Raw genomic sequence first — 125,019 nt, 5'->3', positions numbered from 1 at the left:
CAGGCAGAAGGAGAGCCTTAGGTCTGGCTAATCTCTAAGCAAGGGGGTGGAGGGAAATAAAGCCTTATTTTTTTCTCAGAAGAGTAGGACCCATTGGGCCCTCCCTGCCCTGTCTCTCCACCACCCTCCTCGTCTCCAAGACTAAAGAATAAAAAATAGTTCCTCTTCAGATCAAGATTAGGGATCTCATTGCTGGTCGAAAACATTCAAGATGAGTAATTTTTTCCGTTCTTAAAACTTCCCAAGGTATCATTCTTTTATTCCTTCATTCATTTACACATTCATTCATTCACAAAATATGTAATGAATGTCTGTTAGGTACCAGGTAGTAGTCAAATACATGGACATAAATATGTACACAGATGGTCCTTGACATGGCAGTGGTTTGGCTTAAGATTTTTTTTTTACTTCACGATGGTGCGAACGTGATGAGTTCAGGATAAACCATACTTCAAATTTGAATTTGTATTTTTTTTTCCCCCTGGGCTAGCAATGCACAGTACAACACTCTTTTGTGATGCCAGGCAGCCCCCTCATAAGTTGAGTAAGATCTGTGGATCTTCTACTTGGGGCAAATGTAAGCATATTGAGCAAGGACACAAATAGGTTATAAAGAGTAGCAGGACAGAGAAGAAGCATCTAATTTCGACAATCTGGTCAAGATGGGGCATGAAGGATGACAGAGCTGGGGTGTGTGTTGATGGGATTTGTTCACAGGGGCACACACATGTGTGTGTCAGTGTCTATGTAAGGACAGGATACTCTAGGCAAAGGGTATAGCATTTAAGGAGATTCTGATTTGGAAAATATTGGCTGAAGTTGTCCTTTGAGAAGAAGAAGCCAAAGAACTTTCAAACTGCCCTCAAACGCAGAAGGATATTACTCCGTATTTCTTTGTGAAGTCAGTTATATCTTGCCAGTTAGTTAACCAAAGCAGACCTGGTCAGACTTCTGAAGTCCTGAAAATGCGCATCTCTGGTTTGCTGGCACGAATTCTCAATACCTTGTTCTGCTTCCTGCCACTGGAGCAGGCAGGCACCCAACAAGTGTCCTTGTTGAAGTGTTTCTGAGGACAGGGCCATTTCCATACTGCCTCAAAGGGGTTTCTGTGTAACTGTGGTGCCTGCACCTGTCAAGGTTGCCCCCTCGCTCTGAGAAACAAATTACCTCCTCAGGCTAGGGAGGCAGTGTTTTCCAAATCTTGCAGCTTTGAAAAAAAAAAAAAAAATCTTGCAACTCTGTTGGCACTCCCCCGGCAAAATGTACGCTCTGCACTGTGGTTCACAGAGCTCATGTACAAATTCTGAGTATTCCTATTTTTCTGTTTTTCTGACCCAGCACAGGCAGGTCTTATCTATTTACTAAACTGGTAGGATGCTGTGTGACATTTTAAAGTCTGCTTTGCCTCTCAGTGCGTACGTTGTGTGCTTCTGAACCTGGAGAGTGACAACACCTGTGTTAAACATTTGGGGAAGGCTGGAAATTTGGGAACATATAAATTTGTTTCTATTATCCATATAGAGTAGACCCCCGATTGATTTTAAAGACTCAAGGGTGATAGTCATATGTCATATGTCATAATCATGACAATATTTTCATCATAACATCTATAATTCATTGTTTGGTTGAAGGAATTTAGAGCAGGAAGTTTATGTTGCAAACTTTTTTTTACATGGTAATGATTAAAATACAAAACCCTTTCATGGGACTGATTTGTCTTTTTGATTTCTGAAGTGAAGCTTTTTTGCTTGTATGGCCAGGGGGAAATGGTAATTAAAATGGATAGATCAATCGGTAGCCACAAGGAGCAAGGCAAAATGCTGGGGCAATAGACATGCATAATTAGATCTTACTTACCAGCCATTTTCTTAGAGCCATAAACCCAGGGCTGTGATGGACCCAAGGTGGGTGGAACACTAAAACTTCTGAATCTGGAGGTCTTTTCTTTCTTGAGCCAAGGGTTCTGGGGATGGTAAGTAGGTGTTAGGTGATTTTAGAAGGTTGCAGATGGCTGAAGGCCATTGCTTGGAAACCAGGACCAAACCACATTGGACATCATTGACAAAAGACATGAACAATGAAGAAATATTGGGTATAAGCTGAAGTGTCCTATAGGCCATGGGGGTAGAAACTGGATGATGAGGAGTTTCTTGTTGATGTTTCTAAATGTTGGTGAATGAATGGACTCTCCACGATCTAGACAATCATAATCATTCTTGAAAGACAAGCTCAAATCTACATGCTGTGACGATGTCTCAGATCTCGCTACCTCTGGGGACTTTGAACTCTTTGAACTTCTACTGTCTGCATTATGTTTATAGCATCTAGTATGTGCTGCAATGTATCTGCTTTGTCTCCTGAAATTGAGAACTTGTAGGTCTCTGTATTGCCTATAACACCAAAAAATGTCGTACTAATTGTTTGCTGAGGGATTGGTTATATGGCCATTCTGTACAATAATAGAATAGAGGGGTGCCTGGGTGGCTCAGTGGGTTAAAGCCTCTGCCTTCGGCTTAGGTCACGATCTCAGGGTCCTGGGATTGAGCCCTGCATCGGGCTCTCTGCTCAGTGGAGAGCCTGCTTCCTCCTCTCTCTCTCTGCCTGCCTCTCTGCCTACTTGTATCTCCATCTGTCAAATAAATAAATAAAATCTAAAAAAAAAAAAAAAGAATAGAATAGAAGTTCCTCTCTCACTCATGTGATGTTTCAAACAGGTTCACCTGTTTGGTGATAGTCTTCCTGTGGTTATCCAGGGAAATGAGCTTGGCTCTGTTCCCCTCCACATCCTGAGGGGTCTCTGTATCGAGCAAGGAGACAGAGAGGAGTATGGAGGGTCGCTGATGCGCAACCGGAAAAGACTAGGCCTGAAAGTGATACACAACATTCCTACTCACAGTTCATTGGCTAAAACTCAGTCATGTGGCAACATTTAGCTTCAGCCGTGCACCCAGAGAGACGAAAAAATGGGTTTTGGTGAACAGATAGCAGTCAGATACGGGTAGCTACCTTTAGGGAGATTGGGTGCCTATCTATCATCTATCAAGGGTGGGTTTTATTATTCCCATTTTACAGATAAGAACACTGAAATGGGAACATCAGATCACTTGCTGGGGTGAGGGCTGATGCTTGAATGTAACCCATGATTGTCTCTTTCTAAAGCCACCACATTGTATTTGCATCTTAACCTGATTTCTTACGCTATTCCGACATTTTCTCTTTCCCCTGTCACTGTTCTTATTCCGGCCTCATAACACCCAAACTCAACTGCTATGATAGCCTCAAGCTGTGTTTCCACATGTCAGTCAACCAGGCAAATGATTGATAGATCCGTCTTCTTAAAGGACAGTTCCAAACTTACCAAGTCACAGCCTGAAAATCTTTCATAAATGCTCAGTAAATATATGTTAATTCCCTAGTGAATGGAAGGCAAAGGCCATGACCTGGGCTCACGGCCTCAGATTAGGGAATTCTATGGAAACAATCTGAGAGCAGACCCTGGGTCCTTGAAAGTCCTAACATTCTATGGGTAAGCCTGTGCTCAGAAACACTGATTCTGGGTTGTTAAACAATGACTTCTATGGGAGCCAGGGTGGCTCAGTTGGTTGAACTTCTACCTTTGGCTTGGGTCATGATCCAGGGGTCCTGGGATCGTTGGCATTGTGGGGTTCCCTGCTCAGCGGTGAGTCTGCTTCTCCCTCTCCCGTTGCTCCTCACCCCGCTTGTATGCTCTCTTGCTCTTGCTTGCTCTCTCAAATAAATTAATAATGTATAAATATATAATAATATTATATATAATAATACATAATTTATATAAATATATTTATTATATTATTAATATATATATATATGGAAGAATGATTTCTTTCCTGACCTTGTTCTAGGAAGGATTAGGTATCTTATTCCCTGAAAATCTTTAGGTTTAACTACACAGGCCCCTGTCCTCAGCAGAAGAGAGAGAAGAAACTGCCATTGGCTCTGCCACACAGCTCCTGTGTCCACTCCTAGGCACACATTCAGTAACCATCCACCTCTCCTCTGATTGGGCAAGGAAAGGGTCACAGAAAGCTCCTGAGCCCGTGTGGGGCTCTGTTGAATTAATCCAGTGATTTATCTGGAAAAACTAGTTTATGCACAATGGCAGTAGGAGATTTTCTCTAAAGAAGGGATTTAAGGTAGCGTTCTCGTTGAAAAGATGGGATGTTTCAGTGATTAAGGGTACCTTACACAAGACTGAAACTCTCAACTGTTCATATTAAAGACTGATATGGTTGTGTGGATTATAGGGAGACGGAGGTCCCCCAACCCCCTCTACCACCAGGACCATGCCGCCGCCAGGGGAAGCTTCGTGCGTCTGCTGAGTCTCTGTCTTTCTTCACCGCCCAGTTCTCCCACTTCACGGTCCTCCAGCAACATTTTGAGGCTGGGCCTGTCGATCCCAGCTCCATCAGGAGCGCCCACCAATGGCCATCTCCTGGGCCCTGGCCCACTAGAAGAATTCACAGACCATGTGATGCTCACTTCGATGGCAACTGTGTGGGAAAAAACATCAAATAAACACAAACAGAAAGGGGCTGGTTCTTCCTTTAGCACCCTCCACTGCTGAGACTGGAAGAGCAGAAGTAATGGGGACAGGGTTCAGTGTAGAGACTTGACCCACGTTGGAGGGGCCAGGGCCCAAGCCCAGGTGGCAGACTCCTGCCTTGGTGCGGCCTAGGTGGGCAGAAGAACTTGGGGTCCTGGACCAGACATGTCAATGGCTCAGAGCTAGCAGGGACACTAGTGACTGGCCAGAAGAGTAAATCTTGGCACATTGCTACTGTATCCTCTTCTCATGCCCAGGGCCCACCGTCCATCTCTTGCTGAGTTCCTGTATAGATCACTGGTCAATCCCAAGAGAGGATCTTCTTGGTTCAGTTAGTACCTTATAGGCAGAGCTCTTTGACCAGATCAGCTATCTCCGTGACTGCTGCCCAGCCTACAGAGGGACCAACCCTGGTCCAATCAGCTGAGATTCAAGTTCAAGTTGGATGAAGTACAGTGATGGGGTATAAGAAAAATTTGTCCTCTCTCTGCTTAGAGTGGAGTTGTAAGCGGGTGGCCCTTAGACTGTAATGTCCACCTACATCAACAGTGAGACAGACAAGCTGTGTGTCTCGGAGTAAGTTACTTAACCTCTCTCTCCCCCCACTTTCCTCATTTGGAAGAAGGTGGTAATGCCAACACCAGCCTCCAAGGATTGTTGTGAGACTAAATGCGTTAAGGCAGATAGAGTACTTGGCACCCAGTAAGGGCTCAATAACTAGTAGCTGTTGCCATCACCTTAATACCATTTCTCAAAGTCCCAGTAGGGCAGTTTTATCTGGCTCCTTCTTCGACGGGGTTCAGTTCCCTTCATGTAAAGGATGTTTTTCATCTGAGCCCTTTGGGCTTCTGCTGGATAGACTGAGGGACTCATGTGTGTGTGGGGCCGGGGACCCACCTTTTCAACTGCTAGCCTTGCCTTCAAGAGTCTGGGGGCTTCAAGGTTCCAGGTGCTTCTTACCCCCAACAAAGTTTTTCTGAAACCAACTTCGCTTTTCAATCACATCCTATGGAACCATTCATCCACCGACTGTCTTATCAGCCCATGTCTGCTCATGTGCTGGGAAGTGAGGTCAAAGCCGAGGACCATGCAGGGTCAGAGCTTATTGGAGAAATTTAGGTCAACCCCCTTCCGTCTTCCACCTGCCGGATTGGGACACGGGTGAGGTGTCTTTCTGGTTTCGTTCCCATTTGCTTTTATCCTCATCGTCCGTCTTTACAGAGGCCATTGGTTTAGTGATTCTGTGCTCACTGGACATTTGCTCTGTTTGACAACGCACCATCAAAGTGACCCAGTGAGCCAACAGGTGGGTCCAAACAAGGATGCAGGGACCCTCCACTTTCCAAAGTTTGCATTCTGCCACTTCACTTTTGCAAGAGATCGACATGAGTACTTATCTTCAATGGCCACATGAAATCCAAGGAGAATTTTGGCTTTTACCAAAAAAAAAAAAAAAAAAAAAAAAAAGTCCAGAAAAGCAGGAATAGCCTGCAGCCTTTATTTGCAGCGAGCAGTTATAGAGGCAGGGCGTGTCCCCAGCAGCGAGGGCAGCCCTGCCAGCCTCCTTCCCCCAGAACGCCACTCAGCATCTCAGCATGAAGCCTCCCGAGCTCTGAACTATGTCCGGGAGCACCGGGGCCTCATCTCCATTTATTTCATGCATCCATTAGCAAGATGAGTCCTAAGGTATCAAAAAAGCCTAAGACAGATTATTTTGTGGGTCTGGGAGGGCTCGAAAATTTTCCCACATAAATTAATAATAATGGCTTCTTTGCCTTATGCTCTTTCAGTTTATTACAGCTTTCAAAGGAATGCTCTGTTTTCAGATAGTGGGGGATACTGTGCTGATATTCCAGGACCATCTAGAATGCGCACACAGCTTGAGATCTTTATGGGAGAATCTAGTGCAGTGATTCTCCATTCCGCGCCCCCCCCCTTTTTTTTTTGGAAAAAAAAAACAAAAAAGAGTAGCTCACTATGTTGAATTTGAGCAATTTGGAAACAACATAGTCAGGTCTGCAATTTTGTTCAAGTATTGCAATTCCTGGGTAATTCTGTGGCTTTGTGCCCCGACCTTTGTGCCCTATGACCTTTACTGGTTATCTCAGGCCATTTACACTGCTTTAGTTTCTGGTTTGAAACCAGCTCTGCTCTCTTACAGATGGATTAAAAAGCTGTGGAAATCAATCCTTCCCAGTGGACTTAAAAGATGGTTAGATTTGATAGGAAATACATTTACAGCTCCGGGCACCCTCCAAGATTGCCACGGCACAATGCAACCTTCCTTAGGGAGCAGAAGCTTGGGCTTGGGAAGCACTTAGATCCCCTCACCCAAACCCTTGCCCCCATTCTGCTTCTGCCCTTAACTCCCTGTGCAACCTTGGGCAAATGTCTCCACTTCTTTGGCCATTCATTTCCACCAAGCTCCTTAAAAGGTTCTGATGAAGATCAGAGGAGAGACAGTCAAAAATGTTTTGAAAATTAGAAGTTGTATATTGAAATCAATACTCAAAGGTCACATGCAAAGTCCTACTAGAAACAGCCATTTCTAACAGCGAGGCTGGTCTGGTGACTGGTGGTGCTTTTAGCTGGAGGAAGGGCTGTCAGTCAGACCGCTGAGCGGATTACAGTTTATTGGCTGTGCAGGACCAGGTGTGGTAGTCCTGAGCCTGGGGCTTGCAGGACCCAGGGGAGGCTGAGACATTTCTGCAGCCTTTACCAACCTCTTCCTTTCATTTTCCCCACCTCATCTTCCTTTTTCAATTTTTTTTTTTTAACTAGAGAACTAATTCTTGCTCATTGCAGATTACCTAGAAACTTTAAAAAATATGAAAGAAACAGAGAAAAATGCATAAATCTATCCCCCGGAGGCAAGCCCTGTTAAGATGGCGACTTATTTCCTTTCTTTCATTGTTGTTGTTACTGTTTTTTGAACTATGCATTTTAAAAACATCATTGAGAGCCTAGGGTTTAGGACATTTTGGTATTTTGCCCACCTCTGTTTCTGATTGCAGCACAGGAGAACCTCGATGATCTCTAGGGGTGGATCTCGGGAACTTCATGAATCCCCATATTTGCTAACACTCGTGTACAATATCCTTGCCCCAATAAGAGTTCTCTTCCCATTTCCCCTATAGCTGACTCTCTGTTCAGGGTTACTTCCACGACCTTGCAGAACTAGTACATCTATGACACCAACTGCATTGCACTATGGCCTGTGACTGGCCTCCATCCCTGGAACTGGATCCCATAACCCAATTCTCCACTACTTGAAACTCTTTCTGCTCATGTGAGTAGAACAAGGGACTCCGTGTCTTGGACTTTCAGGATCACTTGTGAATAGTTTAAACCTCAAATATTCAGCTGTGGCTTCCAAGGGTGTCCTCATCCCTGCACCACTGAGGAAGAAGGGCCGTTCAGGATTCTCTTTCTCATCCATCTTTCCTGACCTCCTCCCAGCTGGAGTTTGGAGACTTGGAGACTTGGAGCATTGGAGAATCACCTCACTTAGCCTCATCGCCATCCAGGGAGGGGTGACCTACACCAAAAATCTTTTATTTTCCAGCTGGTGAAAGGGATTGAGGTGGGGATAAAGCAACATGACCGCAAGCTGCCCCCCAGAATCTCTCATCTGGGCCCAGGAGAGGTTTCCTATCAAATGGCCACTGGAAAAATGCAAATGTCGACCTCTCCCCTCCACACTTGAGCTTATCCTGCATGGAATCAGAATTCTCTCCTCCACATAACTCAAGCCCGTGACTTCATGCCAGGGCCTCCTTTTGTGAACAAACTGAAACCATTATCCGACCCCGCAATCCCTGTTTTTCTACACTTGTGATTTCAAGGGAGCTGATAATGCCATCCCCCATGGAGCCAGCCTCATTGTCCCAGGCCTTTTGGAACCCATATTGAGTAACTTTGAGGTGGCCCGTTAGAGGCGGCTTACACATCACAAGTGAGAGAATGACAAGAAAGTGGCTTTAGGAGAAAAGAATAAAACCAAGCCAGTGAGTTGTGAAGCTGATTTGGGCACAGGTTTCAGCTGTCCCAGTACCACAAAAGGGCTGCAGCCCTCCACCGCTCTTCCTTTGATGGCGGCCCACTGCTTTCATCAAAGGGAGGGAGATGGCGCCACACTTCAGAAGAGATTCTAGGGAGGCCCGGATTTTGTAAAATCTTTCTGCAGACAAGTGTCAGTCACTTTTTTGCTCATGTGTGTTTAGCGGCTCCTTATGATTTCCAGGATAAAATCAAATCCCCAGGTATCAATACTTGGATTGGTCCCTCGATGATCTCCTTTAATTTGTGCTTCCACGTTTTATACCTTTTTCTCCACCCTATTTCATAGATTCTCGGTGGTCTCTCCATCGTGTTCCATTGATTAACAAGTCCCAACTTTGGCTCAATCATTTTTACTCTGCTGGTAATGGCTCCCTACCTCTGTCTCACTTTCTTTTTCTGTCATTTCTCACTACTTACCTAACAATTAACTTTTTTTTTTTTTTAGGATTTTTATTTATTTATTTGACAGAGACAGATCACAAGTAGACAAAGAGGCAGGCAGAGAAAGAGGAGGAAGCAGGCTCCCTGCTGAGCAGAGAGCCCGATGCGGGGCTCGATCCCAGGACCCTGGGATCATGACCTGAGCCGAAGGCAGAGGCTTTAACCCACTGAGCCACCCAGGCGCCCCACAATTAACTATTTTTTTTAAAGATTTTATTTATTTATTTGACAGATAGAGATCACAAGTAGGCAGAGAAGCAGGCAGAGAGAGAGGAGGAAGCAGGCTCCCCGCTGAGCAGAGAGCCCGATGCGGGGCTCGATCCCAGGACCCTGGGATCATGACCTGAGCCAAAGGCAGAGGCTTTAACCCACTGAGCCACCCAGGCGCCCCCAATTAACTATTTTTTAAAAAAGATTTATTATTTATTGATTTGAGAGAGAGAGGGAAAGAAAGAGTGAGTGGGCAGAGGGGCAGAGGAAGAGAATCTTCAAGCAGACTCCTTGCCCATCGTGGGGCTCAATCCCACAACCCATGAGATCATGACCTGAGTTGAGACCCAGAGTCGGACACTTAACCTACTGAGCCCTGCTCCCCCGCCACTCCCGCCCCTGACACAAAACTATTTACAGAGGAGGATTTCCTTAGACTAGAGGTCTAACCAGGGAACAATGTGACTTGTTTGGCCTGCAAAGTGTTTTATAAATTTGAGGCAACGCTTAAAAATTGGGAGATTTCACATAACCTTGGATGTTCATCTTTAATTTAATCTGAAGAATAACACACTCTGTCAATACCGTGCCACATTTCTCCATGGTGGTAGTGCTGGTCGCAGACCAGGTCCTGCGTGCGGCTGACAGGTCACAAGCTCTCTAGTTGTCATGGTCCCTACATTCACGGACAGTTTCTATGTGTGTTTCCACCTGCTTCTGCTTCTCCTAGTCATATACCAACTGGACTTTGTGGGCCTTTGTGTTTGCAACTCCAACCTTAAGTAAAGCAACAATAATTTTAAACTAATGAGTATTGAAAGCACACACAGGGAGTCTTCTAAAGCGTGGTTTAGACAAATTAAAGTGTTGCCTAGAACAGGACATTGTAGAGTGGGAGGGGACATCTGGGTTGTGACCTTCTGGGGAAAGCCAAAATCTCCCCATCCTCGTTGGTCTCATCAGCACTTATGTGAGCAGGCAGGGAGGGACAGGGCAGGGTCTGCAGAAGGCAGAGAAGACTCAAGGGTGGTACCCAGCTTTTCACTCTGAAATTAGGAAGATGGAGTTTCCATTGACCGATGAGGGGGAAGACCGTGAGAAAAATAGACTGCAAGGAAAATTCAGAGCTTGATTTTGAGCCTGTTAGATTTGAGGTCCCCATGAGACATCTTTCATGGGTTGAATTGTGTCCCCCCAAAAGATCTATTGATGTGCTAACCCATCTGAAGTACCCAAGTACTTCAGAATGTAACCTTATTTGGAAATAAGATGTAATTAGTTAAGATAAGGTCATACAGGGATGGTGTGAAATCTTAAGCCAGTATGACTGGGATCCTTACTCTAGAAAAAGACAGAACACACAGGGAGACGATGGCCATGTGAAGACAGAGGCAGAGATGGGAGTGCTGCCTCGATAAACCAAGGAGCTGGAAGGATCACCAGCAAAGACTCAAAGAGGCAAGAAAGGATGCTTCCTTATAGGTTTCAGAGGGGACATGACCTTATTGACCCCTTGATTTTGGATTTCGAGCCTTCAGAATTGTAAGCAAATAAAATTCTGTTGTGTTTAGCATCCAACTGGTGATACTTTGTTATGGCAGCTCTAGGAAGCAAATAACACCACCAATTGCAACTGTTGACCAGATGGTAGGCTATGCCAATCTGGAACTCAGTTACATTATTTTAATCTTCACTATAGCCCTGAATCTTTTATGACCATTTGTGTCAGTCAGGAGCTCTGAAGGAACATGAATAGTTTAGAGAGAGATTATTCCCTTTAGGAGTATTTTCTCAGGTGTGGTTGGGATGTAGGAAAACTTTAGGGAATACTGTGGGGACTGAATAAAGAGAAAGTGCGAGGAAGGGAACTTGGAGACAAAGAGGACTGAGGACGGGTTAACCTGATAGAGGAGAGAAACACCCAGCTAAGAGGGGCGCTGGGGTGGGATGGAAGGGACAGGCCAAAGGGAGGATTACATATACCAACCGTATTCTCCTCTCACCAGGTTGTCTCTCCATCGGAAAATCCCAGGGGAAACCAGAGGTTGAAGGAGCTCATTGAAATAGTTCACAGAGGTCACACACTTGGGGCAGAGAACAGGGTGGAAATGAGACTGGAAGGACAAAGAGATTTCCAGCTCATCCATTTAACACATATAGAAACTGAGCTCATGAGAGGTGAAGTGATTTGCCCAATGTCACATGGCTAAAGGGTCAGCCTGAGTGGCTTCCAAGATTGGACTCAACCACTTCATAGTGGGGCATTCCCTGAAGGCTCACAGGTCTCTGAGACACAGGGAATGTCTTTCTAACCATGGAAGCCAGACACTGAAGGAAACTGAGGGAGGAGCGAGATCTTTGTCTGAGTCCATCTTAAAACTGATGTACTAATAAAGATGACAAAGGTTCTAGCCAGACTCACTCTGTGGGACCACTACTGCAGGTAAGCCAAAACAGTCAAGATCTGCCCAGCCTGGGGTAAGAACTCATGGAGGGTCCGAGGTCCCACACTCTGTTGTAACATAGTTACTTCACTAAGAGAGGCATTGGAAATTAGTGGAAAGTGACTGTTAGACCATTTCCTGGAGAGCAAGAAATCAAGATGATGATCAAGGGCCTCTAGAAGGGAAGAAACTGGGCAAGGGGCTCCCTTGTCTTTCCATTGCTCTTGGCAAGTGCAGGCATGGCATACGGGCTTCATCTCTCGTGTCAGCTCTGACTGATTGCGAGTGGCTGTCTCGAAAGCTGTGTTGAGAAAGATTTTCAGATCCGTGCGTCACCATTTGGATAAAACGCTGTGCTTGATTAGTGATGCCTGCTATGAGCATTGAATTGGGAATAAGAAAATGCACGAGAGACATTTGCATCTTCAGTCAGATGTATGTGGTTGTCAACAAAGCATTTCATGATCTCTATGGACACCATGACATTTTGGTATATGATGTGATGATAGTTACTCTATATTTTTTGGAATTCTTTCTTTTTTGTTTTTCCTTAGGTTTTTGTTGTTTTCTTTTAAGTGAAAATGCTACTTGTTTTAGCCATGCTGAAAGGACAAAAGAGGGTCCTTTTTTGGCCCTGGGGGCCTTGTGTTAGAAGGGGAAAATGGATTCCGGAGCTGGGGTGGGGCCGACACAGGAACTGGAAACCCAGGTGAGGATCAGGATTCCCTGTGTTATGAAGCCCTCCTTTCTCACTTTTGCTCAAGCCAGGAGGCATCTGGTTTTCACTTCAGGGAGGGCGTTTTCTTCTTTTATGTCCCATCCAACGCGGGGGATCTCCTGCCTACACTTCCCTCTGCTTCCTCTCCCCATCCCACCTTCATGGGAGTTCAAACCCAAAGGCTCCAGGGCTTCATGTCTCGGAGTCAGCCCTGGCTGAGAGGCCTGGAGGATGCATCTCGTTTGTTCCTTTGTTCGCAGGATGGAGGTATCTTAGGCTGTGACTTGGCTGAATGTAACCAGCTAAGGGGTGTGACAACCTTCAAAAGGCCTCAGGACACATCTTCTCAGTCATTCTCCCGGGCCACCTCACCAATGGTTTTGTCCACAGGAAATCTTCAGAGAGCACCAGGGGAGGAGGCGTGGAGAGCAGAAGTAAGGGACTGGCGGGGCAGGGCGTGCTGACTCTCACTTAACAGCATCTTTGGAGGAGGAAGTTTTATGTACCAACACCATGTCGGGGAACTTTCTCTCCCAACACAGGTAGGTTCAGAAGGAATGGGGTAGGGGATATGGGAAAGCCTGCTTACTTCAGAAGAGCCCCTCTAGCCTCTACCCAACATGTTCACAGTATGACTGGCGGGGCCCCACTAGCCTTGCTTCTTTTTTTTTTTTTTTTTTAAGATTTTATTTATTTATTTGACAGAGAGAAATCACAAGTAAGCAGAGAGGCAGGCAGAGAGAGAGGAGGAAGCAGGCTCCCTGCCGAGCAGAAAGCCCGATGTGGGGCTCGAACCCAGGACCTGGGATCATGACCTGAGCCGAAGGCAGGGGCTTAACCCACTGAGCCACCCAGGCGCCCCAGCCTTGCTTCTTAATTTCCCTCTCTCTCTTTGTTTATGTTGGGAGCCTGAAATTTTTACCTGAGAGCCGTTGCTTAGCCATAATTCAAGCTATTTATTTTAAAGGGTTACTTACCCTTCGAAAGCTCTCAGAGTCCATGGAGCAGGTGTTCTATTCACATGCTGTGGGGACAACACTGATGCAGGACGGCCTCCAGCTGATTCAAGTCCTTCCCTTGGGTGTCACTTACCTCATCTGTGCAATGGGAGAACAGGATTCAGTGATCCTGACCTCGTTTTCCTTTCTCTCTGTGTAGAATTAATTCTGAAGCCCTCCCACTCAGGGCAACTAGGGGAAATCCATGTACCTTCCGCAGCTGAAGGTCAATGAGAGAATCATGTGCAGTCTCTTGAAAGGGAGAAATGTCACCGAAAGTCACCCTGCGGCCCAAGTGGGTGGTGAATGTGAATGTTTGGGGACAGTGGGCGGATGTCTGAGATTTGAGCTGGGGGTCGGGGGAGGCGATTCCAAGCAAGGCTGTGGTCGGCGATGTACAGACCCTAAGCCCGAAATACTCATGTCTCCCACCCTCTCCTCCTTGTCCTTCAAAATACAAATACCACATGGCAATAAATAAATAAATAAATAAATAAATAAATAAACCAAGAATATAATGACGCAGTTTTGAATTTTTAGTGCTCTTTTGGAAATACAAAATAACAAATTCTTTAAAAACACTCTCTCTCTCTCTGCGGGTGGTGGAGGGTGTGGGGGGGCTTGTGCTTTGCTGAGGTCCTTGTCACAGCCCTGGCCTCGTCCACAGTCAGTGAGGAGCCACCTCCCTTCTCTGGTGTCCGTTTCACCTGGTGCAAGTCATGTTCCCTGGAGCAGGACTCAGGAGTCTCAGACTTCACAGATACTTCACAGAGTTGATGTTTGATTACTTTACAAATAGGGCAGGTGCTTTTGTTTGTTTTTAAACGTTTGTCTGTCCATAAATTAGTGCTATAACAAACAGCAAGCGGAAACTATCAAACGAGAAATACAAAACACACCAAACAACTGTAGCGTTTTACAAGGTAAAACAGGTTCTCTGCAAGCCTCAACTACCCATTCTGTTCGGGTTTGGTAGACTGAGGACAGCAAGTGCGTTGTTGTTTTTCATTGTCTTTTTGTTTTGTTTTGTTTGTGTTTTTTTCTCCTGCAAATGGGAAGGAGGGGGTGTGTGAGAACATATGGAACATTCCATCCTGGTATCATCTGGCTCCTGTCCTAATGTCATTAGAGGGATCTTGTAACAGTTAAAGCATTGTTCCAAGAGACATTTTGTTGCTTTCTTCTGCCTTCCGAAAAGTCCTCTTTTACTCTCCAAAGGTGGTAGTAGAGAGGAAGGGTTCTGAGGGACATGTTGACAGGTGCGGCTTGTTCCCTTGTCTCCCTTCAGCCAACCCCTCTCCCCTCTTTCTTGAGGCCAAAATGGAGAAAGGTCTGCATTAGCTTCGGGCAGAAAAGCTCTTTTCAGAGGTGGGTGGGAGGTCAGGCGAGGTTCTTGGTAGAACTGGCCGTTTTCCAACTTCTGAAACAGACTCCTCTGTTGGAAGAAAACATGAGAAACTGGAAGCAAGAAAAATGGGATGGTTATCAGATTTGTAAAAAGCAATAGGGAGGTGGGCGTGGTGGAGAAGCTGAGGCCACCATCCAGAGTCTCCTCTGGCGTTAGAACCTCCTGTAATACCGGCTGCTTCTGCATTTCCAGGTAGGTTCGGAGTGATTGCCAGAAGCGGGGCATTGGTGAGTTGATTCAGCAACAGGTGTGTGGTCCTGTGGGAGCCTCCACTGGATGCTGAGAGTGATGTCTTATCATTTCTTATGGATGATACTGTCCTGAGGCACCTGGACAAAACCCTGCCTGCCTAGGGTTTCCCCGGGATTGTGAATTTCTTTATTTCTCTTATGAGTTAGAAATAAAACCAAATTAAAGCTTCTTTTTTGAAATGCAGACTACCGATGGGTAGTTCCAGAGACCTTCAAGAAGGCATAGGTCATGCTTAGTGCCTGCTGGTCCCCTAGCCTCACGTCCCTGGCCAGGGGCTCCTTGCCCCACTGGGACTCTCTGCAAGGACTTCATCCTGGGGATCATACTGGTTAAGAGATTGCCTGGGTCTACATTCTGGCTGTATCTCTTACTAGCTCTGTGACTTTGAGTAAATTATCTATTTCTCTCTGCCTCTATTTCCTATCTGTAAAATGGGGATGATAGCAATACTCACCACATGGCATTATTGTGAAACTTAATGAAATAATCATTAGAAAGCATTTAACATGGTAAAAATTACCTATTTTTGCTATTATTTTAATATTTTAATAACAGTATTTTAGCAATACTGTTCAGTAAATCATATATGGCTAGGTACATATATTTAAACATTTATATAACTGTGCAGCTGAAAAATAGATATATTTCATCTGACTTACACAGATGGTCCCCAACTACGCTGGTTTGACTTACGATTTTTTGACTAAGATGCATGGAGTAGAGACTGTACCTTGAATTTTGAATTTTGATCTTTTCCCGGGTTAGTGATAGGCAGGATGCTACTCTCTTGTAACCCTGGGCAGTGACAGCAGCCACAGATCCCAATCAGCCATGTGCCCATGACCGTAAGCAACCCACAGGCTTCCAGCCTTTGTGTTCTTTACTTCTAGTGCCATCTGCAGTCAATTACATGAGACATTTAACACTTCTTTATAAAACAGAGTTTGAGGTCAATGATTTTGCCCAACTTGGAGGTTAACGTAAGTGTTCTGAGCACAGTCAGGATAGGCTAGGCTAAGTTATGAGCCTTGGGAGGTTAGACGTATTAAATGCATTTCAACTTACAACATTTTCAATTTGCAATGGGTTTCTCAAGATGTGACCCCAATGTAATGGAGGAAGATCTCTATGTGTATTAAATATATATAACATATATATATATATATATATATATATATATAAATACAATGCAATGCAATGAAACTAATGGAAACCATAATTTTACATAATAATTACGAGGGAATATGCTTATAATTCAATGTTTAGTGAAAAAATAGGTTGCAAAACATAGTTCATGGTACAATTCCACATTTAAATAACACAAACACACTTCTATGAAAAGCTATACAAAAATGCTAACAGTTATTCAATTATTATCTCTAGGAGGGCAGATTTCATGAGATGAATGTTTTCGTGTTCTGGCAAAATTATGTTGAAATTCTAACCCCCACTGTGATGGTATTTGGAGGTGAGGTGTTTGGGAGGAGATTAGGTCACGAGGGTGGAGCCCTCGTGAATGGGACTTGTGCCCAGAGAGCTCCCTTGCCCTTCCATTGTTAGTGATACAGTAAGAAGACAGCCATCTGTGCACCGGGAAGTGGCTCATCACTTGTCATTGAATCTTCTGCCATCTTGCTCACGGACTTCCCAGGCTCTAGAACCGTTAGAAAAAAATTCTGTCATTGCAGCCCAAACTGAAGAAGACAGGGATTATGGGTAATTCTTACTTCTGGCTTATACTTTTCTGCAATGCCTAAATTTTATATAATAAAATGAATTGCTTTCAAAATGTAAGCAGTGCCCAGAAATGATAAGAATTTTGTTCTTCTTGAGGTTTAGTTGATTTGTGAGTTGTTGTTGTTTTTTTTTTACATGGGAAGCATTTATGGCTTTGGGGTTTCCTTTTGCACCCAGTACAAATGGCCGGCTCATTCCCCTTTAACATCGTAGGGGGAACTGCCTCAGCCCCTGGCATGTCCACGAGTGCTTTTCCACCTGCGCACAAAATGGAAATGTTCCCCCACGATCACGCAGCCCTGTAGCCTGACACCAGGGAGCACTTAGTCCATTGGCTGTCCCTGGTTTGCTTGGTTTTGAAGCTAATTCTGTTCCAGGTAAACTCAAATTTTCTCCCCCAATTTTATATTTTAATTAATTTATTTGTTTTTGCTAGGCTGTGACCATCTGAGGCAGGTCTGGAGCTGACAGAAATACACAACATGTGAGATTTGAGGGAGATCATCCTGTTTCAAGATTTTCAAACCCTTCTCCCTCACCATAGAAGATGGGACTAGGTTGTGCCCCTCCCCCATCTTCAAAATTCATAAAAGCCTTGTGACACTCTCGTATTTCTGTGTTTGTTTTAATAAAAGGGAAAATAAGTTTTCACATCACACTTGAAAAACTTAGCATGAAAAATAAAAATTAAATTAAAAAATAAATTGGGGGAAAGTGGTCTCTCGGGAAGATGAGCCGGGCCCCCTCTGTCTGTGAGCGTCTCCAGCTTCTGCCGCATTCCTGCAAGGATACCAGTCCTTGAATTTGAGAAGCACCGAAATTCCAGCTAATTCTGCAGCATGTAGAAAGCCTGGACAGGTCCTCCCTTTAGTTTTCCCTTGGTAGTTGCTAGAGAGAGGAAGGCAGACCTTTCCTGTCCTTCAGAGAGAGGCAGTTGCAAACAAGTTTTTCTTGATGATATTAGCCAATTCTTATGTTGCAAATCTTTGATGCATTACTTAACTAACAGGGTTTCTGTCTTTCTTTCTTCATCTTAATAAAGATTTCTTTCCAAGGTAGCTGGGAGTTGTGCTGAAGGCAGGAAGTGAGGAGAGCCAAATAGGGCCTTCTAATGCAGATCTAATCTGATCTTCTCTTCCTGATGACTATGAACTTGAGGTCCAGAAGGGGAATTAGAAGGAGACAGACATTAACATTACCATGGGCTGAGCACAGGGCTACATAGCCCTTTCCACCTTGTTAACTCCCACAACCTTCTGAAGAAGGGGTAGCATCTCTATTTTTCGGTTGAAGAAATAGAGTCTCAGAGAAGTGACTAACCCTCCTAGAGTCACACAGCATAAGCAGAGTTAAGATTTGCTTTCCAATTGACTTGATCTCTCCACCTACGCTGTGGTCCTTGACCTCAATATGCTTACGATTTGCCTGGAGATATGTCATAGGAGTTTGTAATACATTCGTCAGAGTGCTCATGTCTGGAAACAATTAACTTCTAAATTTAATTAGGAGAAATTACTGTTGCTCACTTGCTTATGTACTTTCTTGGGTGGAAATGAAAGGGGGCCATAAATGGAGGAGTGTAGGGGCAAGGAGGGATGGGGTTGTGTGGTGTTATAAAGAGTATTCTGGAATATGCTTTTAATATAAGCACAGTGTTTATGCGTTATTGCCATATTTTACTTTTCCACACATTAAAAAACCCTTTGTTTTCTTATAGAAAAGTCAGCTGTCATTTGGTTGTGACAGAACACAGTTTAAGAACTGCTACAAAGCACCTTGCTTTCAGGGACTTGCGCAAGGCCACCCCAGCCAATCAGAACAGCTTGAATCAGAATTCAGGTCTCCAAGTTTCCAATCCAAAACTTATGTAACACTGCTGCTTGTTAAGATTTGGCCTGTGAGTGTTGATTTAAGGGAAACTCTAACCGAGAGGAAGGTTGACCAACCAGGAGGACTCCAAAGGCTTTACCTAAGACCAGTGAAATAAATAGACCCAACCTTAAAAGTTTGCACCCAGAGTACTCCTTCTCCTTAATTCATTAATCCATATAGCAAGTGGTTGTTGAGCAAGTGCTTGGTCAACACTCGTTAGATGTATGAGTCAGAATTTCCTGTGTACTTAGGGAATGGGTCTTCACCAACTGGAAAAAGCACTGGGTCCTCGGGGCAGAGAAATGAAATCCTCAAAAATATTTACATACCTTTTAGGGGGTTACTGGACCTACTGAAGTCTGTCCATTGAGGTCATGGATCCCAGGTGAAGAGCCTTTGATCTAACTGTTTAACCTGGAGTCAGACAGTTTCTGTTCCCAAGTCATTCAACTTAGTTGCTTACAATTTAACCTTGAATTTCACAGCCCATTCCATTTAAGGATTGATAAGCATGTTCTGGTAATGAAGTAAAATGTGCTTCTCATTACCATTTTCATGGTATCAAGAGGAAATTAATTTATTCTCAAGCTCTTATAAGGAAGGCTTTATGCCAGGTGCCATGGGGGACACAAAGACCTATCCCACACAGATTCTACCCTCAAGGTGTCTTTGTGCACTAGGAAGTACAGTCAGTGATACCAAAATATAGCAAAATATAGCAATTTCAAGGTCCAATGGGTGGGACAGCTGATGAAGATCATGGGCATTTAGAACAGGCAGGGCCCCTGGTGGGATCAGGAGGGGCTCAGGTGAGAGAGGGGAAGCTGAGGCCAAATTCTTGCTGTTGGTTCCTGTGACAGAGACTCGGATCAGGAGCCCATGCAGGGTAAGTGCTCAGATAATGCTGCCTATTCAATCTCACCGTGGGGGCCCAATATCCCATATTACTGGAAATAATTTTGTAGAGAGGGGGGACCTGGTTGGGAACCCTGGCTCCACACTCATGGCTTGGGTATCCTCCTAGGCCAGTTCCTTCATTACTCAGAGCTCCATAGGGTTGGAAAAATTAGTGTAGGAAAGTGAGAGTCAGCAGGTTGGATGGAATTTCCTCAACCGGGAGCTATTGAGAAGAATCTATCTGAGCCTGTTTGGGCACTGGCCTGTCTTCACTTGGTTCCCTGGAAGTTAGAGCATTCCTGGGATTTAGGGTAGGACCTGAGCAGTAACAGCTGAGTTGGGAGTGGTGGTCTCATACTTGGTGTGTTTTGAAGTCTTTGCTCATCTGGCACTCGGGATGGGTTAGGCAGTGGCCTGACTTAATTTGTTCCGGGCCCAAGCATCGAGGGGTCTAACACATAGGGACTGTTTGGCTCTAAATCTCTACTCACCTCCAACTTGCCATGCAGCCTTGAATAACATTCCCAGCCTCTCTGAGCCTTTGGATTACCCACTGCAAAGACGGGACACCAACAAACGAGAAGATCAAGTCGTTTTCAAAGGTTGGGCTAAGGCTCCCTGCCATTACAAGTGAGAGGCTCTGGATGGAAAAGCCTTTATGTGCAACTTGTCTGAGCCCTGAGGCAGAAGTGAGGGACAGCTCCACGTCGGAGATGTCAAGTTCTCTGGCATCTTTTGGCAAAGTGTCAGGTATTGGTGGCTTCCTGTGGATATTCTGGATCTAAATGCACAGCTCAGCTGAGCTTGTCAGTTTCCAGCTCTCCCTTGTAGGGACATCTCCTCAGTAGGGGCATCTGGGAACTCAAGTGAGGAAGGGGACTCTCTCTTTGGCTCCCTTTTCTACCCCCTCATCAGATCACCAGTTTTGAGCAATTGCATGTCCTAACTGCCTCCACTCCACCCACCGTCTCCGTTCCCCTGGATAGCACCCTGGGGCAGTCCCTCGGGTTCCTGCAACAGCCTCCTAGCCTTCCCCTAATCCTAAATCCTCCCGATGGCTCCCAGCACCCTCCATGATAATCTTGCCTGCCCTTTATTTATTTATTTAATTAATTTATTTATTTGACAAACAGAGATCACAAGTAGGCAGAGAGGCAGGCAAAGAGACAGGGAGAAGCAGGCTCCCTGCTGAGCAGAGAGCCCAATGTGGGGCTCGATCTCCGGACCCTGAGATCATGACCTGAGCTGAAGGCAGAGACTTAACCCACTGAGCCACCCAGGCGCCCCTTGCCTGCCCTTTATGACTCTGTCCACCTAGAGTCACTTGCCCCATGCTCTCTGCCACCGGCCATTGGCTCCTGCTCTTCTTGTGGCCGGAAACACTCCTTTGGCAGATTCTCTTGGGTGACTCCCAGCTGATCTTTAGGTCTCTCTATTTGGGAGGCATTTTTTTCTTGCTGATTTCCTTGCCCCATGTTTCTGGCTCAGGTTAAGATTTGTCCTCCTGTGCTACCTCTGATTATCTGAAGGCATCTTCCTGGGATGCTAGTTTGGGGTTTTTGAGACCAAGGTTTGTGGGACAGAGAGTGGTTTGAGATGTTTGCAGTAGGAGTGAGTGAGTGTGTGCGGGGTGAGAAAGCTCAGCCATCCCGGTACAACCCTTCCCCTCTCCTGGGTCAGGCCTATTCCTCCCCCATGGAAGCCTCTGACCACTTCAGCCCCAGTGATCTTGGCTTCCCCAGACACCTTTGTATATAATCAGTGCCACACTACTTAGCTCTGATTTCTTCCCTAATTGTGTTAGTTATTGTTTCTGGTTCTGGTCCTGGACTGGAAGGTCCCAGAAAATAAGAAGATTTTCATCAAAACCTTTGTGTTCCCGTCCAGCAGGACGGAATATAATGGCTGATGGCTGGGTAGCTGCTCACAACCCTTTGTTCTGGCTCGCTGGTAGCCTGAGGGTGGCCATCTGTCCCCCGCCCTACAGCTTCTGAGAGGCTCTGCTTCAACTGCTCCCATCCTCGGCTGCTGCCTCCCTACATCACACTTGAGCTTCTCATGGCTCCCTCCTTCCTGTCATTCTGGTCTCCTCCCAGATGTCACCTCCTGCAAGACCCTTTCCTCACTACCCACCCTGTTCCTTGGTGACTCTCTAGAACCGCACTCTGCTTCATGTTCTCTAGAGCACCTGTCCACTTCCTCGAAGTATCCATTGATGTGTTTCCTTTTTTCTTATTTTCTGTCTACCCTCCCCCATGTCCCCCATATATAAGCTCCCTGAAGGCAGTGTTTAATCTGTCTTGTTCTCACTATACCCTCGGGCCAGACACTCTTGCCAAATGGATGGATGAGCCAGTAAATGCCTAAGGAATTGGCTGTCTCTGAGGTTGATCCAGTAGGAGAAGCCTTTTACCAGATGATTAATTTTTGGTCTCTGGGATTATGGCCTCTTGCTCTGCAAATTCAGGAGACTTCTAGATGACCTCTTGTTTTCTGGGAGAAAGTGGACTGTTTACTAAAAAGAAAAACAGCAACACAAAGGAGAGAGAATGACTACTGGGTTGTATGCGGACCCGGCCATCTGAAAGGCCGAGGACGGTCAGCCATCTTTCTGCTCCTAGCTTCTCCAGCCTCCTGGGAAGAACAGAGGCCATGAAAAGGCCCTTCCTGTGGCCATATTTGCTGGAAAACAATGAGGCACGTTTCCCAGCTGACTCACCAGGAAGGAACAAATACCCCTCTGTGGGTCTCTGAGCCTCAGACTTGAGAATCCCCTGAAGAATGTTAAGGGGGTTTAATGTTTCTCAGCAGAAAGTGCTTTAGGAGAAGGGAAATAGGGACAGAGGGAGGCATTTTCCTGTATCCTTTTTGGACTTAACAAACAAGGCCTGTTCCTCAGGAGAATGTCTTGTTCTTTTTTTCTTTTTCTTTCTTCTTCTTCTTTTTTTTTTGGCTGCAATTTTCATGCTCAAAGCCTATTATTCAGTGTGTCAGTGTATGCCCAAGGGTGCCTCTCCTCCAGGCCAGGTGGAGAAACTCTTGCCCATGGTTGCTGTGTGTTCCGAAGAGTCCTTAATGGGATCCACTTGGAAAAGACCCCAAAATGGAAGGGAAAAAATGAAAACATTTTGTATTTCTGACATTCAGAGGCAACTCTCCAGGTTTTTGCTTCTCTCGTGTGTATATATATTATGTTTTTCTTGTATGTATTTATGAAAATTGGGACCAGATCTATACTATTTTTTCACTTGATAGCATATCATAAGCAATGATCAAGTTTCTTTAAGAAAACTTTTTTGTTTCCTGACTGCAATATAATATACTTTGGTTACAGAAAACTCAAAAATAAAATGAAATTAAAAGAAAAAAAAAAAAACCCAGCACACTGGGTTGCCTGAGTGGCTCAGTCATTAAGCGTCTGCCTTTGGCTCAGGTCATGATCCCAGGGTCCTGGGATGGAGCCCCACATCAGGCTTCCTGCTCTGTGGGAAGCCTGCTTCTCCCTCTCCCATTCCCCCTGCTTGTGTTCCCTCTCTCACTGTGTCTCTCTCTGTCAAATAAATAAATAAAATCTTAAAAAAAAAAACAGCACAGGAAATAAATTTTTTAAAATCTATAATTTCATTATTTGGGGATAATCACTATAAAGTGTTTACCTAACTATTCTTTAAAAATATATTCTTTTTTTTTAATATTTTATTTATTTATTTGACAGACAGAAATCACAAGTAGGCAGAGAGGCAGGCAGAGAGAGAGAGGAGGAAGCAGGCTCCCCGCCGAGCAGAGAGCCCGATGCGGGGCTCGATCCCAGGACTCTGGGATCATGACCTGAGCCGAAGGCAGAGGCTTTAACCCACTGAGCCACCCAGGCGCCCCTAAAAATATATTCTTAAAAACATAATTACTTTTAAAAGCCTACTCTTAAAAAGATAAAAATGGGGATTTATTGTACATTCAGTGAGTTCAGGGACATCGTCTATTATAATATGACTATTTAAAATCAAGGATAGTTCATACATTATAGGTTCCGTGAAACCTATTTAAATCACCTTCTCCCTGTGTTTCTCTACTATGAAGCCTGGAAAGTGAAAAATACCCAGATTCCCTTGCAGCTAGGAGTGGCCATATGAGTTATTCTGGTCAATGATATGAAGGCAGATACTCAAGGAAGGCTTCTCTTCCTGAATGAAAAATGATTAACTTAAAAAGAGAGGATTTGAAAAACAAGACTTTGCCATTTATACTTCCTTCTTTTTTTCTTCTTGGAAAGTGGATATGATGTTTGGGGTAGGGCGGCCATTTTGAAAACATGAGGACAAAATCCACAAAAGACAGTACAGCAAGGAAATAATAGAAACTGTTGATGATTTTCATGACAACTTCTCCAGCTCTGAGCTGTCTACCTTTGGAATTCTTACTTAGTGAGGAAATATATGCCCCACACTAGTCTAAACCACTATTTGTGAGTTTTCTGTTACGTGTAGCTTTTTTAACTATTTTAACTATGCCTTTTTAACTATTTGAGATGCATCTGAAATCCAGGATTATTAATGTCTGTCCTTTATCTTTGCTCCATGTAAAATTACCAACTCTCACATCAGAGTTGGTGGGTCTGTTTTAACAATAATATGCCTAATCCAACCACAGACCTGTTTCAGATGTTCATTTCAGTGTGAGCTCATAACATCTGGCTATATTCACGTTATCATTTTTTAAAAAGATTATATGGGTGTCTGGGTGGCTCGATGGGTTAAGCCGCTGCCTTCGGCTCAGGTCATGATCTCGGGGTCCTGGGATTGAGTCCCGCATCGGGCTCTCTGCTCAGCAGGGAGCCTGCTTCCCTCTCTCTTTCTGCCTGCCTCTCTGTCTACGTGTGATCTCTCTCTGTCAAATAAATAAATAAATAAAATCTTTAAAAAAAGATTATATTTATTATTTTAGAGAGAAAGAGAAAGAGGATGAGGCAGGGAGAGGCAGAAGGAGGAGAGAATCTCAAGCAGATTCCACACTGAGCGTGGAGCCTGGTAGGGGGCTTGATCTCACAACCCAGAGATCAGGACCTGAGCCAAAATCAAGAGCCAGACATTTAACTGACTGAGCCACCCAGGTGCCCCCTCGCTCCATCATTTTTATGTAGATTTGTAACTTTGCTGTTCCCAAAACCTCTTCAGTGACCAACTCACATCCACAAGTCAAGGTCTGAACTCTATATTTCAGCATACCTCTATATATCAACATAACACAGTGTTGTGTGAGTGGTAGATACTCAATAAATACAGAGGTTTTATTGTTTAATTTTAACTCTGATTTCTTGATTATAGAACATGTAAACAATTCTGAGACTATTGATTTAGACATCTTTATGGGACCCACAAATACAAAATGATGCTTGTTTCTTAAGTGCTAGGCACAATAGTCAACAGGATACTGTCATACTGTTTTGTTTATGGAGTATTTTCAGCTGCTCATCACTCTTCATTTGCTTATTGTCACCAACACCTTATCTCTGCCCAGTGGTAAAATCCCTTTTGAAAGAGAGGATGTATTTCAAAAGACTTGAAAATGATTAGTGAGGAGGCTTTGATACTGTTCCTATCATCTCATGATTGCAAAGGGAATGTGGTTAATTAGTTGCCCTATGCTCAGGGTACCCAGACCCTTGAGGGGCTGGTGTTCTTGCCTGTTGGAGCAGGTGGAGCATCAGCAGGAAGCCTCATGGCCGGGCAGACAAAGAGGGAAGAGAACAGTATGGTTGCCCAATGAGCCTTTGAAATCGATCCAGACTGTGGTTCCAAATGCCACTGGGTACTTGGCATGCAGTTCACCTTGGTATGTAATTGGTCAGTGGTTAGGGTGGGGGGCAGGAACCTTGACCTCTGCTTGTCCACTGCAACAGCAGATTGGGAACCAATTGCTTAATGAGTGTCTTCAGCTTGTCTTCATTTACCTGCTTCAGCCATGGGGACCCGCACAATGAAGAAAAAGTCACTTGAGACCATAGCTTTGTTGGCTTCTCCCCAGTGGGAGGCCAGAGGGCCAGAAGCCAAGGCCTCGGTGAGTGCAGGAGCCTACTAGGCCTTGGCCTCACAGCCAATCAGATGAGTCACTTGAGCAAGAGAAGAACCAGAACATCCAGTGGCTAGGCTCCAGGATGGAGAGGTGCCAGAGGAGTAGGTAGGGCAGGAGAGCGAGCTCTGGGTTAGTTGGAAAGAGTAAAGGAGAGAAATCACTGATCTCTTTTATTCTCCTTCATTCTCTAAACTCATTTTCCTTGAGAAAAAAAGTTCAGGTTTAATGGACCCTCCCTTATGCAAAGATCACATTTATGAAAACACCATTAGGTCATTTTTCTATAAGGAGACATTAGAAAAGGGTCCGCAGGAAGTGAAGGAGGAAGATACTGTGTGGGTGAGAAAGGATAATAGATGTTTGCACATAAAGAGGTTTGGAGATTGTTTGGGCCACCACTTGCCTTTACTGATGTGAAAATGCCAAGGGAAGAGTGGCATACCCAAGGTCACATGGTTTAGGGTGTAAGCTGGCTTCTTTTCACCAGCCCTGGTGATCTTGTCCTACATCCCTTCTGAGCCTCCTTTTTCATTTCCAATGGGAAATGGCTGCCCACTCCCCTTCAGCCTCTGGGTCCTGACTCCTGTGCTCTGCAAGGCCCTTCTCGGTTCCTCTCCCGTCACCTGCCCAATGATGACTCTCTGCCCAGGGCCAGGCCCCATGGTTGCAGAAGAGCACGTAACATGAGACTGGGAGTGTGCTGGTGTACAGCAAGTTCAGCCTTCTCCCTTCTTCAGCATCCTCTTGCTTGTTGGGGAGAAAAAAAATATCAGGAAGCAATTGGAAACCCAATCTGGATGCTTTGTATGTATTAAACGACGTTGCAAACTGTTTGATGGCAAGGACATTCTTTAGTCTCTCCTGTAAATCCAGGACCCTGGCACGCCATGGGTGCTCATTACAAACTTGTTGAAAAAAAAGAATGAATGTCTATAAGAAAAATGGTATGATTCTCAGAGTAGTCAGAGGAGGGTTCCAGAGAAGGTAGAGCCTAAGGCAGGCTCCAAAAACATGGCTACCAGTGATGCCTTTATTTATTTCCCAAATGTATTTACTGAATTATTTATTGGGCCAGGAATTCTTCTAGGTGGGGAGGGAGTTGCCACTGTTTACACAGAGGTCAGCGAAGGCTTCACTAATGAAGCGAGAATTCATGTCTGTTCTATGAGCGATCACAGTGCCAGGGGAGTCCTACTGAGGACCCTTCTGCCCCCAACCCATCGCTTTCTAGAACATTCTTTTTCCTTCACTTCTGCACATAGACATCCCAGTGCGAATCGGGCTGGCTGGCTGACAGCGCTGGGAGAGTGAAACAGTGGAGTGCAAAGATGTGTCAGTGACACCTGGGCCGGGTGACTCAGTGTCCTGAAGCTTTGAACCTCAGGCCCTGACTTTCCCTGGAGTCTCTTCCCCAAGAGCCAGTGGCCTCCAGATGGCTTATCCAATACCGGGCTCTCTTCCAGGATGAAGAAGTTGTGGACACATCTGTGCTTGCGTGCGGTGGGAATCTGGAGAGTGCCAGCACATTCTGCATTCTAGATGAGAAGCTGAAATCTGTTCGAGGACAGCATCTGCCTGGTCTGGGAGGGATTGCCGGGCACTACTCTGTCAGGCAACTGTGAGGCTGGCAGCCACACAAGATCCCCAGGGAGGTCTGAAACAGGCAAAGTCATCCTGAGGCATGTGCTCCAACCTGAGCTGGGGAATGTTCTGCTTAATGATGCAGAGGACTATTTGTGTTCTGTGGAAATGATTATATTATTAATGAGTTTGGGGCTATAATTTGGATATACGTAAAGAGGTGATCCTGGAGACTGGGGAAGTTGAGGTGACTACCGTACATGTGTCTTTCCTATGGAGAAGGTCCATGGCTATCATCAGATTCCAAAAAGGGTAGCTGATCCCAAATGCGGAGTCCATCATTCACTGTGTGTAAGGAAACTTGGCTTCACAGGGGTAGGTGTCCAGGTGGGCCCTGCTTTGAACAGACCCTTGCTGGGAGGGAATCTAAGAGAGCTTGCAACCCTGTTCCAGCATCTGTGTGGTTCAGCAGGGGAAAGATCAAGACCTGTCTCCTGGCTCCAGCCCAGGGCCCGGGGAGCCCAACCTGTTTCCTGTCAGTGGAAAAAACAGCAGACTTTTATCTTTACAAACTAAGATGGTGAATCCCTACTTTCCATGAGATAGGAATAGGTCAATAGAAAATTCCAACCCAATTATTCCTGCTTTGGAAAATCATGATCATTTTGTATGTAATGATTTAACTTATTGTTACTTAAATATTATTTTAAATGGCTGTTTTTTAGCCCCATATAGGTACATTTTGCATTAGAGAGGATGGTACATATTTTAAAACACTTCTATATGTATTGTCATTGAATCACTGGCCTCAGTTTTCTCCTTTAGGAGTTATGGGGACTGAACAAGTTCAGAAGGAAATGATAGACGTCACTTTATATACCAGCCCCACTTGATCTATAACCCTGTGTTAAGAAGGATTCTGAGGCCTCTGGTGAGCACTGTAGGAAGAGGCTTCCTGATTGGGACACTCTGCCAGGAATGTAGGAAGAAGGTTGTTGGTACCCTCAACCTCACAATGTTTGTTATCTTTTCCAACCATAAGATTCCATGACTGTAGGGCAAGGGTCAGCAAATTACAGCCCTTGGACCCAAGGCAGTCCCCTACAAGTTTTTCTTTAAATAAAGTTTTATTAAAACACAACCCCATTGCTTTTACGTATTATCGTGTCAGCTTTCGCCTACATGGCTGTTGAGTAGCTGTGACCGACACCATAAGACCCATAAAGCCTAAAATATTTTCTATTTAGCTCTTTATAGAAAAAGGGTGTCAATTTTGTTTTAGGGCACTCAAGACATGTTTTTTAAATGTATACATCCAGGGAGGTAAGTGTTAACAATGATTGAGTGAGACAGTTCCATGGATACAAACACATTGGTTTAACGTTTCATGGAGCAGGCAGTCTCTGTTCCCATAGGGCCAGAGAATGGCACGATGGGGTAAATGGATAGAATAAGGTATAAGGTATAAGACAGAGACAAATAGAAAATGAATAAGGGACAAGAAAGTAAGTGTGAGCCCAGAGTTAACTTCACACTTGGTTCAGTGGATATATTATGTTCATTTACAGGGAAATGAATATCATCTAAGATTGTGTTTGCTGAGGTGGCACCTTGGACAGGAATATCTCCATCCGGGGCCTAGAAATGTCTTTCAACCTCAGGAAGACTTTTTAGCCTTATTAAGCAAACAAGGCAGCCCGAAGGAGAGGTCCTTGCTCAAGATCACAATGCCATGTACAGCCACCTAGTTCTCCCATGGGCCCCAGTTCGTTCCACTGCCACTCCTGGCTTCACAGAAGAGAACATCTTAGTCGAGGGCAGAATTCCCTTCATTGGTTCTAAGGTAAGAATTTCACACCACGTTTTTGAATGTAAACTGGGAGGCCAATGGATTTTTTTTTTTTTTTTAAATGTTCAAGAAAGGGAGCGTGGAAGTCCCCAGCTGCTGGTGGAGTTCAGGCACTTTGACTGTTCAACAGTTGGAGCTTTTCTCCAAAAAGCAGGTGCTGAAACAGGAGTAGACATGCAGGGGATTTGTTAGGGGGAAATGCTTTTGGAGGATACAGAAGGAGGGAGCAGAAGTAGGTAGGCCTTGGATGGCGATGCTGGTCTGTGCCCTGTGAGGGGAGAGAGGGGAGGAAAGAAGAGCTTCAGACCACAGTGCAGTTCTGAGAACCTCACGGCTGGGCTGATAGAGCCATATCACAGGGGCAGAAAAAGACTGGCTCTAGTCTGCTGTCGTGCCCAGCCACTGACCGGCAGCAGCCTACTGAAATGCAGCCTCTGCTGACACGTGTCATGGATCCAAAATGGTAGCATCCAGAGGATGTTCATCAACTACATCCCTGTGGCAGGTTCTCTTGAAAGGGAAACTGAGTGACACATCTCTGTGCTGGCATGACACACATTGTATGACACACATTGCTGGCATGACACACATTGCTGCACACCCTTGCCAAGTGCTGTTCCAGGCCTGGAAACTATTGGGATCTGAGGAACATTGTTCCCATGACCAGGGAGCTCATGGTCTAGCCAGGAAGAGTAATCTGCGCACCTGGACAAGGGAAAGTGCATTAAATCATGGAAAGATAATAAAGGAGAGCGATGGAGCAGTCTGAGGTTGCCAGGAACAGTGTGTGGTAGTGGTTCAAAGAGGCATCCTTGGAGGAGAGCTTGGAATGTTCTCATTAGGCATGATGAGGATAGGCGTGTGTACTGGGTGTTCTGCCTCAGTTCAGCCCTGCCTGTGCCCACGTGTCTCCGCCACCTACTCAACATTTATTGAGTATCCACCAAGTACCAGGCTCCGTGCCAGGGGCTGGGATTGTGTGGGTCCCTGGCCACAAACAAGCTGAGGACATTGAGGGGCCTTAGAGACACGGATGAGTCATTTAGAAACAACATCTACAGAAATACGTGTGGGTTTGTGTGGGACTCCTCATGACTGGAATCCTGCTGCTGTTTACAGTGGGGCACCAACAATGGGTAAATCCCGGTTTCTCTCCCTAGGACCTCTAGAGTGGTGTCTGGAGATCTGTTTGCTTAGTAAGTACCTGGAGACTTCTGATAAAGGGGTCCTCCGACCACACTTTAATTACTCTAGGGAAGAAAGAGTGAGAAACCCACAAGCCACTTGGAGGGTTGGCTCTTACAGTCTATTTAGAAACTTTGGTCACTGTGAAAGTGGTAGTAAGTAAATGTATGTGAATGTGTATTTTGTCTACATGATGGGGAAAACACTGACAGCCCCATGGCTGAATTTATCTTGAAAATCTATGGGGACTTCTTGGCATGAACTGTCATCCAATTTTTAAAAGTTTTGGGGATTTCACATTAAAGTTCATATTTCCATCCTCTCTTGAAGATAAAGAGATCTGACAACATAGCCTCCATTTTCCCATGCAATATTTGGCTAGAGATGGTGGATGTCCTTAGATGGGATTATGTACCCTCCATTTGACCTCGGTCCCCACCACTCCCTAGTAATTATGCTTAACTCATTTTTCTCATTTATATTACCTGTCTGGTGCTAAGATGCTTTTTGGATATATGATATATTAGACCATCTCCCCAACTCACTTGACAAGTGTGTGTATCTCTTTGTGTGTTCCGTCCTTAAGTAGTACAGATAGAGCCCAAATTAAAGAGGGTTTTTATTTGGCCGTGACACAATCATCAATGGTATGTGTCCTTAATTGGGCACTTGATTAATGGAAGTTTTGCGGATCTCTGGGATGAAAGACCCTTCCCAGGACCAGGTACTCAGAAGATGGCTGCAGTTGGAAAACTTCCCTGGTCAAAGGAGCCATTTTCTCTACTGAAGAGCTGACATAAATAGGAAGACTGTCCATCAGCCAACTATTTAAGGTCAAACTTTGACATAGCCTTGAGGAAATGAAAACTAAAGCCATCTGCACCCTTCTCTGAAGGCAACAGAACAGAGACAGCTAAAAGCAAGGAAGCACACACATGACTATGTGCCCAGATATGTCTTCCCACAGATATGTATGAATATGGATCTAGAGGCATGTATGTTATATGTCAACATATACATGGCTTTGGGAATGCTAGAAAAATCCCTGAAGGGAGAATGGGAGTAAGTGGCAGCTTGTAAGAGACAGAAAGGAAATGAATCTAAGAACTCTCTCTCTCTTTTAAGATTTATTTATTTGGGAGAGAGAGAGGGAGAATGTACATGCTCACGCTGGTGGGGGGAGGGACAGAGGGAGAGGATCTCAAGCAGACTCCCCATGGAGCACCCCATTTCAACATGGAGCTGGATCTGAGGACCCTCAAGATCACAACCAGATCTGAAGCCAAGAGTCGGATGTTCGACAGACTGAGCTACCCAGGCGCCTCCTAGGAACTCTCTTATGAGTGCTAATGTGAAATCACAAAAAGATCATATGTGCGTTTTGGAGTCAGATGGCCTTAGGCTTAAGTTCCAGCTTCACCACATATTAACTGTATGACTTCAAGCATTTTAGTAAACCTCTCTGAGCTCTACTATTTCATTCTCTGAAATGGGTGTACATATTCCTACCTTATAGGGTTTTCTAGGACCTGACCCATGGTAGATGCCAATAGATACTGTTTCTTCTCACCAAGTTGAACCTACTGATGGGTCTTGCCTTGTTTTGCCTCCTGGTGCCCAGTACTCTCTGGTACTCTGAAGTGGGAGCAGATCTAAAGTTACCCTTTCATTTTCCACAAGTGGGTCTTGTAGACAGCTTAGAGAAAGAAGGGACCTGGTACTAACTTGGGACGGTTTCATACTCAGAGAGTTTTCTTTTTAATTTTTTTTTCTTAGAGAGTTTTCTAACCAACTCTTTTGGGCAGTGGTTTTCCTGGTGTGTACTATATTCTGCAAGTGATGGGCCCAAGGAAACCAAATGCAGTATGCATGATTTTGGTGCAATGGGTCAAGACCCAGGAGCCTTGAGACAGCTGGCTGGTTCCAGACTTCCAGTACTTTCACGCCCCTTCTGTCCATCCCATGTTCTCTACTTCCAGGTGAGAAGCCCTTTGCATGGAATCTCCACTTCGGAGTTGAGCTGTGGCCATGCCCATCACCTGTGCTCTCCTGGTCTGCCAGGCCTCCTTCTCCCCAGGGGGATCCCACTTTGCCCTTCTGATTCCAGGAGGATCCCTCATGGGTGGTGTGCACCAGGTCTGTGCTCTTTGGTTGGGGCTGGATAGGTGATCAGAAGCTGGGTGGATTCTGTAGCTCTGACCCCACTCTTGCTATCCCTGGTTCCTGTTTTTCCCATCCCATTCCACTGAGCCTTTGTTTGCATTATTTATCAGACCCTAGGGATTGGATGAAACATTGTTGGCCACAGGACAAGCTGGGAACATGGTCAGCCTTTGAATAGGACTCTCCCCACAGTCTCTCTGTTATTTCTTGCTCTTCTTCTCTTCATAGTCATATTTCCTGTCTATCTTCTGACTCTGGCATTCCTTACTCCCCTGCGAAGCATGGCATCTTCTTCCTTTGTCTCTCCCTTACGTGCAGTGCCTCCTCCAAGGTTACACGTCCTCCCACCTGAACAACCGGGACTTCAACAGCTCTCAGTTAAATGTTAGCAAGAAAGTAAGCTGACCTAGCCCGTGTCTGGGAGTCACATATTTGCCTTTCAGTTATCAGTGTGTGGCTTAGTAGGTCTGTGTCTTTAGAAATGAGATGTAATCTTTCTGGGTTGAATGTGCACATTTTTAAAGTACATACGATAACATCTATTTTGTTGGGCTCACTGTCGTTTTCTTTATAAATAATAAGGAAATTCTTTTTTATTTCTTTATCCTTTTTTGTCTCCTTGAACTGCACATCCTAGAAGCCAAGACTGAGTATGTATGAAAGATTAAAGATCTGTCTTGTGTGTGAAGAGCCCAAGTAGAAAAAACATAGGACTTAATTCTGGCTTCAATTTTTGGATGGGTGACTTTTTGGCAAGTTACTGAAACTTTCTAATTTTTTATGGTATCATCTTTAAAATGACAATAAAAATAATATCTCCCTCATTCCTAGGATTGTGAAGACAATTACATACGAGGGAATGTGTGATGGTGCTTCTGCACAGTAAAAATCTATGCAAATATCAGAGTCAGCTACTGCTGGGGTACTCCAACTTGTGGCTGGAGAGCCCTTCGAAGCCTCTCTGACCTGTTTTGTCGCCTTCCTTCTCTTCTGCTATGTGGTTGTGAATTTGTGGGCAAAGGGAAGTGGAGGCATGTACATGATTCTCCATAGCAGCACTATTCCTAACAGCAAAAACGTGGAAACCTTCCAAATGTTCATCAAGCAATGAATGGATAAACAAATCATGACGTATTTTTGCAATGGAATATTATTCACCCATAAAAAGGAATGGAATGGACCTTGAAAGCATTATGCTAAGTAGAAGAAGTCAGGTGCAAAGGCCACATAGTGTTTGATTCTATTTACATGAAACGTTCAGGATAGGCAAATCCATGGGAGACACCAAGTAAACCAGTGGGTGCCTAGAGCTGGTAGAGGTGGGGATGGGGGATGGGGGGCAGAATGACTGCTAATGGGGAGGCGTTTCTTTCTGGGAGGATAAAATGTTTTAAAATTGACTCTGTTGCTGGCCACACAACTGTGTGAATACACTAGAAATTGTTGAATTATATAATTTAAATGGGTGAATTGTACGGTATGCAAATTATATCTTAAGGAGGCTATTATATATATATTTTTAAAATGGGGTGCCTGGGTGGCTCAGTCGGCTAAGCATCTACCTTCAGCTCAGGTCATGATCCCAGGGTCCTGGGATCGAGCCCCACATCAGGTTCCCGGCTCAGCAGGAGCCTGCTTCTCCCTCTCCCTCTGCCTGCCATTCTGCCTACTTGTGGACTCACTTGAACTCTCTCTCTCAAATAAATAAAATCTAAAAAAAAAAAAAAAAAGGAGATAAACCTTGCTTTTCCTCTTTTTTCCCCCCATAGTTGGAGCCCTGCAGGGGGCCCACTGACTTGCGTCCACTTCCTGCTCATCACTGCTGGTTTCCCCCTGCCTGCTTTGGACGGGTCCAAACGCTCTCTAACAAGCTGCCTTGACTGGCCCCTTCCTTTGGTTTGACTGCACTGAAGACTAATATCAAACTCCTGCCTTCTGTGCTGTGAGAGTTTCAAAGGACAGGGGACTCAACCTGGTGCTCCTTCCCAAGCCCATCTCCTGCCCCCACCTGCGATTACCTCAGTGTCTGATAAGGTAGATACAAAATCCATCTCTATTGCATAAAGTGTTGATGGAGAAGGTTGGGGTGGAGGTAAGAGAAAGTGACTGCTAATGGGAAGGGGTTTCTTTCTGAGGTCCCTTGAAATGTCTTAAAATTGATTGTGCTGGTGCCTATGTGTTATTTACATAACAAAGGGATACTGATGTTCCTTTACAGAAGGGTTTCTTTACTTTCCTTAGGGCACGTAGAACCTTACAGGGACCTGGCAGAGTTCTCCCACTGATTCCTTAGCAGCTGCTTAGCCGAGAAGGGGCTGAGGGACATGTTCAAAGTCAGACGGCTACAAGGCTGCCTAGCTGCCAACACCCACCCTCCTGCCTCCTTGTGATGCCTCTGTGACCCCACAGAGCACAGACAGCATGTGAGGGGAAAGTGGTGGGGAAGGATGAAGACTACGGAAGCTCTAAGTCACTGTCAAAGAAATGTAGGCAAAGCATCTCCAACACGTGACAGCAAGTCCCTAGAGACTCCATGGCCTCTTTGGGGACACAGCCAACAAGCTGCTCCTCTGGTGGCAAATACACTTACCACCTCCCCCACCCCCACGGTGACCCAGCCCTGCTCAGCCCCACTCAGGCTTGGTTTCTTAGCAGCAGTGAGAACTCTCTTGGCCTTGGCAACATGGAAACATCCAGGCTGGGAGCTGAGCGCCCCACGTGATTGCTCAGGATACTCTGCTGCAGGGCTCCCCACACCCTGTCCCCCCGCCCCTCCCCCGTTCCCCCTCCCCGCCGCCCCTCCCCGCTCTGCCGGGTCAGGCTCCTCCACCGAGAATGAGGCTCTGAGCTCCCAGCTTCACTCCCTACTTAGAAAATCCCCACCAGGCAAAGCCAAGAAGACACCACTTACAGCATCATTAAATTATAACGAGCCCTGAAACTCACTCCAAAAGCCCGGGTCTGTTTGCCCTTGCGGTCCGAAGGAAGCAGGCGATTGGTTGGCCCTGTTCGCCTCGCAAGCCTTATCTCAGGCTGGTTATTATTTGATTAAAGAGGCTTCCTCCTCCTCTGGTGTTTCAAAACTGTGCTGGGAGGGTTTGCTGCAGCCTGGGGACTTTTTCTGAGGTTACTCCCGAGCACTCAAAGTCCTTCGGCCTCCAGCAGTACAAACAGACAGCCAGACGCCGCCACACACGGGGGCTGTCTTCCGAAAAGTTTCCATCAGCTTTGCACATCAGCTGGTTGAACATAATTCTTCAAACACTACAGAGTCAAGGATACAGGTATTAAAGGTAATTTTTTTGGGGGGGTGCCTAATTTCTTAGGATGTCATGACACTCGAAAGGGGGATATGGTTGGAGCTCTGGGCTCAGATTGGAAAGCAGGAGAGGCGGAGAAAGTGGAAAAAGGAAGTGAAAGAAAAAAAAAAATTCAGAATCTTGGAATTCTACAGAAAGGCAAGGCCAAGGGGTGAGTTATTTGCAGCTGGAGAGAGGTGTGAGCACGATCAGCAGGTCTCATTGGCATCTGAGCGCTTTTGCTCCCATGAAGCCCTTCCTGAGGTCTGTCCCCTTGGCATGTCCGTCATCCTCCCCACTGGCTCAGAACCCCAAAGTCCTTACAGGGTTTTGGACGCCGTGTGAGCAGTCCAGTTGCTTTAGCTTGAAACTTATCCGATCTGACTTGCAAATGGGACGTGGCCCTCAGAGGGTCTACTTGGCGCGCCAATCCTCTTGATGCTGACCGCAGAGAGGGGCAGAGTGGGGCCGAGCCCCGCATTTATGAGAATTTCTTTCCCACCTTGCAAAGATCTCTGTGTGCTGTGCACGGCCTGTTCTCATCCGGACCATGCCCCCACCTCAGCTGGGCGGGTAGGGGACAAGTCCGAGGACTTCCCCTGCTACCCATGCAGGCTGGGCTCCGTGGGATGCCAGCAGGGGTTTAGAGACCTGGAACGAGGATGAGGACAGGAGTATCCTCTCTCATGGTGAGGTTTGGTTGGAGCTGGCCAAGGAGGGAGGAGAGGATGCAAAACAAGAAAAACATTTTATTTTGCCATTAAATAGAAAAAAAGGCTTTGGGGGTAAATTGGTATTAAAACTGGTTTTTCCCTCCACATGTTAGATGACTGCGTCTCCTCTCTCTAGTCATGGCAGTTCTTTTAACAGCCAGATGCTTCCATTCGGGATGTCTTAATTCTGAATGGGCTGTGTCCAGGTTGTTTGTGCTTTGCTGGTGTGGGATGGGATGGGATGTTGGCATCACTGCCCCCAAAGCTTCTCCATGGGGTGGAGAGCCCTTCTTCCTGCTGAGGACTCTGCCACCCCCCAGGAATCTTCTCTGCCCAGGGCCCCCACTGGATTTCCTGACACTCTTCAGAGTAATGGTCAGAGGAGTTCATCAAAGTAAATCCTGATTCCCCCTCAAAATTTTAAGGGAAATCACAAGAGGGAGGACAAGTTCAGAGCAGGGGGGCTGTACCTCTTGGACCTGATTTCTTTCCTGCTCCTTTGGAAACACCTCCACCCTTTACCATCGTCTGGATGGTGTGGATCTTCCTCTCTCCCCATTCTCCATCCCTGTCCCACCACATGGGGACTTGTTCTTTGCACCCACCGTGGTGTCCTTATTTCATGGTCTCCTTTCTGCTTGGCACACTCTCCCCCCTCCCCTGCCCCCTGCTCTGGCCAGGTCAACACATGAGTTGGGTCTTTGAGTAAAGGCTCTTCCTCTGGTACTAAGTTAGGGTTCCTTGCACTTTGCCTCATCAGACCCCTAATCGCATTGTCTTATGATTGCTGTGTCTTCATCCATGGCCTCCCTACACCGGCAGCTCTGTGAAGCCAGGGGTTTTACACTTGTTGACTCAGTTCTCATAACACGCCTGTGAGGTGAGTGTCAACCCATTTAACAGACGGGAGAGCTGGATTAAGAAACAAGTTCACCGGGTAAATGGTGGGCTTCAGAACCCGTGCTTCCACTCCTGTGCTGCGTGCCAGTCTGGTTCTGAGTGAGTCCATGAGAAACAAATGACTAGTGTCAGGGTAATGAGCAGAGCATGAGGCAGTGCTTCCATCTGCTCCGCTGAACTGTTCCCTCCACTGAGAGGACAGCACAGGAACCACAGTGCAGGTTGTGGGCAAGGCTTTGAGGACGTGGGAGTAAGTGGGCACAGACCCTGACCAGAATGGGTCTTCGTTTCGAGCTCTGTCCTCTGTGTCAGGATCGGCTTTCCCCGTCAGTCTCTTGCCTACCTTTGTAGCCAGGTTTAATCCCTTCTGGGCTCCATCCTGGAGACTGAGAGGGGCTCCAGATCAGGAATTTGGCCAGCCTTGAAGGGGGTCCTTCAGGAAACCATCATGGCCGGACGCTCGGAGTCCATCAGATGTTGTGCTGAGGGCTCTCCTGCCAGATCTCATTCGTGAGGGAGGGGGTCAGGATCATCCTGTGTCTTAGAGGAACAGACTAAGGCTGGGAGAACCAGCTTGCCCAAGCTGGTAAGTGCGAGAGCTGAAACTCAATTCCCCGTGTATCTGACCTCAAAGCCGGTGCCCTTCCCACACACCAGGGGCTTTCACAAGCACTTAGCTTTGAGCTCACTGGATCCCCTCTGAAATTCCCGTCAGGCAGATAGTCCTGTTCCACTGTCTGCCTTCCCAATTGCTGAGTGCGGATCCCCTCACTGTGGTGTGGTCCTCAGCGTCGTCTTCCCTGCCCGGACCACGGTCGAACATGGGGCTTGACAAGACCAGGGACTGTTTGGGGGCATCTGGTCCAAGAACATCACAGCCAAAAAAGCCTCAACCAAGGTCCCCAGCCTAGGGGGATCTACAAAGTCTGAAAACCTTTGTTAGAAGAGTAGTAAAACATTGGGAGGGTCATTCACTGCTGAATTTCGCTTTTTCCACTTGTTATTTATGTTGTCTAAGTTCTAGTCTTCCTCATCTGGAAAATGGGTATAACGTATCTCTCTTGGAGTTACTTGGAGAATAGATATTCTGTGTTCACTGAATGTGGGTGTGTGCCGGCCCTGTGTGAGGCACTGGGATACAGTAGAGAATCAGGCAGAAGCAGCTCCCTTCCCTTGTGGAAGTTACAGTTGGATTGGGGGCAATAGGCATTAAAAAAATTATACAAATAATTAGTTCCCGTTGTGGTGAGAAAAAGAACAAAGGACCTCATTTATGGAGGTGGTGAGCTAGTCAAGAAAGACTTCTCTGATGGACCAGTAGCATATGAGCACCTATCATGCCTCCAGAATGTAGTAGGTGCTCAGTATGTGTGACCCTGGCCAACTTCCGGCAAGTTTCTGGGACTCAGAGGCTGTGAGTCTAAAGTGTGTGTGATGGGCGGTGGACTGAATAATTCCTCAGGCCAAGTTGCCCCTATCCAGTATTTAAAATTCCCTTGATCCATAGCAAGACAGAGTCAGATTAAAAGAGACTCTCCTGACTCCCTGTCCAGTGCTCTTCTACCCAGCCATCTCCATGGATGGAGAGAGTCTGAGTCTAAATCAAGGAGGCCAGGAGGAAGACTTGGCTGATTCTGTCTCCTGGAAGTCTCTTTCTCTAGCACCTCCTTCCACTCCCCCGCTACAACTCAACATCCTTGCTCCCTGGGGGGTCACTCCTTCTAGATGGAAATCCCTCAGCCCCTTCCCAGGCACAGAAAACAGGTTCTCTGTGTCTTTGCCCTCCAGGTTCCTGCATGTCCAGCTTGGATGATTAACCCTCCTGCGGCTATCCTCTCTGATGGTGAGATCGCAAGCACAGGCAGGCTGGGAGGGGGAGCTGTGAGTTGAGGATTTGGGGAGGGGCCCATCATCTTCCTTGGCTGCCCATGAGTGCTCCCAAGGAGGCCCCCTTCCCCCACCCACACAGCCTACCCCCAGGAGCACCATGTTCCTTTTGCATTGCACATAGTGTCTTTTGTAAGTTCTCTGGCCAGGGTTTTAGTGACAGCCCTTGTGAGGAGCTGGTTAGCATTTTTTCCAGACAAAGCCAGAAGCTGGGAGGTGATGGAAAGTCTAAGCTTGCCAAGCATGATGAGAGGAAATGATCAGTTTCAGCTCCTGAAAGAATGGTCTTTAATTCTCTCCCACCTTCCCCATGTGGGACCCTGTCCCCTTGTCCTCCAGGGGCATATCAACTCTCTATCTCCTCTTCCTTACCGGAGGCCACACTCTTGCCTTCAGCTGTCTGCTAGCCAATCCCTACCTACTGTTTGCTGGTCATAATGCTTAGTAGGACCTCCCAGGGACATCAGCATTTTAGCCAGTGATGCCTAAGGGAGCAATAATGGCAGGAAGACAGGCTATAGGATTGATCCTTCAAAGCATACCACTGTCTTTATATGAACTCAGGATTTGAAAACCTTTCTTTGGTGGTGGTGGTGGTGGGGTTGGTCAAAGAAGATCGGATGGATATTGAGAAAGGAACAAAAATGCTGTACAATAAATGATACATTACCCCAAGAGCATTTCCAAAGAGACTTTGAGTAGCAAGTTGTACCCTGAGGCAAATCCTCCCCAGTGGGTCATAAAAGGAAAGTGACAGGATATTTGCAATGGAAAGCACACCCTCCCCATTCAGTTCCCAGATCTTGCAGCCTTGCTGATCTTACCAAGGTGAAGCTGGCTTCTCTGGCCATGAGCAGCATTTTAGGTGTATAATGGGGCTCCAAGCTGCCATGCTGAGCCAGTGGTAATGAAAATCCTCCATGGCTTCTGAGTCCTCTCCCCTCCCCATGCTCCCCATGCTCCCCTCCCCAGCTCCCCATGCTCTCCTTGCCTCCAGGCGCTTGCTTCATGAGCTTTGCATTTGACCTCCAATATGCCCTATGGGTCTGGCAGGAAGTTTAGCTGCGGCTGGCTCTGTGCATTGAGCTTCAACCTCTTGCCAGAAATCAAATCGGCAAACAAACAAACAAACAAACAAACAAACAAAAGCAACTACCCAAAATGAGTTTTCAAAGAAAGCAACATCATTTCCCCATGACTTCTTCTGCGGAGAGGAGTGGTTGCTGTGGAACTTAACCAGAGGGCTGCTTGGTAACAGCACAGATGAGGTTTGCTTTTTGTCAATTCCAAATTATAAGTGACTGTGAGGAACAGGGACCTGGGAAAATGGAAAGCCTTGGGACTGAAAGCTCTTCTCTGACTTGGCAATGGGAAAACCAGGGGGATCAAGCAGCAGGTGGTGGGCAGGAGATTGGCTGCTCTACACCCAGCCCCGGTTTGGCCCAGACAGTTCAGAGACACAAGAGAGGTGCTGAGCCTTCACTCATCGGTCCCCTGGCATCTCCCCTGGCATCTCCCCGGGGCGGTAGCAGTCCTAACCCCCATCGCACTCCCCTTGGGGCTCATTTTAATGATCTTGTGGGATGATGCCCAGGGTGAGCCTGCTGGGTAGGATGGAAGTGGGGCTCTCCATCCATTGCACCAGCCAGAAACAGCATGCATGATTAGACGATAGAAAATGTGCCCTCTAATCGTCACATTGTCTAAGTTCACGAAACAGCACTGTGTTCCTAGTGCTTTGCCATTGCTCCTTGGAGTGCCCTCTTCCTACACTGTCACCCCTGCCCCACAACTAATTAGCTCCATGACTCAGGGTAACGAGGTACAGCCCCTGCTCTCAAGGAACTCAAAGCCCAGTGGAAGAGATGAGTAATTAAACAAATAATTTAGGGTAGCATTACCACGTGGAAATTGCCATCATAGAGCAGAGAGGTTTATTCTAGGGGCAAGTTCTATCCCTCCAACCCTACCCCTCACCCCTCCTTGTCCTTGCCCTGCAATACCTTCCCTGTTCAATCTGGGTCTCAAACCTAATTCTTTTCCCAGCAACTTCAGTGGCTACTCGCAGTAGCCATATTCCAGACTGCAGACCAGTGCTGGTCTATGATGTTTTTCTAAGAACTAAGGACAAAGTAGCCAGTCTTTAGTACAGCTGTGCGTATTTCCTTGGAGGAACCTGCTTTCCTTCTAAGAGTCTATCCCTCCTGTTTGTCGGGATATTGAGACATTCTTTCTTATGAGATGATGATGTTTGTAGGTTATCAATTTATGTTGCATTTAATTTTCATATTATGACTGGGCAGAAAAAATAGTTAGCATCCATTGTTTACTGCACAGTGATAGTTCAAAGTCTGGAAAGCATTGCCCAACAAACTGCTTGTCATCAAGGTTAACACCTATGTCCAAACCCAAGTGGGAGCCCCTGGCATGTCTTTCTTCGTGTCTGATTTCTCAGTCTGTAGCCAACTGGCCAAGCTGATGTATTCAAATTCTACTCATTTCCCGGAGACACTTAGCTGGCCGTGGCGGCCAAATCCTTAAATAGACACTCCTGTTTTCTTGTCGTCACAGGCTGCTCTATGTTTAATGCCTTGAGTATCCAATTTCTGGGCCAAACTCATGAAAATCTAAAGGGGAATTATCCGTCTCAGAAAGCAATTGCAATGGAAATAAAAGCAATTCGTACTCAGCGTTATCAGGATGTTTAATTTTTCATTGAAATCGCAAGATAAAAGTTGATCTTGGGTCAACCCAGATCTCCAGCTTCCACTGAGCTGCAGCTTAGAAACTGCTGGAAAAGATGCAAGTACCGTGGCCCAGAGCAGCCTTTCAGGGGCCGTCCGTCTATCCCATGAGGTTAGGAAATCTTGAGGTCGAATGGTCTTGTCTAGCTAAATGAAGTCCCTACTGCCTCTGGTTATCCCACCACTGAAGATATGGTCCAGGGCATTGGAAGTCCCCACAAAAGCTTGATGGATAGAAGAAAATGCCCATCAAGCAAACCAAATCCCAATAACATCTGTGGTAAAGTCCAAATTCTTGGGCTATGGTTGAATATTTCTATATTAAAAGTTATTTAAGGGACACCGAGGTGGCACCAGCCTTGGTGGGCACTACCTCTTGGTTTTGGCTCAGGTCATGACCTCAGGGTCCTGAGACTGAGCCTCGTGTTGGGCTCCGTGCTGAGCATGGAGTCTGCTTGAGATTCTCTTTCCCTCTTCCTTTGGCCCTCCTGTTTGTGCACTCTCTCTCTCTCAAATAAGTCAATCAATCCTTAAAAAAAGATTATTTAATATAAGTGATTCATGCCAGGCTTAGATAATTTAGCTATAAGGAGGGTTTTCTTTTATCACTCTGCAATGTTGGTTTTGCTCTGCGATGGCTGATACAAAGGGAGACTCTCATGTTTGGACTGAGTCCTTCTTGAGGTCAAGGATGTGTCTTGTGCGTGTTATTGGTGAACACACTCTTCTCCTTCTGCCGAGGTCCCCTGGGACCTACCCCATCTCTTGGCATGTAAGATGCCAAAAAATTATTGTTGGTGGAAACAATAATACAAATGACTCTTATCTTTTGGAAAGAATCAGTTTCTGGCAGTTTCTACCTTGACCTAATGTGACCACTTAATCACTCATATTTTTCACTTGCTTATTTGATTATTAGAAGACAAATTTTTTTTTGACTTGATATTATGTTTTGGTTTGCAACCCTAAGGAGAGGAAAACGGGGGAGTAAAACTGATGGGCAACTAAGGCCTCCAGTGAGCACTCTGCCCTCCCAGCCTTGGTCCCAAGTTTTCTGGAACCTGCCCCGGCTGCTTATTCAGGGTGTCATCCAGACTTGGGAGCAACAGGCTCGGTCCACTTACTTGTATTTGGTTTGTCTGGGCTCTTTGGCCGACCCAGTCCTTTCCACTGAACTCCTCCCACTTGTAACGGGCAGCCCTCTGGTTGGTCAGCACCTTGAGGTCTGGCAAGAACAATGTAGAAGGCTTAAGGGTGTTTCTCATCATGGCTTTGCCATCAATCCATTTGTATGGTCCTGGGCAGGTCATCCTTCTCTCTGGATCATGGTTTCCTCATCTGTAAAACACGTTGGATTAGATCAGAATTTCTCAGCTTGACCCTATTGACATTACGGGCCAGATCATTTTTGTTGCGGGGCTGGCTGTCCTCTGCATTGTAGGATGCTTAGCAGCATCCTGGCTTCTACCTACTGGTTTCCAGTAGTACTCTTCCCCTCTTTTGTGATGACCGAAAGTATCTCTAGACATTTCCAAATGTCTTCCTGGAGGCAGAATTATCCCCAGTTGAGAACTATTGGATTAGATTGACCTAACTGGATTGAGTTTGAGAAACCACATTGAGTTGTTAATCTCTCCTGTTTTATTGAGCACCTACTGTATACTAGGCACTATATTTGGTTTTGTAGCCTAAATATTTTTTACAGATATTCCATTGAGTAAGTGCCATCTACTTCACAAAAATCTGAATAAGAGCTAGGCATTGAGATAGGATGAAAAAAGAGAATCTCTCTTTGGATTCTTACTAGCCTCATCTCTAAAACATCAACTTTACACACGGTTGTCAGGACCTAATGCTTAGTGTATATAAAGGAACTTAGATCATAGTAGACATCCAATAATTAAATTCATTCTCCTTTCTTACCCACTCCCGAGAGAATCAGATCTGCACAAAACATTAACTTTATCAGCCTTGCTCTGCCATCTCTAGACATCTACCCTTCACCGATCACGTGCTGCCTCCCCTCTCCCCAGTCAGTCCAGTACTGATATGTCTTCTTAAAAAATCTCAAACTGGGGGGCACCTGGGTGGCTCAGTGGGTTAAAGCCTCTGCCTTCAGCTCAGGTCATGATCCCAAGGTCCTGGGATCGAGCCCCGCATCGCATCATCGGGCTCTCAGCTCAGCAGGGAGCCTGCTTCCTCCTCTCTCTCTGCCTGCTTCTCTGCCTACCAGTGATCTCTGTCTGTCAAATAAATAAATAAAATCTTTAAAAAAAATCTCCAACTGTTTGTTTCAAGAAGAGCCCTCTCACTGCAGTCTCTTCTATTACCAGATTATTAACTTGGTCCATTTTTGAAGGAGTTGCCTCTCTTTAGGGAAGAAAAAGAGTCTTCATAGTCTGGAGAATCACCAAGATTTGCAGAGGCCATTGTTTCATGTTTGCTTTGCCTGATGACAATAAGGATCCAAGGAAGAGGGAGCTCCTGCTCTATGAGTTATCAGCACTGCCTCTCTGGGGCCATTGGTTGGGGCATGGTTTTTAGCATGGGTTCTGAGTGTCTCAAGGGCAAAGACCGTGCATTGGTCTTCTGTGGGAGCTCCTGCACCATCTCCTCCAGGGGAAATATGTTGGTGTTTGCTAGCCTGACATGGAGAGAGGCATCATGGTGCAGTGATAAGGATTTCAGGGCAATGGAGTTGGAATCTGTATTTTCCTTTCCAGTCAGATCCTGACCAGGGGCTTTGGGGAACATGTGGACAGTGTAATTCTTGGAAAAAAAAAAATGGTTCAGGCTCAAAGCCCAGCTCTGTCGCTTCCTCTCTGTTTCACCTTGGGACGCTTATGTTATTACTCGGAACCTCAGCTGTTGTATCTGAGAAGTCTGCAATCACAGGGGTCCCTTTTCACAGGGAGGTTGTGAGAATGAAATGCTAGAAGATGTGGACAGTGTACGGTACAATCCTGGTAAATATTAAGTGCTCAATAGAAATCCAGTTTGATTGAAAATAGGTATCATCTTAAATAGTAGTATTTAATTGTTTAAATATAAACAATAATAACTAGGACAGGTATTAGACAACAAAAAGAGGGATTTGGGTGGTTGAAAAAGTAGATATGAGATTGACTTGTTCCATTGCTCATGAGAAAATGGGCTCAGAAGGGGAAGCGAAGGGAAGAGCTCCTAGGTTACTGGCAGAGCTGCGGGGAGGTCTTGCATCTCTAGATTCTCCTTCACATGCTGGTTCTGCCATGCTGGGTCTGCTTTCCTGTGTTAAAGAAATGGAATACTCACTGATAGCTGTGAACATGGTCAAGCAGACTCTTCAGGACTCCCCAGAGGCATGGGGACCATCAAGATGGGGCTTTTTACAGTGGGGAGGACAGACTGGGCTTAACTCCAAATACAGCACTGGCAGGGAGTGGGGAGGGGTCAGCAGATGGAAAAGTACTAAGCGGAAACGGCAAGGGTAAGGGGGACTCTGACTCAACCGACCTTATCGGATTCTTCACCGAAGACAGGCCGGGGTGGTCAGGCAAGACCTGTAGGCTGCTGGAGGGTGCCGAGCCTGATCAGATAGCAAAGTCAGGGACCTGGTGAAACTGACGTAGCAGTGTTCTTGCTAAAACTGGATTTTACTAGGAGGTGCACAGATGGTCTTAGGAGAAGGTCCAGGAGACCACCTAAAGTTTGAATTTTTGTCACCTGCCCAAATATTTAAAGCCCACGTTTGGAAATTACATACAGATTGGGGAAAATGTGCCTGTTGGTGTAAGCACCATGTGCTGTTCCTGGAGGGAAACTTTTTTCCAGGTAAGAGAGAATGAATATTTATTTAATGGGTTTGTGATGACCTAGGGTTGTCCGAGAGAAAAGCAGAGTGTGAGAGGAGGCCGAGCACCCCCGAAACTCCCCGGCCACACTAGCCTGTCCTTCTGTACAGCCCACCACTATAGAAACTACTGCCTTTGTCCCTCCATCTCCCACCTTCTCAAAGTTCAGCCCTTACCTCCCAGCCCAGGCCCAAGGCACTGGTGGGCTGATCTTTTCCTTTAATGGTGACATTCGGTCTCAAGAGCTGCTACGAATGACCATAATATAACTGAGCACAAATTGTGTTCCCCTTCCCAGTAAAGTACAAGAGATTGCTCTGGCCTGGCTCCGAGCTGTGATTCATAGCCTATCTTTCACCTCTTGCCAATAACCATAAGCTTGCTTGAGAAGGAAAGACTGAAGGTTTTAGGCTCGCTGTTGAAAGAGGAAGAATTTTAATTGAGTGGCTTTCTACACTTGGTCCTTCAATATTGACCATTTTGGGGTTTGCTTGCAGTGGGAGGTTATGTGGTTCTGTTCAGACACTGGCATCACGTCTAATTCATGTGATGCAAAATCAGGTATAACTACATGTGAATGGAACCTTAGTAAAAATGGAATAACTTAATTGAATTAGCTCGTACTGTACTCTTAAATGATGGTCATAGTTCAGTCAAGAGGTTGAATCAGTAGAGTCCTATTTCCTATCAGAACTCTATCTCTTATTCTACCTTTTCCTGTGTAAGTTAAAACTTACCTGAAAATGGCCATCTTTCTTATCTAAAGAGCTATCAGCAGGCACAGAGCACATATTTTAATGTTTGCCTTTTACTCCCCTCCTCTTTCGTTTAACCCCCTTCTGGCATAATGTATCATCAAATTATCATTTAAAGGAGGGATCTGGGGGCACCTGGGTGGCTCAGTGGGTTAAAGCCTCTGCCTTTGGCTCAGGTCATGGTCACAGGGTCCTGGGATCCAGCTCCGCATCAGGCTTTCTGCTCAGCAGGGAGCCTGCTTCCCTTCCTCTCTCTCTGGCTGCCTCTCTGCCTACCTGTGATCTCTGTCTGTCAAATAAATAAATAAAATCTTTAAAAAAAAAATAAAGGAGGGATCTGGGCCAAATCCTGCCAACCATTTGTTTTGCAAATAAAGTTTTATTGGCACACAGCCACATCCATTTGTTTATGTACTGTCTATATCTGTTCTCATGCTACTATGGGATTGTGAGTTGCATAGTTGTGACAGGGACCACATGGCCCCCAAAGCCTTAAGCATTTACTAGCTGGCCCTTTATAGAAAGAGTGTCTGATTCCTGATTTAGAGTATGAGTGTTGGAGTCAATCAGGTCTTGGTTACTTGCTAGCTTGTAATAAGCTAGTTTTAACACTGGAAACACTGGCAGAACCTCTCCAAAACCTAATCTGTTCTATAGGGATAATTGATAAATACCTACCATGGAAGGTTGGTGTGAGAATTCAGTGAGATAAGCATTTGTGTCTGGCACAGAGCAAATGTTATCCCTGAGCATTCATTTCTTTGGCCCACAAATGTATATCTAGTGGTTTCTGTGGGCTAAGCTGGTGTTGGGGGGCAGGGGGAGGGGGAGGATAGGATAGGATGGTGGGGTGGGGGGGCATGGCCATGGCAGAGATTGACATAGAAGGTCCAGGCCCTACTAGAGCTTACATTCTAATGGGGGAAGAGAGGAAACATAAAGAAAATGAATCACAGATTATTATAGATAGTGATAAATGCTATAAACAAAATAAAATAGGATGGCACAGAAGAAAGTGACGAGACAGGGAACACAAAGTTGCTAGCCAAGCTAAGACCTGAACATAAGAATGAGTCAGCCATGTACAGGTCCAGAAAAAGAATGCTCCTGATAGCCGGAACAAGTAAGGAATCCCTGAGCCAGGGATGATTCAGGATGGTTTAAGAAGAGGGATGGCCTTGGGGAGAGGAGGATGGCGGAGGTCAGCAGGGGTAAGAGCATGCTGACACTTGTGGGCCTTGAGAAGATTTTAGAAGCAGAGGTGCAATCTGAGACCATAATGGAGCAGAAATGAAGTCCTTGGCCTCATTCTTTGACCTTTGTTGTAAATATATTATTCTTCCTCTTTGGTGTCTGGCATTTGTCACTGTTGGAAACCGGAGACAGAAAGGAGTCTAAGGAGTCCTCATCAAATGGGAAACTTTTGGTTGTGGCAAGCCCATCCCACCCTGGCTGATCCCAGCTGCTTCACTTGGGCTCGTCTCCTTACATTACCCCTGACTCACCCAAAGATCTATTGGCCGATGCTATTACCTCTTTGAAATTTTTCTTATCCGGAGGCTTTAATGCCTCTCCAGGCAGAGCACTTAAGGTGAAAACCAGTTAATGTAATCTTAAAACACTCTAAAAAATTTCCAGCAATATAAGACCACCAGATAATCATTTTGTCCCTAGGGTCACTCAGAATTCACAGCTCAGTTCCCATAATTAGCATTTCTTTTGTGTCTGAATCATTGAACAGGCGTGAAGAGCCCCAGTGATAATATTTTGCCTGCTGGACGTTTTAAAAAGAGCAGAACCATAGATACAATCAGTTACCCAAAATGCCTCTGGAGTTGCTGATAATAATAGCCATGTGGCATTTTCCCAGGTTCAAAGCCGTGCTGCAAACCTAGCTTCCTTAAATTAAAAATCTATCTTTAGTTTACCTACCTTTATTGGCTTTGGAAGACTCCTCCTCCTCCTCTTCATCCTCCTTCCTCTTCATCCTCTTCCTCATCACCAAAATCCTTTATTGGAAAGTACTTACCTGGCTAATAGTAATTAGACTTCCTTTACAATGTACCAATACGTGTTTCTGTCTCATCTTGCCTTTAGACATTGTTCAAAGAACAAGATCCAGAATGGGGCTGTCTTCCAACCCATGCTTTCAAACACTGATTCTTAATCTGGAGTCCATGAATGACCGTGGGCAGGGTAGGGGGGGTGGAGGGTGGGTGATGAACCAACCCCCTGAAATCAAATGTGAACTTCTACATGTACCTTTTTTTTTACCCCCTCAGGAGAGGGTCTAGAGTTTCATCAGATTCTCAAAGTGTTCCCCTGACTTTAAGAAGTGGAGTCTTTAAGACTTTAGTGACAACCCATAGCATAGTCATTGAAGGAAAACTCTGTGCAAATGTGTAAGTGAAAAAGGGAAGTTGTTGGGGTTGGAGCTGGGGAAGCCCGTGATTCTGAACTACCACACTGATTGATTACGAGCCTAGATCCTATGAAGCCTCCCAGACTAGACATTTTCCCAGAAACTCTTAAGATAATTGTGAACATTATATATTGGCCACTATACACCAGGTGCTGTCTAGCAGGATCTTCCATATTTTAACTTTTAGTCTTCACAGCCACCCTACAAAGCAGATACTATGACTAGTCTTGCTGTACAGATAAGGGAAATGAGGTACAGAGAGATTAAAACCATAGATTGAGTTTGCATTTAACATTCCAAGACCCTCCATTGTCCTGGATAATGTATCTTGTCAAGCTGTAATTAATGTTCTAGAGTAATTACCATTTCGGACATGTCTGAATGGTAGCCATGTTGTAATCTTCAAGCGCATGCCTAATTAATAATAGGATTCCTATAGGTGCATCCTCCAGTTTTGTGGATAAGAAGAGATTGCAGGTCATGTGCAGAGGAGAGCCAGCTGACTACTCTTATAATTAGAATTTGTCTAAGCGTCGCTGTGGTTTATAAAATGGGGTTACTGAGTATGTAGATAATTTTACTGTAACTATTATCACCATTAAAAAATTCCTGCCATGTACCTAAGGCATGCCATGACACTGTAGAGCTTAAAGTTAACTAAGCCTTCTCTCTGAGAGGTTACAATTTCCTTCATTCCAGGAGGGGATCCGTTTATGGGGCTTTTGATATAATTCATGATATTTTTCAACAGTTAATGAGCAGGTGACCTAGAAGTTTATGGACTATCCTCTAAAAACATCATTTATAATTAACCTAGAGAAAACCAACATTGTGGATATGAAGGTTTACTTAATCCCATCTATAACCTACAGGGGTTACTAGGAATTCTACAATTCATGGATGCATGCTAAATTTACATATGTGTGCCAGTGATTTAGAGAGGGGAGGTTGGAACCCTGGACCAGAACTGACAGCTTTTGGAAAAAGTAACTATAAAATAACTAGATAAAGGGGGAAACTGTTTTGCCATCTCCTAAGCAGAATTGGATGTACAAGAGGAATGCGTGAGGTGTAAGTCACCCAGTGAAGGGTCAGCCTCAGTGACCTGTGCAATCAGCGGTATAACCAAGTGGGACTACAGGAGGGGATTGTACCCTGTGACTTGGGATTATGGAAAGCCTATCTTACAATATCTTACTTCCATGTCAGAGATCATCCTTGTAATCCATCTCAAATATTTTATGGGATAATATGATGACAACCGTCAGAAAAGATTTGGTAAAAATCACAGCCAGTTGTATTATTTTGCTTTTTCAGGTTTTGCTTTCTATCAGGTAATTTAGAAAATTGGAAACTGTGTTGATAACACTCTTTGGAAACCTTTTATTTTAGGAAATGTGTAAGTAAAAAGCTAAAGATGGTTATAAGGGGTACATTTGGAACACCCAACGTTTTCTAAAAGAAAATCTTGGAGCTTCTCTGTCCCCATAAGTAATAAAACTAGATGTCTTTAAAAATATTCTAACTGGAGATTTAGTTAAACTTTGTGGATCTTCCTGATTAGATTTAATAAGTGAAGTTCTAGCTTACTTTGATCTCTTTAGAAAATGAATAATTTAAATGCAAAGTAGTTTTGCTTCTCCTTGTCCTCTTCATGAAAACTTTTTTCCTTTTTGACAAAAACTGATTCTAAGGAGGAAGTAGAAATAAGTCTCTCTCCAGCCATTTCTAACTTCCAGGTATTTTCAAATTCCCCCCTTCAAGTGTCCTGGGCACACACGTGTTTGCCTCCCAGCCTCTGCTTTGCCTTGTTCTCCATTGCGGATCCTCACCCATGGAAGACCACCGCCCTCGAGTGGCTGGTCACCACTGGAGACCTGGGCCCCTATTCTCCCTGGTGTTTATGTTGTTCCCTCTCCTCTGACCCAGGAAGGGGGAGGATGGGTAATCTGCTTCCTATCTCTCTACCAAGCTTGAATACATGTTTCTCTAAGACCCATAGAGTCCTGAGCCCCTAAGACTCTTTGGTTCGTTATTGTTCCTGGAATACTTCTGTTCTCAAAGTTATACTTGTCCACGACTATTAATAGTTGTAATAGCCATTCACACTCTCCTTTATTAAATAACTAATCACATCTTGTACTTAGACATTCAACGAACAGATCTTGAGCACCTGTTTTGTGCCAGGCACTATTGGGTGCTAGGAAATTGAGAAGGGAATGGGAGAGGTCAAGAATTTAAGAGGGACAGGCAGACGTTAAATGGCTAATTCTACAGCAGAGTCTTCAATTATAATTGTGATAAGTCCCATGGGGGAGAAGCATCTGACAAGGGGTCTGACTTAGTTTGGGGGTCAGTGAGGGAGGTGGGAACTGAGCTGTGTTATGAGGCATGGATTGTAGAGAAAAGAGGGGGTTGTGGTGGGGACCACTGCCAGCAGACAAAGCAGTATGTGCAGGAGAAGGGCAGAGCCATCTTACTTAAGGAACTGAAAACAAACCAGGGTGGCCAAGTCAGAGACAAAGAGCAAGTGGGAGGAGATGAGGGTGGGAAGATTAGCAGGCCAGGTCTGAGACTTTTCCTAAAAGTCTCTGTCGTAAAAGTCCTAAAAACTGCAACAAATATAGAACGGATTTTAATCACTTGCAGTGGGGATCAGGCAAAGAAATGGGAGTGTTTGAAATGCTCAGTGTTGCATTTTCAAAGGTGGGTTCTGGTTGATGTGTGGGATGTCTGCATGGGAAGCAGACATGAGGAGCCTTGGTAGGAAGTTTTGTGTTTCCCAGGGAGGATGGTAATGGCCTGCATTAGGATAGTGCAGATGGAGAGGAGGTAAATGGATGGTGGGTTTAAAGCTATTTAGAAGGTTACAATGCTGGAAGTTGGTATTGGATTAGATCTAGGAAGAAGTTAAGAATGACTCTTGAGTTGCTGATCTGCTGAGAGAGTAGGGAGTAAGAATGATGGACGACCTTGAGCCGGCAAAAGTTGCCAAGAAAAAACACCCAGGTAGGGAGAAGGAAGTCCAGGAGAGCATGGGGTTGTGAAAGCCGAGGAAAGGCCTTGCCCATTCCACTAGAACTTGAACTTGCTCAGCAAGCCATCAGTATCTGATAACCTGACATCATGCAGATGGTAGTATAATAGCAGAAGGGCTCTGGGTAAGTCTGAGCACTCACCATCTGGTCCACATAAGGATCCCTCTTCCAGAAGACAAGATGCTTCGTGTCCAGCTAGCATCTCAACTCCACAAACCACCAGGACCATATCTTCCAGAAACCAACAGCGATTTTCAGAGAGGTGACCTAAAGCAGTGTTTAGGAACAAAACTACAGGTTGTCTTCAGAAACGCAACAAAAGCACAACAAAGGCAAGCTTTTATGAGGTCATATAGGGTGGTCTGACCTGTTAAAAGCTCCTAAATCTATTCATTCCAGATTGGGAATTTTGGTTTATCCATCCCAACCAGAAGGTTCACTGAGATTGTTCTGATAATCGTTAGCATTGTTTGTTAATGTTTGGGCATCTTGTTTTGGACACATGATAAGTTTACATTTCCTCATCTACTTGCTTCATACAGAGCTCCAGCTAATGAAATTGCAACTCAAGCTCTGTATGGATTAAGAGCCAGTAGGTGCTTTATACTCTCTGCTCTTGGCCTCAGCAAATAAGGAAGTATGTGTCAACATGGAGCCTCCCTCAGTGACTTTCGTGAGCAGAGCTTCTATAATAACCTGCCGTTTACATGTAGCATACACAAGAAATAAACTTTGTTGTCTTAAGACTCGGAGACATTTGTTACTGTATCATAACTTAGTCCATCCTGACTGATACAGAGACACTCTTTCCAGAACAAAGTAACCTTAAGAGTTCCTATGAGTTCCAAAGATTTTAGGACGAATTCTTTGCCAGGGTTTAAACTCAGAATTAAGATCTCTCTTTTGTTTCCAAAGTCTCTGCAAGAGGAGACCTATTGACAATGATAATAATAGCTACTATTTAGTAACTCTTAGCCATGCAACAGGTGCTATGTTAATTATCTTGCACACATTATTCCATTTAATCTCAAAATAACCCAATAAGGAAGTGGACATGAGCAAATCCACTTTAAAAATGAGAGAATTGAGGCTCAGAGAGCTTAAATAACATGCCCAGGGTCACGCAGCTGGTAAATGGCAGAACCAAGATTGGAATCCAGGGTGTCTGGCTCCAAAGTCCTTGCAGAATTCTCAGACATTCTGCTGGAAGGATTCAGGGTTGTTTTCCACTGATGTCCTCACTCACAGCTCAGTTCTAATGCCAACCCCATCTGAATATCTTTATAGAGTGGGGTTTGACATTAAGATATGCTTTTCAGACCTGGGACTCGACTACCCTAACTGCCAGGCCCTCACCTAAGCTGGTTGAAAATGTATGTTTTGTGTTTGTGCTCTAGAATCAGATAAATCTGAATTCAAATGGTGGTTCTACCAGGTCCTGGAGTCACCTAACCTCTCCGTATGCCTCAGTTTCTTCATCTGAAAAATGTGGGTAATAATTGTTCCTGGCTCATGGGGCTGTGGGGAGGATGGGCCCCTTGTTTTTCTGTTTGCTCTTAGATCCATTCCCCATCCTTTCCTGCTCTCTTGTATGTCTGGGAGGGGAGTGGTCCCTGCAAACTCATTCCTTAGGCTTCTTTGCAGTTTGTTTCAGCCAATAGGAAGGGCTTGCTGGTGGAGGGAGAGCAGAAAGGGGGGGAAGCCAGGGAGGGTGTCCCTCCCTTTTCAGGTGGCATCTCCAGCCATGGCAGCCCTGTGAGTTGGAGGACCCAACCCTTTGGGGTCCTCCTAGGCAGCCCCTCTCTCCTTGGTCCTTCGTCCTAGATGTTGCTTAGGTGGCTCTGGCTCCTGGTTCTGTCAATATTTTACTTTGTTGCTCCAGCCCTAGGGTACTGATCTGTTGTTGCTAATCTCTGGGCTGCCTCAGGGTTCCCTTTTATTCTTTCAGCTCTTCCAAGACCTTTCTAAGATGGATTCTGTGTGAAAATTACACTTTTGGTGGTCTGGCCTGGCTTGTTTTCCAGGTTGTGTCATGATTGATACGGAGGATTGCTTCAGATAATGCCTCCAAAGTACTTAGAACACTGCTTGGCACATCAGAAGTGCTCAACCAATGGTAGCTTACAAAGTGTGCCTGCTTTCCTCTTCCCTAGATTCTCTGTGGCCAGTTGGCCCCAGGCAGGCCCTTGCCCACATCCTAGCTCCTGAGTCACTGCCTTCTCCTTCCAGGTTGGCCAGGTCCCAGGATTCATCCTCCTCTAATATTTATAAAGTAAAGGGCCTGTGAATTCCTCCATGGCATTATTGATACATGTCACAGTGTTATGTTTAATTTTTGAAATTTCTTACGGTGTCTTGAAAAGCCTGGCTTTATCTGGCCCCTCTGGCTTCCCAACACCTCCCTCTGCCACTTTCCTACTTATTCCCCTCCCGTCCACGCCGCTCACTTCTGTCTCCCAGCCCCATCCTCCCACAGGGTTTTGGCATGTGGACTTCCCACTCCTTGGAAAGGTCTTCTCTGGGCTCCTGTCAGACATGGTCCTTCTCACACCACAGTCTTGGCTTGGCTGCTCCTTCCTTAGAGAGGCCCTCCCTGACCACCTTCTTTAATGCTGGTCACCTCTGTTGTCCTCTGTGACAGAGGCTGTTTGGAACTTCACTGTACTTTTCCATAGCATGTCTCCCTCCTGACCTGCCAGAGGCCATCAGACTCAATACCACCTGGGCAGATCCGTGTAACATCCCCATATCGCCATCTTGTATCCTCAGGTGCTAAAAAGATGAGCACAAAGGGGGCTTCAGTCAATATGTTATGAAAGAATGGATATCGAAGTAATTGCATGTCAAGGGTCCATAGAAGTCCAATAGTGATCATTCTTGGGATTTGCCTCTTCTCCCTTATGGGCACCTGTGTTGTGCAGAACGCCTGACAGCCAGTTTCCTTCGCCACTGTTCCTTGCCCAGGCCCTGCATGGTATGTGAGCCCCATTCCCTCCACAACACACTTGGCCACTGGGATCTTCACAGAGGCTTCCAAAACTCTAGCCTTCTGGTCCTCTTAGTCCTCCCATGGTCACCCTCCTTCTGCAGACTGACCACCTCCACTGGCCCTGCATGAGGCACTTTCGAGTAGAATCCAGAACCAGCTCCCTCAACGCTTAGACCCTTCTCGGTGCTTGGGCCACGCAGGTCCCTGCAAGCTTCTCAGACAACATCTTCTTGCACAACCCACAGGATTGTGTCTTCTTACATAACCCACAGGATTCCACAGGAAAAACAAAAGGCTCATTCAGGGTTTGTCTTCTTGGTGACCAACCTGATCAATAGTTTCTCATTTTTTGGCTTTCAGTAACAAAAAGGCAGATACTTGCAATCAGCCTCCCTTAAGGGCTTGGGGAATCTTGAGATTTTAACCCGAGTCTGGCTGGATGCCTTGGGAGAAGGGGAAAAAGTAACTTCCATTTCTTAACCATGAACTTAATAGTTGTAAAAAAAAAAAAAATCAACTTGCAAGCTAATTTCTTAATTACCCTGCTCCACTAGTTCTCTGATCCTATGCCCCAGATCCCCTCTGGAACTAGTGCCCTGCCCTGAGGCACAGCTAATGGCTGAAAGAAAGTCTGGAACCCTGGCTAGTTCCTGCGGGTTTTCCTTCTTGGCCGTAGAGGTGTGGGGGGTTGAGTCCTGTCAGGTAGCCCATCCTGTAGGAGATCCCGGCTGAGCAGCCGACCCCAGGACCCCTGGATTATTAACCTGAGTCCAAAGCAGCCGCTTAACTGACTGAGCCACCCAGACACCCTCTTTGAATACTTTAAAGATGCCACTTCCCTGATTTCTTGTTTGCAAATTTCTGATAAGAAATCTGTCCTCATTTTATCTTTGCTCCTTGGTATAGTGATTTTTTTTTCTCTATGATTTTAAGATTTTCAATTTACCACTGGTTTTAAGCAATTTAATTGTGATGTTCCTTGGTATAACTTTCTTTATAGTTCTCCTGAAAGTTTGTTGGGCTTCTTGGATTTGTGAGTTTATAGTTTTTATCAAATTTGGGAAGTTTTCAGCTACTATTTCTTCAACTATTTTTTTCTGTCTCCCCTGACCCCTCCTCATTCCCATATTTCTCCTGTCCTTCAGGGATTCTAGTTATGTGTATGTTAAGCTCACTGATACTCTGTTTGTATATTCAGGCTTTTTATTCCTCTGTATTTCACTTTGGATAGTTTCTATTGCAGAGTTTTCAGGTTCTTTAACGTCCCCCCTCCTGCCTTCTCCTTCCAGGCTGGCCAGGTCCCAGGACCTGGGCTTCTGTTTTGATTCATTCTCCTCTAATCTTCATAGGGTGAAGGGCCTATGAGACCCAGTAATGTTTAATCTGCTATTAGACCCACAGAAGTGTAGGGATGTGTGTGTTAAAAATCTCAGACAATGTTTTTATGATTTTTAGGTATTTGCTTTGGGTCTTTTTAAAGATTTCCCATATCTCTACTTCTTTGTTCATATAGAATACAGTTACAATTTTTTTTAATGTCCTAGTTTACTAATTCTATAATTTCTGTGACTCTTTCAAGTTTGGATTGTTTTAAAAGGTCACCTCTGCATTTTGAGATGGACTTAGAAGTAAAAAGTTCAAGAAAAGGAATTCTTGTTTTCCTTCCTGCTCCTTTTTTAAAGAAAAAAAAATTTTTAAAGGTTTATTTATTTATTTATTTGACAAACAGAGATCACAAGTAGGCAGAGAGGCAGGCAGAGAGAAGGGGAAGCAGGCTCCCCACCAAGCAGAGAGCCTGATGTGGGGCTCAACCCCAGGACCCTGAGATCATGACCTGAGCCGAAGGCAGAGGCTTAACCCACTGAGCCACCCAGGAGCCCCAAAGAAAATTTTTATTTATTTATTTGAGAGACAGGGAGAGAGCATGAGTGGGGCAAACTATGAAGGGAGAGAGATAAGCAGACACCCCACTGAGCAGGGAGCCTGATTTGATGAGGGGGATCAATACCAGGACTCCAGGGTCATGACCTGAGTTGAAGGCAGATGCTTAACCAACTGAACCACCCAGGTGCCCCTCTGTTACCCTTTCAATTGATTGATTTTTCTCCTTATATGGGCTATTTTTCCCTATGTGTTTTGTTTGTTTGTTTGTTTGTTTTGTATGCCTGATCATTTTTGATTGGATGCCAGAATTTTGTGAATTTTATCTTGTTGGGTGCTGGATATTTCTGATTTTCTATAATGCTGTTGTACTGGTTTTGGGACACTTTGTTCTTGGAAATGGTTTGATTCTTTTGGTGCTGGCTTTTAAGATTTATTTGGTAGGACCAGAACAGTATTTACTCTATGATCATTTTTACCCCACTACTAAGACAAGACCTATTGAATCATGAATTATGAGGGGTTTTTTTTGTTTTTTTTTTTCAAAGATTTTATTTATTTATTTGACAGAGAGATCACAAGTAGGCAGAGAGGCAGGCAGAGAGAGAGGAGGAAGCAGGCTCCCTGCCGAGCAGAGAGCCCGATGCGGAACTTGATCCCAGGACTCTGAGATCATGACCTGAGCCGAAGGCAGCGGCTTAACCCACTGAGCCACCCAGGTGCCCCTATGAGGTTTTTTTTTTTAAGATTTTATTTATTTGACAGAGAGAGAGATCACAAGCAGAGAGAGAGAGAGAGAGAGAGGAGGAAGCAGGCTCCCTGCCTAGCAGAGAGCCTGATGTGGGACTCGATCCCAGAACCCTGAGATCAGGACCTTGAGCTGAAGGCAGAGGCTTAACCCACTGAGCCACCCAGGCAGCCCCAATTATGAGGTTTCTGATCTGAGTGCCAAGATCAGGTCCTATTCCTGGTCCTATATAATCACTGGGTATCTTTCCACTCTGATTTGTGGGAACAGAACTATTCCCTGTGCTGTGCAAGCTTTGGTGATTGTTCTCGCCCTCTGTCTGGGTGGCTTTTTCCCTTGCCACGGGTAGCTTCCTCACACTCACACACTTAATCAGCTGAAGACGAACAAGGCCTTCTGTAGGTAACCAGAGCTCCTCTTTCACTGTATAGTTCTCTTCTCTCCGGCACTCAACCCCCAGCTCCCACTGTTTTGCCTTTCCCAGTCTCCCAGCTCTATTTCCTCAACGCAGGGTGTCTGTTTAGCTCTTCCTTGATTCTCCTTTCTGCACTGCTTCCTGGCCACTGTCTCAGGCGGTAAGCAGAGGCAATCAGAGTGCTCACCTCATTCATCTGCTCTCCCTTATGAACCACTGTTCTGCATTTCTGCCTATTTATTTACTTTATTTAGTTGTTTTAGTAAGAGAGTAAATTCAGTCAATGTTGTTCCATCTTGGCTGGCTAGACTGGATTACTATAAATGATTGTTATTCTGTTGATAAAACAGATTGCTGTGTCAACTGTTTCCAAAACAGCTCCCATTAGGTAACCTGAAACATCTTGCACAGCAATCCACATCTCCTGCAAGTACAGTACATCCTTGTGCAATGTGTGTTACAGAAGAGTTGCCTATAAATAAGGTCTGTGTAAGATAATCTGATTTTTCCCTCTGCCCTCCATTTGCATTCCTGCAGTGCTCTCTCTACATCATTTCTCATCACTTTTTCTTTAGCTATGACTTCAAACTCTGAGACTTTCCTTTGTCCCCGCCCCCTTTTTTTCTTTTTCGCTAGGGACCAGTAATCTATACACAAAATGTCATGATGTTGGGGGATTAGAATTCATTCCATTCTTGTCAACACAGTCCTTGAGTACTCAGTGCTTAACTCAGAGTTAAGGTCTGTGTGGGGTAGAATAGAGGCAGGCTTCAGCTTTAAACCAGCTCAGTCATTTTTTTCCCCCCATATGAATAGCTACTTCTACAGTTTTGGATTGTTTTAAAAGGCCACCTCTGCATTTTGAGATGGACTTAGAAGTAGAAAGTTCAAGAAAAGGAATTCTTGTTTTCCTTCCTGCTCCTCAGGTTCAACAATATTTACTGAGTGTTTATTACAACAGTGCTATTGTATTAGCTAAGAGACTGAGACAAGTCATTGACATTGATGATTTCATAACGTTATGGAAGAATGACATATATTGATAAAGACCCAAGGTGTGGCACTGCAGTCAATCTGTGAGCTTTCACAGAAGGGTGTGATTACTGAGGGCTGGAGAGATTAGGGTAGGTAGGCTTGGAGACCTAGTTCAGGAGGGAACTATGGAATTTAGGAAAATGTGGTGTGAGCACAATTAGGAGTATGGGAGCCCATGGTTTGAGGAGGGACAACCAGAGAGGCTGGAGTAGGAGCTTCTACTGGAGAACAGTGGGGGAAGTAGAGGAGGTCTTATGTGCCAGGCTTGGGCATTTGGGCTGTGAGAGCTCTGATTTTTGATGGGAGGACATGGAAGGTATGTTTCCATGAGAGGGTTAGGGTTAATGTGTGCAGAGCTGATGAAGACTGGTGGCAGGGGTGTGAGTTCAGGGACTATATTATGACTTAATCATCTTTGTATTCCCATCTGTTGGTTCAAACTTAATGCTTGTTGCTAAGGTGCGTGTAAAAGGTGATCCTTTGCTTTCCAAATTACTAATATTCTTGATAATCACTGGCCTTGTCAATGGCATGACGAATATTGTGAAAGAACTTCTTTGTGCCCCATGAAGAATTAAAGGTAGGCAAATTTGGACTCAGGCTCTTTCAAGCCTCGTTTCTCTTTCAACTCATTCTGTTCCAAGGCACTCAGCCATTGTTATAGAAATTACACAACAGGGTCGCTCCCAATCCCCACCTCCCCCAACCCTAAAAATTTCGGCATATTCTTACAAATCTCCTAAAACAGACCACACATGCACACGGGAACCAAAGAGCCCAAGCGAACATTCCCCAAAGAGCCTGAGGCCGGGACAGACTTCCAGATGTGCAGAATCGACACAATGCAGCCCGAGCCGCGCGTACACGAGCGCGCAGCGTGCGCGCGCACAACACCTTCACGTGACTCAGCACCGAGGCAGAGTAACCGATTAGGCACTCACTCTCCATTATTGCCCCACCGGGCCCTGGCGTGCGCAGGTTCCACGCCGATCCGCACGCGGAGCCCGGGAGCACCGCCCCCCCAATTCCGGCGCCCACGGCCTCGCCGATGCTCCGCTCACTGGCGGGCGCCGGCTGCGTCATCGGGACGCGACATTGCAGCAGCACCGGCGGAGACTTGAAGTGCCGGCAGCTGCAGGAGCGGAAGCCGGAGCTGGCGGAGCTGCCGGGTGCAGACCGCGAGGGCGACAGCGGCTGCGGGACGCTGCTCGGGCCCAGAGCGCCGCGACAGGTGCGTCGTCGCCCTCTCCGCTGGACCCGGCGCCACGCCGGCAGGTTGTCCATCTCCCCGGAGCTGCAGGAGCCCCCCTGAGAAATGGGCCCGGCTCGTGCTGGATGGGGGTCGGGCTGCGGCATGGGTTCCCCTGGGCGGGACCGAGGTTCCTGTGGACTGAGTAGCGTACGCACCTGAAGGCATCGTGGGGGCATTGGCTTTCAGGCAGCTGGGGCTTGTGCTGGGGACAATCCCATGACACTTACCCAGTGACTGGCCAGAGCGCATGCCGTGTGCCAGACGCTGTGTTAGGCGCGTTATAGGTACTGTCCAGCCCTTCCAGCAACCCCAGGAGGTAAGATCTATCATAATATGCCCATGTTCCAGATAGGGAAACCAAGGCGTAGAAGTTAACCAACTTGTTCAAAGTCAGCACAGATGGTCAGCAGTGGGGGATTCGAACTTGTGGATGTTTGGCCTAAGAGCTGCTCCCCCTATCTCTGTTCCTTTAAAAGCCCAGAGTGGGTTCCCCTCAGCTAATAGTCTGGCGCGTCCAGATTTCGTTTTAGTTCTCGACCTTGGATAAACGCTGTAGGGAGGGAGGAGCGAACCGTGACTTCCTATTGGCACCGGACTCTCCCTCCACTACTCCCATCGCTGGGGCCAGCAGCGACTTCTTTTTCTCAGGCAGCAATGGAGCTCCCCCTGTTGTAGCTACATTCTGCTTGTGAAACTGATAGCTGATTTATTTCATAATAGTGAAGAGCTTTCAGGCCAGGTGCATTGCTTTGCTATCCTCTCAACTGGCCTATTATGTTAGGTTGATGTCATGTTAATTTGTTAAGGACGTACTATATGGTTGTGCTGAGAATAGTAGTTACCGCAGCAAACCCATATGGGAAGTAACGCTGTTACCCCGGACGTGATCTTTCAGAGTTTTAAAGGAATAATTTAAGGCAGGGTGAGAAATAGTCAAAAGCTAAAGCAATTTGAGAATTATGTTAGGGAGTTTTTGTATTTTAGGTTAATCTCTGCTTTCTTTAGCAGTTCACTGTTAATGAACATTTTCCATTAGGGTACGAAAAGCCTTATTGAGAATGATGAAAACTTTTAAATCAGATATTTCAAGATGGCGTGGTTTTGATTTAGAACTTCGTAGGTGTATTAAAAGTGCAAATATCATTGCACTTAAGGCATCGCAAGAAAACTGAGAGTTTAATTCACTTTAAGTGGGAAACTCTAAAGGTTCCCTCTTTGCCTTCACCATTTTTACACTGCATATTATGTATGACCAAGAATTCCCAGCACATAATTTTAAAAAATTATCTACTTGTGCACATATACGTAACTTCTACTTAAACACATACCTTCATCCTCCCAGGAACCTCCCAGTTGTTAATGCAAATAAAATAATTCTTTGTCACCTACCTCAAATAAGCTGTTATTTACCCTTGCACGTTCGTGGCTGTTTTGTTCAGGAAATCTAAAGTTACAGATTTTGATTAAAAAAAAAATCAGAATGGTCTACCAGAGTTGCTGAGTTTAAACACATCAAAGTCTGCTTTTACACGTTGACTAAACATGGTGCACATCCACCAGTAGTTCATTTGACATCGTATGATGGATCAAAATAATGTTGAGGTCAGAATTTTGAGTTTTGGTCTTTACTCTCTGTATTAGTCATTAATTTAAATGGCATATATTTTTTATAGCACATGATTTGGGAGTTACCTTTTGTGACATGGATGAATCTGCACTGACCCTCGGCACAATAGATGTTTCTTATCTGCCAAATTCATCAGAATACAGTGTTGGTCGATGTAAGCATGCAAATGAGGAATGGGTAAGTTTAATACAAGTTAGAAGCATTCAACCTAAAGATGTTTGTTTCAGTATTGTTTATGAAGGTAGCTGGAAGCGACATAATATCAAATAGAGGTTAATAGTTAAAGAGACTTCCTCCAGCGTTAGAAGATATGTTTATGGAGCCTAATATTTAAACATTCTTAAGGTTTTTTGTTAATTGGGAAGAAGAAATCGGGTGGGATATTTAAGCACAGTGATTGTGTTAAAAAGCAAAAAACTTTGCAAAGAAAAAAGAACCTACTAGGAGTTGTTTTGGGTAGTATACTTATATAGATACTTTCTGTGTCTATTTTCTGTAATAAGTATGAATCTTGTAATGGAAATAAGGGTTTTTAAAAAGATAAAAATAGGAAATTTAGTATGAAAATCAATTCAAAGGACTTGCATTTTGTATTTTTTTTTCTATTTTGACATAATATGTCATGTTTAAAATATTTCTTGAACACTATCTACTTTATATAAAAAATGATGGGAAGTTTTGGGATTTTTTTTACTTATTTTTGAGAATGTTGTTATCAGTGGGATATGAGCAACTAATGAGCAAGTTGTTATACACAGCTTAAAATATTTTACTTTGAATAAAAAACAAGGTAAACTTACATAACATTCCTTTAGCCTGACAACAGAGTTTAAAGTTTAAATCATAGAGTTTAAAACCTAGCTGTATGTATTGTCCAATTAGGGTCAAATTCTGCTCCTCTGTTCTAAACATTTTGCTCATCGAGTTCATTAGCTGTTGATATCCCAAAGCTAAGGCTTTGTACTACTTTTGTGGGAGTCTGTGGTTGAAGAGGAACAAGATTAACTGTTAGCATATGGATCCAGGAGTCTGGTTTTATTCATCCTGCTGCTTTCACGGGCTTTTTAACCTTGCTCAACTGGTTTTGAACCTCTGAGTGTGCAGCAGTCCTTGCTGGCTACTACTGTTCTTAGGTTCTCAATTTTTGCTTGTGTTCCAAGTTTTGTTTCAAGTGTTGATGATGCAGGGGAGTAGTACCATGAAGGAAAATCACTCTGAGAAACTTACTACCAAACAAAACCTAAGTGTAGGTTTCTCTTATATCTGAAATATCTTAGTTTTCGAGATCAGGTGGACAAATACGGTTCTTCTGCCATTCAAACACTTTTTCCCCCGTTAACATTTTTTAGGGTGAGTGTGGTTTCAGACCTACTGTCTTCAGATCTGCAACCTTAAAATGGAAAGAAAGCCTAATGAGCCGAAAAAGGCCATTTGTCGGAAGATGTTGTTATTCCTGTACTCCTCAGAGCTGGGTAAGAATGTTACTGCTTGTTGACCTTTAATAAACAGAGTGAAATTCCAACTATGTGTGAATTTTATTATTGGATAGTCTTAATGAACTTAATTCATTTTTTGAACTTCAGCCCATGTTTATAAACCAAATATTCCAAGTAGTGATGTCGACTCAGTTTTTTTTTTTTCCATTCATTTACTCAGTAAATAGTGGTCAAACAGTTGATGCTAAGTGATAATTTGGTTCTTTTTTAGTTTAGTTAGTTTGTTTGTTTTTTTAAGAATTTATTTATTTGAGAGAGAGAATGGGAACACACTTGAAAGAGGGAGAGAGGACGAGGAGGGAGAAAGCAGGGGGAGAAGCAGACTCCCTGCTGAGCAGGGAGGCCAACAACAAAGGTTTATTTTTTCAGCTTAGTATGACTTCAGAAGAGCAGATCTTACTTTTAGATCAGTCTTCTTTTTTCATTTTTTATTTTTAAGTTCAATTAGCCAATACATAGTACATCATTCGTTTTTGGTGTGGTGTGCAGTAATTCATTAGGTGCTTAACACCCAGCCTCATCAATTGCATGACTTCCTTAATTCTAAAGAGTTGGTGGGAACCTTTGTATAACTTCTAGATGCTGAACTTTCTTTTTTTCTTTTAAAAGATTTTATTTATTTATTTGACAGAGAGCAGAAGTACGCAGAGAGGCTAGCAGAGAGAAAAAGGTGGAAGCGATTCCCCGATGAGCAGAGAGCCCGATGCGGGGCTTGATCCCAGCATCGATCTGGGATCATGACCTGAGCCGAAGGCAGAGGCTTTAACCCACTGAGCCACCCAGGTGCCCCTAGATGTTGAACTTTTGACTCACGGTTAAAATCCTAGTGAGATGAGCAAGAGATAGCAGGACAGAGTGAAGTTTTAAAGCTGTGACTTTGCCCCACTCTCCTTTTCCTCAGTTTCTGTTAGGGGGGATGGATAGGGAGGGTGGGTGTCTGTTGACTGTGTGATAGTGAGGGTTGCTTACTAAAATCTTAGGATGGGGGTGCCTGGGTGGCTCAGTCAGATAGGCATCTGACTCCTGATTTCTGCTCAGGTCATGTTCTTAGGGTTATGAGATGGAGCTGTGCATGGAAGGGGCTCTGTGCTCGGCATGGAGTCTGTGGGTTGTGCTTGAGATTCTCTCTTACTCTCTTCTCCCCACTCAAACTAAATAAAATCTTTTTAAAACATAAAATAAGGGGTGCCTGGATGGCTGAGTCCATTAAGCATCTGCCTTTTGCTCAGGTCATGATCTCAGGGTCCTGGCATCGAGTTCCAAGTCGAATCTGCTTCTCCCTCTCCCTCTGCCTCTCCCGCCTGCTCGTACTTGCTCAAACACACACACGCTTTCTCTCTCTCTCAAATAAAATCTTTAAAAAAATAAAATGTTAGGATGAAGATTTTAAATAGAACATGTATAGATTTGTTTGTATTTTGGTGAAATAAACACACGTCATGCAAAATCTTCCACATTACAGTGTCGTATTTGAGAAGAGTCAGTTGGATGGAAGGCAAGCCTCTGCTGGTAATTTGCTAGGGGGATGAGTTAGCCGAGGAATGTAGAATCGAATTTGGCTGTGTTCTTGGGCAGTACAGTTACCTTTTAAAAGGTATACTTGGATGTTAATGCTTTCTCTGGGATGGGCCAGTTATCAGGACAGAAATTCTGCCATTTGAGTGCCTTTCATTTATAGACATTATATGACCTGTGTGGATAGCTAACCGTGCTGTGTGAATTTTCTTCTCAGGGTCGGCTTGGCAGGAGGTAGAATTCTGAGTGCTATAAAGGGATTCACTAACTTGGGAAAGATTTGTGTGGGACCCAAGCAATTTATGTTAAATATTCTGGTCTGCTCAAGAATGTCTAAATTATAAATATTGTTCCTTTTAAATCACAAGTGCCTTGTTGTGGGAATTTGGTAGAATTGAATGACCACAATATTTCTAGTCTAAGAATAAGGCCAGTTCAGATTAGTAGGCCAGTAGAAATATAATTTTTTTTTAAGATTTTATTTATTTGACACACAGAGAGAGATCACAAGTAGGCAGAGAGGGGGGAAGCAGGCTCCCCACTGAGCAGAGAGCCGGATGTGGGGCTCGATCCCAGGACCCTGAGATCATGACTTGAGCCGAAGGCAGAGGCTCAACCTACTGAGCCACCCAGGTGCCCCAGAAATAAAATTTAAATAAATGATTATATGGCTTTTCTTTTTAGACTGGCATCTTATCTAATTCTAATTTCAAATACTTAAAAGATCAAAATAATACCTTGACTTTAATGTGTTCTTTTTTTTTTTTTTTTTTTTAGAAGATTTATTTATTTTAGAGAGAGAGCACACGGGCATACATGCATGAGCATGGGGGAGGGGCAGAAGGAGAAGGAGAGAAAATCCCAGGCAGATTCTGTGCTGAGCACAGGGCCCAACGAGGGTTCATCCCAGGACACCGCAATCATGACGTGAGCCAAAACCAAGAGTATGAAGCTCAACCAACTGATCCACTCAGGCGTCCTGACTCTAATGTGTTCTTAAATCAGGAGAGAGTATAGGAAATTATCTGGTGGTGGTAGTGGTGGCAGGGGTGTTTTAGGGTGGGCACAAAGGAGTTGTATAATAAATGATTTTTTGTTTAAATACAGTACCTGATGGGGTTGAACTTGATCTTAAAGTTCTTTCATGACATGTTTATTTATAATAATTTTAAACAGTACTTTCATAGTAATTTTTTGATATTTGCTACCCTTTCCCCTTCTCTGATATCCTGTTTCCTCATCTTTAAAGAGATTCCACGTAAATATTTCTACATCTTCTATTGAAGGTACATTATGCTTTTCCAGGATTTATTTGTGGAATGTTAACCTTTTTGTCCACACTGATAAAACTACAGACTTTCTCTTTCCAGAAGAGCTATCTCTGAGTTATCCTTTAAGGTTTCCTGTAAAGAGAGTGACCTTTAGCCATACATTTTCCAATTAAGTAAACAGTCATTTTAGAGAAATAAAGACCGTACTTTTTCGACCAAGATGTAAATTTGAATATTAAAACTGCCCTCAGCCTCAATTTTCCTGTCTGTAAAATGGGGATGATAATTATTGTGTCAGGATTATTGCTATATTTAATAACCTAATGATAACTACATGGTACTTAGCATGCTATTTTTGCATTTGGAGAGCACTGAAAACTCCAGTATTCCCATCAATGATTTAATAAGCTCTCCGTAGCTTCAACTCTTTTGGGTTAGAGGTAGGGAGTGAGGCAGGAAAGGGAGGCAAAATTTCCTTTGCAAGGTGGTAAGCCTTATTTCTGAATTTTTGACCTTCTTTGAAGACTAAAAAATACTTTTCAATAAAACATAATTTATCTTCATCTCTTAGATTTTTTTTTGAAGCAGTCCTTAACTTTTTACTTAATAAAAGTTATCCAGTAATGTGAGCTCTTCACCAGCCATCCGGTCATATACTCACGTCTACATTTATTTTGTTTCATGTAGGATAAATTTTTCAACTCCAGTATCCCATCTTTGGGTTTGCGGAATGTTATTTATATCAATGAAACTCACACAAGGTAAAAAGAAATTTCTTTTATTTCTAATACATCACAAAAGAATAACTATAATAATCAATGGCTATACTCTAAGAGGAATTTCTTCATCTTTTTGAGAATTAATAGAATTGAGTTTCTGACTCAAGAGGTGTTATCTAAAAATCAGAAGCAGCACAGCCCCCTGAGAGATCAGTTACTATTACTACTATGTAATTATATAGTAACTATTTCATGAGAGTGTAGATATCACTTTCTCTTTTTATTTGCATATTGATTTTATATCTGAAGTGTGCCAAAACATGATAGAGATTTATCTGAGGAAAGGGTAAGTTCAAATGTCTTATGATCTATTATTATTATTTTATGCTTAAAAATTGAAATCAGCCTAATCTATGGAGTTTTAGAAGATGTGTTCCTGTAGTGAGTAAATTTTTTTTTTCATTTTATTACTAGCTTAAGGCTTTCTTTAGAATTCTTCCAGACATCAGGCACTTGGGAATGGGCTGTTAGGCATCCCAGTGAGAGAAAAGAGGCTTTGTTTTATGTGAATCTAGGCTAAGGGATAACGGATGGGGGAGGGGAGGTTGTATGAATGTCTGTGAGGCAGGAGAGAATGACAGCCAAAAATACTGCCTGTTCTTATAATTAATTCTAAGAGTGAATGCCTGGAAAAGGTCAGCGGTAGGTTCAGGTGATGAGACATGCTTGAAATTTTGTGAAAATTGATCCAAGAAGTCAAATACTTAAATTTGAAGGCTTTCTGCTATTACTGATCATATTTTGGTGATGAGATCGTGAGCCTGACAATACCTGCATATAACAGGTTTTTTTTTTTTTTAATAGAACCAAAGTCAAAGGACTTATGTTTTCCTGTTCCCACGCTACCCTTCTCTCTCTGTCTTAAATTTAAAGGAGAGAAGAGAAATTCTAGCCCCCTGATTTTTTTCCCCCTTTTTTGACTTAAGAACCTAAGAAAAGGGATCTCATAGAGTGTCTTCTTGTTTATGTAAGTAGCCATTTTATGTATGAAGCCACAGGGTCCATTTCTTGTCCGTAGTTAAGGCAGCTAGGAAAACAAAGCCTGCACTGTACGGTCTAGGTGATCTGAAACCAGTCCGAGTGACGAGCTGCCCTGTGTAGCTGAGCTGGCTACTTTGCTTCTCTGTGTGTGACATGAAGCAAAGCCTAGATACTTTGCCGCACACATACACAGCTTTCAATCCATTGCAAATGGATTTCATGGAGAGCTGGGACTTCACACATTCCAGTAACTATTGTGAAAGTGTTCACTCAAGGAAGTATTTAGAATTAAACGATTAACATAGTGGGTCAAGTTTGCAGAGAATTGAGTCAAGGGAAAGGAGGTGGAAAAAGAGAATGTCAGGAAAAGAGATGAAGGAACTAGTGATTCATCAATAGTTCTTCCCCCAATTACTTTTCCTTAACTGAAGGCTTTTCAAAATTCATGAATTTATATTTGAAATCTGTCCATTTGAATGTCTTTATGGGTGAAATGATAATGAGGCATTACGTAATCATTATAAATGTTTTCAAATCATTGCATGTGAAGGTTTGTGACATTGTTATTCTGAGGTCTCTGTCCCCAAGCCCCTATGTAAATAACGTAGTTATCAAAACCAATGGAATAGGTCCTATCCATTAGATATGTCAAATGTTGGGGGGAAGAATGTAAGAACTTCTGGCTTCATAAGCCCAGTGTACAAACGTTTAGACCATGCTTTAGTTATCCTTGACTCCTCTCAACTAATCAGCTTTGTCAATTCAATATGAGAGTCAGTGATGACCTTAGATTAAAAAAAAAAATTACCTTTAATAAAAAAATTGGCCCTTCATTAGGAAAGACTTCTGAATGCTCTCTTTATAATTCATAGCTCTAAGTTATATAGCTTATGTATATAGCATTCAACATACTTGCTTTTTTTTTTTTTTTTTTTTAAGATTTTATTTATTTATTTGTCATAGAGAGAGAAGCGAGAGTGAGCACAGGCAGACAGAGTGGCAGGCAGAGGCAGAGGGAGAAGCAGGCTCGCTGCCAAGCAAGGAGCCCGATGTGGGACTCAATCCCAGGACGCTGGGATCATGACCTGAGCCGAAGGCAGCTGCTTAACCAACTGAGCCACCCAGGCGTCCCTCAACATACTTGCTTTTAAAAAAAGTATTAATAAGACATCTTTCTTTCTTTTGCTTTTATGTTTGGTTAATTATTTGGCAGAGTAACACCTTTCAAACATTTTAGTACACAGATTCCAAGTTTAAATTTTAGTTGAGAGTACATGAAAGATACAAGGAATACAATTGTCTGCATAGATCATCCTGAACTACTAAGGAGAATTTGCTACAGGAGAACACCAAATTTCAGGAATAGATGAAACAAGGCTTTGCTTTTACAGCGTGGAAACTGCTGAGCAAGTCAATCAATTTGTTTTAGGTCTTCCTAGACTACTTCTGTGCTAAATCTTTTTCACGTTGCAGGCACCGAGGATGGCTTGCAAGACGTCTTTCCTACGTGCTTTTTGTTCAAGAGCGAGATGTCCATAAAGGCATGTTTGCCACCAATGTGGCTGAAAATGTACTGAACAGCACTAGGTAAGGGTGGGGATACTGTTTAAAAGGGAAGAAGCAGGGATGAGGGGGGCAGGAGAGGGAGTAGGGTAGGAATTGCCTTCCTTTATTAACCTTTAGTTTCTCTGGGACTCTGTTTCAAGAGGATTCCCATTTCCAAATGTTAAATGTTAAACTTCAAAGGAAAGCAAGGAAAGGTAGGAGAACAGATGGTTTTGGGAAAAGCAATCTTGTTTTATGCATTAGCGATTGAATGGATTAGTCATATGTGAAGGTGAGTTGGAATTCAGAGATGCACATATTTCCAGTTCTCTGTTAAGTTTTCTGTAATATGAATGTTTGGGACATTGTGTTTCCTGTCATTACAGCCAAAAGAGAAACACATTTGCTATTTCTGTCAAATAGTTATTGAGTACCTAGGCACAAATTCTTGTGCTAGGAAATCCTTACTAGAAATTTTAAGAGAATAAGATTCTGTCCTTGCTCGCAGATTAGCTTGCTTACAAGTGGGAGAGTTATCCGATTTGAACTCACGTGGAGTGGGGAAATAAATCATTCTCAAGTTTAGGCGCTGGGCTCTGGGAGTTGGCATGAAGATCAGTCTCTGATCCGCCTCATTAGTGTTGCCGTGGTAGATGTCTACCTGGATTTGGGGAGCCAGAGGCCGGAGTGGTTTGAAAGACTGCTTAGAAATGGAGGCCCTGTAGTGTGGCTGTTGAGGCCCAAACAGTGGTGGCATATAGTAGGTGCTCAATAAATATTTATTGAATGAATGAATAAATAGTCGATAATGGAGATTTAATAATCTTTTCAATTACTTGTAAAAAATTCCTGTCCAGGTTGAAATAAAGGTATTAAAAGAATAAGCCTAGGGTGCATCAGTGTCCAGTAGAATAGTCTTTTGTATTAATGACTTAGGGAGCTATGTAGGGTTTTGCTGTGTGCTGGTCTAAAATCAATAGCAACAGAGGGAGAAAATGTAATTATTTGAAACCCTTTGGGTTATCGTATATTCTGTTTTTCTAGATAAAAGCCTCCAATATGTTTCATTCCATCCAGATGTTTTGACTAGCAACTAGGATATTAAATGATTTAAGGAGGTTTAACCTCATGTGTTCTTCCCTAAGTCACATGGAAAATGTACAAAACTAGATTAAATCGTACCTCTTACTTCACTGCTTATTGCTCTGTGTTGTTTTATCTTGAGATGTGCCTTTCTGAAATTACAGGGTTGATATGGAAAAACACATGTAAATATTTATGCCCCTCTTTGATCCTTCCTAAAGAGTTTTACATATCATTCTATTAATAGAGTCACCATAAATGAGTAATACAGTAGGTCTTTAAAAGACAGATCACACCTTACTTTGGCAGTGGATTTTGGTTAGATACCTCTGAGTTATATACCTAAAGGGGTAACTTTTCATTCTCTCCCCTCTGCAGAATATCTGGAACATTCAAATTCATGTAGCCATTACCCAGTGAATTTGAGTTAAAATTTTTTTTCTTTTTTTCTTAAAGCTGCCTTCCACATTCCTCAGGGATTCACTGATTTAGGAATATAGTATCCTTAGTATTTATCAGGCCACCAAACAAAACATATCTAACTTGAGCTTATTTTCATGTTAATCACATATTAAGGAAACATATTTCATTTTGTGGTTTATAGCTATGATTTAGAAAATACTGAATGCAGAATGTAGCATAGAGCCAGTTACATTGTCTTTCTGTTTTCCGTTCAGAGTACAAGAGGCAATTGCAGAAGTGGCTGCTGAACTAAATCCTGATGGTTCTGCCCAGCAGCAGTCAAAAGCCATCAGTAAAGTGAGAAAGAAAGCCAAAAGGATCCTTCAAGAGATGGTTGCCACTGTCTCACCAACGATGATCAGGTACTCAAAGGCAAAGCAAAAAGCTTTCAGTGATCCCATCCTGTTCTGAGCAAACAGGGACTGAACCATTGGACTTCCCTAGCACAATGGTTTTGGTCCAAAGGAAGTTTGGACATATTCTGATGTGAAAATTCCTTTTTATTTATTTTTAAAAATTTTTAGAAGATTTTATTGATGAGAGAGGGAGAGAGAGAGATCATGAGAAGGGGGTAAGGGTAGAGGGAGAAGCAGACTCCCCGCTGAGCAGGGAGCCCAGTGTGGGACTTGATCCCATGCGGGACTGGATCCCATGCAGGACTCGATCCCAGAACCCGGAGCTGAAGGCAGACACTGAGCTGAAGCTGAAGGCAGACACTTAACTGACTGAGGCACCCAGGTGCCCCAAATTCCTTTTTATATTCTTGTTCAGCTTCTGTGGGAAGTAGCCCTATGGTAGGCTTTAAGGTGCCTTAATCTTTCTTAATTGATAGCAGCCATTGTATAACTGCTGACATCTCTCTAGACTTGTGAGCTAGGTTTCACATATCCATATCTTTTTTTTTTTTAAAGATTTCATTTATTTACTTGACAGATCACAAGTAGGCAGAGAGGCAGGCAGAGAGAGAGAGGAGGAAGCAGGCTTCCTGCTGAGCAGAGAGCCCGATGCGGGGCTCGATCCCAGGACCCTGGGATCATGACCTGAGCCGAAGGCAGAGGCTTAACCCACTGAGCCACCCAGGCGCCCCCACATATCCATATCTTAAACGGAGTGGTTTTATACTGCTTTCTGCTCGCCTAAATACTCGGTTGAGCTGGTTGATGATTCACTTCTGAAGTGTAAAGTGTGCTGTTTGAGTGAAATGTAAGATTTTAGTTTGTAATGAATAGATAAATAGAAATGTAAGATTTTGATCTGTAATAAATACATGTATCTATGAGGATGCATGTGAAAGTCAGCTCTTTAATCCAGTAGTTCAGGTACACAGACATACACACACACTAAGTTACTTAAAAGCGCTTTTAGGTTGAAGGTTCAGAAACTTAAGTAGACAAAAGTCAGCTCTCTCTAAATGTATGTATGTACATTTAATTTCTTTTTCTTTTTCTTTTTTTTTTTTTTTTTTAACTTTTTAGATTGACGGGATGGGTGTTACTCAAGCTGTTCAACAGCTTCTTTTGGAATATTCAGATTCACAAAGGCCAACTGGAGATGGTTAAAGCTGCAACTGAGGCAAGAACTTGTGTGATCTGTCGTTCTGTTGTTCCCACGTTCCTGGAGTGAATTTAGAGTTCTTTTGTATGGAAGTGTTCTCTTGTGTCCTGTGTGCATCCATCCTATTTGGAAGATTTCCCGCATATGACGGGAGCACAGTAGCTGGGCATTTGGGGAAGGGTGAGTAAAGGAGGACCCACCAGTAGTGTGCTGGATTCCTTGTGTAAGTTACCGCAATAACTCCGAAATTAACTAGAGCAGTTGGTGTTTACAAATGAAGAAGTAAAAGCACAGGTAGGTTAAGCTTTCCCAGTCATGACTAGTGAGTGACTGCCCAGGATTTCAAGCCAGACCAAGCTTGACTTTAAACCCTCTGCCCTTTTGATGTGATCAGGGCTGTCCCTCAGAAGATACATAAAGGCTACTTCAATTCTTGGTTCCCAGCTCTTTTTTTTTCTTTATTGTGGTGGTGGTTGTTTTCCGCGAAGGAAGTATTAAATTGGAAGAAGTTCATATTACTGGAAAATGTTTTTAAAGAATGAGTCATTGATCAGCCAGTGTTTGAGAGATTCTAACCAAAAAGGAAGTTGCAACGTGTGATTGAAGTTCACATTTGAATTTTAAATTTGGCATTTTTTCTTTTACTAGATGAATTTGCCACTTATATTTCTACCAGTTCACAGATCACATATTGACTATCTCCTGCTGACTTTCATTCTCTTCTGCCATAACATCAAAGCACCATACATTGCTTCAGGCAACAATCTTAACATTCCCATCTTCAGGTAAGACCAGTTTATTTGGAAATTTAAGGTATGGAAAAGATTATATTTTGAATTTTTGGTGTTTTCTTTATACATTTTGAAACATAGTAAAGATGACATTAGCTTTTTTTTGTTTTCATTGTAAAAGTAATGTTCATTGTGAAAAATCTAAAAGGTACCAAAAGCATTAAAACTATCTCCGTTATTTTTGTATTTTATGAGGGTTACTTGGTGAACTGTGAGTACCTCAACTTCATGGGCAATATTTACCAAATGGCTAAAAGGCAGTTAGAAAGACAAGATAGCAAATCACTGTGTCAGGCGTGGCAGTAGGGAAGGTAAGGGTCGGGTATGGGTCACTGTGGCGGCAAAGAGTAAGTAAGAACAACCATACTGTTAACTCTGACCTAATAATTGAGTAGCGCTAGAAACATGTCACCACTATAACATGACAAAAAAGTGTATTTCAGAGGTTTTCAGGAGAATGCAGTGCATTCCTTTCAGAGGAAATAGTAGGTAGAGAGGCCGAGAGATTCAAATGCATGGTACGGTCAGGAAACGGCAGATGATTCCGTAGGGTTAGAATGCGGGATGCAGTGGGAAGGGTCAGAGGCTAGAAGTGGTCATTGCATACGGTGTGAGAGCTGGTTCAGAACAGTTTTTAAGCCAAGAGTTTAGAGTGTATCCCATCATTGAAAAATGGTCAGCTTTGCATTTTGAAAAGTCATTCTGCATTGGAGGGTTAGAGATATTCTGACTCTATTATAGCAGCTGAGGCAAAAGATAATGAAGGGTTAGATTAAAATCTGTAGAGATGCTCCTGGTGAGGAAAGCGTAGAGTGGGAAAGTGTTTAGTAAGTTGAGTTTATAAGACAAAATGCTAGTCCAGAGACGGGGAGATGCGGGAGGAAGGGAGCTGGGTAGATAGAGGGGCTGATCACCAGCGGGGAGTGGGTGAGGCGTAGATTGAGGTGGTTGGAGACATCGAAGGTTCAAATTCCAAAGCACAGAGCAGCCGTGACGTCAGCTCTGAGCAATAGGGGGTACGAGGAGGATGGATTTACAGTAACTGGAGGGCGAGTGGACTGGAGGGGTGTGCACGTAAGGTCTCACAAAGTGGCCATGATGACTTGTGTGTGCCGTGAAGTCTGAGCCTCAGCCTCACAGTCCAAGGAGCTCCTTCCTAACCCACTGGCTCAGAGCTCTGCGGATACCCAGACTCACGGGGATGGCTGAAGGGAAGGCATTGGTTCGTGTAGTCAGCTGATACTTACCCTGCTGTGCTTCAGGCAAGAGTGAAGAAGTTACGTAATCTTTGCCTTCAACTAGTTCGTAATCTGGGGACTATAGACAAACAGCTATAATGCAATGCAATACACCCCTATGGGGCAGACATGCTTCTCTAGGGACGAGAATAACTGTGTTTACTCTCCTGGGGGCCTCTTCCCATTACTGGGAAACTGGGAAGTTGCATTAGAAAGTCACCAGACAGTTGGTAGCAGGCATAGACTTAGAGCCAAGAGGACCATTCCTTTCGGGCTTTAGGGAGGTCCTGCCCCATAATATAATAGTTTGCCTTTCCTGTCATCAGAATGACTCCTGTACTCATTCCCTCCAGGTTCTCAGCTTACAAGTGCTTCTGGAGGGATCACTTCGAAATGGATGTTAAAAATCGATAATTTCTCATAACCCTTCCCTTTTCATGAGCTCTGTGCCAGTCGGTGCTTAGCTCATCCGTCCTTCAGATGCGACAGTTGATGACCTGGCCTGTTTGTTGGCAGCTGTCTTTTCAACCCACTTTTCAGTTTCTGTGGAAGGTTCAGCTCATTCATTATGAACTTTTCTATAGTTCTGCTCTCAGAGAGTGATAGAAGATACTGAAATTATATAGCGATATGATATTAATACCACTCTATGTGAAAAGCATAAGAGGAGGCTCTGAGTTTGGAAAGGTTGCCTTAAGTATTATAAAGTTTCATCTCAATATCAAAACCTGTCACTGTCATAGAAAGAACCATGGGATTGAAAAAAATCATTTTATCCCTGTGTACATGCACATTGAAGCACATTTTTGTTTCATGTTTTGGGGAAATGGTTATGCTTGGTTTTGGTTTGATAAAATTATCCTTGTCTCAGAGACACTGTCTAATGGTACTTTCTTGAGAAAATTTCCCCAAAGGACCTTTTGTAACATCATATTCGTTTTGTAGTAAACGCGAAAGGCAGATTTCAGGATGTCTTACAATCAGTGTCCTGAGATCCTGGACCGTTTTAAACTTTAGCAGTATTTCATCATCCTCTTAAAATCTGTAACCCCACCTTTTCAGGGTGATATCTTGTACAGACTTCTTTCAGTTTGGAACAGACATTAGTAGAGCTTCAGTGCATGAGGTGGTGTTCTAAAGGCTGATGAGTGATGCAAATGATGGAAACATGTCAGTAACATGGAGAATGGAGAAACGGTGATATTTTCACCGTCAGCAACTCAAACAACACATGGTTTATATTCCTATGGCTTATGTTTTGAAGTAACTTGGAATTTGAGTATTCTTACATTTTTCTTTATAAATAAATGATGCATTCTTCAATTTATAGTACCTTGATTCATAAGCTTGGGGGGTTTTTCATACGACGAAGGCTGGATGAAGCGCCAGACGGACGGAAGGACATTCTCTACAGAGCTTTGCTCCATGGGGTATGTACGGTCTTCTGTCATCCTTAAAGCTGCTATAGTAGTTACCATAGTAGAAAGAAAAACAGACTTGGCTGAGATTTAAAAAAGAAATAAACCTTATTGTCTATGTAATTATTGTTTGGGTAGGAAGTTGATGGTTATTTCCTTTATCACCGAAACATAGCATTGGAGGAGCTGGCTTGCTATTATTCACGTTGAGTAAAATATTTTGTCAGTGGTGAAGTTAACAGGTTTTTGTTTAAGATTTAACTTTGCTGAGCTTATTCTAAGGAGGGAGGTCTTGCATTCCAGCTTATGCTAAGTTGGGCAGTCTCGAATTCATGGTTTACATTCTCCTTATGCTCCAGCATATAGTTGAACTACTTCGACAGCAGCAGTTCTTGGAGATTTTTCTGGAAGGCACGCGCTCTAGGAGTGGAAAAACCTCCTGTGCTCGGGCAGGACTTCTGTCAGTCGTGGTAGATACTCTGTCTACTAATACCATCCCAGACATCTTGATAATACCTGTTGGAATCTCCTATGATCGTATTATTGAAGGTCACTACAATGGCGAACAGCTGGTAAGAGCACTCCCTTTCCAAACATCTTCTCCATTTTCAAGTTGTTTTGCTTTTAGAATTTGCTTTTGGAATCAACGAGGCAGTTTTAAGACAATTTAAAGCACTGTAGGAAGCATGGCAGAGTGGGCGTGGTGAGTAGCTTCTGTCAATTGTGTCCATCTGATTGGTAGTGCTGATGTGGCGTTTTCCTGCACATCTTCTATATCCATTCATCTCTCGGTAGCTACGTGGGCTGCTTCCATACTTTGGCTGGTGTAAATAATGCTGCGGTAAACATGGGGTGCATGTAACCCTTTGAACTAGTGATTTTGTATTTTTGCGGTAAATACCGAGTAGTGTGATTATGGGATTATAGGGTAGTTGTGTTTAATTTTTTGAGGAACCTCCGTGCTGTGTTCCACATTGGCTGCACTAGTTTGCATTCCCGCTAGTGGTGCAAGAGGGGTCCTTTTCCTCCCCGTCTTTTTTTTTTTTTTTTTTTTAAAGATTTTATCTATTTATTTGACAGAGAGAAAGAGAGCACAAGCAGGCAGAGAGGCAGGCAGAGGCAGAGAGAGAAGCAGGCTCCCCACTGAGCAAGGAGCTGATGCAGGGCTTGATCCCAGGACCCTGAGATCATGACCTGAGCCGAAGGCAGCGGCTTAACCCACTGAGCCACCCAGGCGCCCCTCCTCCCCGTCTTTGAAAGACTTGTTTCTTGTGTTTTTGATGCTAGACGTTCCGACAGATGTGGTATCTCGTTGTAGTTTTGATTTGCATTTCCCTGATGACATGTCTGTGGGCATCTGTATGTCTTTTATGGAGAACTATCTGTTCATGTCTTCTGCCCATTTAAAAAAAAAAGATTTATTTATTAATTTATTTGAGAGTGAGAAGATGCATGGAGGGGCTTGGGGAGAGAAAGACGAAGAGGGAGAATCTCAAGCCAACTCTGCACTGAACATGGACACCAATGTGGGGCTTGATCTTATGACCCCAAGATCATGACCTGATCCGAAACCAAGAATCGGATGCCTAACTGACTGTAGCACCCAGGGACCCCTGCCCATTTTTAATTGGATTATTTGTTTTTTGGGGGTTGAGTTAAGTTCTTTATGCTTTACATACTAACACTTTATTCTTTTTGTTGTGTATGTAGTTGCAGATATCTTCTCCCATGCAGTAGGTTGTCTTTTAGCTTGGTTGAATGTTTCCTTTGCTATGCAGAAACTTTTTATTTTCATGTAGTCTTAATAGTTTATTTTTGCTTTTATTTCCCTTGTCTTGAGACATATCTAGAAAAATGTTGCTGTGCGGTGTCAGAGAAATTACTGCCTGTGCTCCCGTAAAGGACTTTTTATGGTTTCAGGTCTCATGTTTAGGTCTTTAATCCATTTTGAGTTTATTTTTGTGTATGCTGTAAGAAAGTGGCACAGTTTCGCTCTTTTGCATATAGCTGTCCAGTTTTACCTTCACCATTTGTTGAAGAGAGTCTTTTTCCCATCGTACATTTTTGCCCCCTTTGTTGAAGAGTAATTGACCAAATAATTGTGGGTTTATTTCTGGACTTTCTGTTCCATTGATCTGTGTGTCTGTTTTTGTGCCAGTATCCTAGTTTGCAGTGATTTTTTGTGAATGGCATAAACTGTGTACTAAGTGAATTAATGTAAAGTGTTCTGGTTTTCATTGACCAAACTGCCTCTCCCAATAAGAAGATTACATCTATTAGCATTTTTGCACGCTAAACATTTTATGACAGGTCTCAGTCAATGAATATTTTTCTTCTTTATTTAGTGTTGTTCTTTACTTAGTGTTTTTCTTTGCACAAACCTCCAGCTTCCACTAAAAAAATAAATGGCAGGTGCCTGGGTGGCTCAGTCAGTTAAGCATCTGAGTCTTGGTGTCGGCTCGGGTCATGATCTCAGTGTGGTGAAATTGAGCCCTGCGTCAGGCTCTGCACTGGCTGGGGAGTCCGCTGGAGATTCTGTCTCCCTCCCTCCATGTGTCTTCCCCACACATGCTCTCTCTCTCTTTCTCAAATAAATAAAAAAATCAATAAATAAATGCATTTTTTTGGATAACAGAATACCCGTTAACTGTACTTCTTACCATGCTATTCTTTCAAAATTGGAATTTAGGGAAAACCTAAGAAGAATGAGAGCCTTTGGAGTGTAGCTAGAGGAGTTATCAGAATGTTACGAAAAAACTACGGATGTGTCAGAGTGGATTTTGCACAACCATTTTCCTTAAAGGTGCGTATCTGTTGGAAGGAAGCAGTGTTACAGCGTTGGCAAGCTCTGGTTGGAAGACGTGGGCTCTGTTCCTGCCTCTGCTGCCTCCTCTCCGTGTGACCTTGGTTTCTTCTCTGAAGACTATGTCAAGAATAGCATTTCCTAAACTTTCCTACCAAAGTATGCCTATTGACAGAGGATAGTATATGTCTGTCTTTGGGAGCAGCCAGGGTCAGCATTTGTTGCTGTCGTTTCTTTTTTAGTTGATGAGAATTCTGCATATCGCTTTATGATGTATGTCGGTATTTTATATTATATTTTAAAATTCCCTTTAGGGAAAATTTTGTAAAACTTACCCCTAAAATCTGGGTAACATTGACCGTCTAGGATGATGTTCTCCTGAGTGGAATCCACACGCACACATTAAAGGGAGAGCGTCATTCTTGTGCAGAAGCCTGGTGCTGGGGGTTCCCTGAGGTCCTGGCGGTTTTGAATTCCGAAGATTTTCAAATTTGTGAAGGAGAAGGAGAAGGATGAGTAAGGGAATCGGGAGCCTGTGATGAGGAGCAGAGGTCCTACTTTTCCTTTTGTTCCATTCTTAGTTTTACTTCTACGATCCTAACTGCCACGCTGCATGCTTTCTGGTCTTCCATGCTTTCCACTTTGAGGAGCCTCGTCATTCCTTACCACTTCATCTTTTTTAAAACTACCGCACAACTTCTCTATATTGTTATGATTGGCTTTTGGATTGAGGTTCTTTTGAATATTATGTGACCCTCAGGTCGTCAGAGTTCCTTTGAAAAGCATGGTTGTGTTGCTTCTTACTATATTGGGAATGTCAGATAATTTTGTGTAGATGTGAAGAAAAGTTAAGTGTTTTCCTTTAACTTTTAAATAATTTTGTTTAAGGGATGCCTGACTGGCTCAGTTGGTAGAGCACGTGGCTCTTGATATTGGGGTTGTGAGTTCAAACCCCACGTTGGGTATGGAGCCTGCTTAAAAAAGAAAAATTTTAAAACTTAAAAAAGAATTTAAAAAATACATAATTTTGCTTAAGCATAACTGTCTCATCTTTTGTATCATCATCAGTCCTTAGATTTCATGCTTGCCAAAATTCCGGGAGTCGTTTTGCACTTCTGAAGGTAGTTTAGGATGTAGAAAGTACTCCTGCTCTGTAGCATGGCTCATTTTATAAAGTGCTCCCTTTTTACTGTTTGAAGAGTGAATCACATTTAATATACATAAGCAAAACAGGGAGAGTTAATGACTGTGTTGTGTTCCCCCTTCCCTCCACCCTCCCCAGGAGTATTTAGAAAGCCAAAGTCAGAAACCTGTGTCTGCTCCGCTCTCTCTGGAGCAAGCCTTGTTACCAGCTATAATTCCTTTAAGGTAAGTTCTGTGGAAATTTTTTATACTAACTACACTGTCAGATACCTGTTATTTCTGGCATTGCGGAGAAAACTAGGTTAAGTTTATGAAGAGTGGGCTCCTTCTCGTCTGCACTTCCTCACTTTGGGTAACTTTTCTCTTGGTCTGATAGAGGACAGTGAAGTGACAACATTTTCATATCAGTCTGGAGGTTTTTGATTATTTGCTTTATAACATCTTTTTGATTGTATGAATCAGGAGTTCTTATTCGATTTATGCTTTTGGATGTTGGAACTAAATTCCTTCTGGTAGTAGCTTAGGTTATGCATATTGTACGTAAGTGTAGCATATAAAAGAGTTTTCCCGTGTACGTTTCCCAGAACTCGAGTTAAATTGTAACTTAGAGAAATTAAATATTAAGCCCCTCCCCTAATGAGTTCAGGTGTCACATTTTTAGAAATGTTTTAAAAAGAGGTATCTTGCGTCATGCAGTTTTTTTGGCTGGTGGCTTTTTGGAGGTGATGTACCAGTAGATTATTTGGTCCTAACTCAATAAAATCTTTTGGTCAGGAGAGTGTATTAAATATAATAACGTATATCATGGAGGAAAATAATGCATTGAAATAATCTATTTGCTCTTTACATTCAGAATATGTAGTAATTGAAAGTATTTAAGACATTTATACCTTAGTTCTAGGTAGTTTGCTTCTAAAAGAATGTGGTTGTAGAGTCTAATTAAAAACAATCTTTTCAGACCCAGTGACGCTGCGGACAAAGATGCAGACCCATCCACGAACGAGTCCAGAAATGTAACAGATGAGCCCTTCCGAAGAAGACTGATTGCAAATCTGGCCGAGCACATCCTCTTCAGTGAGTACAATACCAGACCCTTTGGTTCTGCGGCCCAGATCCAGCATGGTGCGGGGCACACACCCTGGGTTTGGAATCTGCTGGAGTCCGCTTCTGCTGCTTCTCCTCCTACTATGCAGGTGGTGATGGGAGGGTGTTAGAGGGTGACGCCGGCGGGGGTGAGGTTTGAAGTAAGCACGTGAAACATCACACGCAGCGCTTGAGAACTCAGAGCCGCTCATAGGGTCAGTCTTACGCTTTTTAAAAAAATAGTCCCGTCAGAATGATTTATTGCCTCTGCTGTTCATGAATTTGTTTCTTTGAACTAATGAGTGGTGTGGCATCTAGGTTTATAGTTGTGTGTCCGTTTTCCTGCTGACCCCACGATTATTTTTATCCCGCACATATCGAGGGGCTGTTCTGTATGTGTAAAGCTTCGTTTCAGTCGTGGGGACTACCCAGGGAAGAGCTGGCAGTTCCACCTGAGCCCACGCTCGTCTGGCTGGCGTAGCTGGGCACAGGGAATCCGAGCGGAAGTGAGCCAGAGCAGAGCGAGTTGTGCGCAGAATTCGCTTTCTCTGAGCCCCAAATGCCAACACGTGTCATGTCGTAGAATCTGCTTCAAAATCGCCTGGCAGTGGCTGGCACCTTGGTGCACAGCCCAGGTGGGCTGTCCTTGCCGTCCCCTGTGCCTCACTCCCAGGCTGGCCAAACTCTCCGCACTTGCTGGCGACCCCATCGTGGGGACATCTCACCTCCTCTGGCTCCCGCCCCTCCAGCTGCTCCTGCTCCCGCTTCACGGGAGGTCGGGGTATTCTTCCTTAAAAGCACCTCTGTTTGTTTCTCTCTACCCAGGTAACAGGAATGTGGCCGTCTGGCCTCTAGAAGTATTTTTTTATGGTTTTTGTGTTGCACTGTTTTCCATTTATAACACAAACATTCATTCATGTTTTTAAAAAACTATAAGTAGGGCGCCTGGGTGGCTTAGTGGGTTAAGCCGCTGCCTTCGGCTCAGGTCATGATCTCAGGGTCCTGGGATCGAGTCCCGCGTTGGGCTCTCTGCTCAGCAGGGAGCCTGCTTCCCTTCCTCTCTCTCTGCCTGCCTCTCTGCCTACTTGTGATCTCTGTCTGTCAAATAAATAAATAAAATCTTAAAAAAAAAAAATTAAAAAAAATTAAAAAACTATGGGGGCGCCTGTGTGGCTCAGTGGGTTAAGCCGCTGCCTTCAGCTCAGGTCATGATCTCAGGGTCCTGGGATCGAGTCCTGCATCAGGCTCTCTGCTCAGCAGGGAGCCTGCTTCCCTCTCTCTCTTTCTGCCTGCCTCTCTGTCTACTTGTGATCTCTCTCTGTCAAATAAACAAATAAAATCTTAAAAAAAAAATAAAAAATAAAAAACTATAAGTATTCTTCTTAATGGCTATGAATATGGTACTTGGTACTGTTTTTCATTTTTTTAAACACTGGAGACAATACTCAATGTGAGTGAAATATTCATGAATTCATTGTCATCTCAGAAAATTCACACATGGTGTGTTTATTTCAGATTATTCCTTAGATGTTCTCGTATTTGATTTATATGATTATAATTTCTACAAATTCTGAGTATTGGGTTATGGACTACAGTACTTCTCAAATACGTCCTCTCTCCTCCATACCTCCAACTTGGTCATTTCCTCCTCAGCCCAGTGAACGACACAGCATTTTCATCTTACCAGTGAAGAAGCTGCGGCATGGGGGTTGAAGTCTTTTCCCCCAAGTTATGAAATTAGGCCACATAGAAATCAGATTTGAGCCCACATTTTCTGCCTTCAGATCGGCTAGCCCTTCTCCCACTGTGCCTCTGTCCTCGGGTGACGGGGACTCTACCCACAGGAGAGAGCAGTCGGGGTAAAGCCAGAACCTGGAGCCAGGAGTGATCCCAGAAACATGGAACTGGGAGAAGTGGGAGACCCCGTAGAACTGCCAGAACAGGCTTCTATGTTGGGTCTTGGTATTTCCAGGAAAGTGTCTGTTGGCCATTGAGTGACTAAATTCCACTGGCCTGTTTGGAAAGTGGAGCGTCTTAGGCTGGATACTGGTACACGATGCTGATGATCTCTAATGAGGATCTGTTGGCCAGAACGTGGGATACTGTTGTTGTTTCCCTTCCGTAAATTCTAGTTACAGGAAATGTGGTAGAAGTAGAGGTATTTATAGTTGTAAATACTCCCATTTCAGATTTAGGTACTTTTGGAGACTTTCCACTGTATTAAAAAAAGGGAACCTAAAGTTCTGTGCTTGCCTTCCAGCTGCTAGCAAGTCCTGTGCCATTATGTCCACACACATCGTGGCCTGTCTGCTCCTCTACAGACACCGGCAGGTACGTCTGCTGTGTCCCTGCGGTCATGAGGGAAGTGTGCGAACGCCGTCAGCCGGTCAGCTGCTTGGTCACAAACGGACATGGTCCTGTCCTGGCTTCTGCTTTAGAGATAAGCAGTAAAGGAAGCCAAGCACCCTGCCCACGGGGGCTTACAGATCTGAATGAGGAATCTAGGTGAAAAAAACTCCAAGACTGCGTCACATAGACAACAGTAGGACATTCTTGGAGTCCTACAGTTCACGTAAATAAGGCCTATTGCGTTGATGTGCAGTGAGAGTTCTGACAGCTGATGACAGCTCTTGGACTTGTATTTCGGGCCATATTCCCTTCATGAACTTGACTAAGTACTGGGATGGAAAAGACTCTATCTGTGCCATCCACAGTCATGTTCTCAATAACAAACATAGTGTCTACGTGTGTGTATACACTCCTATGTATACATATACATACATGTTACATGTGCACACATATTTTACATATATGTGTAGGCATGATGTGAATAGTTGTCAGATAAAAATGAGGGAAATCGGGGCACCTGGGTGGCTCAGTCAGTTAAGTGTCTGCTTTAGGCGCAGGTCATGATCTCAGGGTCCTGGGGTCAAGCCCCACATCAGGCTCCTTGCTCAGCAGGGAGCCTACTTCTCCTTTTCCCTGCTTGTGCCCTCTCTCTCTCTCTCAAATAAAATCATTAAAAAATATATAAAATGAGGGGAATTACTGCTAAAACATAAGCATTTCTAACTTTTAGATGGCTTCTTCTGCCCTGTGTAATCTTAGATGCTCCTGTCACATGTTGTGACCAAAGCATTCTTTGGACATGAATATCTGGACTTTCTGGGGACAGGCTTTTTCACCAGTTTTCTGACATCCTGTGCCCTAATACTCTGGCCTTTTTACTCCCCGTGCCAAAAGCGGGCTGCTGGGAAGCCACGGCAGGAAATAAAACCCTCGGAATGGCTTCTGGGCCTCTTGGGAGGCAGGCTTTCCACTGTTATGAGACCAGTTCTGTCTGTTTCTCCAGGGCATCGATCTCTCCACATTGGTGGAGGACTTCTTTGTGATAAAGGAGGAAGTCCTGGCTCGTGATTTTGACTTGGGCTTCTCAGGGAACTCAGAAGATGTCGTCATGCACGCCATACAGCTGCTGGGAAATTGTGTCACCATCACCCACACCAGCAGGAACGATGAATTTTTTATTACCCCCAGCACAACTATCCCGTCGGTCTTTGAACTCAACTTCTACAGCAATGGCGTGCTCCACGTCTTCATCATGGAGGCCATCATAGGTATGGCCTGCCCTGCAGCAGCTTCACGGGAGGGAGAAGGGCCCAAAGCACATGGTAGTGTCTGTTGACAGCAATGATAGCCCCTCGTCGGAAGGGGATGTGTTGCTGTAGTTTTCTTTTTCAAATGCAAGTGTAATCTGCTGTACACTCTAGCTCATTTTTTACACTTACTCGTCAATGAGTGGTTACTGAATTACTGCTGGCCTAGTATTACACTTAGTCCGAGGAGGGGAGGGAAGGTGTTTGGCTGTCAGGAGCTGGGAGTCTGAGGGAGACGAGAAAGCACGCATGGCAGTGAAGTGAGCATAGGGGGTGAAGAGGGAACAGGGGAGGCAGAGTGGGTGGGACCAAAGCCTCTGAGGAAGGGGTTAGAGGGAGCTGGGATCACATGGAATCCTGAGGATTGAATCCTGAAGGGATGTACTGACATTTTTCTCCAGTGAATGCAGATAATTCTCTTTGATGTATTCACGATCTATTCAGGTAATCCACGTTTTCTGAGCCAGCTGAAGTTCTCTTGGAGGAAAGGCTGTGGGCCTCACTGATGCTTTTCTCTCCTTAGCCTGCAGCCTTTACGCCGTTCTGAACAAGAGGGGCTCAGGGGGGCCTGCGGGGCCGTCCCCCAGCTTGATCAGCCAGGAGCAGCTGGTGCGGAAGGCCGCCAGCCTGTGCTACCTCCTCTCTAACGAAGGCACCATATCACTCGTAAGTGAAGGCTCCTTCACTTAACGAAGGAGTGTGACCTGTTGTCTTTTTCTTGAGAATTTTTACAAAATTTTCATGAAAACATAAGCCACCTGTGTTTTTCTCTCAGACAGCGTTTGGTCTGTTACTGAGGCTGTACCTTCTACTCCTGAGTCTCAGTGACTCTTGGGCCAATATCTTGTTTGCTGTCTTTGTTTGCCACTGGGGTCACTGCTCCAGTGAACCCTTCATGTGGTTGTGAGGCGTGACAGGACGGATTGCTCAACATTCTCCAGAGTCAGATCCAAAGTTACTGCGCTCTTACTGTACGGAAGGCACTGGGCCAGAGGCCTGTAAATAGTTAACATGCCCAGAAGATAGGAGCCAGAAAACAGTCTTAAAAATCATCTGTTCAACCCCTTGTCACTTTACAGATGGGAAAACTAAGGCCCAGCAGGACGGATGAGCATTTAATTGTATTCAAGCACTTTTAGACATTCGTAATGAGGCATACGTATTAAGCAATAGATTCTTTTCCCTCAAAATCATCAACAAATAGTATTCATATTCTACTTAAAGTGTAATACTCTCTCCCACTTATTTGAATGTGTCCGGGGTCATTAAGTTGTTTTGTTGTCATAATTGTTTTGTGAGGATGGCCCTCCACAGCATTCTTTGCATGTGGTATATTGTCGCCCTGCTGAGGAATCTGTTTTGCATGAGCCTTGAGGGACAGGGTGGGATGGGGTGGCTGGATGCAGCTCCCAAGATTGACCTTGTCCTTTCCCTGGGTCATTTTTGAGTTATTTGAATATTTGTTCCCTCCTTCACCACCGCTACACACAGTGTTTATGGTAAGGCAGCATTTGCAGAGAAATTGTCTTGCGGAGGAAGAGAAGTCAGCGGCAGCAGGGCCCGGTGAGCAGTCCTTCTGAGGACTTGCCCCCGGCGGGGGAGACATAGCTCGGGGCGCCCGTGCAGGTGGAGCCACGTTGGGCGCTCTGCCAGACAGAGAATGAGGGCTCTTCTTGGGCATTGCCCTTGACCATGCATTCATCAAGAGGGTGGGCCTTGGGAATCTTAGGACTTAACCAGTCGAACGAGGTAGCTGATATGGAAGCATTTGGCAGTTACCTTGTACAGCAGTTTTCTGTCTATAAAAAGGTCTGTGATGGGGCGCTTGGGTGGCTCAGTCCATTAAGCACCTGCCTTTGGCTCAGGTCATGATCCCAGGGTCCTGGGATTGAGCCCTGTGTTGGGCTCCCTGCTCAGCGGGGAGCCTGCTTCTCCATCTCTCTCCGCCCCTCCCTGGGCCACTTGTGTTTTCTTTCTCTCTCAAATAAACAAAATTTTAAAATAAATAAATAGGTAAATAAAAGGTCAGTGACATTTTTATTTAAATGCCTTTTCTTCCCAGCCCTGCCAGACATTTCATCAGATTTGCCATGAAACAGTGGGAAGGTTTATCCAGTACGGCATTCTCATAGTGGCAGAGGTAAGAGGACTGGCTTTCCTTCATTTGCCTTTATTTGGTTTGCTCTTCCTTATCTTTTCTACCAGTTATTTTAACCAGTGTTACAACCGATTATTTTAGCCAATAATTACATTTGGTATGTAGTCAAGTCCACATGAAGAGAAAAGAAAAGTAAGAACAGGAAGAGTAAACACCTTTGGGGATTATTTTCAGTATTTTGGTTACTTTTGTGTAACTGGTATTGTCTAGAACATATCTTAACTCTGTGACACCTGAAAGTTTTCATTCCAAGAGATGTTTTACATATCCATGTGCTTGTAGCTTGTTTACACACAGTTTTCTCTTTTGAGATTTTAATTTTTATCGATTTAGTGTAGTAAGTATGGCCTGGGGAAGTAGATATCGGCTTAAAGGGCATCTTTATTTGCCCTGTCTGGTAGCTCCCCTCGCTACCTCTTCCTTTCCTCCTTTCCTTCCCCACTGTCTCTCGAGTGACTCTGAGTTTGGAGGCAGAGGTGGGTTGACACCGTGAATGGCTAACAGAGAGTAGGGAGGCAGGGTGAGGGGCTGCTGGCCTGACGTCAGCCTCGTGAATGTTCGTGTGCCCGCACATGTTTATTTCCTGTTCGCCATCTCTTTGGCATAGCAAGATGACCAGGAAGACATTAGTCCTGGTCTTGCCGAGCAGCAGTGGGACAAGAAGCTTCCTGAGCCCTTGTCTTGGAGAAGCGACGAAGAAGACGAAGACAGTGATTTTGGTGAGGAGCAGCGAGATTGCTACCTGAAGGTACTTCGGTGAAGGGCTCTGGTGGGCGTTGCAGGGAGGAGTCCAGGTTTTTGTTGTCCCTAGTTGACGAGGTTCTTAGAAACTGAGCCTCTGCCGACTTATTCACATTTCTGGCCCCTACGAACCAACTGGGTTAATAATAAAGACACTCATGTTTGAGGTGAGTGAGTACCCCCGTTGCTCAGTATGGGTGCAGGTAATGGAAAAGGACACAGAAGTGCAAATTCGGGAAGGTGAACTTCATGAGAGACCCTTCCCGACCCTCTCATCGCCGTCCCAGGGTGCAAACCTGTTTGCCTACACCCACGCTCCCTCCGGAAGAGGCAGGACTGTGTTCAGTCCTCACTGAGCCCAGGGAGCAGCTGCGGGGGAAGAGGGGAGAAAGAGAAGAAGGGGAAGGAGAGGGATCCCTCCCTCCCTCAGCGGCCACAGCCCACGGCTCTTTCCGTGTCCTGCTGGGTCTTGTCGGCCCTCCCTAGATGGCATACATTGAACCATTTGCCTTCAGTTAAAACAAATCCCATCACAGGAGAAACTTTAGATTTTTTATAAGATGGATTGTCCTTGATTTGTCATTTTACAAGTTAATAATGACTCATTTTTTCTGAATACCTTAAGTGGATTACTCTGTAACACCCCTGATTTACACACACACACACTCAGGAGGTGTCACTTCTGGAGAGTCCACCTGGCCTTTTTGGGTATGACCAGCTGTGAGTAGGGGCAGTTGCCTTGTGGCCGTTCCGCAGAGGGGCTGATCCGAGCGTGCCTGTTTTGGGTGGGGGCAGTGAGAGCCCCCTCTACCACCCGGCACCCCGTCACACCCCACTGTGCCAGGAAGTGAGCCAAAGGCCAGGTGGGGTGACAGCAAGTGAGTGCTGGGGAAGACTGAGGTGACCTTGGTGGTCTTGCCATGTGTCTTCTTTCACACTCGAGTGAAACCTGGGAGGGTCCGGCCTGGGGACCCGCTGTGTTCAGTGATGACAATGTGTCATTCAGGTCTGCCGGTTTCTTCCGGGCAGCCGTTCAGTGACTGCAAACCTCAAGCACTGTTGAAAACAGTGACTCCCATAAAGAACCCGTTGCACAGCCAGGGGCCTTTCCAGCAAGAGGGTCTGTGGCCGTGGAGCGGTGGGCTGCTCCGTGCGGAAGGTGCTGCGTCAGCGGGCTTGTTCTCTCCTTCTCTGTGACCTCGTGCCCCGGCCTTGCGCCCTCAGGTGAGCCAGTCCAAGGAGCACCAGCAGTTCATCACCTTCTTGCAGAGGCTCCTCGGGCCCTTGCTGGAGGCCTACAGCTCCGCTGCCATCTTCATCCACAACTTCAGTGGTCCGGTCCCTGAGCCCGAGTACCTGCAGAGGCTGCACAAGTACCTGGTGGCCAGGACGGAGAGGCGCGTCGCCGTGTATGGTAGGCCTGTCCCCGCTCCGGCCCCTTGTAAGAGCTGAGCCTTTCTGGATGACAGGAATCTGCTTGTGTAGGCCACTGGGAAAAAGTGCAAAATTAGCCCGACCGCCAACTTTGTAGGCTCCCATTCTTGTCTGTTTCAGGATGTTCTAGAAGTGGAACGAAGCAGTTCTATACTCTTGGGTGTGGCTTTTTTCACTTAACATGATAAGTGGAGTCCTGCGTGTTTGTGCGTGTGCATGTGTGTGTACTCCCGTTGCTTTAGAGAGTTCCCCCATATCACTGTTTACGGCATCCGACGTGTGACCTTCGTTGACGGCTGGGGGGTCAGGATGGCGGCACTCGAGAGCCGCAGTGGCTGGTGCAGCCGTGAACGTGGTGCTTGAACGTGCTGGCGCGACCCTGTGCCCTCTTTGTGCTGGGGCGTGTGTAGAAGTAGCAGGCCTGTGAGCGCCTGCGTGGGCCCCGTGGGGGGCTCCTGGGGGGGTGCCATTCTGCACCCCGGCAGCAGCGTGTTTCCAGGGCTCCGCGTCCGGCTCGTGCTCGGTTGTGTCTGCGTGATGAGAGGTGCGACCGGGGTGGGAGCAGTGTTTCTATGCAGTGATGGCTTAGGACTGAAACTGCTTGGAATCAAGACATTTTAGAGCCAGAAGGGATCTCGAGATAATTTCTCTCTAGACATCTCTCCATACCCATATAGACCCCTGGAGTTCTGGATTTCTCTCTAGATAGCTGTCATAGCTCCCACAGCTAGTGAATGGGCACACCCGGCTGCAGGGCTCTTTTCTCTGACCTCTAGGTTTGTGCTCTCTCCAGCTCCGCTGATTAAGGTCTCCTCCGTGCTTCACTGTGCAGCCGAACAGAATTTCTACCCATGGTCTTGTTCGCTTCTCTCAAAAACCGTCCAAGACGGGTGTTGTAGGGGTTTCTCCTTTTCTTCCTTTCTCTCATTTCCTCCCTCCTTCTCTCTCTCTTTTCTTCTTGCTCTTTTGGTCTTAAAAGATGACAGAATAAGTTTAAAGAAACAGTGGATCCTTTGAGACCTCCCAGGATGCCAGTGGTAGGGGTGGCACTGGACTCCAGTCTGCTGACTGGCTCAGATCCTCTCCAGGGCCTCCCACACTTTCTTACTGTGGATGTTGGGGGTTTCATGTTTGCCGGGCCTCAGCTTTTCACAAGGTCTTATCCTTTCTCTGCAGCTGAGAGTGCCACTTACTGCCTTGTGAAGAATGCTGTGAAAATGTTTAAGGATATCGGGGTGAGTTCCCACTGCTTATGGTAGGAAGGCACATGTTAACTTCTCTTTCTGCTCAGACCTGGTCTGTTTGAGCCACCTGCATTTGGGTGGGCTCTGAAAAAGTTTCTGCTGGACTGATCATGACCACATTTCTGGGGATTGGGAGGGGGACAGGCTTATAGAAAGTGGGACACACCAGTACAGATTTATTTGAATGTTCCAGAATTTTCCTGGTTCACCTTCATCCCCAAGCTGTGTATATAACAAGTGGCAGTCCATTTCAACATGCTACTACAATTTTCGGCAGGGATGTTAGTTATGTCATAGGATTTTCAGTTACTGTGTTTCTACCGGTATTGCTGGAAGTTTCCTCTGGTGTACTGTACTCCATGTGTCATAGATGCCAGGAGTTCCGTGGAGGTACTAATGGCCTTTGTAAGGAACTCTTTGGACTTTATTCTAACACAGATTTTAAAGTATAGTATGCTGATTGGACTCTATCCAAAAGAAACCCATCACACCTGCATCCATAACCCTCCTCATGAACCCCTACACGTCCATTTATTTAAAACCAGGATACAGTGTTAGGTGCCTTGACTGCTTTTTGGGTCTAGAACAAAAGTCAGGGTTGGTGACAGAAATATCTTCTTGTTTTGATTTGTCTTTAATTTCAACTTTCTCTCTAGGTTTTCAAAGAGACCAAACAAAAGAGAGTGTCCGTTTTAGAACTCAGCAGCACGTTTCTACCTCAGTGCAACCGGCAAAAACTCCTAGAGTACATTCTGAGTTTCGTGGTGCTGTAGGTTAGTCCTGGCACCTCTGGCAAGTGGAGGGTATCAGACGAGTCCCTCGCAGGCTCCAGCCTCTGGCTCAAGAGCTGAAGGTGCCGACATGTGGACAGGCCTGCCCTGTCCTGCTGTGACGAGCTGGAAGACAAGTGCCTTCCCCTCCGCGGGGCTGTGCTTACCCCCTCCTCCCGAGATGACACAGCAGCCTCCGTGGGACGCTCGGGGGCCCCCACCCTCTGCTTGCAACTCATCGTCAGTAGGTGACACAACGAAATCTCAAAAAATTATTTTGGAATTTATTAAAGATTTCCCTTTTAAGTATTACTGTTAAGGACTAAATTACTGTGATGGGCACAAAAATGTAGATTCATTCTAGAACCGAATCTTACATAGTATACTTAATACTGTCGGATAATTTGTCGATACATTTTCTGATTAATGGTTAATGCTTCCTTTAAACATAATTGAGTCATCCATTCACTGGTTTTCTTTTTTTTTTTTTTTTTCGGTTTTATCTTCATCAATAGTAGCTAATTTTAAAGGGGACACCTTTCATCCAAAGTGCTTTACAAATGAATGGGCTGATCTAGATCACACCCAGGTATCACTGTGCTGTCCTTCGCAGTCAGATTTAGAAAGTGTTTGACCAGCTACACGAAAACACAATATTAGTTTAGGTCAGAAATAGAGCTAATGTGATCAAACAGTTCACATCAGGAGGTAGATTTGGCTGGCAGAGTTCAAAGTAAACTTGGCCAGAACACTGGCTTTGAACTTTTTGCTCATATAAAAAAGTGCCATGAGTTTTAAATGACCAGCAAGTATTTAGGAATGACACCTGTTTTATGTCCATACCCCTTCCCACCCCCCAGGTGGCACCTGCCTCTCCTGGGTACAGCTGTTTCTTGGAGATTCTCCAACCAAACAGCAACTGTCCTAACTTGACTAGCCTGATAGACTGTGTGAGCGGAAAGTGCTGTGGCTCGAGGCTGCTGACCCCGGGCTGTCATGTACTGTGTATAGGTTGTGCACTACACCCAGTCCGCGTGACTGGTGCCCACTCAAGTTGTGTGGTGTGCAACCTGTGCCACGTGTGTGGCAGCCCAATTGACTGCTTCGTGGTTGGAGGCAGTTACAAATTTTTAGCTGTGAGGGAAAACCATGTTTTTTTATAAAATGTGTATGGTTATATGCCTAAACCCTAATGCCACATGGTGGCAAATTATGATGAAAAATTGTCTGTTCATAACGGGTAGGTGCCTTCGTAGGAGCAGGGAGCATTACTGTCCATTGTGGTAACTGTGGTGATTTCATAAAGATCATGTGATATTAAAACATTTTCTGACAGCTTACTGTTTCTTCTCTCCAATGGTATTATGGAATTAGGAATTTTTCCTGGTGAATATTGCATATAGTCTTTGATTTGGAAGTACTGAGAATTAAGTTTGTACTTTCAGAAGCTTGGACTTGAAACACTAATGGCGTCTCATGAATATCCCATGTGTGTTGGGAGAAGGAAGGGGACTGACCGGTACTTCACGTCGTATGAAAGATCTCGTCTGAAACTCATAGCAATAATGCTGTGCTGTCGTGAGCTTTTTTCCAGTCTTCTCAGATTCTGTGTTTAAAATCTATTTGTTCTTTGTAGGAATTCATGTGCCCTTAGCCATTGTCAGTGTTGTTGCGGCTCTGGTGTGGAGCAGGGTCCCCTCCTGGTAGTGCTCTGTTGTACTAACGGGGACGGAGGAACACTTCTTCTGTTGGCTGGAGCCGTGCATGTGGGGGACCCCCAGGGAAACTTACTTATTCCCACGGTATTCTTTTTCTGGGTGGCAGTCACTGCACTAGTCTCTCTCATTCTCCCTCTAAATTATAGATCAAGGATTGCTCAAGCTCTCTCTGAGTTACCTGGGAAGTCAAGGCTGGGACTGATTTCGCGTGGACTCTGCTGCCTGGCCTGTGACTTCTGCTAAGGGCTGCTGTGCTAGCCTGAGCAGGGAACAATGGCTTCTCTGGCTTCATTTTTCTTTTCAGTTGGTTTGTTTCTAGAAATGTAATCAGATGCTTTGGAGAATGCAATATATGATTTGCTAGCTCTCTCGCAACTTAACTCACTGTGAGAATAAATATGCATGCTTTTTGTAATTAACTGGTGCTTTGAAAACCTTTTTTAAGGAAGAAAAAATCTCAACCAAAGTTATGCTTATCCCAACAAGCTGACCCTGAGTTAATTTTAGCACAACTCATTCTTCAGTGCCTCATTACTGAAAAAAAACATACATCATCACAGTAAGGCTTCCAGATAGCACTGTTTTGCTTAAAGATTTATTCTCACTGTTTTCCAAAAGCGAATGGCTTCCATGTAAGATTATACAAACTAGGTGCTTGTAAATAATTTATTACAGTTTACTCTACTGCATTTCTCTAAAACTGAAATGCATGCCCTCCAGGGGAAGACTGTGAGTCAAATTAAAACAAAACAAAAAAAAAACAAAATCCAGTAATAAGCAATATGAATCTGCACGCTTTCCAACTGAGGATGTCCTAAGTGATTTCAGGAAAGAGGAAGGATTTTTTTGTTCCCTTAAATTTCAAGAAAAGCAAAGGGAAGGAACTTGTGTGAGACGTGTAGAACTCGTAGCACAGAACTAGTAACTCCTTAGTCTGCCTTCTCAGATCTGTTCAGTCTCTCAAAGTCATGAGGATAAGTAGAGAAAATACATCAGGGATTTCCATGAATGTAAACTCAGATTATGGAACTTCCAGGCACCTGAAGGGGAAAAGCATTTCCCATGGTTCTCCATGTAATCTGAGTGCTCTGTGAGATGTTCGTGGGTGTTTCGTGGAGGTGTTGCTGGTAAAATGTGTACGTGGATCCCCTTGTTTTAGAAACTCACAGTGCACTCTAGCACGGCGTGGGCTCAAGCTGTGCTGGTCCCAGGCCTGTTCAATGCAGCATTTCCAAACTGTTGGGATGCCAGGACCTCTTTCCCCCTTGGCATCCCTTTGAACCTCTCACTAGTGTGCCATGGAAAACAATTTGGGAAACACTATGTTAGGTAGTTCTCTAAGGGGACAAACCAATGCAGAATGCTAGGGAGGCAGAATTTGCATGCATTTTGTACAATCACCTATTAGAGTTAGTTGGATGTATGTTCTCCCCCTGGAGACGATAAGCACAGAAAACTCTAATACAGGCGGTCAGGTCTCTTTCCGTTGATGGAGAGATCAGCCGTCCATGATCCTGGGTTTTTCCCTGAAAGTAATAAAGTTAACATAAGGATTAATTGGGGTAAATAATCAAGATTTTAATTCAGATCTAGAAGAAAATATTGCACAACTGAATGCAGATTTTTATCCACAGATAGTTATAGTGTTTAGATATGATTAAGACCTATCATTGAAGTTTATAAGACTTAATTTGGATGTAATCTGTTTTTTAAAATGCTCTTTTTAGGAACTTGAGACTTGGCATCTGGTGTTCTAGTTTAATACAAACTAATGATTGCATTTGAAAGAATTTTGACTTTATTTCTAAACATCTAGAGCTCTGAAATGCCTTGATGGAAGGTGTTATTTTCCTGTTGTACAAAGAAATGTTAAATTGTTGTAAAAAGAATTACTATAAAATGCTGTGAAATAATACTGCGTGATTTTGTGAGCGAAACTTATTTGGAAACGTTTGATTTTTATGCCTGTTAATGTATTGTAAGAAGCACAGAAGTGTAGTTTTGTTTTAATAAACCCCAAAATGAGTATATTCTTGATGTCTTGCATTTGTAATTAAAAGTTCCCAACATAATTCATTAGATAAACAATTGTTCCTGTTTGATTTTACATAAAACTTCATTAAAATGCTTATAGGAGATAATCTTACATAAATGTATGAGCCTGCCGTGCATGGTGTTATTACTGATCCGTAGCTCTCCAAATTTGATCAAGCATTTGCTCGACTTAGTACATATTCTCATTACAGAGATATACTTTGAGTTTCTGTAAAGATTCCTTTAAACTTGGTGCTTCTGTCATATTCTTAGGTACTGAAGTGTTGGGTTATTTTCCACTAGTTCATAATAGTTGCTCAAAAAATATTAGTTGACCTTTTTTTGACAAGTAAGGCAAGTATTTTCTTACAGCACTATTTTCTGTGGATCCTTCAAAATCACTCAGTGCAGCCTTCTCAAGAGCGTGCCCTCTGCTGTCCATGTCCTTTGGGTACGTAACATGGCTGTGAACCCTATATTCAAGACCATCCCATCTGTTCTCCACCAGACCCTCTATCTGAACTTTGTACTTTCCCCCTCTGGTTTGTTCTGGAAGACTGTTGCCAGGATTATGTCCTTGCCCTTCGGTGCATTCATATCTTCCTTTGCATTAGCAACTGCCTTGCTGTGGCCAAATGTGACCTTCCCTTTATCATACCAAATTCCATTTTTTACAACCACTCACTCTAAGTGGATGTTCTTTTTGCAGGCTAATCTCTTAATGTTCAGTTCGATGCCCACTCATTTTAGTCTTGTTTGTTCCTTTTTTTAACACCTTGCAGTCTGTCTCCTACACACATAGCTAGTAAAATTCCTTTGTCCCTCCTTGACAAATACAAAGGGGTTTTCCTAATTGCTGCCCATAGCACCTGTGATGTCCATACCGCAGCCTGGCCTCTCTGAGATGCTGCTTCTGTCCTTCCAGTTTCCTTGGCTCTCCAGTATTCTGTCTCCTTTAGGACTCCACCTTCTCCAGCTCTTTTTTTTTTTGCCTCCCATTCTTTATCAGATGGTCCTGGTATTGTTGCTGGAGACTCTGAGTTAAAAAAGTCAATTCTGTCTGAAATCTGTTTTTTATATGAAAGTACCCAACTTTGACAACAAACGATGTGATCACGTACAATGGCTTGCTGGGCCGTTTCTGGCTTGTCAGTGGCCAGTTCGTGTCTTCTGGCCTGGGAGAAAACAGCTATGAAAGCACCAGTTCTAGATGTCCCTTCCAGGAGTCAGAGCACAATCCATTGTTGGGAGGTTGACCTTGTTCATTTGAGATAAGCAGGGATGAAGTCTCAAAGCAAAGCTCTGATGATGACCACTGGGTAATGTTTAACCAGGCAGGCAGCAGGCATCCGTGTCAACCTTTGATATCTGGCTCATTGCTGTGGCCACATCAAGGAAAGGGTATGTCAAAACAAGCCAGGGTTGCCACTGTTGGTGGCCTCGGTGCTAGTGACAAAGCTACGTCTGGCAGGAAGTGATGACAATAAGTGCACAAGCTCAATTTCCAGCCTTTTGGGAAAACATCCTGCCACCTTCACATTACAGGTCAGTTGAAAATTAGAAGAGACCCCTGCAAACAGCGGTTGAAATTCCTTAAGTCACATAGAGAAGATAGAGAAATTAGTAGAAGTGACGTGCCTACGTAAGGCAAGAGCAGACATGGGTTTCCCCTTGGTTCCTTTTGGTTTCTTTACCGGTGGGCTGATCCTATACCTAGACACCCATTTGCCTGCCATGGTCCCTTTGTAATTTTAATAATGCCCTTTTTGATTCTCAGGAGCATCTAGGTGTAGATAATAGAGTACATGGTCACCATATCCATGGGGCATGCACCTGCCAGTCAGTGACAAAAAGCATCCTGCTAGAGTTGAGAAAGAAGCTACCTTTTGGGGATACCATTAGCTTATTATAAAAGAGAGACATGGAAATTATTTACATGATGAAAGATTTCACAACTTCATTGGAATGGGCAGCTTCACTGGGTGCCATTTCGATAATGATTTACTTCAGTGTACATGCTTTCCGAGAATGTCACCATCTCTAAAGAAGAAATAATCTGTGTCATGCAGAACTACTTTGGTGTCTCCGTATTCTGGGAGGAGAAATTTATCTCTACCTTTCCTGCTAACTGGTTGAGTCTCTCCAGCCTTTAGAGTCTGATCCAACAGCAACGACTGTTGCTTGCAATATTTTTCCTTGAGATTTTTCTGGAAGCATAGTATGTCCTTTGGTTACATTTGGTTTCAGCTATACTCCTTTGGGGAAGGAGCTTTCTAAATGCCTGTCCTGCCAGGACTTTGGCCACTGTAGTTCATCCTCTACTACACTTTTTTTTTTTTTTTTAAACATACTCAGGGATTTACCGCCTGAGAACTTTAACCGTCTTCAAATTTACTTTTAAGGAAATGTTTATAAACATCTAGTTTCTGCTTCTTGAACCAATCTGAGCACTTAACGGGGAAATGGCAGGGAAAGAGTCCAGATGGTCTCCAAGTAATCTCTCGGTTTTCCAGAATCCCACTAAGCGCATCTCCCGTAGTACTTCTGGAGCATTTGAGGCCAAATGAATATGTTTGTTATTTCTCTATGGTTCAAATAGTGAGCAAAATATCTCTGCTTCTATTTGTATGATTCTAGGCATGCATGGTGGGGCAGAGAGCTACCCGTCTCCCTTCACTTAATAAGGAAAAACCAGAACCACGTGGGACCCACGACAAGGATATCAGGGAGGGGTTGAATATGTCCTCTCTATACTGGTCCGTGGTTCTCAAGAAGGATCACCAGACAAACAGCATCAGCACCACTTGTTGGAAAAACAAATACTTCAGGCCCCACCCCAAGTGCCCAGCAATCTGTTTTAACCAACCCTCAGGGACTCGATAGAGTTTGAGACCCCTGTTCTAGTTATACTGCCTTGGCAAAAATTGGAGTTCCACATTGTACTCAGGAAGTGAAAACGAGGCGCGAAGGTGAGTTGGTAAGTACCCTGTCCAAAACGGCTTCTTCTCAGGAAAGTATGAAAGCCACCAAGTGAACTTGACAGCACTGGGCTACGGGATAACGGGCCTTGGACCCTCTATGCATGTCGGGGTACATCTGTATTGGGCCATGGTAATACTGAGCCTTGTCATTGCTCAGCCGTCTCTGTAGGGTAAGGGCAAGCATACCTTCAGCCTCGTGTGACTTGTCATCTGGATGGTTCTCAGCACTCAGTTTATCAAAAGGAAGGCTTGCCTAAGTTTTGTTCTGTATGTGAATTTTATATGGCCCTTCAAATCCTTTTTTAAAAAATGTTTAGTAAAAAGTCTTACACATTGTTTTGCTGGAGCCAGTTAACGTTCTTCTAGTTTCACATTATCATGTAATTTTCCACATTCCACACTAAATGCAGGAATTATCTGGACATCACGGCTTGGGAGTTCGCTCATGGTGTTTGCTGGTTTGCATCCCGTTTGGCTGGTGGTCCGATGATGATACTTCTGTTCCAGATTCTTTCCTCCACTTCCTGTGTGAGCACGGGCAATTTTCTCCTCTGTAAAACCAGGGGGCTGAATGCTGGTGACTCCTCATTTCCCCTTCAGAGCTAAACTTTAAGGAAATAGAGAAAAGCCAATTCCATCCAGTTGCAACATTTCAAATTTACAAAACAATTCCACATTCATCCCACCTAATTTCTTCTTCAAGAACGCGTTGTGGGGTGCCTGGGTGGCTCAGTCAGGTAAACGTGTGCCTTCGGCTCAGGTCATGATCTCAGGGTCCTGGGATCAAACCCCGCATTGGACTGTCTGCTCAGAGGGGAGCCTGCTTTACCTTGTCCCTTTGCCACAACCCCCTGCTCCAGCTCTTATTTTTCTCTCTCTCAAATAAATAAATGAATAAAATCTTAAAAAAAAAAAAAGAAAGAAGAAGAATGCATTGTGAGGGTGTCCCTATACAAAGAGGGACTTGCTGGGAGGATTTTGCGGACGCCCTCTTCGACCGTGGTGCTCACACAGCGTTGAGCAGGAGCAGACCCTCCCGGGTTAAGGATGGCTCAAATTGGCTGCTATTTGTTGTGCATCTTTTATGGCACAGAGCCAAAACTCAGCAGTGATTGCCATACCTGTGGGAGGAGGTCATGGAGAGAACGTGACCTCCCATTGACCCGCAGGCTGGACCAGGGCGATGGGAAGCTCCTTACCCCTCCCCTGTACATTTCACTTGGAATGTACATTTCGCCGAAGATTCCTACCCTAGCGGCCATCTCAGGGAGGTAGCGCTGAGAGAGAAGGGGCTCGTTCAGATCATCTAGAGGGCTTCCGCGACAGAACCCAGTGAAGGGCTCTCTGTGACCTTACAAGATTCTGGTGTGGAGATCCAGTCTTGCCGCCGCCCAGGACAAGCCTGGTAAGTGAGTTCCTTTGCTTGCTTCAGTTGTGAAGCTTCTTGGGATAGTATTTTTAGTATCTCGTGGGACAAACTCCGTGCAGATCACTTGGTGGTGGTCCTCCAGACCCTCAGAGGAAACTGAAGTGAGCAATTAGGCAAGGTCACGTTGCTAGCAGGCCGTGACCCTCGGCACTGTGCTTTAGAAACGCCCAGGGGCGGCACTCAGCCTCCCTGGGGGAGGAGGGGGGTCTACATCTGGAGGAGAGAAGATAGAACACCGACAGAATCTGCAGGGGGCATTGTCTGGGAGGGGTTTTGAAGGCCAGGCAGGCTTTGGTTGGGCTCACGCCGAAGTCTTCCTCTGTGTTTCCTGGGTTGGAAGAGTCACGGTCTCACAGGTGGAGGGAAGACGTGAGGTTCTACCCCGTCCTCCCCCAGGGCAGCCTGCAGTCCTGGCCCCTCCGTCGGGGGTCATGAGATCTCTCCTCCCCTACAAAGCACCGAATAAGTCACTTCTAATCTGCACTCCAGGGACAGTCATGGTACAGGGTAATGCTCTAAGGCTGGAAACTGCCAAGTCATGTTTTTATGGAAAGTTTGTCTCTATCTCTGGATTCTGAAGTTTTACAGAATCTGCTTTGTAGGAGCCTTCCAGCCTCATTAACTTTTCCCCACTGAAGTTCCCGCTCACGGTAGGCCCAAAGCAGGCGAATTAATTTGGAAAGAATGTTTCAGACGGGCCGTGGAACACAGCCCAATGTTTTTGATCAGCTCGAAACTTAATTTTTATTGGCAACAGCCTTCCACTGAGGTCATTCCCGATGAAAATTCGTTGTGCTCTCTAATCTGTTGTACCAGGAGCATCGGTATAAATGGCGTGTCCATGGTTGCCATTCTAATTCAATTTTATTAGCAATAAAATCTTGCCAGTGCCCAGGAAACAGTTTCATGTAAATAAAGGTGAACTGTACAAGCTGAAAGAGTACTTGTCAGAAAGGGCATTCGGATCTCACGACACTGGAAGGAACTAGAATGCGGCAGACACTGAATTTCTGTAGACATCGGTTTCTCTAGCAGAGATGTGACCCTCAAATGCACAAAGACAGATGCACCAGGAACCAGACAAATTTCCCAAAAAGATGTGAGGAAATCAGCTTTAAAACTCAGAATATAATTTGAAAGGAGGAGATGATTTGCTATGTGTAAAGTAGTGCCCTGGCAAAGTCTTCAGTGATATAAAGCTCAGCAAATCTACAAATTGGAGTCAGTAACTGTTTCTATCGATCTGGGCCAACACTTGATGTCTCCCACTTGTAAATCACAGCAGAGTCAGAGTCCCATGCCTATGAGGGGGAACCGAGATGGGCCACCAGGCGATGCTTTGCAAGTATAATTCATTCTCTCAGTGTCAGGGAACTGGGTCTTCTGGAGGCAGAGTTCTTGCAGGAGATTCTGTAGGACTCTGTCTATACCCTCTCGACCATCTGGGGGTCACCCAAGGACCCAAGGACGTTCCAGCCCCTCTTGTCTGCCTGGATCTCCCCGCCTGAGGGCAGTCTCTGACTGGAAAGCATAAGGGACCCACAGGGCAAGCCAGAAGTGCTAGGATGTTAACATCCCAAGAGTGACCCTCAGCCAAGGAAGGGGTGGGAACCAGAAGATACATAGTTGGCTTTTTGACCCCTCATTGGGACAATTCAGAGGATCCCCAGTGGAATTAAGCTCCACAGGCCATGGCAGTGACCCACTCGTTATAGTTTTTTTCTTGGCCTTCCCTCTTCCCTGTCTCCCTTTCCGCGTCACTTCCTGGCGTCAGCTTACACATAAATGACTTGTAGACAAATTCTCGTCTCGGGAGCTGCTTTTAGTGGAACCCAAACCAAGACAGTCATCCTGACTATTCGTTGGCTAGACGCTGAGTTACAAAGTGATGTTAAGAGTGTTTCTAAAGACTGCTGCTATGTTGGACTTACCAATGCACTGTCATGCCAGCTAGCAGAGCAGTTAAAGAGAGGGGGAGAGAACCTGACACTTCTAATTCCCAGTTTGCCATCCATGTCCAGAGTTGGTGATGAGGAAGGATCTATAAGCGCTGTCCTTGCTTCTTTTGCTGGTTGCCAGTGCAGAAAATCAACACGGTGCTTGGAGAGATTAGAATTCAGGTGGTAAATGTTTGGGGAGTCTTATTGTTATGGGTTGCCAACACTGACAGAGTTTAATAGGCGGGAGGGATAAGATACAAAGTGTAAAGTGAGCAGCTCCCTGTCTCCTTGGAGACGCAGGACTTTTCCCAAGAAAAGTTACCTGGAGGCAAATATAGGACCTGCTGTGGGCGATCTGGGGCGGAGAGGTGACTGAGGGGGGCGGTGCATGGCCGTCAGTCTTCAGCTGGGTCTGGAAGGAAGGGTGAGAATCAGGCGGTGGGAACAGGAATCCTTGCAGAATCTCACTCCTTAATTAAATTTCACAGAACCATTAGGTTGCGCATGGGTCACCTGTGGGCTTCATTCGGTCCGCAGACTTGCCTCCTTTGGTAACTTCGGCCCAAGAAATGGAGTCGATGTGCAAGCTATCAAAAGATTTCTAAGTTCTAAAATCCTAGCTTTTCTTAAGATTACTAGAAGATCTGGGTCTGTATTCTCCCTGGAACAATGGCTTCAGATGAGGCCTGTGGCTTCTGGTTTGCTACAGTCCTTCCCCCCACCATTGTTTCCTGTTACTGAAGCCAAAGGTCAAGAGGTCACTGAATCACTACGCTTGCAGATTTTCCATTTTTTCCCCTGAATACTGAGCAATGTCTCTAAATGCATGCGTTTACTTAAAATGACAAAAAAGAAAGCCATCTGAGTGTGCAGATGGGAAATGTATTTTCTTCAAGGGAGAATAAAATGGTACATATTGAGCATGAACTAATTGCTGGTGGCTGAGCTAACAGCTTTCCAGGCACAGCCAGCCGCTCCCCATTTTACAGATGAAGACGTGGAGGCGGGAACATCTCAGGGAAAAGCCTCAAGCTTCTTTAAGTTTCCAGCACCAGTCAGCCTGGTGCTGGAACCTTTGCCCTTTCCACCAAGCCCCAGGGCTTCCTTGACCTTGAGCTTCTCCTCCAGTGCTCTAATGTCATGATCTGGGTGTGGTAAGTCCCCACAGTCGCCACATGTAGGGGGAGGGTAGATGAGTTAGGGGTGAGGGTTGTGGGAGGGAGAGCCTGGGGACGCACCAGAAATACGGACTTATGGTCACCCCCATGACTTGAAGCCCCCTCCCAGGACCCACAAGTCTGTTTCAGGACTTACACCAGCCCGTGCCCCCCCACCCCGGGACAGGGGCAGAGAGGGGTTTCAGGAGGGGAAGTGAGGGCTGGTGTTGAGTGTGCCGGATGGGTAAATCCCCAGTCTGGATAAGGAAATGCAGGCCATGACCAGGAAATCATGGGTGACTCTGTGTTCACCACTTTCTTCAGGTACAGAGCCCTGAACCACCAACCTAGTTTTGAACACGCAGGGCCCCACGCAGGAGTCTGGGGGCTTCTGGGTAAACTATCTTCTGGACATGACTGCTGCTGACGTGTCAGTAGCTCTGTGATTCCATCAGTGCCCGGAATCTGCCCAGGCTCCCAGGCATCGAGTCCCAGCTCCCTCCTGAGCAGCCCAGCTGTTTCTTGATTACCTGCCTCCACCCATAGGGGATACAATGAAATAACGAATGTTCAGGAAGCATTTAGTACCATGCCTGGTGCATAAGAAATGCTTTATAAATGTTTAGCTCTGTCAAGGGTCTGTCCCTTTCCAGATGGCTCAGAAACTTTCCCCAGGACCCTCTGCTTTTTCTCCTTCCATTTGCCCACTCTCTCCCTTAGCCAGAGATCTCTGGAACACTCCGGCAAAACCTACAGCAGCCACATGACAGGGGCAGTGTGTTCAGGAACGGTGCTTTGTGCTTCCCTAGCCTCCCCAGGCTTCCTGAGTCCATGAAGTCTCAGACGCCAGTTTGCCTGGGTCTGGTCCCACCTACAGGGATGCAGGGTGTGGCCACGTGGCGCATTCCAGCTCCGTCCACTAGGTGGTGCTAGCATTTCACCGAGGGCTCCTGGACCCAGGGCTGAAAAGAAGGCCCGCCAGCTCCCAGACCCCGGGACTAGAATGTGGGCTTCCCTGGGAGGGCTTTGAGAGGCTCCTCCGGCTCCTTAGCAAGGGCAGCCACAGATGAGACCTCAGGTTGGATCTTCCAAGTGGAGGAAAGGGGAAGGAAGAGACAGGAATGGGGAGGTGTGGGAGAGAAAGGGCAGGGGTAGGTATGGTTCCTGGAGTCCTAGGTCCCCTGTCTGCTGTCCCCAGTGGAACAAGGATGACAGTGGGTGAGGCCTGAGGGAGCCCTGTCATCTCTGCCTTGGGCTCCTGTCTGGGGTTGTGTCTCTGCCCATTCCCTATGTTAGTTCAGCCTCTGGCCACTCTGTCACTCTCTCCGGTACCCTTGCCCCCTGTCCCCTCTGCCTCGCTGTCCACCTTCCAGGAGCCTTTCCTCTCCTCTGCTAATACCTTCCAGAGCGCCCTCCAAGACCACGTCCTCTCTCCTTGCCCTCACTGCTCACTAGAGTCAAGCCACTCGAGCTTTCCTTAGACTCGGCCGTCGTCTGCAGTTTTGTCACCACTTCCACACGTTCAAATCTTATCTTTTCCCCCTTGGGTCACCAGGAAGTGATTGCTCCTTCTTCTGAACCCTCGTTCCATTTCTCCTATGACACTGGACACCTTCATCCATTCCACTGAGCCGCTACTATGTGCAGCAAGGGACTGGACAGTGGTGAACCACACTGACTTCCCCTCCCTCGGGGAGCTTTCATTCCAGGCGCTGAGCTCCGTCTCGGAGGAGTGAGCGGGAGAGTAAATAAAGCAGAGATGAGGAAGCGTGCCATGAATGAAGCTAATGGGGTCCTGTGAGAGAGTGTACCTGTGGGATGTGCTGAGAGTCTTCTCTCAGCAAGTTGACAGTTAAGCTGGGAGCCTAAAGGCTGACAAAGAGTCAGCTTTGCAAGCGGGCTCCGGAGTGGGACTGCTCCCGTCCGGGAGACAGCATGATTGGGACCCTGGGGGCTAGGATGGTTAGGTACTGGGCCGTGGAGAAGCTGGGAGAAGGCTGGAACCCAGCACCAGAGCACAGGGTAGGCAGTTTGCGAAGGGAAATCAACAAGGCTTAAGCCCTTTAATGGTACCGTTGCTGCTTGGTGTGTGGTGGCCTGGGGGGAGGGGAAGAAAGGAAACCACAATGCACAGAAGATGATGGTGTCCAGGACAGGGTGGGGAGGAGCTGGGGAAGTGAGCCCATTGGGGTATGCTCTGGAGATCGACGGGCGGCTCTTCCCTATCACAAAGGGATGGGGTCTCCTGTCAAGCGGAATGCTTGGGCTGGGGTGGAGGGGTCATTACCTCCTAGGGTACTGGCAGGGATGGGTTCTGAGGCCATTGTCTGAGAAGCCAAGGGTGAGATGATGGAGCATCGAGCTCTGGGGTGGGCGCAGGAGGGGCTGAGTGACCTGGATGGTTGATTTGACATTTGAGTCATAGACTCAGAACTTCCATAGAGCAAGGGATGGTGCTTGATTCATTGTTGTGTCCCAAAAAAGCATTTCCTGGGGTGGCCTTCCTTGGGCAAAACGAGCATCGGGATTTGATGCTGTTGCGGGTCCAGGTGCCAACGGGGCTGGAGCAGGGTCCCCTTGGCTGCCTGCCACGGCCCGGCCCGGTGAGGAGTCCTTGCTGTGGCTGCAGACTGCGAGGGACCAGGCTGGGCCATCCCTTTTCCCCCCTTTGCCCTGTGCCCACAGGGTTCTAAGCCCCCTTGGCTCTCATTGCTCTTGCTTAAGCATTGAGCTCCAGATCCCTCGTATTTTCCCTTTGGTGGCGGCGCCTGCCTGCTTCTAAACCTGTGGAAAGTGGAGTGCTTTAGAGTTCCGTAGTCCAGATGGCCTTGCAGAAGGGGACCGTGGGTGCCTCCCACGCCGCCCAGAAACACATCCCGGACGCCTGAATCAGATCCGAACTTCACTGCTAACAAAGATTTTGCTGGCTGTGAACTGCCTTCCTCCCGAGAAGGCTGCCCCGGGAGGCCTCGTTTACAGTGTAAATTTTGCACCTTACTAAAGCTGAGATCCACAGAGCAAGCTGGGGGTGGGTGGTGGGAGCGAGGTGGTGGCGGTTTTCGTCTGGGATCTGCAATTAGATGGCAAACGCTGAGGAGGGACCGAGGGAGGGACTGGAAGCCGGCAGGCTAGTGTCCTGCGCTGCGCGATTTTGCTCTGGCCCTGCCCCTCTGGGAACGCGAGCCGCCGCCCTCCCACCGCAGGGCAGAAGCTCCAGAAGCTAGAGAGCCCCGCAGTCTGGTTGGGCCGTGTGCATTCCCACCGCTAGAGGGCGCCGGCACCCTACAGTGCGGCCGGGAGTGGAAGAGCCGCTGATAGCGGCTCCGGATGCACATACTGTAGGGCTTGAACTGCTGTCTGGCAGCTCCTGCTCCGGGGCTTACACGCGGCTGCTGCTTCCTTGGGTCTCTCGCCAAGCATCTCTGGCTCCACTATTGGCCACGTGAGCCCTAGAGTGGGGACCTCCCGCCAGAGCCCCCACCCCGGTGGTGAACATTAGAAGGGCTCCCCGAGCTGGCTCCAGTGTGTGTAGTCGGGTCTGCCTGTCCAGGATCCTGTGGGTGCCTCTGGCCTCTCTACCGGGTGAATTTCCTGGGGGAGCCCCTGTCTTTGGCCCCTCTTCCCCTCTGCCCTTCAGGCCTAGCTAGGTGCTGCATTCAGTAGGAGCTCATCAGATGCACTAGACCTGGGTGTCTTCTGGAGGCAGGCTCCTGAGCATTGCAGGCTGGGGTGGTGGCAAGGCCTTGGCAGACAATGAGTGGGCGGGAAGGTGGTGTGGCCCCAGCCCAGCTGGTCCTGCAGGGGGAGACTCAGAAGCCGGGAGGGCTGGGGACCCTGAGCGAGGGAGGAGGGCCCAGCAGGGAGGAGGGGGAGGAGGGACCCCAGCACCTAGAGGAGGAAGGGGAGCAGGAGGAGGCAGCGGAGGGCAGTAAGCTGTTCTGGGAAGTACGGAGGATTCAGACAGGCGGGGAGGATCTGTGTCACCGGAAGTTTTGGTCTGGTGGCCACCCCGGCTTGCCTCTGTCCAAGAACCGACCCATGGAGCTGGCTCTGCTTCCCACTTCCAGAGCTGTTTCCTCCAGGCTGCTCTGGGCCAGTGAAACAAGGAGGGGGATGTTTCCCTTATTCTGCCCTGGCCTTTAACCATGGGGCCAGCTCTCTGGAGGACGCAGAGAGAGCCGCCATTCCCGGCTGCCGTGTGCCCCACGGGGTCCCCGGAGGTCCTGACAGCTGTGGGCACAGGCATCATGCTTCGACTGGTGTGGCTCTTGCCACCAGCACCTCTGAACGTGGACAACCTTGGGGTGGGTCTGCCTCCCCCGCCTCACAGTGTGGGCTGTGGGGGCCCTGGGCAGGCTGCATTTTCTTCTCCCAGAGGACATAGCTTCTGTCCCGACAGCTGGAGGACGATGCTTATGGGCTAACCTCCAGCCGCCGTTTCTTGGGTCTGACAATAAAGCCTCACTGTGTATAGGGCTTGTCTGAAATGTTAATATATATGATTTTTCAATGTCGTTGGTGGAGGATTATCATCATAAAGAGAGCCTTAGGGATGGACATTGTCCAGAGCCTGCGGACTCATGCAGAGTCTGTGTGGAACACGAGGGAGTCCAATGAAGGGAAGGCCCGTGGGCAGGAGGTAGCAGCCATGCTTCTGAAGGCCAGGCTGGATAGAGGAGGTGCTGTGTCTATGCAGCCCCAGCAGACACCAGGAGGTAGTGGGCCATGGCCAGCTTTCTATTCATTTCTGCATTGCAGGGAGGAGAGGCTCAGAGAGGTTTAAATTCTTGCCCAGGGCCACACAGCAAAGCAGAGACAGAGCGAGGCTCGGGAGGCAGATTCTTACCTTTAGATCTTCAGAGTTCTTTCGTCAAAGTAGTTATCCACTTGGTCCAATCATCTTCACTGCGTGCTTACTGCGTGCTAGGTGCTGAGGACAGCTTGGGGTCTGATGGGAGATGCTGACAAGGTGACAGGCTAGGACCACATAAGGATGATGGGTATACAAGGTGACAAGCCCAGGCAGGAGGACATCAGCGTGGCTCAGAGGAGGAACGCACCTTGGCTGAGTTGGGTAGCAAGCAAGACTTCCTAGAAGAAGTGAAAAGTAGTTGAGCTTTGATGGAAGAGAATCCAGTAATGTGATACCCCATTGAGAATGTCCCAGCAGAAACAGAGAGTAAACACTAACAAAAGGACAGGTAAGTAGCCGAAGTCACTGACATCTTGGAGCTCTCACTAGACTGTAGTCCTTGGGAGCAGGAATCTGTAGCCCGAGGTGACCGGCTCTGGGGGAATGGGGAGTGGCCAGGGACCCCCGGCTGGTTGGTGGCGGGGCTGAGAGTCTGCCGGTCAGAGGCCTCTTGCTTTCCTTTGTAAAAAATTTCCTGTTCATCATGGGAAATTTCAAACATGTGCGACAGTGGAGAGAAGAGTGTAACAAAGCCCTACGCTCGCATCAGCCTGCTTCAACAATGGCCAACTTCGGGCCAATTGTGTTTTGTCTGTTTCCTCCCTGCTCCCCCACCTCCGGATTATTTCAAAGCAAATCCCTGACATCAGATCATTTTGTCCATAAATATTTCAGCAGGAAGCTCTAAAGGATAATGAAACTTTAAAAAAACATAATCACAATAGCATTATCACACCTAAAAACAGCAGTCATTCTAGTTGGTGTTCAACGTTCAATTGCTAAAAAAAATTTTTTTTTAATAGTTGGTTTGTTCAAGTCAGGATCCCAGCAAGAGCCATACGTTGCAAGCAGTTAGGTCTTTCAAGTTTCTTCTGAGCTGTATTTTTTCCCCTCTCTTGTCCCTCCGCCTTGCAGTGTAGTTTTTAAGACAGCTGGTGGTTTCCCACACCTGCCGTTGGCATCCTCAGGGTCCTGGGTGACCTATTCCTCTGTCCCCCGTACTTCCTGTAATCTGGAAGTCTGGAACTTGGATTTGGAGCCTGGATCCCATTCAGGTGCAGTTTTGGTATCTCTGGCATTCTTAAAGCCCAAAAGCAAAAGGCCACCTGCTGAGCACCGTGTGTGCGCGCGTGTGTGTGTGTGTGTGCGCGTGCACGTGCGTGTGTGTTTGCTGGTGTGTCCACATATGTGTGCATGTGCCTATGGGCTACTTTCTTCCCTCTTTGGCCACTTCCCAGCAGCCACTGCTTTCCACCGTTCATAGACTCCTCTCAAGGTTGTAAAACTCTTTCAAGACTACTTGCCAAACAAAGAGAAGGCCAGGAAACCACAAAGTATCCTGTTTCTTGAAGTCAGTCCCTGCGATGCTGCCACATGAAAGAAAGCCTTCTTCAGTGGGTACAGCATTCTTTGCGATGTCTGCATGTGAGTTTCCTCCTGCTGCCTCCCTCCACTGCTCATCTTTTGACCCAGGGTCCTGAGGATCCAGCCTCCTCCTCCTGCTCCCTCCCATCATTCTGTGCCAGCTCTTTGCCAAAGCTGAGAAGTCAGATATGAACCTCTGGTTCTGGCCCTAGGGTCCTGGGGGCTGTGACAGCAGTCCCCCTGATGCCCAGAGTGTCCTGGAAACAGAAGGAGGGCTGGGGGAAGATCAGGGAGCACAGGGCTGCTCTCTGCCTCTCCTGATGGATGGGAAGCCCCACGCCAGCCAGTGATGGAGCATGGAGGGGACCACCGTGCGTGGAGAAAGAGGCCTCGAGCTCGCCTTCTGGGCTTCCTGTTCTGGCAGCAGACCTATGTGCTCTGTGAGCCATTCACTGACCCATGGGATTGGGGAAGAAATGCCCGTGGGGAGGACAGTGGCGTTTCAGACCCTCATAGTGTGTCTGGTTCCATGACCCAATAACCAGCTGGCATCCTTGATCCCTCTCCTTTGTCCCTAACATCCCATCCGTGGTCAACGGTGCCGACTCAGCCTCCAACACAGATTTAGAATTTGTCCCACGTGTCCATGTCCCCCAGCCCAGCCCCCACCTACCATCCCCTCCCCAAGGCTCCTTAGAACCTTCCTTACCCTCCTTCTCACCCTAATCCAGCCCTCACACCACACCAGCTGGAGTCCATTTTGAAACATAAATCCTACCCTACCCATCCCCTGCCTAAAAATCCTGTGGTAGGTGGGCTAGTTTCCCCAAAACTCATGTCTACCCAGGACCTCAGAATATGACCTTATTTGGAAGTAGATCCTACTGGATGAAGTTGGGCCCTAAGCCCAGTGACTGGTATCCTTATAAGAAGAGGAGAGGACGTGGAGAAGGAGGCCCTGTGAAGACAGGCAGATTGGAGGGATGCCTACAAGCACAGGAAGGCCCAGCATGGCCAGTAGCTTCTAGAAGCTAGGAGAAAGCATGGAAGGATTCTTCCCTAGAGACTTCAGAGGGAGCATGGCCTTGCCAGCACCTCCAGTTTGGATCGTACCCTCCAGAACTGTGAAAGAATGAATGTGCGTTGGTGGGACTTTGTGATATCAGCCCCAGAAAATGACACAGACCCTTAATAAATGGCATTTGAAATTGTACTCAGAATCAGGTGGCCCATCGTGCTCTGGCCACGCCCCCTGTTCCACCTGTCCTCCCGACCGCTCCATAGGCTCTCCTCCCAATGCCAGTTCCCAGGGCGGCCCCCACAGCGGGTGCTGACCAGCATCAGACCCGTCCGTCTCCCTCTTGTCACCCCGTTGTAACTTCCTTCATGGCACTTATTCCAGATTGTCATCTGAAGTAGGCTGTGATCTTGTCCTCTTACCGGCTCAGTGGCAGGCTTGTCCTTTTGTGCTGTGTCCCCTGGCTCCTCAGACGGGGTCTGGCACACAGTAGGTGCTTTCCTCAACATCTGCCGAATAAACGAGCCCAACCTACGCACGTGGCAATGTTTCACGGGGTGAGGCTGGGCAGCGGGTCAGTCAGGGAGGCACAGGCAGGAGGGAAGGTTGCAAACGACCCAATCCATGGTCCCCGTGTAGGGCATGCTGATGAAGGTAGGTCAGGGTCAGCAGCTCTGTTTCACTGCGACCTCGGGGTGCCACGTGCTCGCCACTATGAGCTGGATTCCTCAGCTCTGCCCGCCCGGGAGTCGTGCCCGGCGTCGGAGCAGAAAGGGCCTCCCGGGCTCTCTGTGCTGTGATGTATGGGTCCCAGACAGAGGGCAGGGGATCCTGATTTACACGAGCCACAGACCCTTTGGGGCAGCAGCTGTGCTGAATGACATCACCCAACAGAGGAGATTTTCGGCCCCTGCAAGACGCCAGAGCCTCCAGGAGCAGCTGCTCCAACTCCGAGTTTACAGATGGGCCCGAGGAGCCCGTGACTTGCTCAGGGTCAGACACGGGCATCCTCCCCCGGGGCGGGGCGGGGCTGGGCTGGAATCCGGGGGTCCCTGGACTCTTCTGGACCACCCCCCCCCCCAAGGACTTTCCTCGGGAAAACAGTCAAAGCCAAGCAGATAACATTCCCCGTGCCCGCACCCCCCATGCTCGAGGGGAGGCTGGACTTTAATCACTTGCTATGGCCTGGCTTTTACTTAAAGATAATAAAGGTGACAGTTGGATTTTATTTAAAGGTTAAGCTTTTGAAAACCTCCCCGTTTTTCTACCGACAGAGCCAGTGTGGAGAGGTTGGTGCTGTCCTCCTCCCACGCCAGCTGCCCTTCTGGTTCTTTGGTGTCAGGGAACCTGAGCCTGACAGGGGTAGACGGGAGCTGAGAGGGGCAGGCACAGAAGAGGCCTGCGACCTCCTTCACCTGTCCTGATTTCTCATGCGACTGCCCGCCCCATCCGATTGTGGGACCTAAAGCCCTGGCTTTGTGCCAGGCCCGCAGCTGAGCCTCGTGAGGGCGATGGATCCAGGGACAGCCAGGGATGGCTGCAGAACTGGTGGCTCAGATACCTCTTTCTGTGATTTGTGTCACCGCCTGCCTCGGCATCGAGAGCCCACCCAGGCCCCCCTGCTCAGGTCAGAACCCTCTTCATCATTCTTGACTCTTTGCTCTCTGGCACAGGCCATCCAGCGGCAAGCGCTGTGGACTTGATGTCTACAGTGTGTCTCTGACCCCCCTCTGCTCTCTACCACCATGGTCACCACCTCAGCACAGCACCCCCTGGCCACCAAGCTCCCCTTTCCCCGGGGCCCTGCTGCCACTCCGGACTCTGCCAGAGCTCCCACTTCCCACGCGGCTGGTGCGAGGGGCCAGGCTTGTAAGAGGGCACACACTCCAATCATGGAAACTCGCTGCTTAAATCTGTCCATGGCTTTCTGCAGCACTTGGAGTAAAGTTCTGACTCCTTGGACTGCCCACAGGGAGGGTCTGCCCACGCAGGGACCCCGCCAGGACTGACAGCCCCTTGAGCACCCCACTGGCACTGCCTGCTTGGCTCCCAGTCCGCCCCAGCCCTGGGTTCCCTCTGCTGGGAGGCTCTCTCCTCTTGCTTTCTGGGGCTGGCTTCTGCTCACCCTCCCAGCCTTAGCTGACATGTTACCTTCTTAGGGACGCGCCCTCTGCCTCCTTACCCCGCATGCCTCGTGCCCAGGGGTCACCAGCCTGCGTGGGCTCATTTCATAATGAGGCTTTACTGGAACATAGTCATACCTGTTCCATTGCCTTCGGGTTAGAGGGACAGAGCCAAGAGGTTGAGACACAGGCCGTAAGGGTCCGCAAAACAGAAAATAAGTACCATCTGGCCCTTTTTAGAAAACAAAAACAAAAACAAAAACCAACTTGTTGACTCCTGTTCTAGCTCAGACTTTTGCTTGCTTTTTTATTGTCTTTCTTCACATACAAGAATCAATTTTTGTTTTGGCCTTTTTTCCCATAAAAGTGTGAATTCCTTGAGCGTAGGGCATTTATGAGAGGGATGGCACCTGTACACCCAGTCTGAGTGTGGGGATGGGCATAGACCCGGCATTCAATTATTGACCAAAACAAAAAAGAATTACGATGTTATCCAATATTTTTTAGGACTAATCAAGTAATTAATTATTGATCAGGTTAGTATTTTTGGATTATGTTGAGCCTACTTGCTCTAAACACACGTACATACCCCCTGGGTGGGACAGATGAATGTTGAGTGTGTATTAATATCACTCTAGCTCTCAGTTGTCACACCTGAGCACGGACTTTTCTATTTCTCTCCCAACCTGATTGGCCTCCCAGATAATCTTTGAGAATGAATTGTTTATAAAGGGTAAAAAAAAAAAAATGGGAAAAATATTTCCCTTGCCAGGAGCAAACAGGATGGACAATGGAGAATGGGTTGGTTTCTGCAAGAGGGAAACTGAGCCCAGGACCGTGTTCTGGATACCTTGATGCCATGAACTTGTTACACAAATGGGCTCCTTTTCTTTAGAAGTAGGTGGATTATAAAGTATAGCTAACCAAGTAGGAGAGCTGGTTTTCACTCTGGGCCATAGTGTCTTTATCTGGAAAATGGTTTCTGAAGAGTACAGATTACTGTTTAATTTCCTGGGGCTCTTAGGTGAGAGTCAGAGTCCCTGTGTGTGACCAGGTTATTTTGACTTGTAGTCAGGCCCACTGGATTAAAAAGAGTGTGGATTTTCTCCCATATCTCCTATCATTATTATTATTTTTTAAGATTTTATTTGAGAGAGAAAGAGAGCACTGGCGGGGAGGAGGGGCAGAGGGAGAGGGACAAGCAGATTCCCAGATTGACCTGGGAGCCTGACTGGGATTCAATCTCAGGACAAATAGAATCATATTTTAAAAATATTAACTGATTGTTGTTTCTTTTTCCTTCTTGTCTTTTCCTTCTATCCATCAGTGGGAGTCCTGTCTTTCTCCATAGGCCTCCCTGTGAGAGCAGAAAGGAGAAGGGAAAACTCTCTCTTCCTGGTTTTTGAATTTCAAAAGCCTAGAAAGGATTCATATCAGAGGAAACAAGACACGTGAGATTAAGACCTTCTTCCCGTCCCTGTCTCTGATCAGAAAAAGACTCTCAGGCTGCAGGCAGGGAGGCAGCTTGGAGGGGATGAAGGGAAGGAGTAGACTTGGAGAGAACCCACGAGGGCTTGGCTTTCCGCTCCCCAGGCCGAGCCCTGGGGAAGGAGCCACCTTGCCCGAGATACCTGAGGGCAGAAGAGACTTGAGTCTGTCATCCACAGATGCAGCAGGACCTCAGGGGAAAAACTGTACCCTAATGAGTCTTGATGAAGAACTCCCTGATTGCCTCAGTTTATCTCCAACCTAAAATGAAAAAGTAACAGATTATTCCAGAAGGGTCATGAGGCTGGCAGGGGCCTCAGGGGCGGGAATGGGGATGAGAGTAGAGACCTGCAAGAGCAGAAGACATCCAGACCCTCTCCGCCCCCCACCACCCCGCAGTATTCCATGGGCCTTCCGGAAACTTCCATGTGACTTCACGGCAAAAGGTGGGTGGGCTGGCATTAGCTGGGTTTATTCCACTGCCCTAATCAAACAAAAATGAATAGTTTCACTCCTGGCTGACACAAATTTGAGGTTGGGATCGAAAATGGGGACAAAATGGCATATGGGGTTATAAACCCATGAGAAGCTTGGCTTGGAATAAAAATGCAGAGAGGGAGCAGGGGAGAGAGGCAGGGAGAGAAATTGCAAAATCAGTCCCCCAGCCGCCAGCAGCCCAGCTGGTAGGCAGCAGATGGGAAAACGATGATGTGCAGATCAGGTGGTGTTAACAAGGCTGATAGCAACCATGAGAAGCCACCTGCAGCCGGATTTGCGGAAAATCTGGCTCCCGAGCAAGGGGCTTTGAGTAATCCATCTCGGGAACCACTGAGCCATGAACTTGTTAAGTGGTATCCGCTGGAGGCCTGATCATCTTACACTCAGCTGTAAGTGGTCGTGGAGTCTCTGGCCCCGGGAACCCAGATGGTGCCAACGGCGCTGGTGGTTGCACGGTCCTGTTGCAGCTAGCACGCACTGCAGCAGATGCCTGGGTTGACAGCTCCCGGGTCAGCTGAATGCGCGGCGCTGGCACTCCCAGAGCACTGGAGAGGTGCGTCTGCTCGCTGGACGAATGCCGCTTGCCTCCTGCCCATGTCTGCTCTCCGCTGACCAGCCTCTGCCCTTCCACTCCCGTGGAGCCTGGTGCTTCTGTTCGCTTCCCTCTGGAAGGGTCAGGCCGGTCCTGATGAGCACTGAGGCTGCTGCAAGCAGAAGGGATGGAGGGCAGAGCAGAGTGGATGCCAGAGCTCTGGGCTCACGTGAACTTGGACCCGAATCTGGCTCCGCGCCGATCGGTGGACTCTGGGCAAGCGACTCAAAGCCCTTTAAACCTCATTTTCTTCCCCTGTCAAAGGAGGGTACCTACCTGATGGGATAGATACAGGGATAAAATGGAAGTCATGTGAACAGAGTACTTAGGTCAGTACCTGCTACCTAGTACCTAGTACCTACCCAGTAAGGATAATGGAAGACCACCACCAGCCACAACCATGCAGGGCTTTCACCACCCAAGACACAGGAACAGCCCCTGGGACACTGGCACAGCTGAGTCCCCACAGCAGAGTGGCCAGGGGCTCACTTTCCTTGTGGGACCGTCACTCTCCCAGACCTCTGTGACCTCTTTTCCCCACTCCTTCTGGAATGTGCTAACCTTCCTCCTCCCAGGACAGGCCTTGCGAGAGTCCCAGCTGCACGTGACGGTGGGACCAGACTCTTCCCAGGCAGAATTGCATTACGGGGCTTCGTTTCCTGCAGCTCTGCCCCTCGGAGATCGCCTGTTTCCAATGACCACACCTACCCATAATTAGATGAGGACGCGCCAAAAAACTGGCTTTCAGGTGCACCACTGGCACTGGACTGGCTTTGAAGCTGTCAGCCTCATTACGAATAATCAACATTTTGGGGATGAACTTTTGACCAGGCACTCCTCGAATGCACATTCCTCAGGAGCTCCCTTCCCTGGATAGGCGATGTGTGTGCGGGGAAGGGAGTGCCCTTGAAATCGGAGTTCAAGTCCTTGGTTGTGCTTGAAAACTCAGTTCCTCTCTCAGAGACGCGACTTCCTCATCCGTAACATGAGAGGGTTAGACCGGATGACCTCTGGGGGAAAACTGCTTTCTTGAGCTTCAACACTTACAGGAAAAACACCACCAAGATCCAGAGTAAGGAGTTCAGAGTGGCAGTGACCGCCCAGTGCCCTTTGGTTTTTAAAATTACTTCTCCGGGAATCAACTTTGGTGAGTGATGATGCTCTGGGACCCTTTAGGAGGCAAAGGTTGGGAAATGACCTTGGATGGACATAGTTTTCATGAGAATAACTTTTTATTCCAAGAATGCTCTGGATGGGACGAATCATGTCTCAGTAGTTCTTGACCTTGGCTTTTCATTAGAGTCATCTCAAAATTTCGATGCCCAGACCACACCTTAGAACAATTACAACAGAGTCTCTGGGAGCGGGATGAGGCCTCCGTCCTTTGTAGAAACTGCCCGTGTGATTTCACTGTGTGTGTGAGGTTGACAGTCACGTGGCAACAACAGGCTCTCTTCAACTTTCATGCGGACATGAATCACTGGGGATTTTGCTAAAATGCAGATTTGGGTTCAGTAGGGTCGCAGTGGGACCTGGAGTCTAACAAGCTCCCAGGTGAGAAGTCCTGTTGGTTTTAGGACCACAGTCCAAAGACTTGGGAGGCTTGGAGGCCTGACTCTGCTTCCAGAAACTACGAGTTCCTGAGAAGCCAAGGTTACATTGCCCATCAGCAGAATGAGACTGGAGAGTGTGGCTGCCCTCATCAGGCTAATTATTTGTCGGTTCTTCATATGGATAGCCTTTAAATATTTGTTCAACATTTTTTTTTAATTGGGGATGGCATTGGTATTGGTAAGGGTTTTTTAAAATTGTGACTTGAATAGTCCGTCTGCCCCCAGGAGTGTGGGCCATTTCTTACTTTTAGAGCTGGATGGCATCTAATGCTTCTTTTTGCGCTTTGGAAACGCTCCATGGTGCATCTCACTAGGGGCAGCCCTTCTGCTGTTCTTGGAAACTGCTGAAGCAGCCTGGGGAAGACTGGGGCCTTAGCTTGGAAAATTGGAAAATTGGGGGCTTCAGCCTGAGACTTCAACTCGAGCAAGGTTGTTGTCTCAAAGACGCAGTTGGAGCTGCCTAATGAAAGTGAGTGTACCCAGGTCTGGGGTGGTGGTGACAGCCATGGTGACCTGTTTTCTGCAGTAGGAACAGTTGTTGCAACCCCCCTGACTGGGGTTTGCCCTGGGCTGGGATACTGGCCATCCAGGGTTGCTTGGTTCCAGGTATCCCAGGCTCTGGTGAGCTACTCCATACCCTTTCGATGAATGTATTTTCTGCTTTAATCACCTTGCTTTCTATTGTGTGGATGCAGATTCCTGATTGATACGTAGGGTTGTTGCTGGATTAAATGAGACAATCCATGCAGAGAGCTTACGGTTCTACCCAACACACAGGAAACAACCAGTGAGTGTTAGTTATGTTGGTGGAGAAGAAAAAGAAGAAGAGGGTCTGGGGGAGGAGGAGGAGAAAACAATCAGAGAAAACTGAGAGGGACAATACGGAGGGGACTTGCTCTCATCAGAGTGGTCAGGAAGACCCCTCCGAGGACATGCCATAGAAATTCAGACCTAAACAATGAAAAGACAGCCCCTGGGCAAAATTAAGACACATGTGATTTGTCTTGGGGGTAGAGTGTCCATCTTCTTGAATGGGCTCGCCTCGTACAGGCGCAAATGCTCACTCCGTTCATCTATCTGGCTGTGGAAGTCTTTTTTCAGAAGACAGTCCTATTTGTCACTATGAGATAGGCTCTGCTCTGCCGACCCATTATCCCTGAATCTCAGAGACTTAACATACTCGATGGGAGTCTAACAGCTCTGCGGGACAGCCTCTCTCCCTGCAGTAACTCAGCGACTCTGGCTGCTTTGATCTCATGGTGCCATCAGCTCTTCATAAGGCTCCTTAGTCACCGTGACAAGAGATAAGAGGTGGAGGGTCAAACACCAGCTCTTGTCTGTCCTATGCAGCCTGCCGGCCAGGACTACCCATACAGCCTCACTTAGATGCGAGGGGGCTGGGAGCACAAGGAGTGTTGGAGAGCATGTGGAGTCCTCCCACAAGCTCTCATCAAATGCAGCAGAGTTTCTTTGCTTGGGAGAAACTGGCGTTAAAGGCCAATGCATTATACTCATTGCTGGATCTTAATTAAACCTCACCATGACCGTATGAGACTAAAAACTGGTATCATCTCCACAATCACAGAAGAAACAGAGGCTTGGAGAGTGTAATACTGGGGGCTTGTGGTGGTGAATGTTAAAGATCCAGGTCCAGTTGGGATAGGCAGATAGAGAGGAATTTATTTCTGTCAGTAGAAATTCTAAGGCTTCAGGCACAGCTGGATCTAGGGTCTTCATGATGTCATCAGCACTCAAGTATTCTCTTGGCTGTGGTTTTTGCCATGTTGGTGGGCTTTCTTGGTGTGGTGGCTCCAGCAGCTTCACATGGGTGCCTTCTCAGTTTCAGATATAATTTCAAAAACAGGAGCAGGGGAGATTTTCCTTCTCAGAGGTTCCAACTTGGAATCCCAGGGTTGAGTGTCTTTGGTGTAACCAGGGTCATGGGCCATGCTCATTCGACTGGTGTGGCTAAAGGGATGGTCTGTGCTCCTGAACTTCTGGGCTATGTGTCCATCTCTAGAGCCAGGGACAGAGTAGTTCACTACCATCAGCCACAAGGAAAATCATGGCTCTGTTACCCGGAGAAGAAGAAATTTGGTGCTGTACAGGGAAACCAAGAAACCAAGAAAGGAGGCATCTATTTCAATGAATTTCAATCATGTGCATGAGTTTTTATAGCTGTTCAGTGGCAGCCAAAATTTGCACGAAGGCCCATGGTCCTCCCAGGTGCTCTAGCACTGTGTGACTGCCGTAGGACCTCCTGGGCGCATAGGCAACCGGGGGGAGCATGGTCCCACCAGTGGCATGAGACAATTTCCTGCCAATCTGTCTATGCCACCTTTACAGAGTCCCCACATGGAGTGAAATGTGCTTTCTGCTTGTTTGGGGGAACACATATCAGTCCAAATTTTCCCTTCCCTGGGAATGACTGCAGGGTAATCCTGGCTGTAGACATGGCATGCAAGGAAGGCCCCCCATGGAGGGACCTGCGGAGATCATTGTTGGGTGGGGGGAGAGGATGTGGGTATTCTTGGGGCCCTGAGATTTACAGCATGTCAGTGTCTCCTGCCTGTGCCTGGGACTTGAAAGTCCATGACTCACCTGAAATCCAGACTGGGATCAGGACGGCTGCTCGAGGCAGGGAGGGATGAACAGAAACAGAGCGGGGTCCTCCATCCCCCTACACGCCCCCTAACCCGACAGCACCGTATTTGACTTTGAGTCATGCGGCTCTGTCCACAGGTATATGGGTGCGCCTGTGCCCTCCCCATGGAGGGATTTAAAAATCTCTTCCCCGATTTAAAAATCTCTTGAGGGGAGGGGCTGCGGTTTCTATTTCCAGCAAGCTCCGGGTGGCTTCAGAGATGCCGTTTCTGAAAGCTCCGTGAGCCAATAGGCTGGAGGAGGATAAAAGCAGGTGTCGGGCCCTGTCCGTGTGCTCATTCCCAGCACTGCGCGGGTGTGAATGTGTCTCTGTGTGACCCCATGTGCGTGTGTGTATGTATGTGTGTCTCTGTATGCGTGTGTGTGTCTCTGTTGTATATGTGAGAGTCTCATGTGTATGTTTGTGCATGTGTGCCCTCAAGTGTGGGTGATTCTTTGTGGGGGGCTCTTCTGTGCCCTGCAGGATAGTAAGGGACCATGCCCTGTAGGATGGTAAGGGACGCCCAGGTCCCACTTCCTACAGTCAAAAATGTCTCCGGACACGATCAGTGTCTCCTGGAGTAAAATGGCCCTTGCGTGAACCGCTGCTGTAGACACCGTTTCCATGGGGCACCTGTGGTCACACACCCTGATCAGTACAAGACATTGTTAGAAGACAGGGGGTCACATCACCATGGAGGCCAAGACACCTCTCCATGAAGTGCCCCCCACCCACGTGGTGGTGAGGGGGGTCTTTTGATCCTGGCAGTAGCCTGAGAGAGAGGCACGTCTTCTCTGGGGCCCTCCTTGAGGGTGGCGGCGCCTAACTCACACCCCTGTGGGGCAGGGAGGTCCACCGCCTTCCCCCGGCTCTCGAGAGGCCGCCTGGGCATCTTGAGCAGGAGGATCCCCCCAGGTTCTCTGTCATGTTGGAAAGTTCATGTCCCAATAACGAATATGCATCAAGCACCGGCTTTTTGCCATGATCATTTTTGACCTTCCCGGCAAGCTCGTGATGTGGTTTCTGTTATTATCCCTACTACACGACTGAGAAAAGTGTGTGTTACATCAGGGTTCCAAATGGATGAGGTGGGATTTAGACACGGACAGTCTGGCTCCAGAGTCCGCATTGTGAACCCCCGTGCTCCGTATATACGCATGTCTCTCCCCATTTCCTGAAAAACACACCCCAGTCCTGCCCCAATGCCAGGGAAACACGATTTGAGGTGAAAACAAGTTACGTTAAGCTTTAAGCATTAGAGGGTGCTTTGTGAACAAATTTCAGTAAGTGTTACCAGGTACTTTTTGAGCTAAGCCTCCCAGATGGATGACCAGGATACCTCAGCCCTGGAAGCGTTTTGCTCCCTGGGAAGGAGGCTAGGCGTGAGGTACCCTCCGGGGTGTGTGGCCAGGCACTTCCTTTGTCCATGTTCCTGCCTGTTTGAAAAGTTTTGGAGTGCTAGGGAGGGCAGAGGGGTGGTGGGCGAGGAGGGGGTGAAGCTGAGGGCCAGGGGATACAGAGTAGGGCTTAGACATGGACCCACCTCCCCACTGGGAGGTTTTGGGCAAAGTTCTTTGTGAATTTTTGCAAACGCCATTAGCAAGGCCCCTGAGATAACAGGAGCTTTGGGTTGGAAGGTGCTGGAAGGATTCCCACTGGGCCTGGCTTTATTCCCTGAAGGTGAGCAAGTGGGGCAAAGCAAAGGCATCCTTTAGATTGGTTTTGCTTCTGCTAATGAGCACATGGCTAGAGTAGTTAAAAATCTGTTAGTTTAGATGTGGATTGGGAATAGAGAAAAGCAAGGAGAAGTAGAGCAGGAGGCCAGTGTACCTGCAGAGCACCTGTGAGCTGGGGACGCCTGGAGATGCTGCCAAACTCTGATCAGCGGGTCAAGGTCATTGTCTGGTAGTGAAGATATTGAGTAGATCGTGTTATGGGAGCAGGATGGTGAGTCGAGTGGGTCCTGTGCTATGGTGGGACAGGTTGCAAATTGTCACGAGAGAGGAAAGAGGCATCCGTCACCAAGGGCAGATCAGTGGAGAAGACAGTTGGCACATTTAGTGGAACCTGAAAAGGATTTGCTTTATCTGCAAATGAGGAGAGTGTAGTAAAGGCACAAGCAGGTGTGTTCAGGTAGTAGCTCCCCACCCCCACCCCCATGCTGAAGCCGGTCCATGCACCTAGGATGGTGGTTGGGGAAAAAAAATTCTAAGTCATGTGCCTTTTGGGACTTTGGTTCGCAAGTAATAGAAACTCAATTTAAACTAATTTAAGCAAAATGCACAACAAAGCAGAAAACGAGTGAGTGTGTGTGTGTGTGTGTGTAGCAGAAGGTCATTAATTAACCTAATGGAAAGTTCTGGAGGCAATTCATTTCTGGCACAGAGTATCAAGAAACTCAAAGGATATCTATCAACAGTGCTCTGTTTCTCTTTATCTTTTGACAATACTTTCCTCTGTTGGCCGCTCCCTTCCCTTCTAGTCCTTGGAGTGCTCTGTTTCTCTTTATCTTTTGACAATACTTTCCTCTGTTGGCCGCTCCCTTCCCTTCTAGTCCTTGGAGTGAGAAGGTTCTTCCCTTCTAGTCCTTGGAGTGAGAAGTCTTCTCTTTCTCATTGGTCCAAGTTGATGTTCTGATTTTAGTCTCAGTGGCCAGTCCTGGGTTCTGGCTTCCTTCAGTTGGGGGTTTTAGACCAGGCCCACTGAAACTGCATGGCCTGGGAGTAAGGGAAGGGCCTCGCTGGAAGCAGGGGTGGTGGGTGGGGGAACTCATGGGCTCTGGATGGATGCAGATGTACAACTTTCATTCCACATGGAACACTGAACCACAGCCACAAGCTTGCTCGTCATGTGGGGGTCACACAAAATATTCCTGTCCCCAGTTTCCCATCTGTTCAATGGTGAGCTTGGCTGGTGATCTGATTTCAGTGATAGTCATATCCTAACTGGTGATTTTTTTTTTTAAAGATTTTATTTATTTATTTGACAGACAGAGATCACAAGTAGGCAGAGAGGCAGGCAGAGAGAGAGGGGGAAGCAGGCTCCCTGCTGAGCAGAGACCCCGATGTGGGGCTCGATCCCAGGACCCTGGGATCATGACCTGAGCCAAAGGCAGAGGCTTTAACCCGCTGAGCCACCCAGGTGCTCCTAACTGGTGATTTTTGATTAAAAAAAAAACAACAACAACAACAGTCAACTCCAGGGGTGGGTTAATTGAGAAATACCCCCATGAAGTCAGAGAGATGAACATAAAATATCACTTTCTTTCTTTTTTAATGTCTAAGCTTCTCAAAGTGAGACCAAGTCTTCGCATGTCTTCTAAGCCTTCCATCACCTGATCCAGTGGCTCCTTGATTTCCTGTGCTACAAGCTGCCTCCTGCAAACCTCAGGCCGAGGAGCCCTGGCTTGGCCTCTGCCTTACGCTTTGCGGTGCCTCCTTCCCTGCAGTGAGGCCGCCAGTGAGAGAAGGGGTAGGAGGGGAGCTCACTACCATTTCATGTAAGAGTTTCCGGCTGCAAGGCTCAGGGCAGCCTTCCCACTCTGGGGTTTACATCCTTGGACTGTCTTCTTATGGTCCAGTCATTGCTCCAAAGCCCCCTTAGGATCAGAGCAAAGTCCTACAGAGGGTTTGTGCGAGCCCCTCTCAAAGTCCAACCAGATTGTACCATAAGGCAAGTCAATGAGACCACATGCTGCTCGGCCTCAAATTCTCTTTTATCGCGATATGACATTTTTCCTGGTGAGATCATCCACACGAGAGCATGACTCGAACAGGGGGGCTGGTGCCCACTTAGCCAAGCCTCGGCAGGAGCCTCCCTGCTTGCTGGAACTTGAAAGGGACCCTTGATTCTCTTCTCTCTGGAAGCCCAAGAACATAATTTTTCATCCACAATTCAGCTTGACTACATTTTCCAGCGTCTCCTCTGGAACCAGTAATGGTGTTTTCAGGTTCTATTGATATTATAGGGACTTTATAGGTTCCTTGGTTTTGTAGTCTTCTTTATGTTCTCAAAAGACAGTTTTTATTTTGATGTAGGAGGGGGGAAAAAAGTCTGAATCACATTCTGGAATTTGAAGCTTCAAAAAGCCATGGACATCGTTAGCCATGAAGGAAATATAAATCAGGACCCAGATGCCACTTACTAATCCCTGGGATGGCAGTAATGAAAAAGATGGACAGTAGTAACAAGTCAGGACATAGAGAAAGTGGAACCCTCAAACACTTCTAGTGGGAATTTGAAACAGCACAATGATTTGGAAAATAGTACTATTCTTCCTTGAAAGGTAAAACATAGGGTTACCATGTGACTGAGCAATTCTGCTCTGAGATGCGTCATTTAAGAGAAATAAAGACACACATATTTGTATGTGATTGTTCAAGCAACTTTATTCGTACTGGGAAAAAATGGAAACAGCCCAAATATCTATCAACTAGAAATGGATAAGCAAAATGTGAATGAACCTTTAAAACATTATGCTGGGGCACCTGGGTGGCTCAGTGGGTTAGAGCCTCTGCCTTTGGCTCTGGTCATGATCCCAGGGTCCTGGGATCAAGCCCTGCATTGGGCTCTCTGCTCGGCGGGGAGCCTGCTTCCTCCTCTCGCTCTGCCTGCCTCTCTGCCTACTTGTGGTCTCTATCTGTCAAGTAAATAAATCTAAAAAAACCCCATTATGCTAAGTGAGAAAAGCTTGTCACAAAAGACTATATATGGTATAATTTCCTTTCCGTGGAGTTTCTTTGTGGGGTGATGAAATGTTCTGGTATTAGATGGTGGCTGTGGTTGTACAACTCAGGGAATATACCAAAAACCATTGAATTGTCCATTTTAAATTTAAAATTAAATAAATATTTATATTATATACAATTTATATATTTATATTTATTTACAAATACAAATATACATTTATTTATATAATATAAATACATAAATTTAAATATATTTATATTTAATATATAAATATATTTTTAAAATATATAAATCTATAAATATAAATGTACTTAAATTTAAATATACAAATATATTTATACTATTTATACATAAATAATATAAATATAAATGTTTGTGTATATATATATTTGTCTATCTATCTATCTGTCTGTCTCTCCAGAGAGAGATTCTCTGATAGGAGTACAAAGATTATATTCAGAAAATATTCAGTGGTAAAGTTACTTTATAAATAAAAATGGTAGAATGTCCTCCCTCTCCCCGGCCAAGTAATCACTTCTGATCATGTGTTAGGTCCCTAATTCCTTATACTAATTCATGGCGATACTTGTTAGTGAGCAGAAAGATGGAAACTTCTCAATTTCAAGGACAAATATGGAAATCTTAACTTTGATGAGGTCGTTGCACGAGCCCATGTTTGCTGTGGGACGTGGGCGAGGCCCTCTGATTAGGCAGTCATGGGGAAGCCCCATCACATCTCCAAGCAAAAGGGAACAAATGAGACTCTTAGAGCAAGTACAATTTTTTGCTCACTTGAGAATGGAAAACGTTGTATTTATAAGAGCAAATGCAGAGTGTTTTGTTGATCTCAGGTCTCCCCTAGTGTGGTGACTTAGAGGGGCTCTGTTCTCCCCACGCTGGGCTGTCTTTGGATGTAGTGTTTGGGCCAGACATAGAGGCTGGTCGGTCCAGGTTGACTGGGGGATGTTTCTTTTCAACAGAGGCAGAATCCATGTCCTGAGCTGAGCGAGAGGACGACGCTGGGGCCACGGCGGGCTGTAAGCCACTCCGTGTTGGACCCTGGGTCCCGGCCAGCTGGTATCCTTGGGACCCAGCACTGCAGCTGACACAGAGCAGGCGTTTCGTAGTATTTTCTCTACGGTTACATGCTAACTGGAGTACAGTGGGCAGCACATACCCAGGCCCCTTTAGAAATAGTAAGGGAGATATTGACCAAGTAGTCCCAGACAGATGCAGTTATAAACTGCGAGGCAGCTTGAGGGGAAACACGCAGGGGCATGCAGAACGACTGATGACCCAACGGCCACCTGACACCCCTGTGAGCTTAGCCTCTGGCTCCCTTTCCGTCTCTCTAGGCGGACGTGTTCAGGCAGAGGAGAAAGGAGTTCACTCCAGCTGTCATCAGGGCTCAGAGGGTCAGGACTAATTTGCTCAAAGGAAAACTGAGGGCAGGGCGCGTGGACAGGGCCTCCCTGGGAATCCGCTTGCAGGATGACATCGGTATCCTGGGCCACCAATCAGGAAGGAACACCTCCGGGAAGCCAGAAAGCGAGGGTACCGGCGAGGAGGAGGCTCTGTGCTGCCCCCCTGTGGTGAAAGTGGAAAGTGCTCCTCCGCGTCTCTTTTGTTGTTCTGTCCAGAGCACCG

The 125,019-nt window shown here is 45.9% G+C and overlaps 1 protein-coding gene across 4 annotated transcripts; it reads left to right on the top strand.

Annotated features, from left to right (window-relative positions):
• Positions 1–35,568: 35,568 nt before the first annotated feature.
• GPAM (glycerol-3-phosphate acyltransferase, mitochondrial) lies at positions 35,569–94,919 on the top strand. 4 transcript variants are annotated; one of them, XM_047702096.1, is made up of 21 exons: positions 35,569–35,752; positions 62,053–62,183; positions 63,356–63,478; positions 66,976–67,049; positions 69,522–69,635; positions 71,354–71,500; positions 72,614–72,710; positions 73,341–73,477; positions 76,052–76,151; positions 76,499–76,711; positions 78,829–78,942; positions 80,225–80,310; positions 81,044–81,159; positions 83,429–83,499; positions 84,521–84,785; positions 85,348–85,490; positions 86,887–86,964; positions 87,590–87,730; positions 88,948–89,137; positions 90,334–90,392; positions 91,058–94,919. In XM_047702096.1, the coding sequence occupies exons 2-21, from the start codon at positions 62,082–62,084 to the stop codon at positions 91,172–91,174; spliced, it is 2,487 nt and encodes an 828-aa protein (XP_047558052.1). In that variant the 5' UTR covers positions 35,569–35,752; positions 62,053–62,081; the 3' UTR covers positions 91,175–94,919. The 4 variants fall into 4 exon arrangements, with proteins under 4 accessions (XP_047558052.1, XP_047558051.1, XP_047558050.1 ...); XM_047702095.1 differs by having other exon boundaries at positions 35,569–35,761; XM_047702094.1 differs by lacking the exon at positions 35,569–35,752 and adding an exon at positions 60,036–60,402.
• The last annotated feature ends 30,100 nt before the right edge of the window (positions 94,920–125,019 follow it).

The sequence above is a fragment of the Lutra lutra genome, chromosome 14, assembly GCF_902655055.1.
Source record: "Lutra lutra chromosome 14, mLutLut1.2, whole genome shotgun sequence".
Lineage (NCBI taxonomy): Eukaryota > Metazoa > Chordata > Mammalia > Carnivora > Mustelidae > Lutra > Lutra lutra.
This window is presented reverse-complemented; position numbering and strand designations above follow the sequence as displayed.

What these genes read in the sequence shown, in the direction of transcription:
- GPAM (XM_047702096.1), top strand. Translation starts at nt 62,082, where the DNA reads ATGGATGAATCTGCACTGACCCTCGGCACAATAGATGTTTCTTATCTG. An exon ending in CTTAACATTCCCATCTTCAG is followed by an intron (nt 73,478 to 76,051) that starts GTAAGACCAGTT and finishes TTCAATTTATAG; the next exon opens with TACCTTGATTCATAAGCTTG. An exon ending in GAGGCGCGTCGCCGTGTATG is followed by an intron (nt 89,138 to 90,333) that starts GTAGGCCTGTCC and finishes CTTTCTCTGCAG; the next exon opens with CTGAGAGTGCCACTTACTGC.